This window comes from Drosophila miranda, chromosome XL, assembly GCF_003369915.1.
Source record: "Drosophila miranda strain MSH22 chromosome XL, D.miranda_PacBio2.1, whole genome shotgun sequence".
Taxonomy (NCBI): domain Eukaryota; kingdom Metazoa; phylum Arthropoda; class Insecta; order Diptera; family Drosophilidae; genus Drosophila; species Drosophila miranda.
Window position 1 is genome coordinate 23,035,182 of NC_046673.1, and position 126,966 is coordinate 23,162,147.

A 126,966-nucleotide genomic window follows, 5' to 3' on the forward strand; every position below is an offset into this window, starting at 1 on the left:
CCAAGGCGCCAAACAGACGCACAGCAACACCAAAAACACAGCAAAGGCGGCAGCAGCGGCAGCGACGGCAGCGGCGGCAGCGGCGGCAGCGGCAATAACCACACACAAAATATGAACAAAAAAAAAAAAAAAACACCCCCCTAGAAATTAGAATTCAAGAATAGAACCACTTTTGTATACCCTTTCCAGTGGGACAAAACAAAAGGCGTGCAAGTGCCAGACACGAGTCCCTAGTCCCGTTTGGTGCTCTTCAAACTTCGTGGAGGGAGGTTCGGCTGCGCCAGTCGACCGAGCGAGGTTCGGCCAGAGCGCGAGAGCGTGCCATGTACTAAATCGAGCGGGAGGGGGAGAGGGGCGAGTGCAGATCAACAGATAATACTCTGGCGACGACGCCCTGCACTGCGACGCTCTCGAGACGACAGCAAAAACAAAACAGATCAGCAGCCATCTCTCTCACACACACACACTCGCCATCTCCCACGACTCCGCACTCGTCTGCAGAAAAATCATTTCATTTCATTTGCGTTTTTGTTGGGTTTTCTTCGAGTTGAGTTGCGTTTTGATTCAATTTGTCAAATAGACAGCTTAGCCTCGCTCCCGCTTTGGGTTTTTTTTGTGTGTGTCGGCAAGATCGAAATGTTGTTGCCGTTTCTTGGAAATTGCAATATCATACACGCATACATCCACACATAGCATGTATGCGTGGTAACATTTGGGACTAAATAATTGTAGAATTTTGTGGATTGTGGATCAACACTCAATTGTTGGGCTTAATATAAAATTTAAAAAATTAAATTAAATATTGAGACCTTTTTCAATATCCCCTTTTCCATAGAACTCTTAGAACACAATCTGAGCCGATTTTCCGACTAATTTTGAATTGAATAAATTTGGCAAATATTTTCCACATTCCAGAATGATCATTAATTTCCATCGGAAAGTGTATTGAAATTTGGGAGAAGAAAAAAAGCAAGCCCCAAGCTCCTGCTCTTGTCGTTTGCCACATGTGTGCGTGCCTCTGTCTGCCTGTATGTGTGCGTGTGCGTGTGTGTGTGTCATACTTATTGGTGAAAATTGTTGTGGCAGAGAGCACCACTCGAAGTCAGTCGCAAAGTGGCACCAACGTGGAGCAACGAGCGAGCGATGTGCTTCCTGTCTGCCGTGGCAGGGGCAGGGCAGGGGGGGGGGGGGGGGGGCACGCTCGTTTTCGCCTTTAAACTGCGAGACACATACATTTTCAAGTTGCTTATTCGATGGGTGCTTCGATGGGCTCTCTCTCTCTCTCTCTCTCTCTCTCTCTCTCTGAAATTATGCAAGAATTTCACACAAAAAAAAAACAATACATATATGTATGTATATACATACGTGTATATATATATGTCTATCGTGTGGTGTCTGTTGGGAAGACAATGGCAAAAAGGCAAAAGGAAAGTGCAGTTCTACGACTGCCAGTTGACACACATATTTGCCGTTGCATGCCACTAGGCGGCGGCATGCGAGTCAATGACACGGCAAACCATTCATCCCAAGCAGCCACGCCACCCACCTCCTCGCAGTCCTGGCAGTCCTGGCAGTCCTGGCAGTCCTGGCAGGTCGTCTGGGGACTGGCATGACAGGCCCTCCTCCAAAGCATCATTTCAACGTGTCATTTCAGCGTTTTGCGACGGAAATGTTGTTGCATCATCGATACACATTCCGAGGACACTCATCCAGACACTCACTCCTCGGCAGGACTCTGCTCTGCCTCTCGCTCTATGCTTAGGCCATTCAATAATTTAATCACTTTGATTGCTGCTCGAAGAGGATTTCCCATTCCCCGAAAATTGCATATTTGTTCTTCTTTATAGGGTATCTGTGGCCTCGTCTCCACAGTCTCCACAGTCTCTCTAAGCCTTCGCTTTTAACAAAAAAATAATCTAAGAAAGTGCCGAGAAGCGCCGCCACTCCTTGGCTGAGTGTTTTGCCCCAGAACGGGGGGGAGGAGGGGGGGGTTGGGGAGTGCTAAAACTTCGATTTGATTTGCGTTGCGTTGCGCTGCGAATCCATTCGGTGATTAAATTTTGTTGCACCTGCCGCACAAATGACTCCATTCAAAGGACTCGCAGCGAATGAACTTCGCATTCATTCACTCGCATTCACAGCGAATGAATGGGGCGACTCGACACACACACACACACACACACAGACACACTCGCAAATGAAGTAATTACAGTATTTGCGGATCTTTATAGAAATCACAGCAAGGCCCAAACAAATCGCCGCCAAATGGAAAATTAATAATTGAAACAATGCGAAAACGAATACGAATACGAAATCGAGTACGAAAATCGGCAATAAACAAATGTTGCCTTTGCTTATTTACGAATGTCCCCATAAATCGCCTGTCAATTATATGGCATTATCGTACGCCGATTTCCCAGGCATTTTCTGTGTGCCGAGCGCCATAAATATTTCATAATTTTCGCTGCGATTCTGCGGCCTGCAATTTTTATACGATGCTGCGATTACAGGGGCTGAGGGGGTGTATTGGGCTCGGGGGAACTCCATCTAAATATTTCAGAAAAATCGTCCGCCATCGGAAATGGGAGAAAGTTTTGTAATCGTTCGATAACAAGTCGATAAAACCATCAAATATTAAAATCCTAATCGATAAATAATCGATATATTTATAATAGATTTTTCCCCAATGCTATATACATCAATAATCGATACATTTCGATAACAGGTGACAACTATTAATTATTGCCAATCCATCGATGACATTTCGAGCAAAACCTATCGATGAATCTTTTGGGAACTCGTTCAAGCTTCCATGAATTTTGTACACAACATTCCCATCCGTGTTCCATCATATTATCCGATCCAAATGGGTCTAATGCTCTGCAGTGATGGGCCTCGCAGTGTCGAGGCCCCAATTTGGGCCCCCAACATCCCTTTTCCGCTTAAATGATCATCGACATGGCGCTGAACGATGTTTAAATGTCTATTTAAATGGTAAATAAACGCCACGTATGTAATAATTGTGTCGTTTTTTGGTAGAGTCGCCAAATGCACTCCCTTTCATTCCATCGCATTCGTGAATCAATTTTGCAATAATTTGCTGTACAAAAGCGAGCAGCATATTGGCTGGACGGGGGGGCAGGGGGCAGGGTTCCCTCGAATTAAAGCCGCTTTGTCAATGTTGATGAGCGGTGGGCGGAGTGGGCGAACGCTTGAACTCCTCCTCTAGCCTGGGGCAGTGCTGCATTTCGATAACACACACACACACACACACACACCCGTAATAGACATGTCCTCCGCTCTCTGTTGCTCTTCCCTCCTTCTGTTGTTGTTGTTATTGTTATTGTTGCATTGTGCCATTGTTTGTTTATAAACCGTTATCGGCTAATTATTTACAGTTTGCCACCTCCCCCTCCCCCTTCCCACATACAAACATATGTAAGCAAATGGGGGGAAGGGGAGAGGGGAGAGGGGAAAGGGGCTTTGTGGCTGCGATTGACATTTTTTTTTTTGGTTGCCACAAAAATGAGCATTTAATTTTTGGAGGTTAAGCGATTATTAAAGCGATAATTTCAAACAGGAAGAGAAGGGAGACATCTGTCTCTGTTATCGAAATGCTATCGAAATTTAATCGATACAATATTGAAAAGTAGTCCACAATTTAAGCAGAAATGGTATTAGTTCTGTATCATCGTTTTACCATCGAATGTTATCGGAATTTAATCGATTTTTTATCGAAAATAAAACTTTAAATTATGCAGAAAATATCTTGTTCCTGTATTATTGGTATTTGATGGATATTTTGTGCAGAAACAATGAAATTAAATACTCAGCGATTTGCAACCAAATCAGGGAATCCCGATTGGCACAAGTTTATCGATAATTCCGATAAATCACACAATAAGGAATAATCATTAAGCCCTCTCTTTCGCCCTCTTCTCCCAATGGAAATGCCACTAATCGTTTTTGCTATCGGTTATCGCCTGCTGCTTATCGGACACCAATCGAAATTTTCCACATTTTCCTTTGGCGGAAAACTGAATGGGAAGACGGGCGATTAAATTGCATTCAATTCCACCCCAGAGCCCAGAGCCCAACGCAGGGAATCCTCACACGAGTGGGCGAAAGGGTGTTAGAGGGTGGGGGGGGGGGGGGGATGTTTGTGGGGGGTAGTCCCGGGTCCCGGGTCCCGGGCCATGGACAGTGCCAGATTGCACACATAATTACAGTCGTATAATAATGAAATAATAGAGCAATGTAATAAAATTAAAAATAATAAAATCTGCCCGTCCCTCGGGGACGCCCCCATCCCCCCCCCCCCCCCCCCCCCCCCCCCCCCCGCCACACGCCACGCTTTGTGACCTCTCGGACAATGGCTGCGCTGCGGCTTTCTGTGCCACACTTCCAGGGGCACGGGGAGGCGCATTATCAAAAAGTAAATAATCTCATCAGACACACACACACACACACACACACACACACACATGCAAATGCGTGTATGCCAACTGTGAAATTGCGTAAGTGGGCGTGAAAGTGGGCGGGTGTGGCCGTGTGCGCGCACTTCCGCTTCCGGTCATACATCATTTCGATGGAGCAGAGGAGGCTCCCATCTTCGGGGCTTACGTGTCTGGGACGCAATCTTCCAGACACACACACACACACACACACACACACACACACACACACGTACGGGAGGGAAGCACCGAATTTTGCGGCAAAGAGAGACAGAGAGGGAGAGAGAGAGAGATAGGGAGAAAGGTACATGATGAAGTCCACGTAACCCAAAAGACGTAAACGCAGCAAAACATAAAAAAAAGAAAGAGAGAAAGAGAGAAAAAGAGAAAAAAAATATCATATGGGAGCAAAACAAAAAGAAACTTTTTTGATGTTTAAATTATGTTGACATCCTTCTTATGTGGGTTTCCCATAAAATAGAACAAAAAGGGAAGGCACAAAAAGGACACACACAGACACACACACACACACACACGAGGACACGGCGGGAGAGAGCAGAGCCCCAGCCTCAATGGCGACAGAGGAATGACAGAGGAGCGACGGACGGACGGACGGCTCAGCGCGTGAACGGGTTGAGACGAGAATCCCGAATCGGGATTGGCCCTTGCCAGCAAGGGGCACACACACACACACACGCACTCGCACACACGCACACTGTGGCTACAGTGGGTGACATCTACAGAAAATGAGGGCCAAAAGGTCTCAGGGACTGCAGTGGGCGGGAGATCTCTCCAGTAGGATAAACAATTAGTGAAAGAGAGAGAGAGAGAACTACAGATAACTGTGGACGAGGTCTAGGCAGAGCTACGGGTACGATAGACGTGTGCTTCGAGAGATAACCAGTCGATAACATGATGATAGGCATGAACACTCGATAACAAAAAATCGAGTAAGCTCAAATTTATTTTTTGAGAGTATCCAACGAATAATATCGATAACGAATCGATAACAAACCGATAAAATTTGTATACAAAATCTGTAGAAAAAAATCCAGTAAGCAAACATTAATTTTTTGAAACGCATGCAAGGAGTAATATCAATATCGATAACATTTCTATAAAAAATCGGTAACAAAATTATTTTTTAAACGTATCCCATGAATGATTTCAAATCGATAGGAGATCGATAATATTTTTATACAAAATCGATAACAAATATCGAGTAGGTACAGAATTATTTTTTAAACGTATTCCATGAATGATTTCATATCGATCGGCAATCGATTATATTTTTATACAAAATCGATAACAAAAAATCGAGTAAATATTCAAGTAATGCCTTGAGAGATGGCAAACCGATAGCCAACCGATAGCTTATACCAACGATTAATCGATAAGAAATGTTTTGCATTTTTTCCATTTCATTTTGCATTTCTTGTGCCCCTTCAGTCCAATGGGGCACACTGTGCCACTGTCCCACTGTCCCACTGGCCCACTGTCCCACGACATGGAAAACTAGCCAAAAAGGAAGGCTTTAGGTCTTGTCCAAAAGCATGTTGCAGGCAGGCGGGCAGCAGTGGGCGGCGGCAACATCAATGAAGGATGCGAGAATTCTGTTTCCAGGTTTGCGTCTGAGATGCCCGGGAACCCGGGGTCCGGGTCGCTGATTAGCGCATATGACGTATACGACATGTGTCCGTGTCCCTTTTTTTTTGTTGTTGTTTTCTTTGGGACCCTTACCCCTGCCCCTGCCCCTGCCACATGTCCCTCTATCTGTCTCTGTGTTGCTTTGTCTCGTGTCCCTTATTTTGTTGGCCAAATGAAAAACCCTTTTTTTGGGGCCGTCTGTCCGTTGTTTTTCCGTTTTCCCTTTTCCTTTCCCTTTTCCTTTCCCTTTTTTTTCTGTGTACATTTTATATTTTTTTATGTGAAGTTTGTTGTTTGTTATATTTGTAGCTATTATATTATTTTAAGCCCCACAAAGAGCTCATTAATTTCCACACATAAACAGGACACGGAGGACACACAGGAGAGGCAGGGGCAGGGGGCACGGGGGGAAAGTGTGGAATGTGAATACATATGTTTCTAAATGGAGTACAGAATGTGAGGCAACATCTTTCATCTGTTGGATCTATCCTTGTGCAAAGATTGATCTCTCTGGAAAGCGGCTTTCTTTAATTATTCATATCCGTATTCGTTCCATTCAAATATACTCGCATCAGAGATGCATGTATCTGCTCATCTGATGGACACTCCCCCCCACCCCCCGACCAGACCCCATTATCCATTAGTGGCATGTGCCACTGCCGCCACTCCCATTTCCCCCCTTTCCCCCTTTTCCCAGTGTGGCTTAGCCATAAATTATGAAACAGTTTTGTGCTGTTTAAGCATATCATAATGCGACATGCCCCGTGCCTCCTGCCGCAGCAGCCCGACCCTTTTTGGGCCGGGGGGATGGGGGGGATAGTGTGTGTCCACACAGAGGGGCTTTCTGGGGAAAACAGAGTCTGAAATGATGCCACAAAATAATTTAAAAGTAATCAAGCAACAAATGTTACGGGACTACCCTCAAGGCTCAAAACTTTCGTTTCGTTTCCTTTCCGCTTCCATGCATCGCCGTCTTTCGGGCATCGTGCCACTAATTGCTGGGGCATCATCCACTATAAATTTATTAAAGACACTCCCGAAAAGGGACACGGGACAAGGGACACGGCCCCACACAAATATGTTACTCGAACGGCATTTATAATTAATTAGCAGCACTAATTTGATGGCCTTGAATGGCCACAACAGTTGCCGCAATTTGTTTCCGCCCATCCCCCCAGAGCCACAACCCCCCCGCCCGCCCGGAAAGCGTGGGGCAGGCCTAGGCCAAGGTCAGAGCCATTCAGATTTGCTGTCGACTCGTTTTTTGGGCCATGAACGAACACAATAGGATTTTCCAGCGACAGAGACAGAGAGAGAGAGAGAGAGAGATGGAAAATGGGAAAAACACGAAAAAACCGCAAAATGTTTCCAATTTTTTTCATAATGGTCGTTGGGAAATCTCTTCTTGGCATCAATTCTAATAAAATAATAAAATATTTAAGACTTTCATCAGTCGATTTTCTGCACAAATATCTTCCCCTTTTTTTTTTAATAAAAGCCACTCCTTAGTGCCTCTTAAAGCCTTTTTTCCGCATTTCCCCTTTTGGCTTTTGTTTGAGCTACTTTTCGCACTGCCACTCCCCATGCCCCATCCCCCCCCTCCCATGCCACATCCTCCAATTAGAAGCAAAACAAAATGCTACAAAATGCTGCCTGCCTGCCTCCACTTCCGTCCATGTCTGGCATTGAAATCGTTTTTGGACACTGTGGGGTTCGCATTTCATTTCCAAAATGCATGCACGAACACGTCGCTCACTCTCCTGCCCCCTTCCCCCATCCCCCATCCTCCTGTTGCGTGCGTGCGTGCGTGTGCGTGTGTGTCTGTCCATTATCCAGTGCATTAATGAGCATCCAGAGAGGCATTAATATCCCAGACGCGACCCGACCAGAGCCGACCCGACACCAAAGCGGGAGCGAGGCTAAGCTGTCTATTTGACAAATTGAATCAAAACGCAACTCAACTCGAAGAAAACCCAACAAAAACGCAAATGAAATGAAATGAAATGATTTTTCTGCAGACGAGTGCGGAGTCGTGGGAGATGGCGAGTGTGTGTGTGTGAGAGAGATGGCTGCTGATCTGTTTTGTTTTTGCTGTCGTCTCGAGAGCGTCGCAGTGCAGGGCGTCGTCGCCAGAGTCTTATCTGTTGATCTGCACTCGCCCCCCTCCCCCTCCCGCGCGGTTCAGTGCAAGGCACGCTCTCTCGCCCATTCGCCCATTCCACTGCCGCTCTCGCGCTCTGACCGAACCTCGCTAGGTCGACGGGCGCAGCCGAACCTCCCTCCACGAAGAGCTCAAGTCGGGATTGGGAACGGAACTTTTTGCTACGTCGTTTCTCGCGTCTCCCGAAAATATCGTCAAGGCACATACACACATGCTGTATACGTGCGTGTGCGTGTGTGTGTGTGTGTGTTTGTATCACACTTGAGACAAACAGGGAATGGATGCGGGATTCCCAAAGATCTGCGAATGAAGTCAAGTGCCTCCTCTGCTCGTCCTGTTGTGGGCTCTGCCTCTTCCTGGCTGGCGACCAATACAATTAGTTTTACTTAAGGAGCACTCGAATAATTTAAATTTAATTGGGGTCAAGAGTGCCCCCAAACCCACCCCTGTGTCGTGTGTGTGTGTGTGTGTGTGTGTGGCTCATGCATCTGACATTATCTAATTAGGCAGAAGAAGGCGGCCCAGCACAGCAGCAGATGGACAGATCTGCCCTGCTCCGTTTTGCCCTGCTCTGTTGTTGCACTCGAAATGATTTATTTCCTCCCTCCTCCGCCTCCTCCGCCTCCTCCTTTCAGCAACAGCACCACTGATGCCCCTCCCCCCGCCCAGCACTGATGACAGAACCGAATGCCAATGTCAGGGCGACACAGACACAGACACAGACACAGACTGGCTGATGTTGCCCCATTGCGGATGCTGCAGCGAGTGTGTGTCTGGCGTTGCTCTTGAGTGAAAAGTTGATTGTTTCTTCTTCCTATGAAAATTGCTGGAAAATCCAAAAGCAATTTGGGCCTTAAAGAAGGGATTACCCTATTCTATTGAAATGCGATTCAGATTCCGTCACGGGAATGGAGAAATTGGTGAAAATCGATTAATCTTGATTATAAATCGATAATTATCGATCAAAAAAGCAACCGAAATGGACGGGATTGGAAGGATGCGGGGCTTTTCGGCACCAGGAACCTAGATTGGGGCTGATATTAGGGATATTAGTGGAAATAATCAGGAAAATAATCGAATCGACTTGGTAATCGATATTTATCGCTTTCTTTGTTCATTTATCGCCATTTGTCGATTGTGTATCGGGTATATGCAGCCCTGGAATACCCATTCCATTTAAAATTCATTCACGAATGCCGCACATCGTTTAGAAGTCGATTAACACATGTGTACGTCGGCAGCGCAATCGATTAGTTATCGTTTGATCGTTTGGATAAGCTCTCCTCGTTCCGCCATAGAGTGCGGCAGTGAGGCAGTGTGGAAGTGTGGCAGGAAGTGAATCGATTATGCCCCAGACACAGGAAACGGGACACGGGACACAGGACACACACTCATCAAAATTCCACCGCAGAACCCAATTTTGTGAGACAGCCAGCAAAGGAAAGGGTCTGTGCAGCAGAAGAGCCTTTAATATTTAGCGAAGTGGAGGCATGCCCCATGCCGCACACACACACACACACACACACACACAGAGGAGCCACAGATGCGTGCGAGGGTGGGGCATGCGGAATGGAAAACGATGGTAACCGCAACATTTTAGTTGCATTTGCGACGTTCAAACCACAAGAGGCAATGCCACAAGGACCAAGGACATTTACCTAAATTAAAGCTAATGAATTGCCTCTCTTCGCCCAGTGGCGGCTGTGGCGGAGGAGACTACTCCAGCGCCTGCCCCTGCCACAGCCCCTTACGGTGGCATCATCTAACTTTGCTGCTGCTGTTGCATGCGGCAGGCAGCCACTTTGCTGTCTGCTTTAATTTGCATTGCACTTGTGCATGTTTACATTTTTTATTCCATTCATTCCCAGGCCATTCTTGTGCTTGCCTCCGCCTCCTCCTCCTCCACCTCCTCCTCCCCTGCAACGTGCCACATGCCTCTCGCTGCCACTCTCTCTTCGCTGCCCGCTGTCTCTGCTTTTTTTCGTTTCCCTTCTTCACTTTTTAATGAATAAGTGCATTAAATGGCCACGAGGGGAGCTGGACATAGGGGGCGCGGCCCGGACTGGGGCCCCCGGAAACGGATACAGCGAGGGACTGAACGAACGAATGCCTCAGCCTTGAACATTGACTCACTGATTCACTGATTCACTGATTCATTCAAAGATACACTCAAACGATCCAAGAGGGATTTTCTTTTTGGGACTTTTCCTGGGCGGACCCACAATGCTGCCCCTTCCACTGATTGTTCCTGTGGCAGATACATATGTATCTTCTCTGTACATTACAAATTTAACTGGAAAGAAGTCAGCCATAGATATAGCCCTCTGTCGGCGCTGTTTTTGTGTATTTTTGTGGCAGAATCCACAGCATGGAAGCATCAACATTCTCCCGAATCTCTGCCGTGTCTCAAAAGGGGGAAACCCTTCGGGAGAGCGTATAAATGTGAGTGCCAGAAAAAGGGCGAAAGACGGCAGATGCAGGGGGAGTTGAAGGGGCAGGAGGAGTGGCAGGAACCGAAAACCAAACAACGAATGAATGGAAGGCAAGAGGCTAGCCGCATGATGATGAACAGAACTGAAGGGGTGCCCCAGCAGTGGAATATGTGGGGAAGTGGGCAAGGGGGGCAAGGGAGGGGCATGGTCCCTCCGTACAATGGGGATCGTATGATCACTCGTTTGCAAGGAAATCCAAGGAGAAATCCCAGGAAAAGGGAGGTCAAGGAGAGGTCAAAGAATGATAATGGTAGATCCCATCCTATGCCCGTTTCCAAAGGAAATCGTGAGTAAATGCCCCGCCCAATCGATGGGCTGCTGGCCTGAATCTATCGTTAATTGTTTTTCGCCTTTGAAGAAAGGAAGAGCTCCAGCAGGGGCAGTGGCAGGAGCACGAGGGGGAGGACAGGACTCCTGTCAATCCCAACCCCTTGGCGGCCACCCCGTGGGGGGCGTAAAAGGATAGCCGTATCCGTAGCTAATCGCAGAAGACGTCGAAGGCTCCTCCTCCTTCCCCGCCTGGATCTGCCCCACTGTGCAATGAGGCATGGCCGGGTGAGGCACGAATAATTGCCTTAAATTAGCGCTCATCCAGAGACAGAGACTGGCTGTGCCTCTCCGTTGCAAGTACTTTATGCAGTAATTGCAGTACTTGTCCTGCTGCCACTGTGCCACTTCCACTGCAACTGCCACTGTGCCCCTGCTGCCTTCCGTTCAAGTGCCGCATTCTGTTTGGCTAATGAAAAGCACAAAAATATATTTCAGTGGCAGTGGCAGTCCCTGCCATCCTTCAACATCCTTCAGAAGTGGCTTTAAGACAATCTCTCACGCCCCACGCCCCACACGCTTCCTTCCTTCCTTCAGGGGGGGTGGGGCGGGGCAGAGAGGCTCAAATATTGTGATGTTTACAGCATGTTTCATCAGTTTTGATCATAATTTTGCTTGCGAGAAGCCCTGCCGCAGATGGATGGATGGTTGTATCTTTCAGATACTGCGATACGCAGGGGGTTTCCGGGAATGGTCCATTTCACAGGGTGCTCCCTCTACGAAAGAGTACCCTGTGGTAGTGCCCCCCTTTGCCGCCACCGCCGCCGCCTCCGCCTGCCACTGAGATTTCCTTAGAAAAGTGAGCAATGGGCGGGGGGGGGGGAGAGGGGCATGCTTCAGGCACAGCGCAATTTCCGCCGAAATTTATGTGCCCCAAAAGCCGCACCAGCAGCAGCAGCAGCAGCAGCCGAAAATGCAACAGAAGGCGGCAGGCGGCAACAACAACACAAAAATTGTAAACACTTATTTACTGTCCATTTCCGCTTTGGGTTTTGATTGGGGGGTGCGGAGGGGAGGGCCTTCTACGTGGATTCTGTGTTGCAAATGCATTTGCAGGGGTGCCAGTGTGGCACTGTGGCAGAGGCAGACGCTGCACCATTTCCATTTGTACTCGAAGTCCTTCTGTTTCCTTTTTCTTTTCTTTTTTAGGTGCAAGAGTCGAGTGTCGGAGTGTGCTTATTTATTCAAGCTTTGTTTACCTGAATTTTCCCAGAGTTTTCTTCACTTCTTGCATGACGCAGGATGCGCGAAGCCAAGCCCCGAAATCAATTCGTTGGGGGCACGGAGCACAGTCTGCAGCAGTGGCTTCCGCTCTCTCATAATCTACCAGATATCTTCCGCCAAAAACACTTTTCAAAATCGACTTAAGAATATCCAAAAGAATTTCCCAAATCCCCCAAGAAAACACACATCATTTTCCAGTGAAGGAGGAGCAAAGGGGGAGGGGGACGGGGTGGGGAGCAGTGGTGTCCCCGTTGCCTTTTTTTTTATGGAATATTTATTTATAATTAAATGCATTTTTATTATTGAAAGTTTTCAGCAAACAGCGACAAAGGACGGCGGAAAATGCTGGAAAAACAGCCACGGCCACGGCCACAGCCAACGATCTACTGCCTGCCACAGATCCAATGAATTTTCGATTGTAAATATTGAAAATATTAGTTTTTCCACACAAACAACACACAAGAAAAGAGCGAAGGGGAAAACGCCCTGCGTGCCCCCGGGGAAGGGGGGCAGCAACAGGAGGCAACCCCTCCCCACAAGCATAGGGTATCACTCATTTGCAAGGGTCGTCGGTCGTCCCCCCCATCCGATGCTAATTCCAAACAAATTTCATATTTTTCTTTGTTTTTTTTTTTTTTTGATTCAAGCTCTCTGTGGTTTTTGTTGAAAGTTTTTTTGTGAAAAGTCATCATCAATCAATCAATCAATCAGTCAATTTTGCGGCTGTCACACCAAACTATTCGTTGGCGTAAAAGTTTCCAAAGGCTCCCCAGGAAGGGGTCCCAGGAAAAGGGATACCCCTTTTCCCGAGAGCAGGTTTTGGTTTTTGGTTTTTGGATTTTGGGCTTGGGGACAGGGACAGGGACTCCTCCGTATTGCTGCGGTTTCTGTGGCACACTCACCCGAGAGACGAACGTGTGGCGGGCGGCGAGGCACGTGTTTTGGAGGCTGCCTCGCGTGCACTGATTTCTGGGGGGTTTTCCCTCTGGGCGTCTGGCGATTTTCTTCTGATTTTCACGGATTTATGATGTTTGCACTGCTTTCTGCTATGTCTGCTATCAACGATTTACACTGCTTACAGCTCAGTTTGGATCTATGCTGTGCACTGCTTGCATTTATGTTTTGATCTACGGTTCGCACTGCTTTTTGCTGTGATCTTATCTACGAGTTGTTTGCACTTCTTTAAGCTCTGGGGTTAAGTTTGATACTTCTTGGATTCGTACTGCTTTCAGCAGTCTGCTCCTCTCAGCATTTCACTAATTTGTGTCGTCTTCTTCTCTCCCTTCTCCTACGATTTGTCTCTTCTCTTCGCCAAGTTCCTTCTACAATTTCCCTAGTATTGAGCACCTACAAAATCTCGAGGTTTTCCACTGTTTTTCACACGCGAATCGCGATAAAAAAAAAACCGCATAAAAAAACAGACCCACACGGGTGGTACACGCTTTCACGATTATTTTACGCAAAAAAAAACCAAAACTAGAAATGGATGGGATTTTTGGGGAAATATTATTTATTGGCACTCTCTCCGCGAAAATATCTCGACAAAGTTCTCGCCCTTTTGGCGCGTTGCGTTCGGCCGTCGCCTCGCTGTCGCCTGTGGACCGGACCGGAGCAGATGAAAGTCGCGAAAAGACTGAACCAGAACTAGAACCAGAACCAAAAGCAGTCGCTGGAAGCTGGATGCCCGCCGCGGCAGTCGGCACTGGGACGCCGCTGCGCTGCATCCGAGCATTCGGGCTCAGCTCCTCGTGCACGAGGCCATACGAGTGCTTCGCTCGGGCCACGCTCGGGCTGGCTGCTGGGTGCTTGTTGCCGCAACATCATCCATTCGGCGCGCCTTCGTCTTTCTTGTCTTCGTTGTCGACGTCTTCGTCGTCGCTGTCATCGTCTCACTCTTGCCGTCGTTTCTGCCGAGAGGGAAATTTCCGCTGCGGGGGCTCCTTTGCGTGCTATTTTTGTGACGCCGCTGCGGCCTGTGCCTGCCTCACGTGTATGTTAGGTCAGTGACGTTGCTCTGCCTAGCGCCTGGCGTGTGGCACAGTGTCTAGATCTGTGCCGTTCAACGTGAGGCAGGTTCCGCTACTATCCCTCTGTCTCCCTCTTACAGCGCGTCTCTGGAACATGAGGCTCCACTGTACATGCGCTGGGCTCTTAACCCGGCACACGCACGCATATGCACTCGGAGCTGTGGCTGGAATTTCAACAACTCTCACATTAGCACTTTCCCCAAACGGCAATAGGAAGCGGAGAGTACAACAACGCATCGATTGCGTGCAGTGCGCAGGGGTGTGGGTCGGGGGTTTTAGTGGCGGTTTTAGTGCCCGATCATTCCATGCCTTGCTCCTCTTGCTCTCTCTTTCCCCTTCTCTGCCTACATTCTGGACAAGTCCCGTAACTGCATACGGCGGAGGATCGCCCCCGCGAGGCAGAAACAACATTTAGGAAGGGAAGAAGAAGATAGCCGAAAGGAGAGTCCAAATCAGCAAACGGCGTTTGCAATTCCAACTCCAAGAACAAAAACCACACACAATGATGGACAAGTGTGGACATGTCCCTTATATGCACACATACATATGTACATATGCGTGCATGTAAATAATTTGACGCATCTGGCCGTGTTGCTGTTCTTTTTATTCTCCAAAAATACAGAAACAAAACAACGCAATTATATTTTGATCAATTACCTATGAATGCACAAAGCAAGCGCGAGAGAGATTCGGAATTCCTTTTACCTTCTACTATTGAGCGCTCGTTGCTTTATTCTGCTTCCTTCTCTGCTTCCTTGCGCCTTTGGTGGGAAAGAGAAAAAACTTTGCTCTTTTTTGCGTCATTTTCACGCACGCACACAACAACACAACGGAACATCTTGGCTATATTGCCAACAACCACATTTCGCACATGAAAAAAATTAATTAACGCGCAATAACAATATATGCTTGCTGCACTTGCACGGAATCAGCTTTTTTCATTGCTCTTACTGGACCTTTGCGACAAATTTAGTGTTTATTCGCGTCTACACAGCAGCGTGGCAGTTTTCAGTAGGATTTTGCACTCTTTTTCGGCTTTTCAGTGACCGCAACGCAGAGCCGACTCGAAAACGCGCGCTCGGACCGGACGAAAAACTGAATATGCGAGAGGGAGAGCGCGACAAAAGCGTCGGTGGCGGAATTTTGCATTTTTATTTTGTTCACCCTCTTCGCATGCCGAGGGTGATCGAAGGAGAGCTGCAAGTGGGAGTGAGAGGTGCGTGGGCAGCTACTAACTCGCTTTCGCGTCTTACGCTCCGCATTAATGAGCACGCTTTGACGTCATCTAGGATGAGAGGGAGAAGAACGAAGTTTGCTGTTTTGTTATGAGCCGAAAAGAGAGCGTGCATTTGTGTGTATCATGCTCTGGCTCTAGCTTTAACAGAACATATTAGACAGAGAGAGAGAATGGCCTTACAAGGGGTTCGTGTGTTCGAAGGGGCACTAATACAGAGACATTTGCTAGACATCTACTCTACTTTGGAGAATATTCCTATTACTGCCACAATTAAGGGGTATCAAAACATATAGGCAAAGGAGGGAAGGTATTTCTCTCTCTCTCTCTCTCTGTACTGCTCTAGGCGAACACAAAACTGAAAAACTGAGAACACTGCGAGAAAGCTGTCAGAATATTTGAAATCATTTCATAGACCCTTACGAATATCACAAATCAATTTGACCGGGTCGACCCAAGTTCTAAAATTCTTTCAACTGTTGGAATAAATCGAAACTAAATTGCAACATGTCGATCCGCAACATACATGTACATACTACATACTATGAGGAGGAATATGACAGCCCGACTACGGTTAGCGAGGGGAGCACGGAGAGCGTGCGGAGCGAGTGGAGCGACTCAGGTGAGCGAAGTGAATTGCCTTTAGTTTTGTGGATACTCAAGTTGGACACAATTCTGCAGAGGAAGAAGAGCAGCTGCCGCCGGCAAGCGATTCGCATCGGTGGAACTTTCAGCTGCTGGGCACAGTGGTGCTGCTGTTCCTGGTCCGCCTCTGGCACAAGGACTACCTCCAGTACTTTGTGGGTTCCATTATGCTGCCAGGGCCAGCCCTATCGGAATCTGCTCGGCCGCTGCACACGGGACTCATGTGGTTCTCTTCGGCGGCCCTCTTCAGGCTACTCCGTAAGCGGGCAAGCGAGTGGGAGCGTTGTGAAGTGCAGCGCCAGCGTCGATTGGAAAAGTTGGAGCGGCTTTTAATGTGGCAGTAGCCTCCGCTGAATTCCACATTTGCCCAACCGATCCCTCTCCTGGCGATACCCTGTGATTCGTATGAAATAAAGAAACGAGACCATAACGGAGTTCATTTTGGATAATTGGAATAAAACTCAAATACTGACATGTAGTGGTGGTGGGGGGTGGGGGCTCTATGCTAAAGCTGCTGCATTGATAACAAGGCAATCAAGGACACCCGACATTGTCCTGTGTTTGAGTTGGCCAACCATCGTCTCCCCGGAGGATAGACATGGGATCCTTGCGGCTAAGCACACACACCTGGGAGGGGTAGGGGTAGGGGTAGGGGTAGGGGTAGTGCAAACCAAACTTAATTATGTCCAGCATTAAAAATGCAACTGTCAAACTGGAGCGGAGCGATCATCCCTGCTTAGGGGATGTCCTTTGTGTGTGTGTGTGTGTGTGTGTGTGGAAAAACTTCCATTATTCTTATTCGCACAATGGCGGCACAACGGCAGAAGGAAGACCACAGACTGCCTGCATCCGTTGCATCATCCGTTCCTACCGCCCCCCCCCCCCCCCACTCTTTGGTCAATCTTCTGGCACCCCCTGCCCATCTGCCACCCCCTCTGCGGTCCCCTTCTGCCGAAATATTCGTGGAAATGTGGGTCACAAGGATACCCATTAATTTATAATAATTTCAACTAAGATTTCCACAATTTTCACTTGCCCACCACTGCGCCACCCCCTTTTTGGTGTTTTGCTTTAACAATTTTCCACACATTTTCCATTCATCATCCCCCCCCCCTCCCCAGCCACCCAGCCACCCAGCCACCCACTCTGCTCCTTCCAGCAGCCGCAGTGCCACTGTCAGCGGCCCCCGCAGAAGCAAAGTCAATTTCGCGCACTTTGCATGCCCCATGCCCCATGCCCCATGCCGCATGCCACCACTCCCCACTGCCGCTCTGGCAGGCTGTTTGAGTTTCCATAGTGGATGCACCCCCCCCTCGGGTGCAGGCAGCCTCTTCTTTTGCCCACAAGCCGCCATCAAATTTACAAGCGCAATGCATCAATCACGGGCCGGAGAGGCAATCGGAGAGGGGCAAGGGGCAGTTTGGGGCAGCGGCAGAGTCAGCTGCGCTTTTCGCCAAAAGAAAGAAAAGAAATGCAGAATAGAAAAAACAAACAACAAGAAAATGTTAAGATGGAAATTTGTGAAAAATTCATCAAATTGACTGCACGGCGCATTGCTCATTGAAAAGCGCAGGAAAATGGTACGATGGAAAAGCAATGGACAGGGGAAAGGAGAGGATTTTCTCCTCGAAGATTTGATGAACAGATCATCCACAGGAATCCATGGGGATGAGGGCAACTGTCTTGAGAAACTGAAAATATCCGAATTGTCATCCCCATGAAACACACGGTATCTAAGGACAATCCTCCCACACTTTTCCCCACTTTTCACATGAAAATCCAACGGGCATAATTTCCCTTTCGCCCAAAAAGCAGATTCAGCCACGAAGAGAGAAATTCCCAGCAGCTGAATGTCCCATGAAATTTAAAAGTTGAGGCAGGAAATGAAAATTATAATAAAAATGAAAGCCAAATGGAAATTAGTTGAACCAAAAGATTCGATTGGGATTTAATATTTTGTCTTTTTTAAGTGGCATCCATGGATGAGCCACAGCCTGGTGATGACATCCTTGGGAGAACCCTCTTTGAAACTACCAAGGACCTGTTGCCGTCCCGTCCTCCGCTGACACTCTGATGTGCTGACAAACGCTGACGTCACAAAAGCGCATGGCACGGCACCACAAACTTCGGAAGAATGTTTGGAAATTCCAGTAAGAGATTCCACTGAAAAGAGAAGGAAAGCAGAAAGCAGGGGAAAAATAAAACAAAAGTAATATGTTTAAATATATTTATTTATCACAATTTTAGATATTTTCTTCTGCGGTCCTCTGATTGTTACGCAAATTGATTTCAAAGTACAATACAAATCTTCTTCTACATGCTCTCCGAAGAGTCCTTAAGCTCCTTTGAAGATACAACAATTCCCAGGCAAACCCTAATCGAAAAATTCAATTTAAAGTCTCGAGGGTTTTCAGCGATTTTTTTTATTGAATCCGAGTTTGTTTTAAGCGAAAACTGGAAGTATTTCTATTTATTTATGATTTAATTTTTCTCTGAGGACTTCATTCCAATTGGAAAATTACAGCTTGTTCGTAGAATACTACCAATTATCCATTAAAATCGAGCCGAATTCGTCGTAGAAGATCCAAAGTGCGTACCAAAGTCGAAGGCTAAAATAAATATTTGACTATTGAAACCGGAGCCGCCCAAATGCCTGACCAGTGCTGCAAAACAACACTGCTTGCTAGCAGCCCTGGTGTTCATAAAAAATTAAAGCTTTCCAGTTTTAGCCGAAATTTGATATTTTAGCACAATTTCCGAACCTTGCGACCTCCTTCTTCGGTGAGGCCGCGGGGCGGGCTGATTAGATGGTCATTCCTCCACAGGGCAATAGGCCTGAAAGGGACAATACCCAGGTATTGGGAAACGCCAGAAACCAGGGCTTCAAGTGGCTGGAACTGCAGCTGGAGGCAGCGCCTCGTTGGACCTTGGCCGAGTGCACAGACGGATCGATTGTTCCATCAGAAAGCAGGTCTCATCAAGCCGCACGTTCTGCCGGAGACTCCAGCTCTCGCTGCATAGGTCTGTCCACAGACTGTCCCTCAAACTGAAGCTACAGTTGCATTCCAGCCCACAGAAATGCCGTGATGTAGACCCGGAAACGCTGCAGGCCTTTCGCGGGGGCACTGCTTCGTTGGGGTGCGTCATTTGCTCTCCTAGACATTTTTAAGACATTTTAGAGTACCTTTGAAAGGACTTTTATTGAATATATTTATTGAAATTACAACGGCACGGCAATTTGATGATCCGTCATTCAGCAGACGATGCGGTAGGAGATGTATTCACCGGCTGTCGCCGAGGTACGGACGATCTTCACCACTTGGCCCGGCTTGAGGCCGTAGTAACGGGCCACTGGATCGTTGGACAACAGCCGCATCAGATGGCTCTCCTTCAGCCGGAAGCGACGGAAGAGCTGCTTCTTCTCCACCTCCGACATTACGAAATGCTGCGGCACCAGTTCGTGCTTCGTGACGTTGATCGTCAATTCGGACTCCAGAAACTGTTCCACAATGTACATGGGGGCCATGGCCCGGACCGATTGCATGGCCGGGGGCGTCAAGCAGTCCCGGACCACAACGATGGCCCGATGAATGTCCTCGTCCTCCATACGGTTGGCGAACGCTTTGATGGTATTGACGTCGACCTTCGGCTCCTCGGGAAAGAACACGAACATCCTGTTCTTCGGATCATCGGCGTGGGTCAGCACCATAGTGAGGTCGGACCGCATCGGCCTCTGCCCGCTCGGCTTGTTGCCGAACAGCTCCGTGAACTGCTCCACCGTCTGGTCCAGCTCGTCCGACGTCACCAAATAGCCGCGATCGTGGCTCATTTCGAAAACAGTCTTCCGAATGTTCCACATCTTGTATATCTCAGCCTTGTCGTTCATTTCATTAGACATTTTCGTAAGAGCCGCACGAGACCCTGGAGAAAAATCGGTAGGATAGGCAGAGAAGAGAGAGAATGCGAAATGAAAATGAAAACGCAAATGGCAAACACTTACAGCGAACATGTACTATGAGGCACCAGCGCCGTGCTCGAAAAATGCGTCAATTCACTTGGTAATATTGTTTATAGATCTAATTTATACTTTTTACCGCACTTTGAGCTCAATCGCTGGGCAAATACCACAATTTTCGGGTCGAAGCAGCGCGTCTGGCAAAAGCGAAACAAGAAAAGAAGGAAGAAACGGAAAAGATTAGAGACGTCAACTTGTCGATTTAAACGATATTTTCTCTTGCGCATCGATGTTTTCGCAGGCCCTAGATTTAAATGGCGGCCAGGCAAAGAATATGGATTATGGATTGCTTTACAGCCTCTGAAAGCTGGATAGACCTGGGCTGGATAGACTCTGAGATCGATCCCTAGATCACTAGACTTGACTTGAACTGAACTAGATGCTTGTCAGCCATGCTGTTATGGTGTGCACGCCGATACGAGAAATATATCGGCCGAAGAAGCAACATTTTTTTGCTATAATAAACAGATAGACAACTAAGAAACCACTTTGTAGTCCCTATAAAGAACAATAGGAATATGAAATATACTTATTGAAAACATCGATGCCTGAGAACCAATATCGATACAAATACGGCTATCGCAGCTATCGGTAAGTTTTTTAGGCTATCGACTGTGCGCTTGTTCTTTCTCTTTTCTCTTGTCAAAAGCCGCTCGAGGCAGAGTAAATTCCTAAGCTGTGAAAAAAAACCGACGAAAAAAATGTCCGACGAAAACGATTCCAAAGGGCCAGCTACAAGCAGCACCGACGAGCTTGATTCAAGCGTTCGGCGCATCTCGCCCAAGGTGCCGGAGGAACTTGTCGCCGGCAGTCCCAAGAAACCCGTAAGCCGTGTGGCCCTGTCGGCTGTTCTCCATCTGGTGAAGACGCCGACCCCGGGCGTGCTCCGCGCCACCAGAGCTCACTCCGTCGACACCGCTAACGTGATGGGGGCTAAGTTCTTTTCCGCAGCTATTGCGCGTCGCATGTCCTTTGATGCAGTAAGGCGTGAGTCTACCAGCGAGTCCTCCATCTCCGAGTTATTTGCCGAAAAGCTGCGCAACGACAACATTGCACGCGATTTTGCCACACAGCGTGCACGGATCAGGAAGTACGAGTTCATCATAGCCGAGGCCGGGTACGAGGACGGCAACGACGACGACAGCAACTACGGCGACGACGAGTCCGAGGCCGAGTACGTGGGCGCAGCCGCAAACGATGCTAAAGGCCACGCCCCTGTCTCCGGGGCCTTTCGTCGTTGGACCAATGGCTGGAACCAGCCATCCGTGATGGTTATTGTGCTTGTGGTACTCCTGCTGATCGCCGTCTACCGCACTTATTTTAAAATCTAGCCCGTTAATTAGCTACATCTTAAAATAAAGACCACTCAGAGGGAAATAGATTCTCAACTTCAGTCTTTTCAAATGGCATTCGATGCACTATTCTAAAGGGGGTTTTTGCAGGGATCTGGTGGGGTGGGAGACCCTTTTATCAAGCCGTAAGTGTCTCTCCAAACTCAGTATACATATATTTAAACGCCCTTTAATTACAGGAAAGAGCCCGAGGCCAAGATCTTAATAGAAGCACATCTGCACCCCACATCCCGTGGCTTCTGATGCTTGAGATCCAGTAAGAGGCCTTCATTCGACCCACGGCCATGCCTGGCCCATCATGATCAAGGGCCACGTGCTCAGGCGGGCACTGGCGCACCTCCTGGGGCACGGCCCACCCACCAAATGGCGTTTCCGTGAACTGAAAGCGGAATATCCCTAATGGCAGCCTTTCAGCCGGACAGGGGACAGGAGAAGGCACTACCTATCTGCTGATTGAGGAGTGGGATCGCATGCTGGACCCGGAGACAGACCCCTTTTTGTGTGCATGGGCCATGGCGAGGACAAAGACGTCTCTACTTTGGACACCGACATCACTTGAGAGTGGGAGTCCCATAGATTATGGCACATCGAAGGATCTTCATCTCTATAGCTGGAGCATAAAGGAATCCATAATCCCCCTTGGGATAGACATTCTATAACATTTGCTGTTTCTACATCGGATTCCATCCATTTGGAAATGGAAACTTCTAGACTTGTAGTCCGCAGCATGTTGTCCAGCCAATATGTTCCCCGCAGCATGTTGCCAGCAGCCCAAATGTTCCTACGCACGCAGTGAGAGAAGCTGCTGACATCTGTGAGAAAGAGAGAGAAAGCGGAGAGATAATTTCCTTCTGGCAGTGAATGCTTTTGGCCGCTGCTGCTGCTGCTGCTGCTGCTGCTGTCGTTGTCATTAACCAAGTGACTTATTGACTTACTTATGAACCTGACCTCACCCACTGCTCTGCCTCTGCTCTGCTTTGGCCAACAATTTCCCAAGCAGTGGATTGGTCCTAGACAATCAGTGGGCCATAGGGTGTGGTGTGGTGGGCGCCGTTTATCGCTCGTACATCACGCGGACACCACGCAAATGGCGCTCGTGATACATGGCAGACCAGAAACCAATTGCGTTTTCATAGCCAGACCATCCCGCCCCGTTCCGCCCGTCCCGCCCCGTCCTTCTTTTGATATTGTTTCCCTTTTCCATTTCGAGTGGAGCAGAATGTTTCATACTTTGCGGCGCTGCGGAGGCGATAAGGCATAAGATGTCTCCATCTATTGATGCCCTGCGATTCCAAAGGTATGTTGTGTTTGTGGGATTGCCTGTGATTCGGGGTATATATATATATTCGAATATACAGTACCATATATGGCCAGATCATCATCCAGGGAAGATGCATTTCTGTGTGACAAATGAAGGTAACTCCTGCCAAACCATTCCCATGGCTTGGTTCAAGGCTTTTAGGGTATCTTAGAGTCGCCTCTCCGGCTCTCTCTCTCTCTCTCTATGTATGTGGCAGTGGCAGTGGCAACAGTTTGTGGCTTTGTTTTGACTTTTATACTAAGTTTGTGTTTACTGCTGCTGTGCTCGTTATATTTATTTGCTGGTGTGTTGCCACAAGCGGTACTTAAGTGTGTTTGCATTTGTCTATGTGTGTGTGTGTGTGTGTGTGTGTGTGGCACACACTTTAACCGGATTATTAATGCTTGTCTAGCTGCCGCAAATTAATCAAGTTGACCATTCATTCATTCAGAGCCCCTGTCCAGACACACTCGCAGAACGGCAGAACGGCAGAACGGCAGAACGTACATAAGCAGAGAGCCATGAAAACTTAATTAGACTTTAGTACGGTACTCCTCTCCCACACACCCACACACACACACACACACACACACACATCCTGGAGCGGCGACTCCCATCAGTCACTGCTTTGCTGATTTTGCCACTGCTTCTTCTACTGCTTCTGGGTCTCTGTGCCCATCAGCTGGAAAAGTGTCCGCTTAACGTTCGCTGCTGCTGCTTCTGCTTCTGCTTCAGCTGCTGCTGCTGATTCAATGTCCTGTCAACCTGTTATGTTATGAGCAAACGCTGATTCCTCCTGATTGATCTGATTGATGTAGGTCGCCGATGATTCGTTTTCGTTTTCGTTTTGATTTATTGGCCGCATTAGCGGCATCCGTTCTCGTCTAGCCATTAGACAAGCCACTGCTGCGGCCGCGGCTGCTGCCCATCAACAAACAATCAACTTTTGTATCTTTATCTATGGCTCCATGAGCGCAGAATGTTGACATCACCAAACGATATGGGGCCATGCCAAAGCATTGTCATGACTTAACTCTTTTTGGGGACAGAAAATAGATTCTCGGCTAAGGCACACTGCGAGAGAGAGCGAGAGACTTTCTTACATATAGAGGCCATGGATGTTGGTTTCCCCTTCCACATAATCCTCGAATCCCAAGAAGAAACCCCCTCTGATGGCCCCGTTTTTGGTTTATTAAAGCAATGATTCATTGAGTTTGGAATAGATTCAATCCGTTTCTTGTCTAGATTTCTATTCGGGCAGCTCCCCCTGCCCCAGCTGCTTTTCGGTCCATACTTCTTTTTAATTGAATTTTGGGTGAAAATTCCAGCAAAAATTCGATCACAAAATGTCAACTGTCAAAGGGTGCGAGAGGGGTGCCCGTGCCGTTCCTGGTTACCCCACAGCCATAGGCCCCACCCCAGGCCCCGCACAGTAAGTTTGCTTGTTTGCTTTGATAATCCGCACACAGCTTAGATGCGACAGGACGCGACACGACACGACGCGACGAGACGCGACGCGGCGCGACGCGGCGCGACGCGGCGCGATGGTGGAGCTGCTCGTGGCGCTGATGTTCGACCATCTCAATCCCGCGGCAGCCCGCCCACACCGGCGGAGTGCAGGTGCCCGGAATGGTCTGACTGACAGACGGACGGAGAGACAGTGAGGCAGTGGGGGCGAGTAACTTTGTTTCACCTGCAAATATTTGCTTACAAGTAAAGTAAGCTTCGCTTCCATTAGTTACCACCAGGGTCCTGGATCTCCCTGTGTCTCCTCCGTTCAGACGGGGTGGCTGGCTGCTGGCTGCTGGCTGCTGGGTCCTGGGCCTTGGCTGCAAAATGAAATTTCGGCCAATTTTCTGCGCATTAGCCGCTGGAGGAGGCCGCCAGTGGCCGCCGAGTGCAGAAGCGTAACAATATTTGTTGTCACTTTTTTATTTAATACACTTTTTGGGAACACCAGCAACAGGGAGGACGAGGAGGGCAGTGGGCAGGGGGGCATGGGGATGCCTGGGCGAAGCACTGAAAGTGCGCGAGCAAACAAACCAGAGGCATTGGCCGACGAGGGGGGGCCACACTGAAGGAAAATATCCAGCTCAGAGGGAATCTAACAATCGCATGGACTTGAAGACCCAAAAGGTTTCCCAAAGCCTTATGGGCTTTGTCATAGTGTTATGCGGCAGCGCCCCTCGGTTGCCTGGCACTCCATCAACGACCGCTCAAATTCTACGCTGAAGATCTTTGACTGTTCCTCAAGTGGTTTTTTGGGATAAAGATTCACCATTCAGTGAGTTTTTGGCACTTTTTCTCTCACTGTGTATTGCGAGTCGTACGGGGGGGAGGGGAGTGGAGGAGGGGTAGGGGTAGGGTGCCGGCGCTGGGCAAAATGAAATCATTTTCAGGTGTAAAACGCTTCAAGTCATTTACGAGACTGGTCAGAGAACCCTGGCATCTGGTCCCCAGCAGCAGCGGCGGCAACAGGAGCGGCAGAGGCGGCAGCAGCACCCAAGGCTGAAGTGGCATTCGATAAATGAAATGGCAAGCGGCAAATTTTCATTTTATTCGAGTTTATTTGGCTGGGACAAACAAACGCTGGGGCCCACAGGGCGAGGCAGGGGGCCCCCAATCATTGTCACCTCCCATCCAAGGCCTGCCTCTAACACTCCCCTCTCTCTCTGCGTATCTGTATCTCATTTCGTTGCTGCCCCCATCTGGATTTGCCCGAAATTTACGCGTTCAACGTAAATTTATGCCGCTGCACCTGCTGCCCCATGCCCGTGGATGATGACCCCTGAGGCGGCTCTGAGGGGCAGCCAAAGTGAATTATGTGGCCGTGCACAAAGTTCCAACAAAACACCAGAATAAATCGAAAAACTTTTCATTTCTATTAAATAATTTATTTTCGATTTCATTTTCCTCAATTTTTTTTTCCCTCTTATTTTTTCTTTTTTTTTTTGTTTTGTTTTGCTTTGGTTTTTATTTGTTTTTAAATAAGTATATTTTATAAATGCACAAAGTCCTGCGAGTATATGGATATGTGGGATATATGGAGTCGGTGACAGTATCTGGATCAAAAGAGAGAGAGAGAGAGAGAGAGGGAGAGCGAGCAGTAGTTGCCCTCAGGATACCTCTGGATTATCAGCGATTAACAGCGATTATCCTGTTACTGATAGAATCCCACGTCTCCTATTCATTCGATAGGCACTGGGACCCATCAATCAGGCCCGCTCCTGCAAGTAACTCATTCACATGCCATCAGCATCGGCATCAATGTCTTGTTCAGGACCCACCGCCACAGCAGGTGCGGCGCATGGGGCATGGGGCACGCGGCATTCATGAATGAAACCGTGCATGACTACGTACTTCGTTCGTAAATTCCGAAATTAGACTCTTCTGAATCATAAATCTGTCAAATCAAAACGATGGCCTTTGAATCTCAGCTGGATTACCCTTTCGTAGGGCCGGATCGTATGGATCTTATCCGAAGTTTGCTGGGGGGACACTTTTTCCGCTCTATCCAATATGAACGGAGAACTGCTTTCACTTCTTAGTTATTACTCCTTTTCTCTCCTGGGACTTGCTTCTCCACTGCTTGGTTGCCTCTTCTTGGGTATGCTTCCACTGCTTGTTCCTATCTTTTGGTGGGAGTGCAACTGCTTTGGACTGCTCATCCACAGCTTGGTTATGTGGCTTTTCCACTGCTTTGTTCTATGGTTTAGCTGCCTTTTCCACTGCTTTGGTTCGTCGTCCATCGCCATGACGTTCCGTTGCGGCCGTTCCAGTTATTGTTGCCTCCACTCCAGAGTCAGTCTGACCCCAAGGGGTCAGAGGCAAGCGAAGCACACACACACACACACACACACAGACACACAGACAACAACAAACGCACCTGATGGATGATTCGGTTACGGGAATGGTTTCGGTTTCGGTTACGGTTACGGTGCCAAACACAGGAGTCGGGAGCCAGCAGCCAGGAGCCAGGAGCCAGGAGCCAGAAGTCGCAGATGGAACACAAAAGGCCTGTAATTGAGTGGAGCAGAAGCGGCAGTGCCTCAAATTTGCGACTGGCCACGCCCCACCAAACGGCAGGAGGCGGCAAACGTCCAGCTACCGTGTGGCCTCGTAATGAACAAATTGTCCAGCATAATCGCTGGCGCGTCAATTGAAAATGAGAATTGGAATTTCGTGCAAATATTTCCAATCCAATTTCCAATTTTACAACACACGAAACGCCCCGCAGAACCCCTCTTGGGGTGCACCGTGCAGCGTGGGCCCTGCAGCGATGCTCCAATTCGTCATAATTAATGTGCCTGATTTGCAGAGGCACATGACCTGGCTGCCTGACTGCCTGCCTGCCTGACTGCCTGCCTGGTGTCCTGCCAGGAGTCGGCAGGAGGCAACGCTTCACGGATGGGAGATTGCGCTTCAATTTGATTTCGATTTGTTTCGGATTGCGGAGCTCTCGCTTTATTCTAATTCGCAATAAACTCGGAATTGTTTGCTCTGCGCCACTGCTCCCTGCAGCAGCCCCCCTCTGCCTCCGTCCGGGGAAATGCAATTTCAACGCCCGCCCACTACGCCCTGCGCCCTGCCCACTGCTAATCACGATCCACTTCAATCACTCACAAAGAATGTGTCCACCCTGTACTTGCAGCCTCGATGGGGGGTTACGCTTTCGAGCTTCAACCAGAAAGATAATACCTGTCTATCTATATAAATCTTGCACGTTCTGTGATAAGCCATCCACTCGAATACATGCCTGCCAAACGGGGTATCCCCCAAGTCGCAATCATTGCCAAAACCGTGACCTCCTGTTTCCAATTTTGATGTTTTTCCCCCTTTTTTTGGCTCTTGTTTTTGTTTTTTGTTGATCTTTCAGTTTCAATTAAGTAAACAGAAATCAGTGCAGTTGATTTGCGAAATTAGTTAGCGATAAGAATGTGCAAACACAATTCATATGCGATGCCTAGGCCAGTTTTTGCACATTAAATTTTCCATTTTCCATTTTCCATGGCATTAGGGAGTGGATACTCGTATGCACAGGGCAGAGAGGGCGATAACCGCTTTGTATATGCCATATATACAAATTCCTAATGAGAGTAGCGGCCATGAATCATATCTGGATACAAATATCCAATACCCCAGGAGATCCAAGGGTTGGGCATGGACCCACAAGGAAGTGGGTCTCTCTTTTGAGAGAGATCCAGGTCTGCAATTCTTCCCTTCTCCCCCCGTTCAGTCTCCCCCAAGAGGCAGGATGTAGAACGAGACTAGAGATTCAACTTTCACATGAAAGATTGACTTTAGAGGGAGCATTTCGAACAAGAAAACGCGACAGAAAGAAGTTGCTTTGCAGGACTCGGCTCCCGTCCCATTTTTAGCTACAATTGCCAGAGCAAACCAGAGCTAAGCTTCCGATTCGTCCTCCTCCTTCTCGATGGGTGCCCTGCCGATGGGCAGCAGGCGCAGCGGACGGTCTGGAGGGCAGATCGAGGCCCCATGCCCACGGCTGGTACCGCTCCTGCCGGTCAGGGCTGTCTCGGAGCAGGAGGCCTTTGCCTTGCTGACTTCTTTCTCCCTCTTGTCCTGCTTGATGCTGGTGAACAGCTCCATTACAGTGGGCCCCGTGGAGGTCCTCCTCTGGCCGCCCAGAGTCTGATCCTGCTTGAGCTTTTGCAGGGTGAAGCAGAGCTCCTGGAAGCCGTGGACCGTGTGGTAGTTGCTCTGCAGATGCTCCCTGATGGGCATTCGGTCCATGCCGGGCGACCAGGTGTTCTGGTACTGCGGCGCCTCCAGGTCGATGTCCACACCGAAGTTCAACTGGCTCTGGCTCCGCTCGTCCCACCGATTGATGGCCTCCTGGAGGGCCGGATCCCGGTGCGCCGCCCGGCGGGCGGTACGGATGTCGTGGCGCCAGAACTGCTGGTTCCGCTGCACCGCCGGCGTCACCTCCTTGATGAGCAGCACGATCACGCCCGTCACCCAAATGCAGACGACATTCACGAGGGCCAGGGCCATGCTGACCAGAGCGCAGACCAGCAGCTCGGTCTCCAGGTTGTTCGAGTACTCGTGGTGCTTGCCGAGGGTCTGGATGAGCTCGTGGTCGCGGTGCAGGACCCGAGCGCCCAGGGCCAGGGCGAACAGCAGGCCCGCGTTCACCGCCGGCGGCAGCAGGGAGGCCGAGATGGCGACGCCCGCCAGGGAGCCCGTGTTGCCGCCCAGAACGGCGATGGCTCCCGCGGCGCCCGAGACCAGGGCCGTCATGATGCCAATGGCCAGGGCATGGATGGTGCAGCGCGAGACGATCTCCTCGGTGAGGCCCGAGCCGATGGCGAAGAAGGGGCCCAAGCGGAACACGAGCACGCCGAAGATGAACCCGATTCCCGCCGAGACGGCGATGCCGATCAGCTCGTTCTTGAAGCCCAGCCACCAGAGGCCCCGGTCGCCGATCACCGACCCGAAGGTGCCGGCAATGATCGGCCCCATCAGCGGCGAGATGAGCATGCTGCTGGACAGCAGGAGGTAGCTGTTCCCCACCAGACCCACGCACGAGATCAGCGCGGCGGCCACCAGCAGCACCACAAAGTCCAGCGTGAGGGCGGCATCGTTGCGCACCTGTCGCACCACCTGGTTGACGTTCAGGCGGCACCTCACCGAGTCCATGAACGTCTGCCAGCCCTGGCCGCTCGTCTGGTCCTCCGCCTCCTGCTCCGAGCCACGGATCAGTGTCTCCACACTGCCACTGCCAGTGCCAGTTCCTGTGGCGGGGGCAGGGGCGGTGCCTGTGCCGGTGGCCCCCTGGCCCCCGCACTCCTGGAGGCTGCTCAGCAGTCGATCGTGCCGCTCAGTCTGCAGCCGCACCTTCTTCTCCATCACCCGAAGGCGGTCCAGGGTCGCCGCCAAGGCCCGTCTGGTGCGGCTCTTGCGGTGCCGCTGCCAGGTCGCCTGCGTCACCGAGGCGGGGATCCTTAGCTTTGATCCAGGCCGGTCTGAATAGTGGTTGGAGGACCTCTGCTCCTTCTCCTTCTCCTTCTCCTCCTCCACCGCCTGCTCCGCCCGGGCACTCCTTGGCATGGTTTATCGCTCTGTATGTGTGTATCTGTGTGAGCGTTTGTTGTTTGAGCGTGTTTTCAGTGATGTCTGGAAATTGTAGTGTACAAAAAGTGCCTACAAAGGGGTCTGGAATGAATATTTATATCGTAAGTAAATCAAATCAAAACTGTCCGATTATTCCTTACAGAGAGGCTCGTCCACGACGATCGGCATACGATTTCCATACGACTTTTTGGTGCTCATTGGAGTTGGAATATCATTGCGTTTCTTCAGATTTCTATGGGACCTTTGGACGGGGATTCTCTAGATATCCAGCTATGATATGACATTAATTTGAATTGAAAGAATAAAATATTCACTTGTATTATCCAGGGTCTTATGAAGGGGGTCTTCTTTTGCATTGTCAATTCATGCATTTCCTTTGAGCCAAAATCGCTGAAAAATTAAGTCAATTCTAATTGAAAGAGACCAAGGAGAGGGTGCCGGAGGAGTAGGTCACCCCATCGGATGCTGCTTCCTGCTGAGGCATACATTTTCCTTTTCCTTTGCCTTTCTATTGTTTTATTATATTGTTTTGTTATAAACAAAACTATAAAATTGTTGTGGGGGGGAGCTCCATTTATCATCAAAAAACTTTCATAACTTTTGCCTCGGTCTCAGGACTTGCCAAGGAGCCGCCATTCCGTCAGTCACTCCATCTGTCCATCTGTCCATCTGTCTGTCAGTCAGTCAGCCAGGCATTCACTCTCTCAAGCATCTGGCACCTGCAGCTGGAGCTGGAGCTGGAGCTGGATGGATCCGCTCAATGCCTCCGCCAGCGATAGATATTTGCATACAATTCTCCAACTTTTATTCTCACTCATTCACTGAAACAACTCAGCCATGGATCTCCGCAAAATACGAGCGAGCGAAAGAGAGAGAGGAAAACTTCTTCATTTCTCCAGCACTTTTTCCCTCTTAATGGGTGCTGGAAAGGGGCGTGGGGGGTGGGGGAGGCTTTAGGGCCACAACTTTCGTTGGGGGGAAAGGGGGGCGGGAAAGGGGGGGCATTGGGGACCCTTTTGTGAGTGAATTTAATTAAATTTATGAAAAATTTACATATTTATTGGTTTAAATGGCCAACAATTTTTCCCACTGCCACATACGCACGAAATACAGTGCGTAACAAAATTCTATGAGCTGACAAATTCCTGTTATTTTTGTTGGGTTTTTTTTTGCGGGAAGCCTGAGAAAACGTTTAAGGATTGCCCTGCCTGCCATTCGAGGACGATTGTGTTCTCAGTTTCAGCCTTATAGCCATGAACCGCACTGAGTGCATGAATATTCATGAAAAAAAAAAAAAAACAAAACAAAATCTCGTGTGTGGAGGGGAAATAGTTTTTTGGAAATGCAAATAATTTTACAGGAAGGGCATTGGGAGGCCCAACGATGGGTCCAAAGTGAGTTGTGAGTAGTACTCATTGGCTATTCACAGAGCCCAAAAACTTGTCCACTTGTCCGCACAGACAGACCCAGATCTTGATTGCCCGACTCGAGAGGATGAGCTTCTCTCTCCGAGCCTCACAATCTGAAATACTTTCACTTTCAGAGCCAAAAAGAGTCTCCATCCAATCACATTTAATACATATACTAGCTAAAGCAAGGGTATTAAGACTAAGCCCTCGCTCAGCCGATTGCTCTTCAGTTTCAAATTTGAATTTTCAAATTTCCATCAAAGGGACAGACGGACTGTTCATTGACGGACTTATCTCTGGTTATCCGTTTCTCGATTTATAAATTCCCATTGTTTCAAAATTAAATTGTTTGCGTGTGTGTGTGTGTTGTGTGTGTGTGTGTGTGTGTGTACGCTGCAGGCACAAACAAAAGCCAAAGTCAAATCAAATGAAATCCGGATAAAGCGAGAGCAACAGCAGCAGAAACCCTAAATGAATTCAAGTTCTATTGACATTTCAAACTAAAATCGAAAGTTTTTGTGCATCGAATACCCGTACAGGTGCAGAGCCGGCTAATATATATGTACTGGAATATACTGGTTGGTGGCCAGATTTGCTGATTCGGACTCGGATTCCATCTGTCCATCGCCGGGCGGGGTGTCCGAAGATCAGGCACAGGTACTGACCTCTTCTGCTGTACAGATATCATCCTCGCACTCAGATACTCCTACCATCCCATGGCTATAGGCCAGATCGTTGCCAGCAAAGCCTCTTTCAACTGATTCTCCATCAAGTCGGTGGCTTTCATAGGTTTCGATGAATATTTCTTCTGGAATTGAATTTGAAATTTAATTATTGGATTGTTTTTTTTTTGGCTAGCGGGCTGGGGGGCTGGGGGGTTTGGTTCCTGCAAGTTCTAGACACGAAACGTTAAAGTTTTCGGCCAACTGGTTTGTGTGTGTGTGTGTGTGTGAGTGTTCTCCCAGAAATGTGGTTGTTGTGGTTCACTCAGTCACGACACGAAGCCAATAAAGTTCTCCACGGGCTGAAGTTCTCGATGGGTTCTCCAGCGAATGGGCTTGTTGATGATGCAATCTACGTTGTGGGTGCCTGTCTCTCTTGTGTCTGCAGTTGCCGATAACTGTATTATTCAATTAACACTTGATTGATATGCAAACACTGTGGGTACACCGCGAGGGTCCGCATCTGGCATCTGAAATGAGCCAAGAACTTGTTCCAATCAGCCATATATACATACACAGATAGACAGACAGATAGATAGATAGATAGATCCAAGGCAGATGGTACGATAGGCTGTCATGCATATGGATGGGCAGGCCATTATGCTGGGTATCGCTTGGAGCCCACATGGCGGAGCCCCTCATTGAAATGCGCACGCATGCGCCCAGCACAGCCCAGCTCCGACTCGGCTCAAACCGGCTGCAGACTGAAACGCGATCGAATCCAGCCATATTGCCCAGATAGAGACGGAGACGGAGACGGAGCAGAGACAGAGACAGAGCCCCCAGCCCAATACCAGTTCCAGTTGAAAGTGAATTGAGTTTGTTTGCCGAGCTCCGCACTCGAACGATCCATCGAACGCCGATCAGAGCTGTGGGTTTTGGCTGGAAGCGTTTCGATTACTGTATGCCTGAAAGGTACAAAATTCTGGATTTAAGTAGCAGCAAAAGGTACTAAGAAGACAATCCAAGGAGTTCAATGCTTACCTTCTCCATACCCCATTTTGCGGGCACTTTTTTCTGTCTTCTGGCTATTTTCCAAAACTGTTTTCTAGCCTTTTTTCCAGCTGTGTTCCCAGAGAGCATCTCTGGCTTCTCTCGAAGCCACTCATCCGCCGAGTGCTCTGCGGCTCTAACTTGGCCAAGTGGCTGGCCACTCAAGTGTTGGCTTCTTGCAATTTGTTGGCCCAAGTCTTCGATCAGTTGGCGGTTTGCATTTGCTCGCGGCGGACGTCTCTCTCTCCCTCGCTCGCCCTCTCGTTCTGTCTCGCTCTCCCGCTGTTTCGCTCGAATCGAGATCGAATCGAATCGAGACCGCTGTTGAATCGATACCACGTTGCAAAGACCGCCCAAGACAGAATCGAATCGTATCGAATCGGTGTGTGGAAGCTTCAAGATGCAACTGCAGCATTGTCTAGTCGCTGCAACGCTGCTCATTGTGGCTAGTGTGAACGGTAAGTGTCCTGGGAGCAGAAGGAGTCGCCACACACCATCTGGCTGGCGTTTCCGCATTCGTTGCATCCATATACGAGTACATATGTATACCCCTATATCATTATTTTTTTGTTTTGTGGTCAGTTTTTTGTTACTGTGTGTTCGTGTCTTTCGATTGCAAGCGAAATAAAGCCAAAAGAAACTCTCTGAGTGGAGTGCCTGCGGGGCCTGCTTCCTGTACGACTTCGAATTAGGTAACATGGAAGATGATGGCATCTCGTCTGGCAGTCTGTCCAACTGGTTTTACCCCCCCACCCAGCCGCTGTGCAAGGTCAGCGCTGTCCTGGCCAGCTCGTAACTGGCCGGGGGGGCACTTGGACTCTCATCTCCAGCCAGGCCGCGTCGCTCTTCCTTTTACGTAATCGGCAACTGCCGGACTGACCTCCAACTTGATTAGCGGCAGCTTTTGCAGATAGTTGCTCATACTAATTAACGATTCAGCCAGAGGCAGCGACAGAGCCAGCGGCAGCGGCACACATTTACATACCTCGCGGATACACACGGATATCGGAAATATGTATCTGCCAGATTCATGAACTTCATGAATATGCAAATCTGATCTGTCTCTCTGTCTGTCTGTCTGTCTGTCAGAGCAGTACACACACAGACACACACACACACACACACACAGATTTTCATGGTCAACTTTTGCTTTCGTTTATTTGCCTATCCGTCTACTTTTATTTGCATCCAACTCCCCTCGTAATCAATCCATCCTATACTCATGTGTATCGTTCAATATATGTACCTACTAAATACGAGTATCTGTGTTAAATTTCTTCTTTCGATTTCACTTTCTTTTGTGCCGCCTCAGCGGGGCTGCCGACTGCCTGCCTGCCTGCCTGCCTGCCTGCCTTTCTGGCTTACAAAACTTGTTTCGAGCGGCGCTTATTGCCTGAATTATGTAAACGTTAACGTAAAAACTCTGAAAAAATGTAAAATGTAAATTGTAAATGGCTGCTGACACCGTAACAGACAGTGGATATTGCGGACAGGCCAGACGGGAATGCCAATCTATGTATAACAGAAGCAGCACAGAAGAGGCAAGAAGCACGGAGCAGGGGGCACGGGCCAGAGCGACAGAGAGAGACACATAGAGAGAGAGAGAGAGAGAGAGCTTTATTTATGCAACTTTTGATTGTGACATTGATTTTGCCTTTTGGTTTTCATTTAAATATTATTTTGCCATCGAATCGAGTCGCATCGCATCGCATCGCATCTCCTCAACCGAAAAGCCAGCATCGAAAGCATTGCATAATTGACTTCTTGTACCCTACAATCAAAGAGGGGAATGTGCCATTTGTGTATACTGAAGAGTACACACTATACGTATGTATTATTGAGCTAATTTCCATCTGTTTCTCAGTCTCATATCACAAGGAAATAATCGTGCATACATATATGTATAACAGATTGGAAAATCACTATTATAGCCGGAGAATGGCCTTAAGATTTATTAGACATTTGTATCCCTGAGATCCTTCTACATGCTACAGGAAAAAAAACACATCCTTCTTAGGGGTCTTTTGCTTGGCAACGGCATTTAGCTAAGCATATCGTCGATGTACTCGATGATATAGTTATATATGTTGCTCTTTTGGTCTATAAACAGCCCATTATAATCACAGTGGAGCTTCACTGAGACGAGCGGATCTTTGGTGTTCTTGTACGGCACCGGGGCCATGGTGTAGTTCAGCTGCAAGGCGGCCAGCAGGTCCTCGGCCTGTTCCTTCTTGGTCTCAAAGTCCTTGGTGTTGATGACCTTAAAAGCAGCCTCTTTGAGATCTTTGGGAAATTTAAAAAAATAATCATCTTGCAAGAGGTGGGTGCGCACGCCATATGAGGTGGGGCCGGGGTCGGGTATATTTCGCCCATAACGAGGCTCCAGCTTGAGATAATTTTCGCTGACTGTCTTCTTAGGAGCCCCCTCATACCGATACGGACTCCAGTTGTTTCCCAAGCTCTTTGGGATGGTGGAAGGCTTCGGTTTGACGTGCATAAGAGGAGGTACCTTTGCCTCAGCCGTACACTTCAAAGTCTCCTGATTCTTCACAAACGGATCGACATCCGGATACGGCAGTTCGTAGATTCCAAGGCTCGCTGGAGTCTTCTTCGGGAAGGGGATGGACTCTACGATGGGCTCTGCGATGGGAAGTGGCTCGCCTTCGATGTTGGTCGCCACGAGGACCAGAAGGTCGCGCAGCTTCTTGCGCTGCTTAAGGCTCAGCAAATGGTCCTCCCCGAACAAGGCAAGGGCGCTGGTGGCCATCATCGGGGAGGCATCGGACTGGTTCAGGATGGCACTGATCACCGGTATCTTGAGTATCTTCTTCCACATGCACAGAGCCGCCACCTGTTTGGCCATATTCTTCGAGGCGCCTGAAAGAAACCAAGTGATAAGCGTGCAACAGCATTCTTGCAACCATGTTGTTACGTTACCCTCGCCAGTGGCAGACACATCTTTGAACTTCAGCATACAAAAAAAGCCATTGCGCTTCGGAAGCACTTCGTACGTGACCAACGGCCATTTGAATTTCGCGCAGAATTCATTCAAAAATGCTACCATAACATTTTGCAGATTCATGGTGATTCCTCTATACATACATGTAAATATTGGAACAAGTTTTAGGTTATGTTGTTGGGTCAAAAGTAAGGAACTTTAACTTTAACTAAGGAACTAAGGGATATATTGGCCTATGAGTGGAGGAGGAGGGCCGTTACACGAGTCGAAGGAAACTAGTTTCTGCTGGGCACACAGAAAAAGTCACCTTGAAACTGGAATTTTGTTGCTTACAGTCTTCGGCAAATAGATTTGTGACTTCCATCCAGTGCTGCCAGCTTAGCAATTTTGTTCTTAGCAAATTCTGGAAACACTGCTTCCATCAGTCATTCTTGTGGCTTAAGCAAGTGTTGATTAATGCCGCATGCTGCGACACAGCCCAAGGCCAAATCTCATTCTCCGCAAAATGAAAAGCCAATTAAGAGAAAGAGCGCCACACACACACACACACACACACACACACACACACACACTCAGTTCAGCCTGTCTCCAGTTCTAGTCCTCTGTTTCGGCCGTTTCCTGCCGGGGTGGGAAGAGAGGAGAAAGGAGAAGATTATCCTCGTTTACTCCGCTGCTGTGCGCGCAGGCCAGAGCGAAAGAAATCAACATAATTTAAAAATACATTAAATCCGAATCGCAAAGAACAAAAGAAAGGATGGATACCACCACTCGCTGGATGGGCGGGGCGGGGCGGGGCGGTGCAATGGTGGCTGTGTCCCTGGCAGTCACATGAGCCATTTAAACGCAAATTTGTTGACAAAGGCAAGTGGCTTTGGCCATTACACACTCGAAAAGTGAATACCGAGGTTTTGCCTCACCCCCCTACCCCCACTCTCTGCCCCCATGCTGTCTCTCTTTGGGGCTAACCAAATCGGCATTATTTACAATTTAAGTGTTGTAAATGCAGAAAAGCAGCAACAGAAACACTCACAGAGAACCACAGAAAGGGAGCGACTGTGCGAATACCCTCGGGTGGATGGGTCTTTTCGGGGAATCACAAAATTAATACCACAAATTAAAATACTGCAATTTCACTTCGAACTAATACAATTTCGTAGTCGCGATGATTATCTGATCTTTAAACATTCAACCGCGAGTATTCATTCATTCAATCATGAACTACGATAAGAGCCCGTGCTGGACAGCCGTCATGTCAGGAATTTCATATAGCAACTGAATCGAACTTATCGCCCAGCAACTCAGAAGGCGACCAAATTAATCTGTATATAATAACGAGAGAGAAAGAGGCAGAGAGAGAGAGAGAGGGGCAGTGCACTGCTTGCCTCTCCAGCACTCGGTGTCTGCTGTTTCCAGCTGCGAGAATGAGCACAGAACCGACTCTTGGTGCTCTTGAGTGAGAGAGAGAGAGAGAGAGAGCCCTGAAAGAGACTGAGAGGTAATTGGAGCCTCCATCGTCAGTGCATGTACGAGTGCGAGTATGTAATTGATCGGCGAGTGAAATGTGATTTTATGCTGATTTGCAAAGAGGGGCGCGATCAGCTTTGGGGGGCTTTGTTTATGTGGCTGCCGATGTTTGTTGAAGGGTAATGGGCAGGGGGGACGGGGGAGCGCAGCCAGAACCATGGTAACACACGATTCCAATGTTCTAGCCGTAAAGTGAGTCATACACGATTTCTTTCGAAGAATACTTTCGAGACTATAGCGTTTGGAAAATGATAACATCCCCTCTTGGACGCGGCGGGTAATGGGTATTAAAAAATAGCAATGTTGCTAAAGGAAGCGACAAAAACATTTAAGCAGCTTAACACACACTCTCGCACAGAGAGGCAGAGCGCGCGAAAAAGAGACACAGAGAGTGAGTGAAAGAGAGAGAGAGAGAGAGAGCGAGAGACAGGCACACATGGACAGGCGTGAAAAATGAGGCGCAAAGCAGCCACAGAAATGCGTGAAAAATTACTTGAAAATGCTACAACGGATAAAAAGAAACAACAACAGCAAAGGCAAAGCCGAAAACCGTTTAACCAAAAACAAATACAAATACACTGGCATCAAAAGCAGAAAGACACAGAGAGAGACAGAGAGAGAGACAGAGAGAGAGAGAGAGAGATGGCCAGAGACAGAGCGAAAGGTGTACAGACAATGGCCAGACAGAGACAGCCGCTGAATGGGAAATGTTTTAAGTGAAAGAAAATGAAATAAAAAACGAAGCGGGGCGAAAGGAAATGGAGGTAAGAGAGGAGGTAAGGAAATTCAGGCAAGGGAAGGGATGGGACGGGAAGGAGCAAAATCTGCCGTGAGGGAAATGCAATTTAAGCTTTTCTTTCTGAAAACCCAAAGAACACACCTCGCATTCATTCGAAAAGGTATCCTCGAGCGTATCCTTGGAGAAATAATAATCACAGGGTAACAAGCGCTTCCAAGACATTCGATTTACGATATGGCGATGGGGATATTTCCATTCAAAAAGATACTTGAAAAGTTACAAATTATAGATTTGAGAGCACTTCGAAGTGAGTGATATGTACCCTGCATTCATATGCACTCATGAGTATCAGATGGAGGCAAATGATTGCATTCCTTTGCATTGTCCCTGCCTTTTTCCCCGTTTTCTTTTGCCTTTTTCCCTTTTGCCCCTTTCGGGGAAAATGGCGAAAAAACGATACTGAAAATGCATGAAAACAAAGAGCTGCCGAAGCCCAGACCCAGAGAAAAATATGCATATATTTTTTAATGATTCACAGAAAACAGAAACAGTGAGCAGACGTGACTGATTCACTGGCCAGGCCCCCACTACAGCTAGGACTATATCCATAAAATGGAACTGCTTATATACGAACATTTTTGTCTCCCATCATGAGTGTAGGAGACCGAAGGGAGGATCATATTTAATTCATTTTGAAGTGAAAAATTGACTAGTTTATGGCCTTCGCTCTTTCTGTGATCTCAAGTGGTTTCTCAAGTGACCTTTTCCTATGAGAATCGATGAGTAAGGGCCATCAGTCGATGCTGTGTCCCTAGACCTAATCGTAGGAAAGATTCTCTGGTTGTTCCTTCCATATGTTTGTGGTTTTTGTTGTTGAACTGTAATTTCCTCTCGCTCTGAAGAAGCACTCCCATTTATTCGTAAAGTGTTTCCTTCAAACATTCATCGCTTTGAGGCAATCTTGTTTATTGGTAGTATTCCCCGAACAACAAGGGGAATGTCGGCGTGCATTTGATGGCTCTTTAGCCTCCTCTCACAATTATAATCCTCATAATGATTCCGTGCTTGTACTGCGGTTCTGCCGATTTGTGATTGATCGAAAATCATTCAAAAAAATTGAATTAAATTTGCAAACTGCAGTCAGCACTCGATTCACTCGATGTCGCTGTTGCCGTCTCTTTCTCTGCGTGTCGCTGCGGACGGACACGTGGGTCTCTGTTTCTCCGTGTCGCTGCCGTGGTTCTCGCTTTAAACTGCCGCAAAAATGTTAAATAAATTATAGCCATGCGAAAAGAAAAATCGCCACTGCAACAACAATGCAATGCCGAGGGAAAACATCAACAATTAAAAAAAAGCGAAGAAGAAAAACGCGTGGCGGGAAAACGGTGAAAGGCGATGGCAGGGAAGGGGTCTGCGGATGGGGCTGGGGGAAAAATGAAACAAGAAAAAGAAAAATTATTGCACGATGTGCATAAAATAAAAATGTTTCCGGCCTTTGGCTCGAGAGCTCCAAGGTTCTTCCCCATTTTGCTGCACGGTTCGGTTCGGTTCGGTTCGCGGACACTTTAATTTCTTCCTTGGAGCGGCCGAGGACAGCGTTTTCCGAGCCCTTTGAACGGCCCACCGTTTTTGGGCTTATTTTTAATTATTATTTTCCGCATTTCCGCAATTTCTCAATTAAGGGAATCGAACAAATAAACAAAAAAAAAAAAAGCAAAAAGCAACAAAAAGCAAAAAAGAGAAGCAGTTTCCCTGTAATTGGCCTTATGACTTTTTAAATAAATGTACAATAAATTAATTATCACCATTATTTTTTCGTCTTTTCATTGCCGTGCAGTCATCGTCCCCGCAGCAGCAGCAGGTATGACGATAACAGGAGGCTAACAGTGCGGCACGACAGTAACAGTAGTACAGTTGCCACTCCTGACACTAACAGCGGGAGTGTAACAGTTGTAGAACGAAGCAGAAGAACTGTAGATAGAAGAAAAGAGATATCCAATGTGTATTTATTGCTTAAATATCTCTAAGATACTAGTTAACACAGAAATAACAGAGAGTCCCCTAAATAATACTAAAACTATTAGTTAAACCTTATAGACTGCATGATTGGTATATGATATTCTTAACAAACACTTTCTATGCTTATTTGAGTCTGTTGGCATTTGCCTAATCAGCCAAATCTTTGACTAACTCGTTTAACTAGAGGTTAGCATCCAGTGCTCCTTGTAGCCACAGCAGCAACTCCTTCGAAGGCCGGGTTACCGCTCAATCCTCAATCAATTCCTCTCCCTCATTATTATTTTCCTGAACTTTAAAGTGGCACTCCCTCAAGAGTTGAATCACTGCAAAGACACAGACTTCCCTCTCTGTCTCTCGACAATGGGGGGCTGCAGCGGTGGTGGTGTAAGCCGCTTAGAGGAAGTCGCCTCATTAACTGTGACTTCTTGCAACAGTTTCTGGTAATATGGCCCCTGCTTTGAAGTGGCCCAGGGCTAGGACATTGACATGAACACGTGACGCGGACATGGCCAGATGGTAGTTGGTAGATGGTAGATGGTCTGGTTAATAAATATTAATTAGCCATAATAATTATATGAAAATGTTTTTGCTCACTCTCAGCTCTCCCTTTCCCTTTCCCTCCCTCTCTCTCTCCGCCTGTCTGTCTGTCTGTCTCTCTCTCTCTTTGGTTTTGCTATTTATCGTGGATTTTTTTCTGTTTTGTGGTACAGCATTTTCATTTGATTTAATTTATTTGCTATTGGCTGTTTTTGCTGGTTGGTTATTGTTTATTTTACACACACATTCCATTTAAATTAACTGGAATTTTGTTGCCATTCTGCGGTCCACATACATATGTATATATATTGTGCTATTAGCGGATGTTCCTTTCAGGTTGGGGGCTGGTAGAACGCAATGAAAAGACCTACTTAATCTTCTCCAGGTCCTACCGTTTTTCTTCATCTATATTTTCCTTCCTTTTTTCGTGTGCTTAAGCCCGGCCGATCGAGATGGCATCCATCCATCCATCCACACTCTAAAGGCCTCAACAATTTTTTATATTTATCTGTTTGTACGATGAACATTAAAGCCTTTACTTTTAAAGCCATTCACTTAGCACTAATCGGTATCAAAAATATCAGTTCGAGAGGCATCGGTGCTGGGGCTACTCCCTGCATAATAAACCATATTTCCATACCGAGAGCAAAGCAAAAGGAACTAAAGAGTGTGTGTGTGTGTGTGGAAAATAAATAAATAACCTGCAAATAAAGGAAGTAAAACCAATACGGAATGTGGCGAAATAAAACAGGGGGGGTGTCCATGGAAATTTACCGAGCTGGGAGCTCTTTTTTGCCAGCCATCGCCGGCCAAAATGCACTTTGACCCCGGTTAAGTGAGTCGATGGAGTGCCTGGCACTGGTAATGGCAACGAGGACAGGTTACCAAATGCCCACCGAATACATCATTGAATCAAGATATGTATGCTTTGTACAGTCGCGAGGGCAAAGGTGAACTCAACTGACAGAAAAACCACGAGCACGAGTATTGTCTGCGGATCGATTCCCATGCGAGGAGTATCTGTTTAAAGCGACCCATTCTTTGATTCCCATAATCCCCAAAAACGTTCAGGTGGACGGGGGGGCGGGGCGACTTTGGCTATCAATTAATTGCCATTTGCATGCCCTGGCAACAGTGAAAAATCATAGAAAACTGACAAATATTTATTATAATTATAATTATTGTGGCTCGTGCTGCGTACACGCAATGCAATTGTGTCCAATAATAGTTTTCATTTGATTAACATTTAGAGCCCAAAATGGAATGAATTGTTTATGTACAATTGCCGCGACAGCCAGCCCCAGTCTCAGCCCCAGCCGTGGGGGCGTGGTTCGTTCAATTGATTTCATCCCAAAATCCACCAAAATCTCCCCACTTACCCCCTATGAAAACGCATTCGCATCGATTTAGCGACGAAATGGGAAATGGGAAACGGGAATGTGGCCGCCGACCTCGCGACGTTTTGCTGTGGATTTTTGCTGTTTGCGTTTTAGGCGCGTATAATCTAATGCCGTTAGTCAATTTATATTCATTATAGTTGAAACTTGTCCAAGACCGCGACAGAACGGACCCTCCCCTCGCCCACCTTGCCGTCCCGTGCGGGGGAGGGGATTTGCTGGATTTGGATTTCGATTTTTGAAATATTTTCATTAATTTGGTTTCATTTATGCAATACCCTTGGCCAAGGGATTACGATTATGATCAGATTTGTGCGGTCAAAGGCAGTGAGTGGGAAATATTTTGTACAATTTGAGGTATCCATAAATCGTTTAAATTATCCCCCGTTCTATCTATTTCGATGGCTTTTAAGCGTTAATTTTCGCTGATTTAAGGCCGAGTACAAGGCTTTTCTCTCTTCTCAGCAAAGTGATAATCAAATTAGAGCTCTAACGAGACACAATTCGCATTCTGCTGCTGCTCAGATGACACTTTTTTGGTCTCCTTTTGACCCGCAGAAGAGCCTCTGCAGCAGAGATCGGCTAGTAGCTTTAGTATAGATCTATTTCCAGGATATCCAAGCTTGCGACCCCCCAAAGGTACTCATTATTTGTGCTTTTGCTTTTTTGCAGATATGCACATAATACTCTCGACTGTTTTTCTCTCTCTCTGGCTTGTTGTTGTTGTTGCCGCTAGTTAATCGAATGTAAATCGACATTTAATTATATCTTATCTGCCATTTATTTATTTACGTGCCCCTCGGACCCCCTTAGATTTGCGGCTTTTGTGTAAATGTCAAGCCGCCAAGCCTTTTAAGCTTAGATTTGGCTTTTCATAAAACCATAAAAAATAAACAAAAATAAACAGAGACACATGTACGTGTGTGCAACACAAACTCATCATAAATATACATTACGCGATTATAATTTGTATTTATGTACATATCTGCATGCCCCAGTCCCCAGTCCCCTCTATATAATCCCCCCATGGTATACATATATGCATGGGTCGGGCTGTACACACACATATACATATGTACAATGTGCGGTGTGTCTATTATGCAATTAATTGCCGGATATTTAAATTGAATGCCCAACTTAACTGCACAAATAAGTTAATGCAAAAAAGGTTGATGGATTCTCGGGATTCGCACGATTCTCGGGATTACATGCAAATGGAATCGATTAATCTTTTTTTGGGAAGGCCCCTCGCATGAAGTGTCGTATAGATCCTACAGAAAGGATGGTAAACTATCGTTAGGATCTACAGATACATATATGTATCTGTGTGCAGTATCATCCCATCATCATCTGTCAATTTCCAGTATCTAATCAAACATTTCGTCGATTTGTCCCTTAGGCCAAAATAAGGAGAAGGAGGAGTTCCAGTGCCCCTCACACATTGCCAATGGCAACTATGCGGATCCTGCCACTTGCCGTCGGTTCTATCAGGTGAGTGCCCCCGCCACATGCCCCATGGATGGACTTCCATTTGAATCGAAACTCTTCTCTTTGGTTTTTCGCCAATTTAGTGCGTGGACGGCTATCCGTATTTGAACCGCTGCCCGTCCGGCCTCTACTTCGACGATTTGCAGAAGTACTGCACATTCAAGGATGAGGCCAAGTGCGGCCCACTGCCAACAAGTAAGTCCCTCCAAAAATCCCAATGCAAGAGAGGCCAGGTCTCTCTCTCTCTCTCTGGTCAACGGTCGCTGGCCGGAGAGACAATTGAAAGTGCAACATAAATCAGAGAGAGGGAGCACAGAAAATAAAGTAAAAACTTTAAGTGCACTCTAAGTGTTGCCACCGAGAAAGAGATGGCACCACCAGACGGGCTCTGTCTCTGTCTCTGTCTCTCTAGATCTGGATCTGTGTCTATGGAGGCAGGTTTTTCTCTCTCTCACTCTGGGTGCGTGTGTGTGTGTGTGGCAAATGCCAAGCGGTTTGCTAAACGATTTCCATTGGAAAAACTAGAAATATAAAAGCGAACTTCGAGCCGAAACAATCGCCTGTGGCTTAGCGAGAAGGCTGAAGGGAGAAGGCGGAGACCCCCAGATTTATTAGAAGCTCAACATAGAATTGGGCATTCTATTACAATTCGCACAAGGACGCACAGAGACGTACAGAGAGATAAAGAGACAGAGAGAGAGAGAGAGAGTGAGGGAGGGAGAGCCATACAGAGAGAGAGAGAGAGAGACATTTGTCTGGGCCGGATGTTGTGCATTAGGAAGCAATTTTGAGTAAATGTCGCATAATTCATTTATGGTTACAAAGTTCCACATCCACACATCCACACATCCAAGGATTCCAGAGAGTCCTGAATGGCCTGTGTGTGGGCCAAAAATCGAATCCTCTTCGATGACAATGCAATGAGCAAAATGGTGGCGACCACACACCGAATCCCCCAAACATTGTCTGCTCTATTGACTTGCCTAACGAGACGATGCCCCGGGAGAGGGTTGCGGGGGCAAGGGGTGCTCCAAGATGAATGCCAAGTGCTTCTCCCCACTGTCTGTCTCTGTCTCTGGCTCTGGCTCTGGCTCTGTCTCTCTCTGTCATCCCACAACATTGAGTGCACTTCAAATGGGGCACAAACGCGACCGCTTAAGAATAACCAACTCCATCTATCTATCTATTTCGCTGCTCTATTTTCCCTCTCTTTTTCGGTGCATGTGTGTGTGTGGAGTTTGTGGGTGGGAGGGGAGGTGAAGGCCATTAAAGCTTACATTTAAGATTTAGTTTTCAGTTTTACGGCAGTTCTTAGCTTCAGTCTCCATGCACCTACACAACTGGCAGCCATTTTCCTTCCTTCCGTCCTTCCTTTCTTTCCATTTTATTTTTTTTTCCTTTGCATACATATGGATACACTTGACAAATTTAACGATGGCCAAGACGATATGAGGTTATAATTAAGAGCAGCAATAGAAAGAGAAAGGGAGAGAGCTCTGTGAGAACACTGCGAAAAATAGTTCCTATATTCATTGAAGATCCTGCTCTCTTGGTTTTTTTTTTCAAGTGTAGCCTCATGAAAAGGCCAAAAATTCAACAGAAACGAGCATAGAATTAAATGCACAGACACAGCCACAGCCACAGCCACAGAAAGAGGGACTCACACATACAGGGACACACGGACACACGGACACACGGACACAGAGACACAGGCATATGCAGAGTGACATATCGCTCACATGCAAGCACGCACTTTTGCAGTAGTCGCCATTCCGGTTCCGGTTCTAGGACCTGCTACGTTTACGGGTGGGGGTGCGGGTGGCGTTCTGTGTGGTGCCACAGCCAAAAGGGGGCGGGCAGGGGCCAACGGGTCCTGGGCACTGGTCGTTGGTCGGAAGGCAACCGCTTGGAAGAAAGCTGCGACAGCTAAAGCGTTTTGGGGATTTGCGTAATACCAACTGGAATGTTGTTCTTATATAAATAGCTACCCCTCTCTCTCTCTCACACATATACTGGTGTGTGTGTGTGTGCTGAAGAAAAGTAATAACATAAATGACGCACACAAACACACACTCTGGGCCAGGGTGTGGGGGGTGGTGTCTGGGGGTGGGGCAGCACGAGGAGAGAAATATTGCAGCAGAGATTAGGTCAAAGCTCTCTGTGCATATAAAAATTTGGAATATTTTTTTTTTCTCGCTGCCTTTCTGCTGACGCCAGATACATAAAGGCGATAGGTATGTAGTTCTACATGTCCATATATGTATATCTGATTCACAATTTTTGTTTCTTTTTTTTTTGCCGTCTGTCGTCTGCTGCCACAGGAAATGGCTAAACCAATATACAAATTTTTGCCCCACTCCAACTCGAAATCCGTTTGCCATTCGCAGCATTTTTGCCAGAAGATAAACGGGTTAAACGGGGTGCCTGAATGGGGGGGGGGTGTTCTCCTTTGTTTAGGGAGGCCTAGCCAAATGCAGGGCCCCTCATCAAACAGGGCCCCAGCAAGTGCCAAGCCAAGACCATAGACAAACTATCTTGGAGGGTATGTGAAGCATAAAGGCTAGAGTACTACTTGAAAATATCGGAAAGATAGCTGAAGTATATCTTAGAGATCCAATTAGTTGACTTTCTTTTAGTGCCACATTCATTCGTCTGTCTTTAGCGCTCAAATGACACTTTCAAAGACACCAAAGACACGCGGAAAAGCATTCAAGCTTCCATTTGATGTTGGCATAAAAACCCCTGCAGATACATGGATACCTAGCACGAGTGTGTGTGGGTGTGTGATTTAAAGGCATTTCAAGCAAAATCCAAAACGAGTAAAGAAGCAAACTAACTGATTGCCCCATAATCGTCTGGCACTTTAATTTAGCCAGCCATCTGCCAACTGCCTAAGCCAGACGGGGGGATTAAGAGCTCTTGCCAGCCGAAAGACTTCCTCTGCAGCATCCGTTTTTCAGCACACCCCACAGCCCACGGCCCACGGCCCACCCCCAGCCTTACCATCGACCAACAGATTCATGACTTTGGCCAAATCTCGGCTGACGAATTGCGTATACGCAACGGAGGTCTCTGCAGCATTTGAAATTGTGACAGCAACTTGTCGCCCCGAAATAAATAAGCAAAAAGTTGTTGAGATTTTCATTATATGTATGTACATACAGACACGCTCGTATATAGACATGTCTCCACATAGATTCGATGTGTAATAGTATGAGTGTATTCATCCAGTCATTCATACAATATATGTATGAAATGCCCGTACAATGTGCATATAAATGCGAATTCATTTCATTCCGATTGGATGCTATTCGGCTGGCAAGGCGGCAGACACAAATTAAAATATTTAAGCTACTTTTTTGCACTTGAAATTTAACAACATTTCAAGAGGTCTAAGGCGAGTCCTTTGGAATAGCAGCATCAGCAGCTGACAACCAAATCCACCCAATCCGCACACACACACGCACTCGCACTCGTATGCAGAAGCGAAGCTGAGCTGATAAAATTCAAAGAAAAATGTTTTGCACTGAATAGTTTTCAATTTCATAATTCAGTGAGCACGCTCAATGACAGCATTTCAATATTGCTTACACAACAACAGCAGCAGCAGCAGCAGCAGAAGCAGAAACAGAAGCAGCAACAAAAACAACAACTTGGTGGAAAGGCAATCGAAGGTTGATCGAAGATTGAGATACCCTGGCGGAACCTTCAGGCCAAGCTTGGCGGCTAGGCCACTGCTCTGAGAAGCTCGTATTATTATATTATTATGATCCCTGTCCGCTGATGAGGATGATAGGGACTGCTGTAGTCAAAGGACTATACAATTGCGGATGAGCTTCCATGTCCTGTCTGCCTAGTATACCCCTCTGGCTTTGTCCTGGGTACAGACACTCGTAACAACTATGGACAGCAGTAGCCAAATATAACGTATACGCATTGTATGCGATGATGCGAGTCGTTGTATATGCCAGTCCCTCCCTCCGCTCCTCTTCGGCTCTGCGAGCATGGTCTCTGGCAGGACAAAATGCATAAGACAAAGTTACTAAAAGTGTTTATTACATTTTATTCAATAACTCAGCACAAGTTCCAGGCCAACACAGTCCTAGAGCAGAGGATCGAGCGAGCGAGCGAGTGGGGGGAGGGGGGGAAGGATTCTTGAAGTTACTTTTTGAAATAATAAAATTTTATGCATTTACTTTTTGTGTGGGGGGCTTCTTGCTTTCCAGCCCCCAAGAGAATTTATGTTGATTGCAGTCCTGTCCTGGTCCAAACTGTCCTGTTCTGTCCTGCCCTGTCCATTCCAGTCCTGCACTCTCCTGTCTCCATTCCTGTGGCTGTGTGTGTGTGTATCCTGTGTCCTGGCCAATTAATTGCCCAGCATTTCATTTTCATTGCCGTTATTTATGATGTGACCACAAATATTTTTCAAAAAGGCATTGATATGCCACAGGAGGGATTTTATTTTCGTTTATTTTTTTGCCCATCCGGTTTCCCCACGTTTTTTGTTGTCCTTTTTTGTGTAGAAATCAGATCAGATATTTTATGTTAATATTAAAAACCCGCTCCACGGCCAGGCTCATTCATATTTATTGTGTTTTTATTTTGTTTTATTTTGTGTAAACTATTTTTTTGGCTGACATTACATAAAGGCCAAAGGTGGTGCCGCATCCGCGGGTGGGGCTGATGGGGATTTCGGCCACAAAGATGCGGTGCAGAGCGGTGCAGAGCGGTGCAGAGCGGAGCAGAGCAGCAAAAAGCTAAAGCCGAATCAATGCCAACTGCAGAAAGAGAGAGTATACGGATCCTGTCCCGTCCTCTCCTCTCCTGTCCTGTCCTGTCCTGTCCCTTCGTATCCTGTCCCGGTTGCGCAGGACAACCTTTGTGTGGAGTGTACTCCCGTGTGCTTTTTGTGCCCTTTGTTTCTGCTTCTGCTTATGTCCTGGGTTCTGGGCCCTGGGCCCTGGGCCCTGGGCTGGGTATTAGGATTGAGGATTGCATTTTCATTTGCATAACTTTGGAGCTGTGTGTAATTAAATCCCGCTTGATCCAAAAGGGAGCCGCCGTCGGTGGCATCCTGGCACTCTCTGGACCGGCCTTAGTTGCTGCCAAAGGAAAACTGAAGGAATGAGTGACGAATGACAATCGAAATGAGAGTCTCTACGCCATCATTAGTTTATCTTTGCATTCGGCATTCAATTGATTGATGACCGAGAGAGCAGAAGAAAAGCCGAGCCTGGCAGCGGGTTAGGGGTCACACGTACACAACAAATTACCATAGACACTCCCTCTTTCTTGAGTGAAAGTCATGGAAAATCCCAAATGGGAATTGACAATTGGCCCCTGCCATCATTCCCGCTAATGAATCGAGCTGATTACAATTTAATGCCCAATAATTTATGGAATATTGTATCAATTTGCTTTCACCTGGTGCTCAGCTTACCCGCTGGCCCAATGGCAGTCGCGGCAGCCGCACACAGAATGCCACCACATCCCACGATGTGCATGCACCATGCACCATGCACCATGCACCAAGCACCAGGCATGGCACCCCGTGTGGCAGTGATTTAGAAATTTCCTTGGCCTCTGCGTCAAAATCAAATCAAATCAACGCCTACAGCGGCACTGAATCGATAGCGTATCCATGGCGGGTGCTAATGCAGTTAGTGCAACTCCAGATATAGGACGACGACGACGACGACTCCAACGTGCCTTCCACGCCCACGCCCACGCTACCGCCACATCCGCCGCCCCCCGCCAATGTGGCAGCACCCACCATCCACCCCCCATCCGCCAGTGATTGGGGCACCAGAAATGCATTTAATATTTGCCTCCATATCGACTCCATCGATGGTATTGGCTTCGCTTTACCTTTTGTTTTTGTGAACTTTAAGCGAATTTGTTGACTCCATCACAGAACAAGGCAAAACAAGGCAGGACTCCCGGGACGCCCAGGATGAAGGATGAAAGAGGAGCAAGGAGCAAGGAGCAAGAAGCGCCTGCAAGGAAGATGCCAACGAAAAAAAAAACCAATTGAATTCTATTGAGTTTTGGGACCGGCAATCACATACTCGTACACCGATGGCCCGTGCACACACGCCCAACGCCACCCAAATATGCAAATAGCTTTTGACCCCATCCTCCCTCTGCATCCATCCAGAAAGAGCGAGAGGGAGAGCGCTCAGGATTTAGCTTAAGGTTATTTGACTTTCGGTCTCTCTGCCCCACACACACACACACACGCTGAGAGTGGGAGTATCTCTGTGCGACTGAGAGGTTAACTTTCTTTTAACTTGTTTCTTGCACATTTCCTCGTTCCTCCCGCCTCGCTCCTCGGTCCTTGTCTGTGTTCTGGCCGGGATTCCGGCCTGGCTGTGGGCCTCCTTATTGATATTTGCTTGGCATTGTATTGTTACTTGTTGACTTTTAACTTTGGACAAGCCTCTCGATGCACTTCAGTTCGATTACCATCCGGATTGGATCTTGCATAACAAAATAGATTTTAAATAATTTTCAAACTGATTTGTGACTCCCTCCCTCTCTCTTTCTTTCTCTCTCTCTTTGTCTAGCTCCTGCCCCTGCCACGGATGCACCGGCTGACACCGCCCAGCGCTGCAGCACCGAGGACTGTGCCCTGCCCTACTGTTTCTGCTCGAAGGATGGCACACAGATACCTGGCGACCTCGAGGCCGAAAAGGTAACTAAAGATACTCGTAGTATAGGTGGGAGTGGGAGTGGGAGTGGGAGGCGGAGGAATAAGTATATGTATATATATATCTTGTACCAAACACGGGTACGGTTTCATTGGATTCGTGGCCACTGAGGTGTGTCTAGGGTATCACAAGGCGTTCCAAGTACTCGATTAGCAGATTGAAGGGTTTTATCTTGGCAACTCTGCCCAGAATATGAGTGTAAAGAATCCCCTTCTCATCGGACCTTGGATTCCAACCACACTCCCATTATGTTTCATCTAGAGACCATCCATAAGTCGAACCTCCGTTGAGAGCCATTGGCTCTGCTGCTACTTGTTGGCTCTGCCATTTTTCCCATTTGCATTTAAGTGTTAATTTGCAAGGCGATAAATTTCCAGTGCATTGACAGCTTTTATTTTTACGACACAGAACTGGGGCTATGGCAGCTGTGGATCGAATCGAATCGAAACGAAACGCTTTGGATTGGGATATACAGCTACAGCTCTCTCTCTCTCTATGGCGTTCAGAGTTCTCAGCGACTCAGTTCTCTGGGTGGCTGCCTGTGTTGCCTCCTGCCTGTTTGGGCCATGGTCATAAATCTATGTATTTGCATTCGGTTTGCTCTTATCGTCGCTTTGCATAAGGAAATTGTGCTCTTGTACTCGTACTTTTTGTCCAGAGCTCTCTCTCGCTCTTGTTGTCCGCTGCCGTGTTTGTCCTTGGCCATATTGTAGCCACTGTTGTTGCTGCTGCTGCTGCTCCTGTTGATTCGAATATCCTGTTTAATAACTACGAGAACACGCTTTGTTTATTTGGCCAAGAGTTATGCGCTGGCCCGAGGGGCAAGCCAGACAGTAGTCAGCAGTCAGTAGTAGGAGCCCCTGGTCTCTGCCACACCTGGCCTCCGGCTTGCGTTTGATTGCGGTTCCATCTCAGCTCAATGCGAAAGAAATCCTCTTATCTGCTTTTTAGATATTGAGACAATTATTCTGCAATTCTTTTCATTCCTTGCTTATTGATTGGCACTTGAATCTTTCTTGGAATACGAGGAAATAGTCATAAAAGACTCCAACGTTGCGTATACGTAATGGGATTACGTCAAGGATGCTTTGATTTATCCGCAACTTTTCATATCAATTTTCTGGCAAAAAGAAACACATATTTGTGGTTTTTAATGAAGTTATTTGTCACCGTCACCGCTTTTGCCTTTTAAATTATTTGAAAATATTTCCCGCTTTTCCCGCATTAAAAACATCCGCATTCGGAAGCGCGGAAAATCAGTAGTGCATCAATCTGCGGGTATGCGCCTGCCTCCTTCTGCTCTGCCCTGCTCTGGCTTGTGCCTGTGCCTGTGCTGGGCGATTGACAGACAGTTTGTAGTGCACATTAGTTGTGGTTTCACTTGCATAATAACACGACTACTCGTAAAGGCAATGCACCAGGCGTGTCCCTGCGGGATGCCTGCATCCTGCATCCTGCGTCGACGACCAATTGAATGCTCTGTCTTCTGTGAGAGGAGTTCCAGGAGCCAGCACTGCTCCCCGAACTGATCAACCCTTTCACGTGCAGGATATCGTTTGGTGCGACACAAAAAAAGGCGGCACAAACAAATATAAGTTGAAAGCAAAGCGGATGTTTATGTGGCAGGCAGCGGGGGCGGCAGTGACGGCAGCATAAACGCAAATCGCAGACAAACAAACAAATACTATATATATATAGATACACGCACACGCACACAGGGACACATGAGAGATATAGGCACACACACACAAAAACACACACACAAAGCCAAACAAGGCAAGCGGAGCCACTTAATTTTCGAAATTGAAATGTGTGTCTGTCCGCTGCCATTCCATGCAGTTCTGTCCCCCCCATCGTGTGTGTGTGTGTAGCAGGGTTCGTCTGTATGTGTATCTGTGTCTGTGTGTATGGGTGCTTGTTTAAGTGTTATTAGCGCTTACATGTGTTCGCACCAGCAACCGGCAACCAGCAACCAGCAACCAGCAGCCGGGAGCGGCAGCGGCAGCGGCAGCCCCCAAAACAATTCCATTTGCTGACTGAATCTTTGCATCTATGTCCTGTGCGTATCTGTGATTTGTTTTGTGTGTGTCTCTGTGTGTGTGTGTTTTTGTTTGTGTGTGCGCACATAATTATAATTAATATCATCTCAATTAACCGCAAACAAGCGGTTAATTTGTGCATGCCAAAAACTTCCTTTGATTCGGCGTCGCGCCCCACACATCACGCATCCGCAGTGTATGCCGCTGCCGCTGCCGCCACGGCTTTTCAGCTCCGTGCCCTAGTGCCCCCTCTACCCCCTTCTTCCCGGGGAGTCTTTTCTGCCTTTTTTAACCACTTCTTTCACTCTTTTTTTTGTCCGCCTTGGCATTTCGATTATCGTTTCGCTCCATTTCACAATGTGCGGCCAATTTCCGCAAATGCAAACGGATATCTACCCGCCAAAAAGTAAAGACATTTATATACTCTTTTTGGGCCATAGATAGAAGGCCAAGGAATATGCGGCAACATTGTAGCTGCGAAACAGACACTTATTCGGGGTCTAAATACAGTCATAGGAGAGATTCATTGAGCGATCAATCAGGAAGATATACCGATACAAACGACTCCATCTGGGTTAAAGTATATAAATGGGGGCGGGGGGGCCTGGCCTCTAAGGAAGAGCTGAAATTGCGGCTAGCAAACCGCTTTTGCTCAATTTGAATTCGAATCGAATTTGATTTGAGAAAATGAAATGAAAAGATGGCACAGTGTCAACAAAAAAGTTTGTGAATGGTGGATGACGGACTGGAAGTGGAGGTGGAGTGCTTCAAGAGGTGCCTAGTGAGTGCTGGATGGGTGGATTGCTGGATTGCTGGATGGGTGTTGCAATCAATGAGCCGCTCAATTGTCGCTGCGATTGAGCAACTGAGCTATGCAAATATTCCCCCAATCCCCAATCCCCAATCCACCAGCACTATCCCTCCCCAGTGGCTGGCAAACGATGGGGCAGGGCAAACTTCTGTCTTGCCACCTCCATGGCATGGCCTCCGAGCTGGGGTAGGCGGGCTGGTGGGGTGGCTGCCATATTTGCTGAAAGACTAAAGTGCAAACTTGAGTCGCATTAGGCGAAAATTATCAACGCACACAGAGAAGTGCAGCAGGCAGGGTACTGTGACGACTGCGGGGGACTTGAGTATCTGTATTCCCAGCACTTTTATGCTCTATTTGATTTGGCCATATACTCGTACTTATGGGTGACGGAGTTGCCGTCAGTTACTCAATTTCGAACATCGACTAGCTCAAGGTTTTCACCTAATCAGCCTAACTAGCGGTTAAAAAGTGTTTTACTTGGTCTTTCGGGTACCAACCAAGTTTCAACATATCATCCTCTAAGAATCAGCTGATTGACAATCATTTCTCAAGCAATGTTGCCCATTGGCTTTCATCTTCGAATACCAAAGAATAGCCCACTTTTGATGGATTCCTTTATTGCATTATTCCTATTTTGATCTCAAAGTTGCAACGGAATTCCATTCCTCTCTCTCTCCCGCTTGGGTGGGGATCTTTTTTCTGATATTTTTCCATTGCAGACGATGCCTAACCTGCCAAAATCAAGCTTATTCTCCTTAAAATATTCCACGTTTCAGTTTCATAGTTTCTTTCGATTGCAGCCCTCTGCTCTGTGCTATTTCCAACATTTCAAACGCCACAAATCGGCTCTGAATGGCCTTCCAAACCATTGAATTGGTCGCCAACTTTTGAGCTTGAGGAATTTGTGTTGAACCCCGAATTTGTGTATGTTTGGAGGGCCTTGGGGTGCGATTAGGGTCGTGGCAATAGGTAATAGACGATAGTCGATTCAGCAATATGGCAATCGCATAAAGTTCAAGCAGCCGCACAATGGTTTTCCTCACTTTCCTCCTTGGACCCACCAAAAACTTGGTCCAAAGCTGGCAAATTTATGATTTGTTTTAGCCCTCTCCTTCTATCCCACTCTATTGGTCTCCCTCCCTCTCTCTCTTCTGGTCTCTCTTCTGACATTCATTATATTTGCAATAATATTTTTACTTCATAATTTAGCGAGAGCGAAAAAAGTTTTGCAGTTGATTTGCACTCATTTTGCGGAAACGCGCCTTTGAAATATGCCTTTCAATAAAGCACTCGACCGACCGACCGACCGACCAACCAACCGAACGACCACCAAAGGCAATAAGAAGATTCATCTGGAAGTGCGAGTGGCAGTGGCAGTGGCAGTGGCAGGGGGTCGGCTGCGATGCTGCGATGGCACCCAAATGAAAAACCAACCAAAGGATGGGAAACGAAAGCAAAGGAAATGCTGTCAAATCGAAGCGAAAATTTCAATTTCAATGGCTGTCGAGAACCGCACCATACCGCACTGCACCAGAGCCTCATCCCAGGGATTGTGGCTGCCGCTGCCGCTGCTGCTGGCTGGCGGAGACGACTCCTTCGTCATCTAAGCCGCACTTAAGCCGGACCGCTGCGCCCAATGCCAGCGCCGATGCCGATGCCTCGAGTGTTTCACGCCTCTGCATAATTTTGCCAGCTCTGGCCAGCGTCTGGTCTGGCGTCTGGGGTTAGGTATCATCTCCACATTAATATTGAATTTGTACAATAATCATTTTTATGTGTCCTGCAATGAGCGTTAAGTGGGTTCTTGCCGTACGGTGCCGTACGGTGCCGGGCCGTGCCTTACGCCTTTATGGCCAGCTCTCGGTCGAAATGCATTTTGGATTTGCGCTCAAAACCCAACCCCGACCCCGACCCCAACCTGCACTATTCCCCCATGCATAAAAGCAGCTTGATCCTGGGTCATCCTCGATATTCGATATACTCTAATACGTGTCTGGGGTTGCATCTCAATCGAATGACTCTACTGGAAACTGAAGGTTGAATAAGTTAAGGGACTTTTCGCACCCTGTAGCACTGAATATTCTAGAGGCCCCACCTTGGCCTAGAGTATGTGCATTTCGGGCTTGCCCTGTGGTTCCTTGCTCCTGATTTTCCCCTGTTTTTATGGATCTTCATTTCGTTGGCTTTATTATATTATTTCTTTTCCCTTTACCGCTTTTCTCCGAGGTCTTTGATTATGGAATTGCACTTAAAGTGTTGCAACAGAAGCAGCAGCAACTTCTTCTGGCTCTGAGTTTTCCCCCCAAATCTCAATTCGGGTTTTTGGGTGCCAATTTTCATAATGGAATTTGCTGTTTGTTGCTCTGTTGGATGTTGCCTTCGTTATATTGATAGTTGAGTATTATTCGAAATTAATTTGGCTTCGCGATTCTGCCTGGCTGGCTGGCTGGATGGCGCTGGCTGGCCACATGCCCCACTAATTATGTTTAATGCTCAAGTTGCAAGAGTTTCGCAGCAGAGTCAAAAGTAGGCAATAGGCACAGTGGGAGTGGGAGTACGGGGTACGGGGTACGGGGTGCGGGGTGTGGTGCGGAAAAGTGCAAAAGCGCAACCAGGCGGCAACGTAGACAGGAAAAACAAACGCAAAATTCAAAACCTTCAATTAGAGCTGTTGCTGCGGTTCCAATGCCATCCCATGCCCGGCTGATTTTGAGGTCGGCAATCCTCTAATTGGGACCCCCCATTCCCCCTTCCCCATTCCCCCCACACGCACGACACACACGGTCATAAGTGTATGTGCAGAAGCTTCTACTTATGTACAAACGAGTATATTGAGATAGAGGCAATGTAATTAAGAGATTTTCCTCTTAGCCAAATCGAATGACAGGGTGCCAAAAGTTTAGATGATTTTGTCTGGAGAGGAAATACAGATGTATACAGACATTGTGTGTACCATTTGTTGTATATATATTTAAATTTTTTTTCCTTTTTTGCTGCAGATCCCACAAATCATCATGCTGACCTTTGATGGTGCTGTCAATCTGAACAACTACGATCATTATACAAAAATCTTCAATGGCAAGCGACAGAATCCCAACGGCTGCCTCATTCGTGGCACCTTCTTCCTGTCGCACGAGTACAGGTGAGTTCTATTCTGTTTTGTTCTTTCGGTTCTGCTCGGGTTGCAAATTGAAGTTTAATAAGCCAGCTGGGTGGCAAGTCGGTGTGGCACAGTCGAGCTGACACTTGACAATTGATGTGTTGCCCCAGCAACTCTCTGTTGTCTCAGTCTCCCATTGCTGCTGTTGCTCTTCGTTTCCTTGGGGGTGACAGCAATTTTCCAAATGCACATTATTTTGGCATTATAATATTACGCATACGCAAGGGATGCTGCTGCTGCTTCTGCTGCAGCGACAGCGACAGCTCCAGCTCCAGCTCCAGCTACAGCTACAGCTCTCACTCTCTCTGTCTTTCTCTCTCGAAAGTTCGGGGGCACAGAAAGTCAAGTGTGCTGTGTAGTCGGGCTCTGTTTGGCAGACAAAGTTTTTGTTCAAAATACTTGTCACATACTTGCCAGGCCCCGCATACCCATACACCCAGGCACCCACACCCACGGCCCCCCACTTTTCAGCCCCATGCGAGTATGTTAGTCAAGTCCTGCCCTGGCATGCCCTGCCCTGCCCTGCCCTGCTCTGCTCTACTAATTGTTGTTGATAAATTGGGGCTGACAAAGTTATGTCAACTGCAAAATGAATTTTCGCCAAAATATATGAACTACATTTTGACAGACTTATAAAGGAGACAGACACACACACACACACACACAGGCACACAGGCAACACTCAACAAAGTAAAAGCCCAACAACAAAATGAAGGAAAAGAAAGAAAGAAAGAAAATGATGAAGGAAAAGCAGCTACAATACAACGCCAACAGTTGCAGAACGTACGGGTGCGAGTGCGAGTGCGAGTGGCAATGCGAGTGCGAGTATATAAAGACTCGGCAGAGTCCTGGATAAAGACAGTACGTATGTATGTGGGTATCTACAGCAGTGTGTGGCAGTACGGGGAGTAGCTAAAGATACTACAGCAGTGGCAGTAGCAGCAGTATCTAAAGATAGAGGCAGTATGTAGTTGTAGTTGTAGAAGCAGTCAGCATGCATTGCCCAAAAATGATGTGAATTCTGCTACAACAGTGGGGGAAAAGGCAACGAAAACCAATGTAAAAATTTTTGGTTTGAATATTTCGATCAATGATCCCCGATACACTAATATATATATAACGATGTGCCAGTCCTAGAACATTTACTTTTTAGTGGTTTCATAAGCAGATCGTACATATTAAATCTATTCGATATAGAAGACGATCTAGAAGATATCTAAAACTCTATCGCAGATGTTATAGAGTAAGGTATCGATGCGTAACCCCCATTAATCCAATAATTCATTGAATTAAATACTATGATCGCAGACATCCGTTCGGTAGTCTACTCTATTTCAATATCATTTCCATACCTCCAAATGCAGATCTTTACATCAGAGATCTTGCCACATTTTGCCATGGTGCAGATGCGGAAATAACCCCCCCCCATGGCAATGGCATGCCCCAAAAGTATGGCATGGGAGCCCAGGGCGGCGGAGGGGGAGGGGGAGGAGTGGCAAAACTAAGTGAGCGGCAACAGTCAAAAAATTTGCGAGCCGAGCTTGAACGTAAAAATCTTGAGTGAAGTTTAAAAGCTTTTTTCTACTTCTGCACCACAACTTGTGGAGTGACAGCCGGGATGGGATGGGATAAGATGGGATGGGGATGCAGGATGGGAACCAGTTTTGAAGTTGAATTGAAATGCGCTGAATGGCAGTAATTGCCTGAATATGTTACACATGCACACACATGAGTGCACTAATCGGACTGTCACCGTGTTCCCAATTTCACTTACTCTTACTTTTTCAAGGCAATTCGCATTTTTTTAAGCTTAAGGTTCCCGCACTTCTTCTGCGATCTCCGAGGGATCTCTTGTGATCCCAAAGATCATTCAGCTGTGTGCATGAAAAAATTCAAGAAAAATACCAATAAAAATAACCGACAAAATACCAGAATACTATAAAAATAAACAGAAAATACCCAACAAATAATAACAGAAAGAGACTGGAAAATACCAGAAAAATTTCAGAAAAATACTAATAAAACTATTTAAAAAAACAGAAATATACTAGAAAAATAAACAAAAAATAGACAAAGAAAAAAAAGAAGAAAAAACCAAGAAAAATAAATGAAGCTAACAGGAAAAGACTGAAAACCCCCAAAAATACAGAAAAATACAAAAAAAAATTTTAAAATTCTAGAAAAATACTAGAAAACCCTACAAAAACAACAACAGGAAAACCCTAGTCTTTCAGGCTACTACTTTCGCTCAGTCATGTGGTTTTTTCAAGCTCTTCTGTATTATTCGCTCCATTTTTCCATTAAGCCCCTAACATCATAGCCTGTTGTCATAGTATGGTAGATTCTATGGAACTTCGAGAATTATCGCTTCGATTCTGCCAAAGAAGTCTTGACAAGTATATGGCAGGACATGCGCCAGGCCCCAAGGTTCTGCAAATCTTTTGGCAGCCCAAAGTATCTTTTCCTTTCATTGAAAGGAGATTCCTTTTCTAGGGAAACCAGCGACGGAGCAAATTGGAACACCTCTCTGTCCGTATATGTACGAGTACGTATGTATATGTTTATATACTTTTGCTTTTTTCGGGCGAATCATTTTTATGCTTCTGCCTCGGAGAAATAGAGAAACGGAGACACACTTTTCATTTTTTTCTGTTTTTTTTTTTTCGTCCCACTCTCAGGCAACCCCTTTAGTCTGCAGCCCCATAAATAGTGGTAAACTTGCAACTTGCCACAGGAACAAGCAGAGAGAAAGAGAGAGAGGGGAGGGGGGCAGCAAAAGCGCAAGACTGGTGGCAAGAAAATGTGGCAAAAGAATCATCTGCCTGCTCTCCAGTGCGGAAATGATTTAATGCGCTCGGCAACTCTTCAGCTTTTAGCTTATTTTGTTAAGATTTTTATTCTCAATTTGTTGTTGGCTTTTGTTGCTGTTTTTCTGTCTCTGTCTCTGTCTCTGTAGCTGTTGCTGCTGCCGCTCCTGCTCCTGCCACTTTTGCCTGGGGCCTGATGATTTCTGATTTGGCATGCAGAGATCCTGTTGCCACTGCCACTGCCACTGCCACTCCCCGCTTCTCCCCGAGTGGCCGCAAAGTATGCAGCGAATATTCTCTTTTTTGTTTACGGCCGCTGAGGCAATTAGTTTTGTCAGTTCTCTGCACGATGAGAAAACAAGAACAAAAAAAAAGGATGAGAGACGACGGGTTGAAGTGCAGCGGCTAAAGAGAAAAATGTATATTCTCTGTCATTCGTGAATGTCGGTGGGTGCTGCGGTTGCTTTTGGCACTCTCCCATGTACACACACACCCACCCACACACAGACATCATGCAACATGCATCATGCATGCATCATGCCCTTTTTTTCGTGCGGTTTTTGTGGTCAGCAATTGATTTAATTTTTAACAGGAACAGAAATGGGGTACCATTCAGAGAATGGAGAGAACGGGGGATACGAGAACAGCGAATATTTACCAATTGGAAAAACAAAAGAGTTCTGTGTTTGGTGTGTTAAGGGTTCATCTATACTTATTGGAAGAAAGGGTTTCCCACAAAAATGACATAGAATTCAGCTTGAGACAGGGAAACACCCCACTTCAATGTACACAATATTTACTGCTCAGCCTCTGGGTAAAAGATTTCAATTTTTGTGTGGCCTGCAACACCATAAATGTTTCATCTGTAAGACAGGATTTCTCCATTTTCAGTCGTGAATAAAAGTATCACCACCTTTTCATCGGAAAGATGCATCAGTGAGGGATGGGCATTGGGCATTGGGCATTGGGCGAGACTTCAATGTACAATATTTATTGCTTGGCCTGCGGAAAAGGCCCCATTATTTTATTTGCATTCTTTCTATTTGCCTAAATTGCCTGCCAGACAGACGTTTTCGGTGGCTGTGTGATTCATTCCCTAATTGCTCGACATTCGACGAACTGCAAACAGAAGAGGTACCGCTCCAGGTTCCAGGTTCCAGCCGAGGTTTCTAAGAAAGATTCGGTGGCCCAGCTGCTTAGAATATTCATTTCAATTGTCATTGCCAGCACGTTCGCCACGGCAACTGGGAGCAGCTCGGAACGAAGGAGCTGCTAACTGGTGGAAGTTGCTCCTGAATCCTGTAGGGCTTGTAGGGCTTGTAGGGGTTGAAGGCTGTCGGGTGGAGGGTGTAGGGTGCGAGCTGTTTGCTATTTATACGCCAAAATGTCACTGATAACGAACTTTCCTGCCATTGAATGGTGCTTCCTTCTACTTGGGAATGCTGCTTGGTCCTCCTGCTGCTCCTTCTGGTTCTGGTTCGGGTTCGGGTTCTGGTGCTACTGCGGCTAAGAAAACAATCAGACAATTGCCACAGGACTTTGTACACTTTGCTGACTGCAGGCTAACAGGACTTACGCACAGATACACACACACACACTCTTATGGCTCTGAGACAATGCCAGTTCATTTGTATTTGGCTTTGGCAAACTGCAAAAACCCAAGAAAAAAATTAAGAACAATGTTGAGGGAAAACTTTTTGCGCAGCATTTTAATTGCACGCAAAAACTTTTAACTAACTAACAAGCCGAAAACTAGGCAACACCTCACTGAACACACACACACACACACACACACACACAGATAAACACATACAGACACTAAGGCACACAGACTGTTCCACACACCAATAAAAGGCAAAAGTAAAAGATAGACCAAGCCTTAGATACCCTCGAGGATCCCTTCAAAATCTCTCGCTTTTATCCGATTTAATCCTTATTATTGTTTATATTTCAAAATAATATTACACAAATTTAGGGACTGTCTTCAGAAACGAGACTTCAAATTCGAAGAAAAAATAAATATTCAATTGTTTCGTGAAATATGATCCTTTCAAAATATTTGATCTAAATAAATTTCACATTTAAAATAAATATTTTTCATACCCAAACATATTATATTTGCTATAAATTAAATATAAATTTCTGTTTTATGTTTAGCTTCAATATGGGCCATATTTTAAAGAATTTAAAGAATCTACTATACATGAAAATAAATTCAATTTCTTCTTACTATTTCTTTTTACTTTGCCTTGAAAGGTTTACCCATCCATCCATCTATGTCCCTCTACCATCTGAAACTCCTCTAAACTCCTTTTCCTCTGGAAAAGGGTATACCAGAGGAGGAGATAGAACAAAAAATAGAGTTTGGTGGCAATGTGAGAGCCAACTAAACAAAAGCGACTTGTGGGGCCAAAATCTAATTTTCAAACATTTACGTTTTAATTTTACTTGTTAACAATATGCGAACCACTCTGCAGTCCGCACTCCGCAATCCGCACCGCAGCACCTTCCGCTTCAGAAATCCACTCAAAAGAGTGGGAGGCAGCAAGACAGTCAAAGAACGAGAACGAGAGCGAGAACGAGAGGAGAGTGAACATGTGTGCGTGTGTGTGTGTGGCAGAGAGAGCACTCACTGAATAAACATGAGCGACTTTTGTGGTCTGCTACGGACAAAACGAGATTGAAATCGAGTCGCGTTATGCTCAGGAGCTGCCTTGCTGCCTTGCTGCCTGGCTGCCTGGTGGGGAGTGGGGGATAAACTTTTATTGCTGGCAAACTGGCCACGCCCACTTTGGTGGGAGACTGTACTGAGGACTGTGGGGGGGGGGGTCACCTGAAGACCGCACAACTTGCGGCAGCAGCTGCTTTAACTATGTAATTATTTATTTTAAATCGTTTTTCGCTCCGCTCTCATCTTTCTGCCGTCAAGCGTAAGAGCAGGCGCCGCAGGAGGAGCAGGAGTGGGTGGTAGAGAGTGGTTGTATGGTGGGCGATGGGTGGATGGGCGGATGGTTGGATGGGCGTGGCTATTAGTTACACTTAAACGGTTTCCGACTGGGGCGGCACGCAAATATTCGCATCAGAAGTGCAAAGCAAAGAAAACGCTTGATAAGTGTATCGATAAATGTTGCGCATTGGCAATCGTTTATCGATATCTACCCGATATTCGATTTGTATGCTTTTTTTGGTACATATTTGATAATCGTCTTGGGAGTATGCGAGGCTTAAACGGCTTGTACGGCTGGCTAAACAATCTATTAGCCACGAGATTCATTAGCATCCAAGTCCATTAGCTGCCTTTCAAAGCCATTCCAGTTCGAATTTGCCTTTGTTGCTGCATATTTCATTGGGCAATCTACTTAATACCGATGCCAGACACACACACGCACACACACATATCGATTAGGGGACATTTATTATGGATTCAATGAAACACAAGCTGCAACCGCAGCAGCAGGCCCAAAGGGCGACCAAGACATTGTCCCAGATTCCAGTTACACAGGATTCTCAAAATGCATACACTTGTACTTGTACTCACACTCGTGCACTGTATGGGTAATTACCAGTGTGTGTGTGTGTGTGTGTGTGTGTGCGTGTCGTTTGATATTGCATCTCCCGTGTTGCTGTTTGCCATCGCTTGACCTCATAAGCCGCACAGACGGACAGATACAAAGGAGACAAAGAGAGAGAGAGAGAGAGAGAGAGAGAGAGAGAGAGAGAGAGAGAGACAGAGAGAGTGGGAGAGCCCTCAGCAATTACCAAAAGGTGAACTTTGACACGCGTAATCAACACCTTGACATTTTGCAATTCCCAGGAAGCAGCAGCCCAAAAGAACCGAAATCTGTTTAGCAGCCCTCTCGCTCTCTCTGCCACAGACTGTGCCTGGGTCTGGTACTTTGCTGTGCTCCTCCTCCCCCGTCCTGCTCGGCTAAACAACTTTGATGTTCCGGTTTCCTGCCGCCCCATTTCGCTGCAGGCACAACACACGCGCCTCCACATATGTATGGCATGGGGGAGCGGAAAACGGAGAGCAGAGCTCTGGGGGCTCTGGGGGCTCTGGCTTCAACAAAAAGTTCGCTTTTCATTTTCCTTTCCGGTCCCGTTTCGTTGGCTTAATATTAATAACGTGGAGCGGCACGGCGGCTCCTGAGACGCTGGCTAACCAGCCGGCCAGGGTAGCCGCAAGCCAGACACCACCATACTGGCACTAGCGCCCCAGCCGCCAGACCCTACTGGCCCCAGCTGCCGCGCCCACTTATCGTCTCCAAACGATGATGCAATGTGGACAGGAGCACATAGTATCTGAGATCTATCGTGGAATAAACACAACAGGAGAGATGTTACTGCCACTCGATATTTATGGATGGATTATGGACTTATGGATAGTACCTCTTCTACAGAAGGATGGTCATTTTACGGAACGGAAGATAATACTCGCTTAGAAAAGATAATCGAGTGAATAATATAATTAACGTATGGCACCCACTGTACTCCGCTCTACATCTCCAGCTCCATCCCCTTCCTCGTTCTCAACTCTCGCTTTTGTTGTAACTTCCACCTTGATGCTGATGCTGATGCTGCCGTCCAGATGCTGGAAATTTTCTATGCCTAGAAGCGGCTGCCGCAGCGTTAACGTCGCGCGGTGGTCGCGCGCCTGATGTTGATGCTAATGTTGACGTGGCCATGCCCCAAACGCCCCCAACGCCCCCAAAGCCCAACGTAATGCCACTGACACTACAGGGGAAAAACAACAACAGCAACAATAGGGACAACGATGCCGACATCTTTAGCTTTAAACTTTCTAAATGACCTGAACAACTTTTGAGCAGCTGTCTGTCAGGGTTTGCAAGTTTTAAGTTGCCATCAAAAAGGCAAAATAAATAAGTGGGAATGATACGGTCGAGAAATCGGACTATAATACACCGTTTTTGAGGGAACAAACTCTCTCTTAAAATTAAAGGAATACCATCTTCCACATTTAGTTTGATCATGAGGATATTGAATGGGTTTTTTGGTGATTCTTGTGTTTTAATTCCACTAGGGCTATTCCTTCTGCCTGTTAGATGCCTCCGTACAAATACAGCAAGCCCCCATTCGTCATGACTAGGGGGCGCAACAACAGAGGCTGCAATACGGAGAGAGATACCGAGAGAGAAAATACTAGAGCTCAATAGCGCCGAAGAGATTGGGGGGCACGGAAGTTTCATGCATGCGAATTCCACTTTAATTTGCTCCAACTGTCGGCGACATTGTTGGGGGTCTGTATTTCGTTTGCCGTCATCTGGCCGTGTGGCTCGACGTGCTTCTGGCTCCTGGCGCTGCCTGCACTTGGCCGACATTGCGTATACGCATTGTTGCTTTGTCCCGTCGAGCTCCTGTAATTGCCAGGATCCGTTTCTGTTTCAGAATTTTTGCCACTGCTGGCTGTGCCACTCGGTGCGGGGTGTAATGGGACCATTAGGACATACCGTTTGACGGCAGCTCCTCCTGCTTAATATTACGTCGACTTAAAGCCCCAAGTTTCGTCAGTTTCGTCAGTCTGGGCTTTGCAAAACTTACAACTTGGACGTCAACTTTGTATTCTTTGGGGATTCCTTTCCTTCTCGGCACTTGCGAAAATAGTTTCCCCTTTGAAAATGTGAAGGTGCATTCCTTATTTCCATCCATGACAAAAAGATCAATCCGCCAATGATGTTTCGAATACTTTAATGCCTTTAAATATCATTCGAATAGTACTTTTTTGCGAAAATTAGGCAAAACCAGATTCATGCGTTGATAATAAATCGATTTCAATCCAAAACGATAGCTTTCTCCCTCGATAATATATCGTTATCAGGTTAATTTCAACTTAATTGAAGTTCAGTCGAATTTCCCTGTGAAATTTCTCGGCACAAGTTTAAAGGAGGCGTCTTCACTATTTTCCATATACATGTATGCCCATATATGTACGTACCTCCTCTCTCTGCACATCTTTTCGTATCCCCCCCCAACACCCTCTAACCGGGGAGTATCCCGGACTCTTTGGGCTCCCTTTGCCCCCTCTTTGGCAATTGGTTTAGATCAGTGAGCTGTGCAACGTTCGCTCTCTCTGTTTGCAATTTGGTAGGAAAATATCCGTAACGTTAATACTCGTACCTCGTATGTAGATGCCGCATGGGCTAATGGTTGTGTGGGTGTCTGTGTGTGTCTGTCCATTGCACAGGAAGCAACCTTGGCCTATCCCAGTGGGTGTGGGTGTGGGTGTAGGTGTGGGTGTGTGTGGTTGTTAGAGTGGGTGGCTGTGCGGCTGGAGGTGTGGGTGCTTTGCTCGACCCCCCTTCCCCCTCAGTTTTGGTCGCTTTTCGTGTTTTTCTTACTGCAAATTGTTGATGAAGGCTGGATTGTTGTTCTGGTTTTTGTTTTTGTTCTTGCCTTTGTTGTTTGTTGTTGCCGGCAAAGCTATAGCTGTTGTCGACAATGATGATGAGTCTTGGTCCCTGGCCCCGGTCCTGGGTCCTGGGTCCCGTGTCTGTGTCTGTGTCTGCGTCTGGGTCGAATGCCCGTGTCCGTGTTTGGGTGTTTGGGTCCTGCAGCCTGGACAGAGCCGTGGACTGCATGCAAAGGATATTCTTACCAGCAACGACGACCAGAGAATGACGACAACGAGAATGACGATGTTGAGGATGACGACGTGGACGAAGACAACAGCTACGACTACGACTACGAGTATGATGATGATGATGATGATGATGATGATGATGATGATGATGATGAGTATGCCGTTGATGCGAAATAAAGATAACGACAACGTTGACAATGACTATGACAACAACCCAATGACACTTTAACAGCTCTTGCAGGTGCCTTCTGTCCCTCCAAGTGCATGTGCACGAGTATCCTTTTGCTGGCTTCAATCCGCTTGGGTCCATTACCTTTCGGAATGAACTTGGGATTAAAAACAAGAGATTTTTGCACAAGAAGGAAACCTAGGATTAAGCTACAGATGGAACAAAGAGTGAAACCACAGATGGAGCACGGGAGGGGAACAGATGATGGAAACTACAGCGGTATTAAGGGATACAACAGGATACTGACACTGAAAAGTCCATCAGATGGGGAAGAGGAAACAGATTTAGCCAGAATTGAAATGATATTTTGGCCAAATGATATTTCCAGCTTGTGACTCGGAACCCATGAAGTTTTCTTGCCATCTCCGTGAGCATTGGCTTTAACTGAAGATACAACATTTGAAATCAACAAAAATATATCAAAATCTAACGATCATATCCCATATCATCCATTAAGACAAGTAATCCGTAAGGGTATTGAATCATTCGCCGTCTGCCTCCGCTCTGTGTGGTGTGTGTGCTTTGCATTCTTTCTTCTGTCTTTCCCGTTGTCTACTTTTATTAGTTCGTTCTTGTAATCACTAACGCAATCCACAACTTGCTCTGGATTGCACCCATCCACAGCCACTCTCCCACGCTCTTTATGTAGCTAGCCCTGTATCACAGCCCCCACCATCACCCCACGGTTATTGCTTAACTGGTGTTGATAATAACGATGATCATGGAGGGAGCGGAAGAGGGAATTGGATTCGGAATGGGATTGCAAACGGGAAGCGAAAGAACCGAAAGAACCGAAAGAAACAAGAAACAGGCAGCAGCCATAATTTTTCCATGTGAACAGTCTCTGTACACGAGTCTCTACGCCCATCCCCTTTCCCCTTCTGCCCCATGCTCCGCGCTAAATCCTTCTTTTGAGGATGCACTTGCTGTGGCCTTTCCTTCGAACACTCGTTCTGTGCCAAGTCTTGCTTTTTGTTATACTCTTTTCGGGGGGTATATTAGAGGATACACCATAGTATATATATTATTGGATCTTCAGTTAGAGGGACTCTGATTCTGTTTCTGTTTGAACATTCTTGAACATATAGTAGACATGGGTCTGTGTCCTTTTCAGATCCATTCTCTAAGAGTATCTATGTGAAACCTTCGACTCTATGCTGGGGTTGGCTTTCTTCTGTTTTTGTGTGTTTTTTGTCTGTTCTTAGATGTTTTTTTTAGCCCCATCTACCCCATCTGTTTTTTTCTTTTGCATATTTCTTTATGAGTGTGTAGGAGCTGTCGAAGAGCTTTATTGAAAACGGGACAAAGGAGCAGTGAAGGCGGTGCAAGGATACACCAGGATGCAGGGGGTGCGGCACCGAGGAGGTTATTGTTTTTATGCCTTCGCCAAAGTCAGGCAAGCTCGTTAGGCATGGTCATGACACACACACAGATACGGCCACACACACACACACACACGCACAATATGCTCTCGCCATGCAAATGAAGTTAGTTTTTGGTGCAAGGCACAGGAAAAACAACAAAAAGCTCATTGCTATGAACACATTTGCAGGCAGCCATCGAGCTAGCGATGCGTGTCCCGGACCCCAGACCCCAATACCCACAGACCCCTCATCCGTAAGCCAGAGCAGGAGCCAGAGGATTCGTAAGGCAGGCCAGAAACAGGAGCAAAGGAAGTCAGGCAGTCAGCAGAACCTGTAGATTTGGCTTTTAAAAGCACATTACAAGGAATTGCACTGCCTTCTCTGGGAACAAATTGAAGAAAAACAGATAAGAAACACTGCGATTCTCGGACCGAAGTTACAGATACACTTGCAGCAGACTCTTTGTGAGAGAACGCGCATCTTTGGAAGATAAATACGATTTAGAAACAGATATCTGTGGATTTAGTCAGACACGACTCTATTGGGGCCTTATTTCCATTCAAAACGTTTTGGTCAACTATATTCATCATTTGTCGCAATTTCCCGTCGAGACATTGATCCTGTAAGCTCCTGCCTTCACCCCACATGTCCCCACCTGCACCTGCTCCTGCTGCCACACAGCCAGAAGAAGAGGCAACCAAATCGGCTTTGGTTATTTTTGGTTTCCTTTAAGACTTGCTCCTGTGTGTGTGCGGGTGTGTGGTATGTGTGTGTGCGGGTGTGTGTAATCTTGCAATTTCTAATCGTTCAGATTACATGTGTTTCTGCCTTTTTAAATGCAAATTGAACTTGTTAGCAACCGCAACACAGAGCAGAGGCCAAACCACTCACCACTCACCACACCCACACACACACACACCACACAAAGGCACACACATTGATACACATCCCTATGCTTGCATGTATGTGGAAGCCATTAAGGGAAAAAATTCAGTGTGTCGTGGCAGAAAATTGAAGAGCAACAAAACCGAGACAAAGACATCTCCTGCCCCAGAACTTGTTTTTTATGGAGTTTTCTTAGAAGGTAAAATACATCTCTATCTGTATTACTATAGTAAGATCGATCCCCAAGGGTGAGCAACTGGTATGTCTTTCTTTCCCGGCTTAAATGGAGGGGGTGGCATTGTGCCTCAGTCAGTGGTGCAGATGGCTGGTTCTTCGGATGGTGCACTGCACTTTGTCTTTAGTCACTCTAGTCTAGCTGCAAGGCCAAGGGGAAACTCATCAAATGTGACTCTGAGTGTGACGCACTTCTACCACAAGCTCTTGGCCCGAAACTGGGCCCCATCCATCATCACCGCCCTTCATCATTTTTTTGTATATCTACAATATGTCTTGACAGTTGTTCCTGTCTTTTGTTGCTCTGTTAATTGCTGCTGACATTCGTGCTGAGCCAAGGCCTCAGCCTCTCCTCACCTATCACACACGAGCGAAAACAGTTGGTCACACTAATCCTTACGATGTTGATTGTGGCTCCTAGACCCTCCCCCCCTATGATTCCACCCTCACTTTGGTATAATATTTCTGTTCTGACAAATGTTATGCCGTGACATATGACTGTTGGGACTCGCACTTGTACTCGTACTCGTACTTGTACTTGCAGTCGTGTTGGTAAGCTTTTGTCACACTTTTTGGCCACACTGTTTAGTCACACCATCCGTCACAGCATTGGCCGCATTGGCAACCCCCTTTGTCTGTCTGTCTATCTGTCTGTCTGCCTGTCTGTCACATTGTTGGCAACAGTGTGTTTGCATGACTTTCTTGTTTGTTGGATGCTCTTTCGCCCCCCAACCCTCTGGCTTTTACTCATGTGTGTATTTCCCGTACAGTTTTCCTCCATTTGGCCTTGGCTTGCCTTGCCTTGACTTGGCTTGGCTTCAAGTGCAGTGCTCAGTGGTGGTCCTTCTGCTTCCTGGTGCCTCATCTTTCTGTTCTTCTATTTTCGATTCTGCTTCGGGTTCGGCGTCGGCGTCGGCTTCTGTTCTCTTCTGCATCTCCTTCGTCCAGCTGTTTGTCTAACAATTGAAATGTCATGCAATAAATCTACCCCACACACACACACACACCTACGCATACGCATTCGGATATCCCCCCCACATGAAGGAGGGAAGAGAGCGAAAGCTGGGTGCCCATCCTGAGGCCCGACCCAGGCTTTTCAACAACTTTTCACATTTCCACATTTTTGCATGAACTTTTTGACGATGTCAGATAGTTTTGTGCCCGTGCGCCATTGTTTGAGAGTGCTGCTGCTGCTGCTGCACACCGAGAGGGGGCAGGCCTCTATGCAACGGGCGTGGCTGCAACGCCTACGGTGCATCAGCATCAAGTGCGTCAGCAGCACCACCACCAGCACCACTACTGCCATCAACATCCAGAACAACTACAACTGCAACTACAACAACTACAGCGCGAACCAGAACGAGAACTCATCGCATTCATTATGATTTTTACTTTTCGTATTCGTTTCGTTTCTCAATGGGCACAAGGGGCGTGCCATGGGCCCCCAGGAACGGGAGCTTGTGGGAGATTTCGGGAGGTTGGCGGAGGGTGTGAGCTCGGGTGAAAAGTTTGACTTTAGGGCGTAATTTCATTGCAAAATATTTGCACAAACACAGAGCCACACACACAGGGCCAGAGACAGAGACAGAGAGAAAGAGAGAGAGGCAGTGAGAGGCGAGTGAATCCTTAATAAATACTATATACATTCATGCAAAATGTTCCTTATTGTTGCAAGAGTTAACGTAGGGGGACGGCAAGAGAAAAAAAACTATATAGACAAAACATTCATAATTTTATTTGCATTTTTTTTTTGTTGTACCATCGCTCTTTTCTCAAAACTATGCATTGCTCTGTATATGCTCCTCTTCCCCCTTTACACAGCACAGACGCACACACACAAACGTGTTTGGCTTGTACTTTGCCTTTTGCGTTGCATACTTTTGTGCGCAGCCTTTTGTCCATTTAAAAGGCGAGAAATTTGTCGAATTGAGCAACAAAGCGAATCGCAGTAGATAGGAAAGAATACCCACACATTCCGAGAAAAGATAATAGTTGTAATTGGCATCAAATCTAAACAGCTTTAAGCATCCCCAGGGAATTGGAATGCTTCTTATGCTTTGTACTCTTTTGACACCATCTTAGAAATTTAATCCTATTCCAGACTTGATGGGTATCATTTGGAGATATACGTGTGTCTACACCTCGTTGTTTCCGCTACACAAACGACTGAGGTTGTGTCTATTTTTTAAGCAGTTTCGCCATACCCACAGCCACACCCAAGGCCCTCCCCGGGCTACCTCTCACACCATTTTTGCATTTTTGTTTGGTTTCTGTACAATTCTTCTAATTGGCAAAAACCTGAAGTGTGTGAGGAGGGTGCAAGTGCCGGTGCCAGTGCCGGTGCCGGTGCCGTGTCCATGGTCCTCAGTTAGTTTCGAATTTTACCAAAAACTATGCTTGTCTACGCGTCCTGCAGTCCTCATGTGTGTGTGTGTGTGTGTATGTGTGTGTCCTCCTTTGTGTTAAGCCATCAAGTGTGAAAATGATTTGCTAACATTTGAGCAAAAGGCAACTAGCACACATTCCTCCCGCATTGTTCGAGCAAACAGTGGAGCAAGTGGAAAACATTATATTACAAATTAGAATTCATTTTTGTTGTTGGCCTTTTTTCCTTCAGATAGGGATTTTCATATGCCGTAATATACGGTGCTCTCCAATTACGGATCGTGTGTAAAACTTCACAGAGTTTGGGGATTTGTCGGTTTTTTTTTGGTCGGAAACTGCTTAGGACTGCTTTACAGTGAGACAGTAGAGTGCGTAGTCTTTTTACTGCATGAGGTATTGCAGCGACTGCTTAAGACGTAGACTGCGTGGACTGCTTAGGACAGTTCTTAAAAGACTTGTTATGCTTACAGTTTGTATCTGTATATCTATTGATGCTGATACATTCCCTGATTTCCCTTAAATCAGTACCATGCTTCATCTAGATCTACCCTTAATTTAAAATAATTTCTGACAACGAATTCGTTTTCCTTCGATTGCAGCAACTATCAACAGATCCAGCATTTGGGCTATGCCGGACACGAGGTGGCTACCGAGAGCATCTCGCAGCAGCAGGGCCTCCAGGACAAGGGCTACGAGGAGTGGGTGGGCGAGATGATTGGCATGCGTGAAATTCTGCGACACTTTGCCAACGTGTCCGTCAACGATGTGGTCGGCATGCGTGCCCCATTCCTCAAGCCCGGTCGCAACACCCAGTACAAGGTGAGTCGAAGTCCGAAGACCGATATCCGATGTCACCGGTCTCCTTGAGGTCGGCTGCAGGTGGATGTGCACAAAAGAAATGCAAACAATGAGAACATCAATTGACATGCAATTTTCGATTGCATTTTCTTGAAATCAGAAGACCACAGAAGATCTGATCTGAAAACATAATCGAAAGGTGATTCATTTAAATCGGTCTGCGGCTCACACCAATGCCAATGCCAATGCCAATTCCCCTTTCACTTCCACAACATCCAGACGGAATTGAGAATTTATTCAATTGTTGGCTCCGTCAAAAGGCAATTCAATTTCAGTTTACTTTTTCGGTGTCCAACACCAATTTAAATGCAATAATTGAACTTAAAGCCGAACGCAATTCGAGGAACGTTAAATTTTAATGATTTTCAAATGAATCTATTCAGCATTAAGCATGCGGCAAGAGGCGACAAAAACAGATTATTATTCTATGGAAAAGATACTGGAATCCTCCCTGAGACGATCTGAGAATCGTATTCTTATTCAAGTCGAATTTTGAGCAGCGGCTTTGCATTGATTTGGCTTTAAAGTAAAGTTCACTTCGAGGCAGTGCCAGGCGTAGCCGTAGCCGTAGCCGCACGTGCACAGGCTTTGACTGAAGCGAAAGTTTCTGCTTGACGTGACATGACATGACATCAATGTCACAACACATGTATGTATAACGCTTCAAGTGGCCCATTATGTGGCAAGCTCTGCCTCTCAGCCCGTGCCCCTGTCCCTGCCACTGCGCCTCGCATGTTGACAGCTGGAGGCAGTCGAAGGCATATCGTAAACAGATCTCCTTATGCATATAATAGAATATACTGAGACTGATACACGCGCCCATCCATGTGCCTGCAGATGAAGATTTTGTGGATGGATTTTCCTCCACCGTCATTGTTGTCATTGTTTCCACCATCGACTGATCCCTGTGCTTTCTCCCCTTCCCCGTAAAGGTTCTAGAGGACTTTGGCTACATCTACGACAGTTCGATCACTGTGCCACCAGTAGCCGTGCCTGTGTGGCCCTACACCCTGGACTACAAAATCTCGCACGAGTGCAAGAGCGGCACATGCCCGTCGCGCACCTTCCCCGGCGTCTGGGAGGTGCCATTGAACACCCACTACGTGGAGGGATTCGAGGGCGGCCACTGTCCCTATATGGACCAGTGTGTGCTCCACAATCTGGACGAGGAGGAGGTGCTGGCCTGGCTCCAGGAGGACTTCTCGCGGTACTACGAACAGAACAAGGCCCCCTATATGATGCCATTCCACACGAACTGGTTCCAGACCAAGCCCCTGGAGAACGGCCTGCACAAGTTCCTCGATTGGGCTCTTGAATTGTGAGTATCATTCTAGTCTTTCAGTCTCTTATAATAGCAGAACATATGTATATCCTATTCCTAAAGAATCATCAGCAGATCTAGTACCTGCAAGAGTTTACGTATATGCATATCCTTATGCAAAGTCTAGGAAAGATTTCCATCGGAAAGGATCAAGCAAATGGCTTCGAAATCTTCCAGGAAAATGCTAAAACGTATCCATATACTATTTCAACTGATTTGAGCGGGCTTTGAACCAATTTGGTTATATGCAGACGGCTCTTAATATTTCATAAATTTATATCTCCTTTTGGGGCAGTTTTTTCGTTTTTCGTTTCAATGCTGCGTTTTTCAGTTCAGTTCTGTTTTTTTCTTTCTTTTTTTTCTGGTGTTTTCTTAATTGAAAGCCAACTTTGGAACACTCTCTCTCTCTCTCTCTCTCTCTCTCTCTATCTCTCTCTCTCTCTCTCTCTCTATCTCTGGCTCTGTCTTCTTCTCTGTGTCTCTCCATCTTTCTCTGGCGCACACACACGCACACATACACATACACACACATGGGCAGCTGGCGTTTCCTGCAGTGCACTTCCGATTGCCGCTGGCAAGTTTTATATTCAATTAAAAAAAAAAAGCCAAGTGAGATGGAGGAACGAGGATCCGGAGGAAGGGAAGAGGGGTAGAGAGGTGGAGAGAAAGCAGCGGCAGCAGCAAAATTGGCAATTGCTATAAAAATTGCTTGTAGAGGCGGCGGCACATGTTGCCCGTCGACAGGTTGAGCCCCGGACGGAGTCCCCGTACACGAGACCCCGATCCAACGGGCAGTCACTCAACCATATGCACAGCTCTCGCCGGAATCTCAGTCCGGCTCTCTCTCTGCCCCACTCTACCTCTACCCCTACCCCTACCTCTCTCACTCTCCTTCTCCTTCTCACTTTGACTTTCTCTCCGGCCGACAGTGGCGACGCTGCGGTCAGCGTTTAAAAAAATCATCAGCAACAGCAGACGCCCGGACCGATGCCCTGACCCGACCCGGGGTTTGAGGATAAGGAGCGAAAAAATCGCACGTTTTAATGAGAAAAGTTTAATTTTGTTAAAGTTTCATTTTGAAAAATATCGGTGGAGGCCCAGGCCCAGGCCCAGGTCCTGAACCAAGAGCACAGCCGAGCAGAGCAGAGCAGTAGTCGGAGCCGGAAAGGGGAGTTGAGGAGCACATGACACGAAGAGGGTACGACGGAGAAGAGCTGGAGCAGGAGCAGGCCAAGGAAAACAGAAAGGCCAACAAGGCAGAGCATTAGAGGTCGGGGCTAACTAAAAAGCCATGTTAAAACGCACAAAAACAACATAAGTCAGAGCCGACAGAGACAGCCATGGAGGGGAAACAGAGAGACAGAGGAACCAAGGATGAGGGAAAAGCAAGCGAAAGTGGCATACAGCGTACACCAAAAACTTGCTTAATGAAGTTATGCTGATAGAATCGCACTTTGTCAGCGCCCCGCGTCATCGACATCACTCCAAGGACCTACATAGGGAGCAGGAGTAGGGAGTATCTGTTTGTGTATGCTTCCTGATGGAAACATTTAATATGCTGAATTGCCTGAGATAAAGGTCTACTTACTAGAATGGCTTACGATGGGAATAGACTAGGGCTAAGGTTTGGTTGAGTATGGGATCGGTTGAGGGTGGTTCGATGGTATACGATAAGTGTAAAGGAGGTTCGGTTGGCTATGATCCAGTTTCGGTATGATTGCATTCCAGACCCATCCCTGTCAAAGGACTAGTATCTTTCTGAAGCCGCTGGTCTTCGCATTATGTACGAGAGGGTACTCGGCGAGTAAAGTGGAAGCCAAAGCAATCAGACGGATTAAAATGCCCTTTGTATGGGTAACAAAACTCAACTTTTTACTGTTTCCATTTCGAAACCCAAGAAATGTTAACTTCATTTTCCCCAAAATGGCAACACACACTCCTACCCGTGCTCGTAAATATCTGCACTCGCCCCCCCCTCCCGATTCGCACCTCATGCATTAGTTTACGGGAGAGAGAAGTTAAGAACGAAAAAGATCTGACCCAGCCAGCTCTGTGGGAGGACGAGGACTCCCCCTAAATGGGGAATGACGAGGAGCTCTCACGAAAAGTGATGGGGGGCATGGAACAGCAGCAGCAGCAGCTGCAAAACTATTTCTCGCACAATTGTGCGAAGTTTTTAATTAGTGTGAATGACTTTCAACATTGCGTTTGTGTTCGGAGGCTGGTGCTGGTGCTAAAGCTGTTGCAGGCTCTCGTGGCTGGGCAGGCGAAAGAAGGATAGAGGTGTTGTAGCGTTTAAATGAAATGCCTGAAAGTGCGTACCACACCACTCCCATTAGAGGGGCACAAGAATGCCGCAAGGTTTTCCTTTGCATCAACTCGCCACTGCCACTGCCACTGCCAGAGCCTCTTTGCAGCCACTGTTCCTCATCAACAGCATCATCATCATTCGCCAGTGTCCACTATGCGGTTGCAGCATCATCCATTCCCAGTAACCGGCTGCACGGTTCGGTGGCCTTTCTTTTCGGCAGACACCTGTGTGCCCTGTCATTGTCTTAAGTATCTCCGAAGTAGCATTATGAGCCTTTTCTGATCCTTGAAAGTACTCGTAGCAATATAAGAGACATTCACGTATGTGGCACCAGCTTCATTCCGTTTTGCTTTGTTTCTCCCACAGACCCGACGTCTACATCCTGACGGTTACCCAGATGCTGCAGTACATGACCGATCCCAAGGAGCTGCGCGACGTGAACCAGATCGAGTCGTGGAAGTGTGACAAGAGCATCGCCGTGGCCCCCAAGCCCTGCAACATCTGGCAGACGTGCGCCCTGCCCTTCAAGATACCCGAACAGAATCTGACGGACACCCGCTACATGGAGACCTGTCGCGAGTGCCCCAATGTTTATCCCTGGCTGGGCGATGCCGGCGGCACCGGCATCCAGGGTCGCGACAACTACATCTTCTCGGGTGCCAGCGGTGATGAGCCCGAAGATGACAGCACTGCCTAGAAGGTGCTACCCAATCCAAACTCTTCTTTCTCTCTCACCTTCCCCCCACTCTCTATAGCTTTCCTCTTTGTTTTTTTTTGTATCGTTTTGCCCTGTGCTCTCCACAGTAATTTCTCACACACTCACACACCACACACATGCCAGTCATGATGATCCACAAATGAGCTCCTGAGCTCATTCATTTCCCCTTCTTCCCCTTCTTCCCCCTTTCAAAATAGTTTTTAAGCGAAATTCTGTCAGATTGTTCTTAGTTTTTAAGCGACAAAATGTATGTAAAAGAAATTTTTTTGTATGAATAAAATCATTATTTCCAAAAGAACAAAAATAAATAAATATAACTCCCCGCAGCGAACGTTTCGAAAAGGTAAATGCATTACCTTTCGAGTAAAATAAATTGTAGCGTCTGAATGGAAAAGCTAAACTCCAGAACCATCCTCCTCATGGTCCTGTTCTTGATCATTCTCCTGGTCCATTGTGGACAATGTGGGATCCCCATTTTCCCAATTTTGAGACTTTTTTCCAGGGTGGTCTGCTTCTCCTGAGACTGATCAGCGGATGGTAGAATGCTGGGAGTACGACCGTTCAGTTTGAGTTCTTATTCAAGAGTGTTTATTGGAATCTTTTTTAATTCTCAGCCTAGGGTACAATTGTTCTTATGTTTATCGGAGAGCAAGTACGAAGAGAGTACCGCTGCATTAGTATTAGTGCGAGTGGTCTCTGCCTGGGTCTATGGAAATGCATGATCAGCATTAAGTGGCTTATTGGAAGAGACCCTTAGCCTCAGTATGAGTGCGTTTGGGTTCTGCCTGTGGTTTGGGGAAATGCTTGCATATGAGTTTATATATATGTATAACAGAGTATTACATATGTACATGCATGGGCTCACTACAATGGCAATTTACGATTGAGAGCTGCGGATGTCTTTCATCCAGGAGGCTCCTATAAAGTTTATCCAGCAAATCCCCAATCAACGGAACACTACGCCGACTGATCATCGCGGGTCTCCGGCGGCTGATCATCTGATGACTGCGGGTCATCAGCTGAGCAATGCGGGTATTAATGTACATGACCGCAAGTGCCAGTCTCCGTCTTTGCATTTTCTTGAGGAAGGAAGTACTTGAGCTCCCTTTCATCTTCTTGAAGTAGTGATGCCCCTTTTTAGAGGATCGCTTTTCCTCCGGATAAGTACCTGGAATCCAAGCCACTTTTCGTCTAAAAGTATCTGTCTTATAAAATATTGTATATCCATATGTACAGACACATACAATCTAGCTTCATTCACCGTTTGGGACTTGCAACGACTGGTAATGAGATCAGTCTTTTAGTTCTGAAAGTGCTATAGAAATTCCGAACCGCAAATATACCCATCTGCAGTAGCAATTGGCACTTCTCTTGGGGAGCCACTACTTATCCAATCCACATTTGTGCTGCTTCATTGGCCTGTACCCAATTTGAACTTGCGATCTACGGTCTTCGGCATCAAACATGGCAGCCACTCGCATTCGCATTCACATTCACACTCGCATTCGCATTCACATTCACTGTGCTGCAGCAGCCACCATCCACGGGTAGAATCATAAATACGACCAACAAATTTTCAATTACTTGTTTGGGATAATATTTTCGGGAAATGCAATTTGTCTGACTAACTTTATTCATTCATTTTGGGGGCTAGAAGTTGCTGCAAGCACACACAGATACTCTCGCACACAGATACTCTTGCAAACACACACACACACACACACACACTTGTTCTAAGCAAACAACAGCAATGCATGTCCTGCTTCCTTCTACTCCTCCCCCTATGTGTGTGTGTGAAAGCGCCTGTTTGCTTGTGTTTGTAGTTTTGTTCCGAAAAACAAAACTTTTGCAAAACGAACAGAACGACGACGCACAACGGACAGAGGTAACAAACACTCATCTGTCCCCCTTTCTCTCTCACTCCTTTTCCGTTCGGTAGCGTAGCTCTCGGCCGGCCAGTGCTGGGCAACTCCAAGAGGTTCCGAGAATCGATGAAGACCCAAAGAAAGAAAGGTACATCATACCAATTTGAATATGAGAAAAAGTGATCAAAGATAGCAGTATGGATCTTCTTGGGCACTCCAGATATCTGTCTCTTGGCTCTCATGGTAGTATTCGAGAGTATAATGCCATAGGCTAATTTCCTGTTTCTATGCCTTAGCTTAAAGTGATCTCGAAAGGGCACAGGACTATCTGTATCTGTATCTGTATCTTTAACGGCGACTGAACAAGTTCTTGGCTATTTACTATCTTTTCATACCGAACTAGTTCCACGTGGAATTGCTCAACACTGGCGCGAGTCGAGCACATACGAGTGGCGACAATGGTGGCGGATGTTGTTTGTCGCGCTTTAAGCAATTCGCCTGCTGTCCCCTGTCCTCTGTCCCCCCCGCTCCGCTCCGCTCTCACGAGTGTCTTTGTGGTGTGCGTATGTTCCGTGGGCATGGCCAGGGCACACCTACGCCCTCGCCCCCGCCCCAGCCCACATGCAGACACACAGCAGGAGCAGCAGCCAGCTCGCGTGTTCCCTTTGACGCGTTGCACGTTTTTTACCCCGCTTGAAATTGTAAAAGTTTTGTGATTTTTTCGCCGCCCTTTGGGCGCGCATTGTCAGCATTGTTTGGCTCTTACTGCCGCCGCCTCACTCCGCTCCTGATTCTGATTCTGCTCCTGCTCCTGCACACTGGCTGTTGCTCCTGCTGCAGCTACTCCGCCTCCTGCTTCTGTTGGTGCCGTGTCTAATTTCTGTTTTAAATACATAGTTGATATCGTTGGCAAAAGTTGCAAATTGTGCTTTTGGCTGCTGCTCCTCCATCCACTGGCACGCTAACTGCTCTGAATAATGCATAAATGCAATTTGCAAGTTGAATCGAGTGTGGTCGTGTCCTTTACGGTGTGTTCGGTGAACCCGGTCACACTTTTGGGGGTCTCTAGCGAGCCACATATGGCGCCAGCCGACCGCCGGACAGCTGGACAGCCGGACAGCCGTACTCCGTACGCCGAACGCTAGACGCCCGATGCTATTGTGATATATGTTCTCCAGTCATTGATTGCCAGTTAGCACAGTTTATGGCACTTTGGGGGATTGCCTGCCTCTGCTAGGGGAACAGAACGAGCACCCTCCTGGCACCCGGGAAGACCCTGCGGTCATCAAGTATCCTAATCGCATCGATGGCACTTGCTTCAAGGTATCGCTTGGTTTGAATTGTTTTTGAAATGAAATTTCAACACATTTGTTATACACATCGTAGCAGTTATTCTACCAAAGGAGCCACTGTTCACAGAATCCTAGGACTTTAAATTATTTCGAATACATCTATCATTTGTTTACGCCTTAAAGACATGAACACGTTGGAGCCCCAGACTGTGCCTCCGATCGCACGCTCTACCCAGAGAGGTCACAAGAGGACTGGCGATTACTGGAGAGCCAAACTGCTGAAGGCCGAGAAGATGCTCAAGCTGAAAGAGGAGAATCTTGACAAACTGTTGGCCAGCAGCTACGCTGCCATTGCGCACGGGGAGGTCAGTCTAGAGGAGCTCATACCGTCTCCCTCCAGCCAGTCTCTGTCCGAGGAGAGCCAGAGAGAGGAGCAGGTCCTCGAGCTGGTGGAAAAGGTGGCTTGTCAGATGCGTCTGTTCCGCCACCAAGCGGCGATTATCGACTTGGGGCTGGTGCTGCTGACCATCGCTCTGATCGAGTGCGCCTGCCTGTGGGAGAGCACTGCGCTGCTGCTGTCTAGCTGCCTGCTGCTGGCGCTGCTCTGCTGGTCCATTTTCCTCGCCATACTGGGCCGTGTGATGGGCCCAATGGTGGGCATAGTCTTCCTCGTGCTGGCTGCTGCGATCGCCATCGACGCCTTTTGTCCCTACTTGAAGATTGACTTGGCCGACTACACCGTGGTCAGCTCCTACAATGCCATCTTCGGGATATCCTGCGTCAACATTACCGCACTCTCGATCATCTCGGTGGCAAGTGGGGCCTTGCGAAGCACCTCGGGTGTCGTGGGGCCCGCTATGCTTTGGGGCTTCCTGCTGCCGATTGTCTCGTTCGCCAATATGCTATGGTGGTATTTCTCCAACAGAAGCTCCATAGTCGCCATAGGCCTGGCTCTTGTTGACATCATCTTTATATGGCTCACCATCTCGGTCGTCAGGCGCGAGCACGTCTCGTACCGCGGAGTGAATTCCTTTCTGACCGATCAGGACCTACAACAAGTTCGCTCTTACACGCTGGACCAAACAGGAGCCTTTGCCAACCAGTCCTTAAGCGACCTGTAACGAGGAGCAGGAGCATAAGCCAGGAGCCTAACTTCCACGCTCTATCCAGAACCTTTCAGTGATTTTCAAATGATATTTTAGGTTGTAACGTCAAATAAAGAACCCTTTAGCCATCAAGGCCAGTTAGGAGTTATCGAACCCTTAAGGTGAAGATATACTTTATTCCGGTGTATAACACCCAGAAGGAACCTTTTCGACCTCATAAAGTGCATATATTCTGGATCAGCATCGATAGCCGAGTCGATACAGTCATGTCTGTCTGTCCGTCCCGATGAGCGCCTAGATCTTAGAGGCTATAAGAGCTAGAGTAACCCAATTTCGTATCTACACTTCTGTGTTATCACCCTGTTACAAGTGAATTTTTCGAAATTTCGCCAGTTTTTTGCATTTTTCCCAGTTTAATAGTTCAATATATCAGACGGACTTTGTGGAAGAATCATCTTTCCGATAGGAAATAAACTATACTATAAAGAAGCAAATTTAATTGTTTTAATATGAGTTCAGTTCAAAATTAATCAAATTATATGTCAATTGGTTTAATCAGTAAACTTTCAATAAATGTAGAAAATAATATCGTTACAGACTTATATGGAAATATGTTTTTATTGACTTTTAATTGGAGAAATTGGAGAAATGCCCACAAATGTATATTATTCATGATCCAAGTCCATTAATTTTGAATCTGCCTTTCTGGATGGATCTTCGAGAGTATCTTCCGAAGGTTATGCCTTTTCCTTTTGTTACCCTCCATTTCTATCATTCTTTCTACATGGAGCCTTTTGGAGCTCTTTGGTATCAACCGCAATGTCACTGGCCTGTATCTGTGTGTGACTTGTATATGTATGTGTGTGTTTGCCTTTAGATGTATTTGCAATGTGGGAGAGGGACAAAAGGCAGTGGGTTTATTGTTAAGCGGCGTGTGACTTTTCCAGCCACAACTCTCAAGCCGCTCGTTACCACATCCCAAACACACACACAGCGCCAAAGTCACACACAGATACACACGTGCATGCATACAAATGCAAAAAGTGTCACACGAATATGATGTCAAGAGCGTAATTATTGAATTACTCGACCCCCGACCCCCGACTCAACCATTCAAAGGGCGAGAAGAGATACGAAAAAAAGAAAGTCAGGTGCCATCTGGTCATATTATGCAACATAAAGTGGCAACTTGTAAATGTGTAAAAATGGCTGTTGCAACAAGGGGTTAATACATACACTTATACATATACATTTCTGTGTGTGTGTGTGTGGTGTGTGTCGTGTCGTGTCGTGTGTGTGGCGCACATAACAAAAAACCAAAACATGGCCATCCTCTGTTGCCTGACACCAACGCCAAGCCAAAAACGGAGGGTGAGGGCAGAGGGCTACTCGTACAGTGGTAACACGGTAACTGGCACGTCCACACACTCACACACACACACACACCTGTACGGCCTCCTATCCCCCTGCCCCCTGCAAATGCACCTGCTACGGGCATTCGTTTATGCGGTTAAAGTAGTGGCAAAAGTAGTAGCCACCGGCAAAAAGTATAACAAAAAAGGGAATAGAAAAGAAAGGGAACAAAAAACACACAAGTAAAAGAGGGACTGTTGGGGGATTGTTGAGACATGGTTGATACCCGCTAGAGGGGCACGCCTCGCTGAGAAACCCTCGTAGAACCCTGAGATGATCCGTGTCGCTTAATTGTATCCTTGATGGTGATTTTAGGGACCTCATGCTAGATCTTTTCATCTGCCAAGCCAATACAGAATGATTATACCCGTGTCCTGTAGGAGTACCGTGAATGGAAAGCCACCCACCAAACAGCATTCAACCCCCCTTCCATGTGTGTAGCGCGTGCCTTTTGGCGTCCCTGTGGTAGCTGTTGCACACACACTCACACACAGGTAACACTTGTACACTCGGACTGGGGCACGGAACTCATCCAGGCTGCTCCTCGCCTCGCCTTGCATATGCATAGAGCATAGAAAGAAATGTTTACCTTATATTACCGCTCTGCCATGTTGTAGGGGGAGGATTCTCACTCCACGCTCCTCACTCGGAAAACTTTGTCATTTAGTTAGGTGTAAGTTAGTTTTTTGGCTTAGCCGGGCAACCGGCAGCCAGCAGCCAGCAGTAATGCTGCAAACACTTTAAACAGAGAGAGCCAGAACGTGGCCGGAAGGCGTGAGGCATGAAGGCATGCTGAAAGGCAGGGGCAAGGGCAGAGCCAGTGGCAGAGCCAGACCCAGACCCAGAGTTGTGGTGGTGCATGGCGAGGGTGCACCACATGGAGAGTTACCTTAATTTAGTGCAGTTTGCAAAATGTGCGTACGTGTAGAAAGAACCAGACACCAGGCACACACACATCCATTGGGGAGGCGGGCAGACTCGAGTTGAAGTTAGTTGGGCTCTAAAGTTGACTCTACATTAAATCAAACACTTGGCGAAACATATGATCAGAAAAGTTGCTGAAATACACTTCCCTACCGCTTCTGGTGCGGAGTCATGGAAATGAGGCCGGCACAGGGAAATGACTCACACGAAGGGGCAGGTGGCAGGTGGCAGGTGGCAGGTGGCAGGGGGAGGGAAGAGGTAAAGCGGAAGGGAACGGAGTAACGTACTGAAAGATTGTTCCTGTCAGCGGTTTATAGTTTCACTCATGAACATGAAACATTTAATGGATTGCCAGTTTGATATTCAGCACAGATTTTCCAGCATACCCCGCAGGCCCCGTGATGGCCATGTATCTGCCGAGGATTTCTTGGGGAAATACTTGGGAACTTGGCTTGAAATTATTTTTCAGCTGCCTGGGAGTAAAAGTAATAGTAAACGCATCTTTTTGGGGGTGGGGTTTGGGCCGATACTTTGTCCCCAAATTGGCAGCAATAAATCATCAGCCTTGGGCCCAACGAATTTTATAGTTGACAAACGAAATCTCTTCCGCTCATTTACTATCCCCACCTAAAGATACATTCCACCCTCCACCTCCCGCCGATTAGCATGGGGGCCTATTGGGCCACACCCATCCGAGGGGAGCTCGGGGCGTCACCTGAAACACTTGGGGCCATGCTGATTATTTTCTACTTTGCGACGTTTAAAGCGGGCTCTGGGTGGGGGGGGCAAGTGGGGTCGGACTCCGTGCGGCATGTGCCTGTGTCAGCAACAGCTCAGCCGCGGCGTAGCATGGCACGGCGCGTGTAAGGCAACAGAAAATCGATTAACATGGCTTTAATGGCAGCCATCCTCTGCCTTCCTCTCTCTCTCTCTCGCTCTCTCTCTTGTCTCCTCGCCCCAACATGATGTTGACAATGAGAGGGGGGGGCTGTGGAGGGGCGCTGCAAACTTTTACACGCTTCAGAGGAAAATCCATCCCCCATCCCCACTTCCGGTGTAAATGAGACAACATCTGCGGGGTGGGGTCCCGGGTAGGTCTTTTGGGGGTGGGGGTATTAATTGTGACAGATTCAAGACTGAGCCTCGAACCTCATTTCGTTTTAAAGTTGGCCTTAAAGAGCGCCACCCGAATGACATATTGATTCGTTCCATGGGGAAGGGGATGGGGGGTGGGGGCGAAGGTCAGAGTGCAGAGGACAATTGTAATTGACTTGGAATCGCTGTGGCATCTGGCATCTGCCGTGTCCGCTAAATGCAATTTAATTGAACCCGAACACTGAAAACCACTCTCGAATTCGAATTTGGCAATAGGCCCAAACGCAGCCCATACTCTCCGACTGCCAGCGACAAGCCCCCGAAACACTCTATCAAATTCATCAATAAATATTTCATATTCAGCCCCAAATGAGGGGCTGGACAGGCGGGTGGGGTGTGGAGTGTAATCTGCGGAATCCTATACCCTGAAAATCCAGCTGAAAAAAGAAAGAAAAACCCCAGCAACAATAATATTTGTAAATCAAATTTCCCCACATTTTCCGCATCCAGGTGTGCGTGTGTGTGTATGCACCCCTGAACAGCTCTAATTGAAAATGCAAATTACATTCGAACACGAAAATACTCGTAATTATAAAACAAGAAAGGATTCCCACACTGGATAGCCGAGGCTTCGAATACCCTTTGCTCTCGTGCTCTCAGGCCCCCATGGAGTGTTTCCTTAGCAACTACTCGAAAGCCCTCGGATTGTACGTATAACAGAAAGCCCAAAGCTGTTATGATCCGATCCCGAGACTTCCGAAATGATCTATACTCTGATTGGCAAGGGTATTGCAAAGAAAACAAAACAACAACAGAAATGCAAATCAAATACAGGAAACACTATCGATTGCGTAGCTTATTGAATTATTGTTTCAGCAGTTACGGGAATGGAATTCTTTAAAATACAACCAACAAAAGCAGGGGTTCGAGGGGTTCCGGGGGTTCCGGGGGTTCCGGGGGTTCCACACTCTCTGTTAAACAGGAAAACCAATTTCATTTCTTAGAAATCAAGTATGTTACGTAGTTGATAATAGCTATCGCGCTAGCCTCGACCTATAAAGTCCTATAAAGCCGCTCAAAGCATATCAGAATATTCAATCGTAATAATCCAAAACAATGCCTCTACCACATTTCCATATGCACATGCACATGCATATGCATATGGCCCCGTATGTATATCCGTAGTTCTGGTTTTGGTTCCGTTTAGGCCTTGCTTTTTGACAAATTGGCATTGTGGCGCCCGACGGCAGGGGCTGGTCAGCGGCTATATAATTCATTACGGATGCAAACATTTGGTATGCACGCGCTCGACATTTAAATGGAGTGCGCAACAATCGGCAATCGAACTGGGGAGTACCCTGTGTTGTGCCCAAAAGATCCACGAATTCAAATTCAAATTTAAATTTCAAAAATGGTTAAGCAGTGTATATCAACCGTTTTTGCACTGGTCATTCGACTGCTTGCCCCACTCATCATCCACCAGCTCCCGAGAACTGTTCTTCCTAACTGTACTGAGCTGCTTGGCGGATATTTCCCTATCCCCTGCTTGAAACTGAACTGCATTCATCGTATTGTACATACAACTATTTCCGCTTTCCACTGCTAGAAGCTAAAAGCATACACACCACTATTTTCAGGGTATTCCGTCACTCGAATCCGTATCCAGTGAAAAGCCAAATAAAACAGCTTTCCAAATGTCAACGCAAGATATTTATGCAGAATTGATTTGACAAAAACATTGCCGAACAGCATCAGGCACCACAAAATTGCATGGTAATGAATTACACCCAAATACGAGTACAAATACACCCATATAACCCTGATCCAACAATAATAATAGCCTGTTAATGACAGGGCTTTTGCGGAGACCGCCCCAACCCCAACCCCAACCCCAACCCCAACCCCAAAACACAAACCAAATGCCATTCAAACTGCACTAAAAGGTACTCAGGCCACAGGATCATCGAAAAGAAGACTTGAACACAACAATAATTATGCCATAAGCCGAGCACATACGACATACGTCCATCAGTGAAATTTACAGACTGCACAAAGCAGTACTTAGCAAAACTTAAGTTAACCAGCACTTAATCAATAAATTCTACAAATGAGAAATGAGAAATGCAGACATTTTATGGGTCAAGTTCTGGTGGCTGTACCAGAGGTTAATTTCGGTGCTTTACTCGTCCTTCCATTGTCTTGCGTTCCGTTCCGTGAACCAAACAAACGTGTGCCCTGTGGTTGCAGCTGTGGCTGGTAACGGTACCTGGCGCTGTTTGTCGTTGCACCACATGGGTTCCTGCTCATAAGTAGGTCCCGTCCCTCAGTGGCCAATGCCCAGCGCCCAGCGCCCTTTTGCTGCCTCCTGTTAGGCGTGCGTGACTCCATGCCTGTTTGTAGTTTGATTTAGATTGGCTACGACTGGGGCCACGACTGGGGCTACGAGGGACGAGGGCACTGACACGGACACGGAGCGGGAACATCAACGGAAGTTTAGCGCATTGCAAGTGGAGCATGGAAATCGTTGGCATACGGAACACACACCCAGCCCCACCCAGCCACGGCTGTAGCAGGGGCTGTGGCTGGCGCATGGAAGGAGCAGTCGGACATATGCAAATATGTATATGCACATGTCGACATAAGTACATGCATGCCGGCGCCGGCCACCAAATGAGGAGGCCAATGAAGTTGATAGAACCAACTAAGATGCCTTCATTCGTCGCCCAGTCCTGTTACCATGCCCTGCCTCTGCCTCTGCCTCCAACTCGCTGATTAAACAGCAGGCTCCATCAGAATGGGGCCAGCAGCAGGAGCAGCAACAAGACAAGTCTAGCCCCAGCGGCGTTTATGCGTTCAGCCTGCACACGATTAAGGGTTTTACATGGGCCAAAATGTGTGGTGTTCAACATTTACCAAGTTTTGCCGGAGCCAGTGGCCTTCGATATATGTATTGTTCATGCCTTAACAATCATGACTGGCTCGTGAGAACTCGTCTCGTGTGAACATTGTGGCACAGCAGGCAGGCAGGAAGGCAGGCAGGCATCTGCTGAAGCCTTGAGGTCACTGCAAATGCGTGACGCGTGAAAATTCGTCAAATGCAGGCCAACTGACAGAAGAGACTTGGCCGAAAACACACCCCCCACCGTCCACCCTCCAGCCTGCTCCTGATGCTCCTTGCTTAAATATGCACAAAGACCCCACGACCCCGCCCCCCCCAACGCATGGCCAAAGGCTCGAAAGAGAAGTGCTTGGCCATGTGGATGCGCATGGGAATGGAACCGAGTGGAGGCGGAGGGGGAGGGGGAGGGGGTGTTGGAGGGCGGAGATTGCGTATCAACTGATTAAGCAAGACACAAGGCAAGACAAGCGCAGCCGGGACCCTGGACTCTGGACCCAGGACCCACTACCCACTACCGTGTCATAGCCGTGAGCAAAGGCATTCATATGGTAACAGGCGATTCACGCGACTTGAACTGCAATTAAAAGTTGAAGGCTGCTCTGATCTGCCGCTTGCATAAATCTGGCAATTAAATCGGACGTAAGCCGCAGTTGACAACCCTACGAGGTAGCCCTACAAGTTAATTATTTGATTTCTCTATAAACCGAAGCCAAAGGCAGGCGTTGACATTACCATTAGTTTATGATTATTGAGTCGTACCTTTCAATCGAATTGAGCATTGAACCGAGTTTCGATTATTGCTGGATCTTTCTTCCAGGCCAAAGTTCCGTTTCCGAACCGAACTAAGCCGAACTGAACCGAACCGAACCGATCAAGGCCGTCCTCTGATCCGATCTCTGTAAGTAAGTACGTAAGTAATCTTGCAATTAGAGTGACGTGATGTTTAGAGACCTAAGAGATCTGCCACAGAAAAGATGGCACCAAAGAATCGCATTGCAAGGGTGCCCGCTGCACATGTGGCGGCCCGGTCGTCCAATGGGAAGCTGTCGGTAGGCACCCAGACCGGGACTCAAATTTGCGCGGCTCCCAGTCGGGTGCCAACGCGTCCCAAAATTATCACCGGCAAGGACCAGCTGAGCATGATACGCCGTGGCGTGAAGCGGGCCAGCCAGCCGGCGCACTTCCATGTGGTACCCAAAGAACGTTTCATCACTGCTCGCGCATCGGTCGCAGGGGCTATTTCCCCGCCTTTGGCCAACGAGAAGGCCTGCCAGGCAACACCGGTCGGCAAGGAATTGAAGATCAGGCGGCCAACGGCCGTGGCTTCGTCCAGGCCACGGCAGATTCCCCCGATACCGATGGAGGAAACGCGCAAAGAGAGCGTCTATAACAAGGAGGTGAAGCGCTTGAAATACCTGATGGAAATTGTGAATGCCGATAAGCCACCAAACTGGAGCTTGGCCTCAGACATGTGGCGGGAGATTGATTACCTGGAGCGTCGTATCGACGCGTATCAGAACGAAAAACCGGCAAACAGAGCACCAAAGTAAAGCACAAAAGCTCAAAAAGTACACTAACAAGTCACACTTCACACACGAAAGAGTCGATTGCAACAATCGTTTGCACAAATCGTCAGCAACAATCGTCCCAATGTACCTGCAACAAGCACCCGAACGTACACTAAAACAAAATCACAATCACATTGCGGCAAATAATTGTACCAAAGATTTGGTGTTGTTGATGTATTAAAGCCGTACTGCGAACTAGTTCTTAATTGTAGAGACCTAGTTCTCATTTATGAGAGAACTCGTTCTGACCTTGCAGCATGCATTCCCGGTCCACGTTTGGAGTATCGTTTCACTTTAGTCCACATCCTCGTACTGTTTGATATAGTAAAGAATGGTACAACCTTCCTGAGGTGATGCTCCGGGCCAAGTTACCAATCGGGCTTTTCCCACAGCCTTATCCATCTTTGATCACGGCCAAAGCTGATCTTCGGCAAGAGGAGCTACCAATCGCTTTAATTATAAACATGATCATCAGAAATAGAGTTTTTGGAGTGCATATAATCATTATATATGTATATATCTTTACTTATTATATTGTAAACGCTTTTACATGATAGATATAAGTAAGTACGCACATCCGTGTAGTACGTGCTCATCATATTTTACGAGAACGAGAACGAAGCCTGTTCTTCTAAAGGAAAAGCTGCACAATGGGGGTAAGACTAGACCTGTCCGTCCCTCAGATAGACACACATCCATCCACACAACAAAGTACGAGTAAAAGTACAAGTGGGAGAACGAGTAGTATATCCATATCAACATGTGCTCAGACGACAGCCCATAAAACACGCACACACACACGGCACGCACACAGTCCAAAGATGATTATTATGCGCCTTATCGGAGTGCAGGCGGGCAGCAGATCAACAAGGAAAGAAAAACAGGTTCTCGACGAGTCGATTTCTGTATGCCCTTACGCGGACCCCAGGCCATGGATCGGACTAACCACCACTTCGTGTACGTCCGCATAGTGAGGGCGAGAGTGAGAGCAACTGATAGTCGCTCTGTCGTCGCGTCCCTCTGGTGAGAGAATGACAAAGAAGCAGCCATAAAAACAGAGCGCAGTGCTACCCCAGCAAGCGGAGCCTCACTCTTCAATTGCTCGAGATAGCAGCAACACCGACGAGAACAAAGAGCTGAGAAAATGCCACGCCCAGTGCTGCTGATACACGGAGGAGCCGGGGACATTCCGGACTCGCGCATCGCTGGCAAGTTCAAGGGCATCAAGGAGGCGCTGCGATGTGCTTGGGGCAGCCTGGTGCCGGCCAGTGGGGCGAAGGGCAGCGCCCTGGACGCCGTCGAGACGGCGGTGCGCAGCATGGAGCTGGACGAGAACTTCAATGCCGGCTACGGCTCCTGCTTGAACACCGACGGGCAGGTGGAGATGGAGGCCAGTCTAATGGAAGGGCGGGATCTGCGCGCCGGCTGCGTCACCCTGCTGCGGGACGTGATGCACCCGATTACGGTGGCGCGTCGTCTCATGGAGAAACAGCGGCACACGTTCATCGGCGGCGAGGCGGCCCAGGAGCTGGCCCTGTCCACGGGCAGCGAACGGCTGCCAGCGAACGCCTTGGTCACGGAGGGGGCCCGCTTCACGCTGCAACAATTCAAGGAGCAGCTGACCCAGGGCAAGGATCCCTTCTTCGCCCGCACAGAGCTGGCCGCTGAGCAGAAGACCGACCCCAGCGGAGAGACGGTGGGCGCTGTGGCCATGGACCAGGATGGCCAAATTGTTGTCGGCACCTCAACCGGCGGCATCACGGGCAAGTGGCCCGGTCGCATTGGCGACACGCCCATCCTGGGCAGCGGCACCTATGCGGACAACGCCAGGGGCGGCGTTTCCACCACCGGCCATGGCGAGACAATCATGCGATACAATCTGGCCCAGCGCATCCTGGCCGCCATCGAGCACAAGGGCATGTCCGCCCAGGCGGCGGCAGACCAAGAGTGTCGCGAGATGACCAGACGCATCGGTGGCACGGGCGGCGCCATCGTTGTGGGCCATGCCGGGGATCTGGGCATCAGCTTTACATCGCAACGCATGGCCTGGGGCTACATACAGGACGATACCATCTTCTACGGCATCGAGGGCCAGGTGGTACACCAGGAGCCGCTCTCTTAGGCACTTGAATGGTTCTCATTTAATGGCTCACACATTCTTCTAAAAAGAAAGCAGAACTACACGTGAATAAATTACTTAAGTTACGAATCTAGGATCTAAGTTACAAGAAAGCAGCATACAAAGTTATGCTATAATATAACTAGTACGTACGTAAATGCTATCCATGATTGCATTACATTTTGTTGCTTTTTGTTTGTTCTATATGCGGCTGAAGAGGACAGGTCCCCAGATCCCACAGTCAGGTCCGGACAGGTAGCTGCGCTTTGTGGCAGTCCCAGGTCCATTACCAATACTGCAAGCCTTTTATCTAGTTCTAGTTATATTTCTAGTTGGAGGTAAAGCTCATTTATCTGTGTCCACTCCGTCAAAGTCCCTTGGGGGCGGATGCGGAGTACAAGAAATCTCAATGTGAAGCTATGTCTGACTTAGCCTAGGGGCAGGAGAAAGAAAGAGCACCTTCGGACGTGCTATAATCGTGTTAGCTAGCTGTGGACAGCCGGGGGGGCCACGTCACGCTGCGACTCGTGAGCCTCGGTGATGCCGTAGCAGTGCTTGGCTTTACCATCGCGGTACTTGTTCTCGTGCTCCACAGAGTGCGAGTTGGTGCGGCACTTGACGAGACACAGCTCGAAGTGATCTGCCACACTGGCATAGATGTATTTGGGTGTGTGGGCTGACTGCAGCACCAGTTCGAGGAGTGGCTGCTTGTCGGGATGCAGGCAACAGGACACGCAGTACTCGTACAGGCGGCAGCAGTTGGTGGTGGCGTTGCAGGTGCGACAGCTGTAGTAGCCGATTCCGGGCAGCTCCAGGTTGCAGCAGCCGCTGGGGAGGGCCTGCTCTCGCAGGCACACAAAGCCGCGCTCGTCGGTGAGCAGCTGGCGGCCCTGCACCGAGTTGCGGCACCGCAGTTCCGTGTCCCGAGTACGATTGATATGCTGTTCCGGCGCCAAAAGCTGCTGCGTCCAGAGGAGAGGGCGCGTGCGCTGCACCTCAAAGTCGTCATAGTGCAGACCACTAAAGGCGCCCTGCTACGGAACTTTACGAGATTAGTTTTCCACTGTCCAGACTGTTCTAGTGCCACTCACTCGATCCAAAAGGTTGCCCCAGATAATGCAAATAAGCAGCAGCAGCACAAGAATTATGTAGATGATGCGTCTTCTCAGCAGGCGTGTAAGTGCGGCTGGCCACATCGTATGCTAGTGACCGCATCCCAGCAGCACAGCCAGCCCAGCCCCGCTACCAGAGTGGGAGGGCCCACTGTGACGCCGCCTGTTCGGCTTCCTCCGCTTGCTGCTGCACTGCGACAGCTCTCCACTGGCCCGCACCCTGCATGCGCATTGGGTTCAGCTGCTCCGCTATTCCGCTGTTTAGGCTGCTGTGGCACGTGGTATTCGTCCTGTGGCCAAAACAATTAGCCCACTGTTGCAACTTTCAACTGTATTTACAGATTAAATAATTTAAATTTTACAGAATTTGTGTTCTTTTTCTTTTGTTTTGCTGCAGACCAGTGTGACCAGTGCGGCCGCGGATTTATCGTTAAAATATACCGTCCGACCCTCAGAAATATACCAAAATATACCGTCTCATTTTAAAAATGGAGGTGCTGGGCTACCGATAGTATCGATATTTACTTTGCATGCTATCGATGTTGACTGCAGCAAGGCACCAAAATCAAAATTAAAAATCGGCAAAATTTTCTTTAGTCTTTGGGAGCTCTATAAGGCCATGAATTCTAATAAAACTGTGTTTGCACATCTTGAGTTTCTTCGCGTTATCCTTTTCGGTTAATTGGTATAGTCTACGCTTAGCACGCAAGACGGGCCGAACCACACACTGCTTTTTGGCGGTTTCTTCTTGGACTTTCATTCTTACGACGCTCTGTTCGCAGTCTGCAGAAACTTATTGTGTGACTATTACATAGGCTATTATTATTCTGGTTTTCATTACCAGAGTTTAATTCTGTTATGCTACACAGAATTTCAGCATTTTAGTCGAAGTCCGTCAAACTGAGCGTTAGTAATCGACTAACTTATCGGTGAACTAGTTGAATTGAAACGAAAATTCACTCACCTCATTTGAAATTTCAGATGTGTGTTTGCTTGTCCACAAAAAAATTGTCATCTTTTATGCAATTATGCGGCAGAGGTACAGATATAATTAAGTTAAGGCATACTCTTTTAAAGAACGGGAACCTAATCCTGAACTAGCTCAATTGAGCTTAAATAGCACACTATATCGATACCCATCCCTAACAAAATTTATACGTTTTCGTTTCGGTCTCAACTTGAGCGGGCTTAAAGCCGTAGGAGGGAAAGTTCTAACCTGCAAGCGGCACAAACAACGGCCAGCGCCAACGTGCCCACCAAAACGAGCGGGCTCACTAGTTGCTCCCCAGTCGGTGACGAGACGTTGCCGCTCCGCTCTACGCTCACCACAGCCGCAAACAGCTGTTGCCGAGTATTTGCTGCCACCGCTGCAACCCACACCCACCGCACCACACAGCACCGCCATAACCTGCCAAGATGCGTATCCAAGCTGCCTGTCTGTTGGCCCTGGTGGCGCTGCCAACGCTGTGTCTGGGCCTGCTCGAGGGTCTGTACTGCGGCAAGGAGGACTGCTACGATGTGCTCGGCGTGACACGTGAGTCGTCCAAGTCGGAGATTGGCAAGGCCTACCGCTTGCTGGCGCGCAAGTATCATCCGGATCTGCATCGCGGCGTCGAGGCCAAGGCCCTCGCGGAGGAGCAGTTCAAGCTAATAGCCACTGCATACGAGATCCTGCGCGACGAGGAGTCGCGCAATGACTACGACTATATGCTGGACAACCCGGATGCGTACTATGCGCATTACTATCGCTACTACCGCCGCCGCGTGGCGCCTAAGGTAGATGTGCGCATTGTGATCGTGGTGGTGCTGACAATTATCTCGGTGATACAGTACTATTCCGGCTGGCAGCGCTACGACTCGGCCATCAAGTACTTTGCCACGGTGCCCAAGTACCGCAACCAGGCGCTGGACATTGCCCGCGACGAGATCCAGGAACGCATCCAGAAGAAGGGCAAGAACCGCATGTCCAAGACCGACCAGAAGGAGGAGCTGGAGCGCATCATACGCAAGGTCATCGAGCAGAAGATGGACGTGCAGGGCGGCTACGCAAAGCCCACGCTGTGGGACGTCCTCTGGGTGCAGCTGCTCATCTGCCCCTACACGATTCTCTCGTTCATCGTGTGGCATGGCCAGTGGTTTTGGCGCTACACGATCCTCAAGCAGCCGTACGGACGCGACCAGAAGCTGTATCTGGTGCGGCGCTACCTGAAGATGGGCCAGCATCAGTTCAATGCGCAGGACGACAAACAGATCGAAGAGTATCTGCATCTGGAGCTGTGGAAGCGCGACAACTTCGAGGCGTGGAAGGCCGAACAGGACGAGGAGATGAAGAAGAAGCTGGCGGAGAATCCACGCTACAAGGCATACAGGCGCTACATGAAGAACCATGGCCCCGGACGCATCACCTTCGAGGATTAGCCAGCATAGCCCAGATCCCCCACACATACGCCACACCGATGTTCAAGTTTTATTGTTCCATCTGTAACCCGACCGACCCCCAGAATTTCCCCTCCTCCCCGCAAGCAACCAACACTCGTTTTTACATACATACATATACATATATATATTTTTTTACGAACATTTTCAATGTCTAGGGCGAAGAGAAGTTAGATTTTGCATTAGCCTAACAAATAACTTAATGTATCGTTCCATAATTTGTGGCGTTGACCCCGCCACAGGCCACACATCAGAGGCGCTGCCGTAGCCGCAGCCGCAGAAACACACAGTCAAACCGGTTCAAGAACGTGGCCAAAAACTTCAGTTTTGTGCCATCTCAGCGCGGTACAGCGGTACAGTGGTATAGCGGTACAGTGGATAGCGGCTACGATGAGCACAACAGCAACTATAATATTTTTAGAACAATTAACCCTTCTCCGGCACGGAGACCCCTGGCCCCTGCCCCTGCACCCGTTCAGGTTCTTCTCTTATAGTTATAGCAAATCTACGCTGAATGTTAAATGTGAATGTGAGAATGTAATAAAGCTACAATAGATAGAGATTACTGTCTGTGTCCAACACACATGTCCAACGGAACTCTTGTGGATTTGCACAGTTGTTCTTCTGCGATGCTGATGCTGACGCGGCCACCGAATTGGATGCCGTGGCACGGCACATGTTATTCTTCTTGTAGCACACATTCAGGGCCAGCTTCTCTTTTTGCTTCGCTTTAGCCATAAAAGTGTGTGTTTATACAGCTGCTAGCGCAATCTCCATCTCATTCGCATTCTCTACCACAAAACGACTAGGGTGCGGGTGCATGTGCGGGTGGTAGCAGGGTGGGCGAGAGTGGGCGGGGCGGGGCCGAGGCCGTATACTAATACTAGTCAATAAGATATTTGGAATCGTCAGCGAACTCCTCAGAGTCCAGCAGATTCCCGACAAGCGCGTAGGGGACGGAGCGCACACCCTGGTGATAGACATCGTCGAAGTCATCGTGCTCTGGGTCTTGATCTGGATCGTCCAGCTCCAGGTCCTCTTCCTCCGCCGGCTCCAGATCGTGATCGTCGGCGTCGCACTCGTCCTCCTCGTTAAACATGAAATCATGGGTGACAATGCATTCCTCCAGCACCTTGGGAGCCGGCTCCCCAAGCATCAAATGGCCGATGGACAATGTCTCCGGGACGGCATGCCTCTTTTGCACCTTGCGTGTGGCCGCGGGCCGCTTGACCGCTGTGGCGGCCGCAGTGACGCCGTTGTGCTGATCCATGTGGGCGGCCAGGTAGCTCTTCTTGGTGAATCCCTTGTCGCACTGCGTGCACTGGAACTGCTTCTTGCCGGTGTGGGTGCGCCGGTGCACGGACAGCACGTGGGCGTAGGCGAAGCCCTTGTGGCACACCTCGCACACATACGGACGCTCGCCTGTGTGGATACGCTCGTGTTTTTTGCTGCTGCCAAAGTCGGAGAATCGGCGGTCACAGTAGTGACATCCATAGGGCTTTTGCCCGGTATGGACACGCATATGTCGGCGCAGCTCCACGTTCGATATGAAAGCCTTCTGGCAGACCTCGCACGGATAGGGACGCTCGTTGTTATGGCGACGCATGTGCGCATTGAGGGCATGCTGATACTTGTAGGTGTTCCCGCACACATGGCAGATCTTGCGCGCACGCTCTGCGTGACGACGCGTCTCCGGAATGGCTATCTGTTGGCTATCGAAAAGCACGTAGCCGTCGTCGTCGATCTCCCTCTTAAAGATGGGTGTGACGCGTTTGTAAGTGCGTTTGCTTATATTGCATCGTTGGATCGTGTTAAGGGCGCGTGCATTCGCCGTCCGCATCGGTGGTGGCGGAGGCGGTGGTGGCAACTCCTCCTGTGGCTCCCCCTCACTCTCCTTAGTTAGTGGCGTTTCGATCTCATAGGCATGCTCTGGGGTCGGGGGGTCCTCGTCCCAGGGTTGGGGGATTACCATCGTCTTGTCTTCCTCATCAGACGACATTTCCTCTGCTGGCTGTTCCTTGATGGGCACCGTCTCTATGAGGGTGTCCAGCGACATGACCAGTGAATCGGAGGCATCCGGCATCAGGCCGAGTGAGTCTGTGTCCTCGTCCTCGTCTTCCTCAAAGTACTCAATCTTAGTGACAGGATGATTTGCAGCAGCTGTTGTGGCCGCTGCAGCTCCACCTGCACCTGTCGCTGCTGTGGTCAATGTTGACCCAGACACTGTGGTTGGTGCAGTACTTGCCCTGGACGCTGCTGACACTGAACCCACCACCGTTCGACTTGCGAGAGGAATGTCTGCATCCACTTCGATGCGTTTGATTTTCAAGCTGGATGGCAGCTTGACGTGGTGCTGTTCCAAATCCAGTTTTAGCTGCTGGTTCTTGGCCAATTCGTCGACGTCGACGAGAAGCGCGCTGCTTGTCGCAGTCAGGAATAGCTTCTCGATCAGCACGCACTTCTCATAGAAGCGATAGGCGACGCCCAGTTCACTGTGGCACTGCTCACAGATTTTGTCCGGCCATCGCTGTATTTGTAAACTCTCCAGTTGCAGGGTGGTGCAACACCGGATCTTGTCCGCAATCAGGGTGTGCGGAGGCTCCAAGTCATGGCTGTAAATGGAGCTGTGGCCGGGCTCCTCGTTCAGACAGATCAGACAGGCCAAGTCCAGGTCCACGACACGTGACTCCATGTTGTTCGCCATTAGCTTATTATAGCAACAATTAATTGCTAAACGCAATTTTACACAAAAACGCAATTCCAATCCAAACACCTCTGCTGTTGCTTTTTTTCTCATATAGCGATGAGCGTTTGCGATTTGCATGTACCTGCTGCTCGATGGTCTTTTGCAGATGCGATACATCGATAAGTGGGTATCGCATCAGCCAAGACACTTCGGTGCGTGACATTTTACATATTTTTATTTATTTATAAACATACATAGCTAAGGACATGGATAATGCATTGTTGGATCTGGTGAATCAATACAAGGTCAGCAGTATGCATAAGCCACGCGTCTAGCCCGCTTCAGCATCGCGGATTAGAACAAAATGATTAAAACGATGGCAAAGATGATCAGATCAGCTTATGAAATGCGTTTATATGATAATGTTGATAGTTGATTTAACCTTTGCGCAAAAAACTTAAAAATGGAAACAAAAATTTAGAGTACACTCGCAGTATTAAGACCGTGATAGTCGGCACATGAGTCAAACAAGCTTAATTTTTTTAATTCCGAAATTCCGTAGGCATCTAGATTACTTGTGCTGCTCTGGATTCTCTGGAGACAAAGCGAATCTTGTCCACAATCCAGATGGGCTGCGGCAACACGTAATGGTTGTAATTGGAGCGGTGGCCGGGCTCCTCGTTCTTGCTGAGAAAAAAGGCCAAGTCCGAGTTCACATCCTCCAGGTTGATCCTGCAAATCAGCAACAGCAATCCTAAACGACATTTCAATCAAATTAGTCTGCTACAACCACACACTTACAGCAAAGGCTCAAAGGAGTCGCTGTCTTGAGCCTGACAAAAGCCGCTTTCTGATTTTTGAACTGTGATGCGTGTGCGTGTCTCAACGCTTTTTGTGGATACTATTCTTTTTTAGTTTTATTTCCTCACACAATTGTTCTAGAAATGCGGCTGCGATTCAAGATGGCGGCACACAAAACGGACTCTGAAAATTTAAACGCAGTGTATTTACTTAGATTTTTAGTTATTTTAGCTCTTCTCCCATTGCGATAGGCTGCTATAAAAACCATCGATAATTTCAAAAATCGATGAAAATCCACAAAAGAAACCCGCAACAGAGTCGGCGGTTTATTATTGTTTTCTTCTTGACAGTCTGATAGAGTTCCGAAAAATAGTTTTATCGCAGGTCACGCACTCACTTATTTAAATTTTTCTAGATTTCGCTAGATTTTCGTTCCAATGGTGTCCTATCAATATCCCATGAACAAGCTAGCCCAGCAGCTGATGAACTTCTTCACGGTTGTTGTGGATAAGGAGGAGTCTTCTGCTCCGGTACTGTTCCAGCGATGCGGCGTGCTCATTCGCTTTCACATCGAGGACATTCCCGACCGTGGAGACATCAGCATCGCTAACATCAGTAAGTATTGGGAAGCCTACTGTCGGAAGCAGGGACGCAAGATGCGCCAGGAATACAAGGAAATGGATCTATTGCTGCCCAATGAGGCGGCAATGCAGGGTCTAATTGAGAAGGCCAAAGACTGGGTGTTCCCCCTGCAGGGGATCACGCCCCTCTACAAGGATCGCTGCGCGTTCAGCTTTCACCGTCGTCCGGTTATTGCTTACGTTCTGAACGTAGTGCTCCAGCAGGGGGATCGGTATGGTCACATCTCGAAGTCGGACAAAGCCCCAACCCTGTGCCTTGGTCAGAGCCCGAACCCGACTCTCGACGATGGGACCGAGCAGCTCGGTCACTATCGTCTCAGTCTGCTCCGCGTGATTACCCGCCGCCTAATAGCTTACTCCGCCTGGCGCTTGGTGGATCCAGATCAGCAGTCTGATGACACTCTCCGCGTGACCGTAGAGGCTCAACGTTGCCCAAACCAGCCGACAGACCACGTTTGTCTGGTCTGTGGACCCGTACTGGAGCCCGTCGGGAAGACAGCCACCACAATGAACAGAGACAGCTACGTTGCGTGAGTCTTACTCGCTTACCCCCTCTATGCCATGCATTACTTTCTATCTCTTTCTATTCCATTGACAGATTGCGCTCCAAGGACTTGATACTTATGGCCACGCATCGCAATGGCGTCCGCATGAGTAGCTCGCACGGCGACTTCGATGGCCTTATCCAGCGCCTGGGCGCTGCTGCCGTGATTGTGGATCTGTTTGAGGTGCGCCACGCCTCGGCGGCCAATGTGGTGCGCAATGGATCGGGCGGCTCCAAGGGGCCTCGTACATTCTATACAATTCGGCCCGCCTGGAGACGCTGCTGCGCACCTTCAATGCACAGGTGGAGGCAGGTGTCTACCAGCCACTGCCGCCGCTGGACGACATCGATCTCAGCCTATTGGAGGACGATGTGAGTTGAGTTGAATCTCCAACGGGAGACCGTGACTACAACGTAACGTTGTTTTTCGATTGTTTGCCTGCAGCTCGACTGGAAGCTGATCTACGGCTACCTACTGCCCTTCCCAGAGGTGGTCGAGTCCACGCTGAATCTGCTGCAGCAGGGTCGGTGTGACGTGCACCTGCTGGTGCGCTACATCAGTAGCCTGGCCGCAATCTTCAGCCGCTACTACCGCCAGAAGAAGATTCTCGTTCAGATGCGAGACCAGCTGATGCCAGTCCTCTATGCTCGCCTCTACCTCGTCATGGCGGTGCGTCAGGTGCTCAATGTGGCCCTCTCGCTGCTCGGCATAGAGCCCGTCACCTACATATAGATATAGTACATATTATTCATAGTTTTACCCATTAGCCCAATGACCAGCCACTACACTACTGCCGCTACACTACTGCCACTACACTACTGCCACTACCCCCCACTGACCCATGTATTGATGTATTGATGTATAACTCCTCTGTGGTATACGCACCTATGCATGTATCTGTGTAGATACACATTACATTAATTGTACATTAGTTGTTGAACAATCATTTAAGAATAAGACTGAAGTCGAGGCTTAGAGTCGACTGCTCTTGATGAAGTAAAACAGTGGTCTCTTCTGTGAATAGGGGAATAGGGGGCCAACTGTATCGATATAAGGGTAATATAGAGTCAAGTCATCCCCAAATACAATAGACTGTGGAGCTCATTCAGTTATGGAACCTGATGGTGCTTTGTCTGAGTTCCTGAGTGATATGAGAAGATCGGATGCGGCCACCTGTGGAGCAAGCTAATGTCGTACAGTGGGCGTGTGTTTTCCAATAATTGATACGTTTATTCTTCAATATGAAGTTATTTGTCAAATCTCAATTTACATAGTATATATGTACAGGTTTCTATTTAGCCAGCTATTCGAATATTCAATATAATCGGGCATTTTGGAGCTGCTTCAACAATTTGATAGGATTTGGAGGGGGAGCACTGCTGCTGGATCAATGGATGGGCATGGGACCATTAACCATGACATGTTCCCCTCCTTCAGCTCTCGCACCGAAAACATCCTTCAATCCACGAACCTGGCTTACTTTTTCTTCATTTGGCTAATCGATTGGCAATAAATTGAGTACATTCAGACATACATGTATAAATACTTACACAAACATACAATACATTTAACATACATATACATATAAATATATAATACTATGTGGGAGATGGCGTGGCGGACTGGGAGTGAGAGAGGCCCCACCATCATCCAGCATCCATCCAGGCCTGCTGCTTCCGCCTTTTGGAACTCGGCTACTGCTTAATGGGCGGAGATGCGATTGGCTTGGCGTGCTGCCTACCCGCAGGTTGGCCTTTCCGTTCTTGTTGGGCTTCATGTGCGGGTTGAGGGCGAGCTGATAGAACCTGTGGGTGCAGACCTTTGGCGCACGCTCCGGTTGGCTGTGCGCCTTCTGGCTTTGCTTATACTGGGTCGTTGGGTGGTGTTAGGAACCCGTGATAGCGGTGGCGGTGCTTGTGCTGACGATGGTGCTGGTGGAGGTGGAGGTGGAGGAGGAGGCGAAACTGGTGGCTGTTCCACCACTGTCTCCTCCATTCTAATTTGATAGAAATGTTCTGGGGCAGGGTCGTAGTGCCAAGGACTTGGAATGATAATTTTTCCACCCTCCTGATCTGAAGTATCCACCGGCTGCTCCTTCATGGGAACCGTCTCGATAAGGGTGTCCAGGGACATGACCACTGACCTAGATGCCTCTGGTATCTGGGGCAGGGAGTCTGTGTTCTCCTCGCTCTCCTGACAATACTCCACCTTGATCACGGGCATATTCGCTGTTGGGCCATACGCTGTTGTGGATGTCGCACTGGAACTGGCGCTTCCACCTGCACTTCCTCTTGTTGCTGGACCCATCGCACGACTCGCCACAGGAGTCTCAGCATCCACGTCGACGCGTTTGATTTTTAAACTGGGGGGCAGCTTGACGTGGTGCTGTTCCAGATACAGCTTCAGCTGCTGGTTTCTGGCCAACTCGTCGGCATCGACGGAGTGCGAGCTGTTTGTCGCAGTCAGGAATAGCTTCTCGATCACAACGCACTTCTCATAGAAGCGGTAGGCGACACCCAGTTCACTGTGGCACTGTTCACAGATTTTGTCCGGCCATCGCTGCATTTGTAAACTCTCCAGTTTCAAGCTGGTGCAACAGCGAATCTTGTCCGCAATCAGGGTGTGCGGAGGCTCCAAGTCATGGCTGTAAATGGAGCTGTGGCCGGGCTCCTCGTTCAGACAGATCAGACAGGCCAAGTCCAGGTCCACGACACGTGACTCCATGTTGTTCGCCATTAGCTTATTATAGCAACAATTAATTGCTAAACGCAATTTTACACAAAAACGCAATTCCAATCCAAACACCTCTGCTGTTGCTTTTTTTCTCATATAGCGATGAGCGTTTGCGATTTGCATGTACCTGCTGCTCGATGGTCTTTTGCAGATGCGATACATCGATAAGTGGGTATCGCATCAGCCAAGACACTTCGGTGCGTGACATTTTACATATTTTTATTTATTTATAAACATACATAGCTAAGGACATGGATAATGCATTGTTGGATCTGGTGAATCAATACAAGGTCAGCAGTATGCATAAGCCACGCGTCTAGCCCGCTTCAGCATCGCGGATTAGAACAAAATGATTAAAACGATGGCAAAGATGATCAGATCAGCTTATGAAATGCGTTTATATGATAATGTTGATAGTTGATTTAACCTTTGCGCAAAAAACTTAAAAATGGAAACAAAAATTTAGAGTACACTCGCAGTATTAAGACCGTGATAGTCGGCACATGAGTCAAACAAGCTTAATTTTTTTAATTCCGAAATTCCGTAGGCATCTAGATTAGTTGTGCTGCTCTGGATTCTCTGGAGACAAAGCGAATCTTGTCCACAATCCAGATGGGCTGCGGCAACACGTAATGGTTGTAATTGGAGCGGTGGCCGGGCTCCTCGTTCTTGCTGAGAAAAAAGGCCAAGTCCGAGTTCACATCCTCCAGGTTGATCCTGCAAATCAGCAACAGCAATCCTAAACGACATTTCAATCAAATTAGTCTGCTACAACCACACACTTACAGCAAAGGCTCAAAGGAGTCGCTGTCTTGAGCCTGACAAAAGCCGCTTTCTGATTTTTGAACTGTGATGCGTGTGCGTGTCTCAACGCTTTTTGTGGAGACTATTCTTTTTTAGTTTTATTTCCTCACACAATTGTTCTAGAAATGCGGCTGCGATTCAAGATGGCGACACACAAAACGGACTCTGAAAATTTAAACGCAGTGTATTTACTTAGATTTTTAGTTATTTTAGCTCTTCTCCCATTGCGATAGGCTGCTATAAAAACCATCGATAATTTCAAAAATCGATGAAAATCCACAAAAGAAACCCGCAACAGAGTCGGCGGTTTATTATTGTTTTCTTCTTGACAGTCTGATAGAGTTCCGAAAAATAGTTTTATCGCAGGTCACGCACTCACTTATTTAAATTTTTCTAGATTTCGCTAGATTTTCGTTCCAATGGTGTCCTATCAATATCCCATGAACAAGCTAGCCCAGCAGCTGATGAACTTCTTCACGGTTGTTGTGGATAAGGAGGAGTCTTCTGCTCCGGTACTGTTCCAGCGATGCGGCGTGCTCATTCGCTTTCACATCGAGGACATTCCCGACCGTGGAGACATCAGCATCGCTAACATCAGTAAGTATTGGGAAGCCTACTGTCGGAAGCAGGGACGCAAGATGCGCCAGGAATACAAGGAAATGGATCTATTGCTGCCCAATGAGGCGGCAATGCAGGGTCTAATTGAGAAGGCCAAAGACTGGGTGTTCCCCCTGCAGGGGATCACGCCCCTCTACAAGGATCGCTGCGCGTTCAGCTTTCACCGTCGTCCGGTTATTGCTTACGTTCTGAACGTAGTGCTCCAGCAGGGGGATCGGTATGGTCACATCTCGAAGTCGGACAAAGCCCCAACCCTGTGCCTTGGTCAGAGCCCGAACCCGACTCTCGACGATGGGACCGAGCAGCTCGGTCACTATCGTCTCAGTCTGCTCCGCGTGATTACCCGCCGCCTAATAGCTTACTCCGCCTGGCGCTTGGTGGATCCAGATCAGCAGTCTGATGACACTCTCCGCGTGACCGTAGAGGCTCAACGTTGCCCAAACCAGCCGACAGACCACGTTTGTCTGGTCTGTGGACCCGTACTGGAGCCCGTCGGGAAGACAGCCACCACAATGAACAGAGACAGCTACGTTGCGTGAGTCTTACTCGCTTACCCATCTATGCCATGCATTACTTTCTATCTCTTTCTATTCCATGGACAGATTGCGCTCCAAGGACATGATACTTATGGCCACGCATCGCAATGGCGTCCGCATGAGTAGCTCGCACGGCGACTTCGATGGCCTTATCCAGCGCCTGGGCGCTGCTGCCGTGATTGTGGATCTGTTTGAGGTGCGCCACGCCTCGGCGGCCAATGTGGTGCGCAATGGATCGGGCGGCTCCAAGGGGGCCTCGTACATTCTATACAATTCGGCCCGCCTGGAGACGCTGCTGCGCACCTTCAATGCACAGGTGGAGGCAGGTGTCTACCAGCCACTGCCGCCGCTGGACGACATCGATCTCAGCCTATTGGAGGACGATGTGAGTTGAGTTGAATCTCCAACGGGAGACCGTGACTACAACGTAACGTTGTTTTTCGATTGTTTGCCTGCAGCTCGACTGGAAGCTGATCTACGGCTACCTACTGCCCTTCCCAGAGGTGGTCGAGTCCACGCTGAATCTGCTGCAGCAGGGTCGGTGTGACGTGCACCTGCTGGTGCGCTACATCAGTAGCCTGGCCGCAATCTTCAGCCGCTACTACCGCCAGAAGAAAATCCTCGTTCAGATGCGAGACCAGCTGATGCCAGTCCTCTATGCTCGCCTCTACCTCGTCATGGCGGTGCGCCAGGTGCTCAATGTGGCCCTCTCGCTGCTCGGCATAGAGCCCGTCACCTACATATAGATATAGTACATATTATTCATAGTTTTACCCATTAGCCCAATGACCAGCCACTACACTACTGCCGCTACACTACTGCCACTACACTACTGCCACTACCCCCCACTGACCCATGTATTGATGTATTGATGTATAACTCCTCTGTGGTATACGCACCTATGCATGTATCTGTGTAGATACACATTACATTAATTGTACATTAGTTGTTGAACAATCATTTAAGAATAAGACTGAAGTCGAGGCTTAGAGTCGACTGCTCTTGATGAAGTAAAACAGTGGTCTCTCTTCTTCTGTGAATAGGGGAATAGGGGTCCAGCTGTATCGATATAAGGGTAATATAGAGTCAAGTCATCCCCAAATACAATAGACTGTGGAGCTCATTCAGTTATGGAACCCGATGGTGCTTTGTCTGAGTGTATCTCGAGATAAAAACGAAGTCGAAAAGATGTTTTCAAATAATTTATAGTGTGTTCTTCAATTATGTAGATATTTCTCTAATAAATCTAGATTCTTAATATTTTATTATCAAATCGTTGCTTCTTAAATTCAATCGGAATCAACGGCTGGAATCAGGACCAAACATACATACATATATTTCAATGGATGCCCGTCCTCTGGTCCTCTCCTCCAGCTGTACAGACACTTCCCTCTTTCTAGGAATTTATCTCTTGCTCTTGCATTAGGGACTAAGGACTGGTAGCCAATGGGGGGCTCACACACGCACACACTAGGACAAACGCTTACAAGGATACGATGGGACATTCACACACACACAGATGGGGAAACATAAACTGATTGCGATTAAGATTAAAACGTAACATAATACTATATATGGCAGCAGGAATATGGATGGATGGGTGTCCATCATCCATCATCTGGCCTGCTGCTGCTGCTGCTGCTGCTGCTGCTGCTGCTTCTGCCTGTTGAAGGCCTCTATGAAGCGGAAATTGTCGCGGCTGTTGTAGAATAGCTGCTCCATCAGCCGGGTGCTGCCGAGGGAGTTGGCCTTTGTGCCCAGACACATGTTGTACTGGGCGGCCTCCAGCTGGATGTCACAACTGATGTCGTGGTAGACGTGGACGAGGGTGGGGTCCGGGGCACGGAATACGCTGAGGCGACGCCACTGCTCGGCGGCCTCGTTGTAGTCCAGGGGCAGCTCGGCGGTGTTTGAAAGGAACCCTTGCTGGCGTGTGCCCACGCGCACAATCTTCTCTAGGAACTTGACATCCTCGAGGCCCCAGCCGGTGATATCCTTGTCGAAGCCATTGATGTCCTCGTCCAGTATGTCCGACTTGTAGATGGCGCAGATGCCGAACCCGAACTGCCGGAAGTATCCGTTCTCATCGTCGATGGGCGGTGGGTATCGCATCAGCCAAAACACTTCGGTGCGTGACATTTTACATATTTTTATTTATTTATAAACATAGCTAAGGACATGGATAATGCATTGTTGGATCTGGTGAATCAATACAAGGTCAGCAGAATGCATAAGCCACGCGTCTAGCCCGCTTCAGCATCGCGGATTAGAACAAAATGATTAAAACGATGGCAAAGATGATCAGATCAGCTTATGAAATGCGTTTATATGATAATGTTGATAGTTGATTTAACCTTTGCGCAAAAAACTTAAAAATGGAAACAAAAATTTAGAGTACACTCGCAGTATTAAGACCGTGATAGTCGGCACATGAGTCAAACAAGCTTAATTTTTTTAATTCCGAAATTCCGTAGGCATCTAGATTACTTGTGCTGCTCTGGATTCTCTGGAGACAAAGCGAATCTTGTCCACAATCCAGATGGGCTGCGGCAACACGTAATGGTTGTAATTGGAGCGGTGGCCGGGCTCCTCGTTCTTGCTGAGAAAAAAGGCCAAGTCCGAGTTCACATCCTCCAGGTTGATCCTGCAAATCAGCAACAGCAATCCTAAACGACATTTCAATCAAATTAGTCTGCTACAACCACACACTTACAGCAAAGGCTCAAAGGAGTCGCTGTCTTGAGCCTGACAAAAGCCGCTTTCTGATTTTTGAACTGTGATGCGTGTGCGTGTCTCAACGCTTTTTGTGGAGACTATTCTTTTTTAGTTTTATTTCCTCACACAATTGTTCTAGAAATGCGGCTGCGATTCAAGATGGCGACACACAAAACGGACTCTGAAAATTTAAACGCAGTGTATTTACTTAGATTTTTAGTTATTTTAGCTCTTCTCCCATTGCGATAGGCTGCTATAAAAACCATCGATAATTTCAAAAATCGATGAAAATCCACAAAAGAAACCCGCAACAGAGTCGGCGGTTTATTATTGTTTTCTTCTTGACAGTCTGATAGAGTTCCGAAAAATAGTTTTATCGCAGGTCACGCACTCACTTATTTAAATTTTTCTAGATTTCGCTAGATTTTCGTTCCAATGGTGTCCTATCAATATCCCATGAACAAGCTAGCCCAGCAGCTGATGAACTTCTTCACGGTTGTTGTGGATAAGGAGGAGTCTTCTGCTCCGGTACTGTTCCAGCGATGCGGCGTGCTCATTCGCTTTCACATCGAGGACATTCCCGACCGTGGAGACATCAGCATCGCTAACATCAGTAAGTATTGGGAAGCCTACTGTCGGAAGCAGGGACGCAAGATGCGCCAGGAATACAAGGAAATGGATCTATTGCTGCCCAATGAGGCGGCAATGCAGGGTCTAATTGAGAAGGCCAAAGACTGGGTGTTCCCCCTGCAGGGGATCACGCCCCTCTACCAGGATCGCTGCGCGTTCAGCTTTCACCGTCGTCCGGTTATTGCTTACGTTCTGAACGTAGTGCTCCAGCAGGGGGATCGGTATGGTCACATCTCGAAGTCGGACAAAGCCCCAACCCTGTGCCTTGGTCAGAGCCCGAACCCGACTCTCGACGATGGGACCGAGCAGCTCGGTCACTATCGTCTCAGTCTGCTCCGCGTGATTACCCGCCGCCTAATAGCTTACTCCGCCTGGCGCTTGGTGGATCCAGATCAGCAGTCTGATGACACTCTCCGCGTGACCGTAGAGGCTCAACGTTGCCCAAACCAGCCGACAGACCACGTTTGTCTGGTCTGTGGACCCGTACTGGAGCCCGTCGGGAAGACAGCCACCACAATGAACAGAGACAGCTACGTTGCGTGAGTCTTACTCGCTTACCCCCTCTATGCCATGCATTACTTTCTATCTCTTTCTATTCCATTGACAGATTGCGCTCCAAGGACTTGATACTTATGGCCACGCATCGCAATGGCGTCCGCATGAGTAGCTCGCACGGCGACTTCGATGGCCTTATCCAGCGCTTGGGCGCTGCTGCCGTGATTGTGGATCTGTTTGAGGTGCACCACGCCTCGGCGGCCAATGTGGTGCGCAATGGATCGGGCGGCTCCAAGGGGGCCTCGAACATTCTATACAATTCGGCCCGCCTGGAGACGCTGCTGCGCACCTTCAATGCACAGGTGGAGGCAGGTGTCTACCAGCCACTGCCGCCGCTGGACGACATCGATCTCAGCCTATTGGAGGACGATGTGAGTTGAGTTGAATCTCCAACGGGAGACCGTGACTACAACGTAACGTTGTTTTTCGATTGTTTGCCTGCAGCTCGACTGGAAGCTGATCTACGGCTACCTACTGCCCTTCCCAGAGGTGGTCGAGTCCACGCTGAATCTGCTGCAGCAGGGTCGGTGTGACGTGCACCTGCTGGTGCGCTACATCAGTAGCCTGGCCGCAATCTTCAGCCGCTACTACCGCCAGAAGAAGATTCTCGTTCAGATGCGAGACCAGCTGATGCCAGTCCTCTATGCTCGCCTCTACCTCGTCATGGCGGTGCGTCAGGTGCTCAATGTGGCCCTCTCGCTGCTCGGCATAGAGCCCGTCACCTACATATAGATATAGTACATATTATTCATAGTTTTACCCATTAGCCCAATGACCAGCCACTACACTACTGCCGCTACACTACTGCCACTACCCCCCACTGACCCATGTATTGATGTATTGATGTATAACTCCTCTGTGGTATACGCACCTATGCATGTATCTGTGTAGATACACATTACATTAATTGTACATTAGTTGTTGAACAATCATTTAAGAATAAGACTGAAGTCGAGGCTTAGAGTCGACTGCTCTTGATGAAGTAAAACAGTGGTCTCTCTTCTTCTGTGAATAGGGGAATAGGGGTCCAGCTGTATCGATATAAGGGTAATATAGAGTCAAGTCATCCCCAAATACAATAGACTGTGGAGCTCATTCAGTTATGGAACCCGATGGTGCTTTGTCTGAGTGTATCTCGAGATAAAAACGAAGTCGAAAAGATGTTTTCAAATAATTTATAGTGTGTTCTTCAATTATGTAGATATTTCTCTAATAAATCTAGATTCTTAATATTTTATTATCAAATCGTTGCTTCTTAAATTCAATCGGAATCAACGGCTGGAATCAGGACCAAACATACATACATATATTTCAATGGATGCCCGTCCTCTGGTCCTCTCCTCCAGCTGTACAGACACTTCCCTCTTTCTAGGAATTTATCTCTTGCTCTTGCATTAGGGACTAAGGACTGGTAGCCAATGGGGGGCTCACACACGCACACACTAGGACAAACGCTTACAAGGATACGATGGGACATTCACACACACACAGATGGGGAAACATAAACTGATTGCGATTAAGATTAAAACGTAACATAATACTATATATGGCAGCAGGAATATGGATGGATGGGTGTCCATCATCCATCATCTGGCCTGCTGCTGCTGCTGCTGCTGCTGCTGCTTCTGCCTGTTGAAGGCCTCTATGAAGCGGAAATTGTCGCGGCTGTTGTAGAATAGCTGCTCCATCAGCCGGGTGCTGCCGAGGGAGTTGGCCTTTGTGCCCAGACACATGTTGTACTGGGCGGCCTCCAGCTGGATGTCACAACTGATGTCGTGGTAGACGTGGACGAGGGTGGGGTCCGGGGCACGGAATACGCTGAGGCGACGCCACTGCTCGGCGGCCTCGTTGTAGTCCAGGGGCAGCTCGGCGGTGTTTGAAAGGAACCCTTGCTGGCGTGTGCCCACGCGCACAATCTTCTCTAGGAACTTGACATCCTCGAGGCCCCAGCCGGTGATATCCTTGTCGAAGCCATTGATGTCCTCGTCCAGTATGTCCGACTTGTAGATGGCGCAGATGCCGAACCCGAACTGCCGGAAGTATCCGTTTTCATCGTCGATGGGCGGCGGAGAGTCCTCTCCGGCTGTGGTTGTGCCGCCATCCGAGCGACGCTGCGGATCATACTGGCTGAACACTATGGGCAGATAGACCTGCCGCCCCCGCTGCGTGTGCATGCGCACCCGCTGCAACGTGGCCACCTCGAAGACCATGTCCACATCGATGAACAGGATGATGTCCGCGGGCTGGATGTAGGAGGAGCGGGCGGCCACATCCAAGGCCACACCCCGGGAGAAAGATCCACTGCGCTGGATCCAGTTCACCTGCTGGTAGACGTGACGGCCCCGCAGATCGCTCAAGAGCTGCAGGTGATCGCCCAGCTCCTCTGGGGCTCCGAATATAACCACCAGCAGGTCGCAGTGCTGCTCCGCCTTGATGCATATGTGCTCGTAGATGCGCAGGAAGCGCTCAAAGGTACCCAGTCGTCCGGAGATCGGCAGTACCAACACAATCTTGTCCTCTGCCTGAGGTAGCAGGCCGCTGGCCATCGTAAAGTGGCTACTCAAACGCGCCATTCCACTGTGTAGGATGCTGCCCAGCAGACCTGAAAGGAACGGTGAGTGATTTACGGAAGTAAGAGTGATTTGCTTGGCGGATGCGGATGCGGACTCACTCTGCTGCAGGGTGACATTGTAGAAGTCCTCATCGAACTCCTTCACAAAGATGCCCGTGAAGGCACGCTGCACGTAGAGGTGTCTGCGGACGGGAACTGTCATCTTCTTGCCCCGATACTTCTTGTAGATGAGCAGCAGGTCCAGTATGAGGTCCTGCCCATGGAGGGCATCCAGTCGATGGTAGCCATACAGCAGCTCCCGGAACTCAATCACCCTGCCGCGCTGCCGTGAATAGTTATTGATGTTCTCCATCACTTCGGTGATCACATCCTCGAGTCCCTCGCGCATCGACGAGTCTATCTTCTGCTTGGGATTCGCCGAGCTGGCCGAATAAAGGCTGCGTGCTATGAAGGACCAGTCCAGCAGATCCTCCGTGCTCCCGGGTACAAATTTGTTAAGCTCCGGGCTAATTCCTGCAGAGAGAAACGAAAGCGCACTTAAGTGATCGAGTGGATGATAGCTCATGGCGGCGGGTGGGAACTGGGTGAATGCTAATTAGCCGCCGTATTCCATGACTCCGCTGGATACCAGGAGGTCAGCAGTCAGCAATCAGCAGGTAGGCTTTGCGTGTTTGGGGCTGCCTTTAAATTGAATGATCGACTGGCATATTTGGCAGGCAGTCAGAACGGAATTCCCAGTGTAGTACACGAGTCAAATTATTGGAAGATGCCACCTCAAACGTTGGGCCAGCTGCTGTCGCTACTGGTGCTCCTGGGACTGCCCATGGCCTTCTGTGCTAGTGTCCCACCGCTGTTGAAGCACGGGAGGGGGGAGCCAACGACAAGGTCGACGGGAGGATCAGCCGTGGAGGAGCTGACAGCCAGCTATTGGCTGAAGCAGGCGCGCGATCAGGTGGCGGCTCGACTGGACCGCACCCAGGACACGGTCACGGACGGGCGTAGGGCTAAGAACATTATCATGATGCTGGGCGATGGCCTGTCCATCACCACACTGACGGCGGCGCGCATTCTCAAGGGCCAGCGCCTGGGACGCAGCGGCGAGGAGACCAAGCTGGCTGTCGAGGAGTTCCCGTACTCCGGCCTGTGCAAGACCTACTGCACCAACGAGCAGGCCCCGGACTCGGCCTGCACGGCCACCGCCTACTTGGGCGGGGTGAAGACTAGCAGCGGCACCGTTGGCCAGAGCGCCGCCGGCGAGAAGGTGGATTCCCTCAGTATGTGGGCCCACCGTTCGGGCAAGGCCACGGGGCTGGTGACGACTACGCGTGTGACCGATGCCAGCCCGGCGGCGGCATATGCCCACGTGGCCAGGCGCAGCGACGAGCTGGAGATAGCCCGCCAGCTGGTGGACGAGGAGCCGGGCCGCCACTTTAAGGTGATCCTGGGCGGCGGATTCGGAAAGTTCGGTCTCGATCGACGCGATGGCCGGGATCTGGTGCAAAGTTGGCAGTCGGCCCATCCGGAAAGTTGTCTCGCCCGCTCGCTCAGCGAGCTGCGCGGCTGCGTCAGCTCCAATGGCAGCATGCTGGGGCTGTTCAGCGACAGCCACATGGCCTATCACCAGGCCGCACACAAGGAGCAGCCAAGGCTCAGCGAGATGACAGCGGTGGCCATTGAGCGCCTGTCGGAGCATCCCGACGGCTATTTTGTGTTCATCGAGGGCGGCCGCATCGACCACGGCCACCATGAGACGCGCGTCGGGTATGCCCTGGACGAGATGCTCGAGTTTGATGCGGCCATCGAGATGGCCCTCCGCCTGACTGATCCCAAAGAGACGCTCATCGTGGTCACCGCCGACCACTCGCACACCCTTACCATGTCGGGCTATGCAAAGCGCGGCACCCCCATCCTGGGCATGGACGATCTCCAGCGGGACGTGAACGGAATCCAGTACAGCACCCTCAACTACGCCATTGGCAAGTGGCAGAGTCAAGGAAAAAACGGCCAGCGCGAGAGTCCCGGCAAGACCCTCAGTCAAAGTGCGTAGCTCCTGAATCCTCCTTGAGATCGTTATTCCCATAACTGAGCTCTCCTTCTTCGCTCTCTTGCAGCTTCCTTCACGCCCAGCTACATTAACGGGCGTAAGGGCGTCCACTCAGGCGAGGACGTGGCCGTCTTTGCCATAGGTCCGCAGTCGCATCTTTTTGGCGGAATTATGGAGCAGAATCTCCTGCCCCACCTTATGGGCTATGCGGCTGGTCTGGACTCCGGCGACACTGCATACGAGGTCCAGCGAAAAGTCGACACATCCTAAGTTTTGTTTTACCTTTTGGTTTTAGCGTTCTTTCAAATAAAATGTTTTAATGAAGCAAATTTGATTTGTATTTCAAACACCTGTTGCGCGGTTACTGTGCTTAGGGCTGCATTTGGAACGCTATCGATATCGAATTTCACGATATTTTCATATATGGTTATATATAATTTTACGCTTCATCTGATGCATGAAATCTTATATACCGCAAATTCAATATAGCGTTCTTATTGCTGGTCTCACTTTTCAATTGAAATGTAGTGCCATACGACCATTATTGCAGTTTGTTTCTTCCATATCGATATATGTACCTCGTGATGTCGATATTGAGCGCCAAAAGAATACAAATAGTTGCGACCACCAGACTTGCACTTTATATGATAGTTTGTGCTGCTATCAATATTGAATATTGACTGACTCCATGCGAAATCCAAGACTAAAACGATGTATTCGATTGTGCGTAAGTATGGAACGTACCTAGTATATTATGATCCTGAAAGTGTCTCTTCCCGGAATCGCTATCCGGCGAAACGCTGGGTAGCATGTAAGTGCTTTCGTCGGGCACATCCAGATACTTGGCCATGCGCTTGATGTCCCGATGCAGAAGCAGAGACTCCTGGCGCATCTCCTCCGCTTTCAGGCCCTGCTTGGTGGGTAAAGAGCGGAATTGAAACTGCAATCTGAAGTGTGAAAATGTGTCGTACGCACCTGTATGTAGGAGTGGAGGCGATACATGAGTGGTGCCTGCTTGATGGGATGCAGGGTGATAGCGTTGTGGATCTCCTTGCGCTTCAGCTTGCCCGTGTACGCGTTGCGACCGCTGGAGTTGTGCCGCAGGATATACTGCATCTGAGAGAGGAGTGAAGCTTAGCAGGGGAAGAGAAGGTAACGGAAACGGAGACGTTGTGATCGGCTACCTCATAGTTCCAAGTGCACGGGATGCCGGCAAACTTCTGGACACAGCGGCCCACCTCCACGTCCTCGTGCGTGCTGTAGAGATTCTTGAGGCAGGTGGGTATGTGAGGTGCCACGCGCCTCAGCGTCTCGCTGCTGAGGATCACGCCCGGCCCGCCCATGCAGAAGTTCTCGTCGAACTCCAAGGAGAGCAGGCCGAACTCCTCGCTGTTGCCCTTGCCCGCCTGTCCAATGAACTGCGGTTTCGAGCTGTCGATGGAACGCAGGAAGCGCTCCAGCTTGTTCGGCTCCATGTACACATCGTCGTCGGCACGGATAAACCACTCGAAGCGGTCGATGTAGTGTTCGTACATATAGTACAGCATCATGAAAGACTTCTTCTGCGGCGGATATCGGTCGTCGACGTTCTTGAGCCCCACCACCGGCAGCTCCTCCGAGTAACTGCCCTCCGAGCTGAAAAATGCAATGCGGCCGGGCACCTCCTTGCCCCATGTATCGTACACGGCTCTCGCCCGTCCCTCCAGAAAGCTCTTGGCCGTCATCACACCCACGAACACGAGATTCCGCTGCGAGTTCTGTATGGTGTCCTCGTCCTCCAGACCAATTATCTCGTTGGGCGTCTTCAAGTTCGTTGGCCGCAGGTTGCACCGCTTCACGATCTCCAGGGCCCGGTAGTTCTTTAGCACGGTGCCGATGCAGAGGCCCAGCGCAATCCCAAAGCAGGCAATGATCAGCGTTTTGCGCTTGGTCATTGTGTGCTGCAGCATGGTGGCGGCGGTGGTTTCGGTGTGGGTGTACTCGGCAAGCCTCGGACCCTCAACAAGCGACGCACATGGGATTCTGATTCTGTGCCAGAGAAAGAGGAGAATGTTGATTTTGATCGTTTGGATGGAAGGGCAAATTGATGGCTCGTGGCCGCCGTGGCGCGTGCCCCGAAGTTAATGCCAACATCCGACAGCCTCTGTACAGTGTTCCCCCCAACAATGCTCTCCCCTGAGCGCTTTTCTGAAAAATGCATCACTTAAGACTTGTACTTCATAGAAAGGCTATCATGTGGGCGTACAATCGCTTGAAGTACCTACTAGTAGATCGATCAGATGGATCATTAGAGAGCCCGCAATCCACGGATCATCTTTGGGAATAGTATCATTTGCCAACTCTAATAATTTCGCTTCCATTTCCCCCCATTTACTCTACTATATACATACTATATACATACATATGTGTACATATATGCGTAGGTCAACACGAACTCCGATTTATTCCAACAAGTGTTGAGTGCACATACATACATTCATACACAGACACACTGGGAAATATTTGCATTTCCTTGGAATTGTTTTCTGAGGCGCACAGATCTTCCAAGACCCTCGGACACTTGAGTCGAGACTTAAAATAAACGCTGGGTCCGGCACTTAGCGGCGCGCGGGAGCTGGGTGTCTGCTTATATAAGTACGAATACGAGTACGAGTACGAGTACGATTACGGGTATATTTGGACGATCGCATCGCGTTGCTGCGGCTGTAAATTGGACATCGCACAATTGGATCGTGCGGGCAATTGAGAGCCACCTTACGGCGAGAGTCTCGGTTGTGGATGTGGATCGTGGATCTGGTGTTGTCTTACGGTCGGACTACAGCCAAATGCTAATTAAATAAACAAACAGCGCGGAAAACTATTTGGTCTACAAAGCAAAGGCCGGCAAAACGTAAACTGGAGCAGACACACACACGCCTCAGAATGTGCCATTAGAATCGAATCGGTTCTTCGTATATTGGATTGGATTGGATCGGATCCGATTGGATGGGTCTTGACGCACAAGCATTTTGCACGACGCCTTCGTTTCCGACCTACTCTCTGACGCTGTCCCTCACCTGAGATCCTCTCCCGCTCTCAGTGGCTGACTCACCTGTCCAGGTGCTCTGCTCTGCTCTTGTCTGTGAGGGTGTGCGTGTTCGACCTTAACAGCCAGTTAGAGGCACCCACCCAGTCCTCTCTCTCCCACTCGGACGACTCTGCCGTGCGTATCTCAATTATGCAATCGATCGAGTTCGATGGACTGTTTATACTTCGATAGTTACTCAATTTCTATTTTGATAATCGCACTGTTTCCCCGCAATATCTGTCATTCTCGCACTCGCACTCGCACTCTCTCTCTTTGTCTCTGCCAGAGATAAGGTTTCCCGCCGCGTGGAGAGGTTCTGGTCAATGCTGTGATTTATTGCAATTTTTGTTTGTTTAAGGCTTATCTCCGGGGAATTACTAATCTGCGCTGCTGCTGCTGCCCGTGGAAGGGTACTATTCGTACTCGTGCTATGAGAACTGGACGGACAGACTCGACTGGACACTGATGTCGCTTAATAGTAGCTCGTAGATTTTTTGATTGTACAAGTACGATTTTGGGTCCCTGTACGGACCTTGACAGCAGCTCGAGACGTCAATAATGGGTCGTTCTTGATGGTTCTGCTTTTAATCTGAGCTTGCGTTCATTGATCTCTCTTCAAATTAAAATCATGAATTTTCAGCTTTAACTTGGATCCGAGTTATTGAAGGAGCCCCCCAAAAGGCGTACCCATATTTCAATCTAATTCTATGCTCTATCCATAATTGAGTGGCAAATAAAGCATTTATCTTTTCATTTAGAGGGGAAAGCATTAGTGGCTCTATGAAGGCTACTAAAAGACTTCATCTTTCGAATGTTCCTATCCTAGGAGCAAAACACTAATGATAGTAGGCCGTCCCCTCATAGCTCAACATTGAGACTAGTATGGGTTGCAAGTGCCCCTGATATTCACTGAGGAAGCTCTTTTCGGCTCACCTGTTCCACCGATCACGTTTCCGCCGATTGCTCAGTTTGCACTTTCTTCTGCCTCATGCAATGGTCATGCATGGATCGGGTGAAGCCTGATGGCCTGGTTGATGGATGGTTCTTGGGTTCTTGGTTGTCTGGTGGATCGGATCGGAAATTTGTTGGAGAGGGTTACTCTTGGGCACAAGGCACTCGACTGTTGACACTTGGACGGCGCTGCGTGTATCTGTCTCGGCGTTTGGCGTCTGGGGCTTTGCAATGCCCCGCCGCACACACAAACACACACACAAACACACACACACACACAAACACACACAGGCACTCAGACCGACAGAGAGACAAGCACACAGATACGATTACGCATACATTGGTAGGCGAATGAGCACACGCGGTTTAATTATTATTAGGTTTTGTTGCTGCTGCTGCTGCTGTTACGACGATAAGTTCGCAAAGGTCGATTCCACGATTCACGCAATACCACAATTTACGAAACAAAAAGATAATAAAAGAGCATACACTCGCCAACAAATAAACAAACAAAAACAGACAAGAAAGAGACCAACTTGTTATTAAACAATTTCCATCTCTTCTGCAATTTCACTTTTCACTTTTTACCGCAGGAAAAACAGTACAAGAACAAACCTCGGCCGGACAAAAAATAAATTTAAAAAAATATTAAGAATGCGCCAGAGTCGCTTCAACTTGTTGCTGCAGAGAGCACGAGAGAGTGAGAGTGGAGCCGGAGCGAGAGCGAGAAGCAAGCCAGCCGGGCCGGCCGACGACCACCTTTGCCTTTGCCTGCGAAAGTAGCTCTCAGATACACGCGCACGTCGGCTCTCTTCTGTCGGTGGCAGCCAGCTGCTCTGTTTGCGTCAGAGATGCGTCCATGACACGCCAAAACGTGATCTCTTCGCCACTAACGATCGCAGTGATAATCGAATAGAGATATGCTAGAGCTTTTGGCGATCTTCTGGTATTTTCATCAAGCGATTGGGATATTTTTGGTAAAGCGACAAGAGGGGGAACGGAAAAATAGACAAGTATAGGAAATAGGTTTTTTACACTCAATTACAATCACAAAAGATCTTGAGAACACAATAAGGAATCCGGAACAGTCCAGGGGGAAGACCTGGCCCAGGCACCGTCAAAATCAAAATGAAATCCCTCGATGATCCTTCGAAATGCAACTTGACGGCGAATCTTTGTATTATGATTACGAGTATTATAGATGGAAGTCACAGTTTCGTCTTCTGTTTACCGAACTATCGGCGTGTATCTGGCTGTGTGTGTGCCAGAGAGATGTGCGTGGCAGATACGAGTACGACTGATCCGCTCTGACCCCATCTGGTGGCGTGGTCATGGCAACATGTGTCTGTGGCTGGGTGAGTCGTCTCCACCAAAATGTGCTGCTCTCCGTTAATAGTTCGCGGAATTCGAAAAAAACCAATAATAAAGTTATGGCAGCATCCGACTAGCCAAGACCACCAAGACTGCCTCCGTTTTGGTAACATCAGCATAAGTAAATATTAATTTTGAAATTTTCTGCACAGCAGAAAAAATGATCGACTCTATGGAGAATGCATTCGATTGCCAAGTCTGCCCACCTGTCTCTTTTTTCCTTCAAATTAGTGCTTCAAAGTAAAAGAATTTTATAAGCGCTTTGGATAATATGAAAGTTAGAGATGAAGAAAACAGGTCAAACGGCTCAGGTCCGCATATATGTATATAGTCTGATGTCTATATAGTCTTTATACGTAATTAAAGATAAGCGCATCATACTCTCCCTCTGGGTCTTTTGGTATGGAAAGGGATCTCTCTCCATTAGAACCACGACCAGTAGCAATGTTCTAATGTTCAATCTTGTACTTCGTTTATCTCATATCCACCTAACGACCAATTTCTGTGTGAGAGAGAGAAAAAGAGAGTAAGCACTGAGTTTTCATTTGTTCCTTCTGGCTATAATAATGATCCGATCCAGGTCCAAATGACTGCATGTCATTCTATGATTCTGCGTTTTCGATTTTCTTGTCCGTTTAAAATTCTGTATGCCACAGATTTTCGTCCTTTCTGAACCGGTCTCATACATGCAGAAAAGATAGATGTTACGACTAAAATTCGACGAAAACTATTACTAAGCCGAAATTAAATTTAAGTTTTATTTGATGTTAAAAATCGCTAGTTGGATAATTTAAATTTGAGATAGAAATCTGCCGTTGGACTTGGAGAGCCGCCATCTATCGTTGACTATTCAAAACCCCATCTGCCAGGGGTCGCCACTGAGAAAAGTAGAATGGATGTGTCGCTATGTAGAAAGAACGTAGTAATCATGTAGCAATATTTCGATATCAATAAGTACTTTTAAGACTTATTGCACAGTCTTATTGTTAGTATTGTGAGTGTGAACTGGTCACAGTGTGCGGAAATTCAAATTCCAGAATCTGCATTTAGGTTAGGTTAGGTTAACCTGGGCCACGCATAGGCCAGTATGGCCCTTAGTTAAAAAGAAGAGAAAGTTTTAGGAGAGTTATCCCGAAATATTAAAACTATAATTATCGAATCTTATTTTGTTCTAAACTTGAAACAAAATCATGAAATTCAATCAACCATCTCCTCAACGGACGGTGGCACATCGTTTTCGTAGTAAATACGATACGATACCATACGATTATCCATGCAAATGTCTGGTGGAATATGCATGGATTCTATTATGGCCGTACGGAAGGAAGGACTGGGGGCAGGGTTATGTTGTGCTTCGTGTAAATTACGACTAACACTATATATTTTTGCATTTTACATTTAAGCGATTTTTGCATATAACATTAGCTTAATGCCATCATAAATTTTGTGCTCGAATCGAATGGCAATAGATACATTAGCCCCCGGTTCGCGGTTCGCGGTTCGCGGATCGCGGTTTGCGTTTCGGTTCGGTTGGGGGCGGTGACGGTGGCAGGGGCTCATTGAATTTCAAAATGATGCTAAAGTGAGAAAAGCTTTCAATTGAATTTAATGTGAAAAGTTGATATGCAAATGAGCCGCGATCTCTGCGATGCTGTTTACTTTATTTATTATTTATTTATTTATCTATCTATTTTGCTGTCGTTTTGCTAGTTATACCCTTTCAGAAGGTATCAGCCATGGAAAGAATAGTTTTATAGCACAGAAACGATGAAATTCCGAATCACTGACAGTGGGATCATCCACATACAGATCTATGAATGTGAGATTGCCTTTATCTGCTCTAGAGGACAGTTAAATCAAATATGCTGAAGAAAATTTGGATAAATGTATTGTACAGAAAGGAAGGATTGTAAAGGAAGTTTTCCTAAGACATTCGAACGTAGTCAAAGCAAAGGTTAGACATTGTACGACTATCATATCTGCAAGGGTATCTAAGGCTTCGGCCCTTGAGGCTGGAATTTCTTTCTTGTTTGCTCCAATGCGATTCCCTTGTTGCCTCTGCGGTTGGTTATATATTTAATCTTTAATAAATGGGAACATTTAGCAGCCCACAGTTTAGTTTATCGAATTTATCGCGCCAACCTCTTGCCTCTTGCCTCTTCCCTCTCGCCATCGCCCTCGCGCTCATTCGTTGAACCGCCAATTAAATGCACATTAATCATTTACCTGCTCAGCCGCTCTTTGCCTCTCCCTGTGGCAGGAGCTGGCTGTGGACATGTGTTTGCCCATCGGCATTTCAAATATGCCCTCCATCGTACTCCGCGCCCCCCGCGAAGGTGTCTCGATCAATCGGCTGGCCACAGCCACAGCTTATCTGCAGTTCCATTTACACGATGACAATCCAAGTGACATGCGTCATGATTTCACGATCTGAAATACGAGTAGTAAAGGGCTTACAATACATGCTAATAGATGGAAGGAGAGATCAAGACAGCATCAGGTGTCGGATAAACATTTCCCACTATTAATTCTATCGCTCGAACCAGTTCCTAGCTCTATCATGAACTAGTTCACTTGATGGCTTAATTATCTACTTAACTAATTATAAGAATCTGCTAATATCTTCATACAAACATACATACATATGTATGTGGGGAAGAAAGATCCGTTTCTTCCCTTTAGCTGTGGGCTTTGTTTAAAGTTTGTATTCACGTGCCTATCGACTATTCTTGCTATTCGAAAGTACATAAATCTTCATTGTCCTCTTGAGTTATTTATCTTATCTCTGAAACAAACGTATATATACATCCGCTGTTCGTTGCTCAAGTCGCGGCTTTTCATTTCCAACCGCATCTTTCTCTTTTTCCCGCCTATATATTTTATGATATTTCGTGGTTCGTGGCTCTTCAGCATGCATTATTCTGGCCCGATTCCAATGTCTCTAACCTACAGACTGTCCAGACGATCTTATATACTCGTACTTGGCCTTAACGCAGAGATTGTGGCTGCTTTAGTTAGGTAAATATTTTTCGATCCACATCATTTGTCAGCATTTTCCACTCTTTTCCACTCTGCTGCCACTCCGTATCCGTACCCGTACAATGGGGCAACAAAATGTGCAACTCAGCGTCGCATTTCAGTTGATTTGCCACCGTTGTCCGCTCCTCTGGCTTGTTGTTTGATTAAATTGTTTCAATTGTAAACGTTGCTCGCAATTTGTCAAGTCCAAGTGGCGTGTTTGTGTTGCAGTTGTTGCTTGTGGCGCGTGGCGCGACTTCGAATTAAAAAAAAAAAATGCAAGAGTGCAGCAGCCAAAGGGGTTCGGCTATGTGATACTGAGTGGCTGCTGGCTTAAAATGGTGGCCAACTTCAAATCGTCAGATCTTCATCAGATTTTAGGCAAGTTTTAAAAAATATTTAAATGCGAAACCCAACCAAAAGCTAAGTAAATGCTCCAAACTATCATTGTGGCTCGCATCGACTTGGACTTTATAATAACGAAATAATGTTTTTCATCAAATACCGCACACCTAACGTTGAATCGATCAGACAACTTAACAATTTATATTCTGTAATGAAGGTTCCATATCCATATACACCCCTTGGGCAACGAGTCGTCCAGGGTAGATACTGGAAAAACAAACATCAGACTCAAATTGCCAATTTTTGTGCATTTTGTGCTCCTTTTCAAAACTAATCACGACTAATGAAAGACAACCACAGCAACAACGTCAAGTAGCTAAATGCGGCATGGCTTTTGGGGTCGACCACGCCTTCTCATACGTATAGAGAGAGATAGATAGCGAGAGAGAGATAGAGAGAGAAAGAGAGGGAGAGACCGCCCCCACATCTGGTGATTGACAGAGCGCCTGGGCACGGCCACAACACAATCGAAGCCGCTTCAATCTGGACCCCAAAGTCAGCCCCAGATCTAAAGCCAGCGAAGTCGGAGCCAGAGCCAGAGCTACAGTCAGAGCCAGAGCCAGATACAGAGCCAGCAACTGTCCCCGTTTGGTCACCCGGCGCTGGCCATAATTTAACCAAATGTCGTGCCAACGACAATGACGTCGACATTGCCAGTCAACTGATCACGCTCTTGTTTCGTTTCGATCAGTGATACCCTTGCAGGCAGGGCATCACCCATTAGCCGTTGAAGATTGTTCCGGAATTGTTCCTTTAGATCTGAATGGATCTCAATATCCTTTGGATCTGGATAAGCTTCGGCACAAGTGCCAATTGGTTGTGTGAGAGGCACTACGGAGGGAAACAAATCATGAAACTTAGAGAGTTTTAATGAAAATGCACCATAAAACATGAACATAAAGAGAAATGGATACAACGTGTGCGTTTTCATTCTGTTTAAGGAAGATGTAGGAGGTATATATAATTTAAGATGTTCCATAAGTCTGAAGGTATTATATTTCAGAGAATCCACACTTCGTTGGGCCAAAGATCAGAGTTTCCTTCCTGATATTGCTGCGGCCGGGCCCCGCCCGACATTTGTTTTCTCGGCTTGGTCCACTGTGGCCCCTGAAATCCATTACCCATTATCCATTACCCAGAGCCAAACACCACACCACACCAACCCGCCCTGCCCTACCCGGTCACCTGCCCTCCGGCCCCACCTTATAGCCTCATAGCCGCCCACAATGCTAATTGGAGCATTTGTTAAATGGATTTTTTACTATTGATTGGCTTGCCCATTGCCACTGGCCACTGGCCAGTGACCACTGACCACTGGCCACTGGCAGCATTTTTCTTGATATTTTATCATTTCTAATAGCCGGCGCGCCGTTCCCTTGCGAATGCAGTTCTTCCAATAACTGTTCCAATCATTTTGTTTCTTTATTGGCATTTTATGCTATACGAGTATATCCGAGCAGAGGCTGGGGATGGGGATGGGAAAGCCTTTGAAGGCGCTCGAACATTCCGTTTAAGAAGGTTGTTTTCTCAACAAGATTCTGGAACGATTTGTACGACGAGATAAGTTTAGTTTAATAATAAGTTTAGTTTAATTTCTATGAATCGATTTTCATAGAAAATACCCACCCACGAATCGATCCTCACTTTGGAATATGTACATTTGAACATGCACATTTGTACGTACATTAGATGGCATTACATTTCCATCTCCTTCGGCTGCTATCTTTTTTCGTTCAGTTTTTAATTAATGACTCAGTGAGGTAATCAATTTGTAATTTAATTTGCAATTTTATTTACATAGCAATTGATTTTGATTGTTGCGTTACAATTACACAGCCCCGCGGCTATCGTTCAGACACAGAAACAGAGGCACAGAGGCACAGGCAGAGACAGAGGCAGCGGCGGATACACAGTGATAGATAGAGATGGAGAGCGGCTGTGGAATAGAGATGGAAGCAGAGACATATGGAGACCCAGCCAGACCAGATCGGATCGGACTCGATCCCCGTTCAGGGGCTTTGTGCTTTGGATTGGCTTAAATCGCATACGATTTGCATGCAATTGGCAGTGAAACATGTTTCCCTGGTATCATAAATAAATCAAGAATCGATGTCTGGCTGATATACCCAGTAGCCGAAGCTAGACATACACTTAAAAAAGCCTGGATTTGACTTCAGAAATGGGCTTATATATTCAATCGTTGGATGGATGGAAGTGCCTATGGTTATATGGATCATTAGGTCTATAAATCGGACCATGCTGGAGGCGGAGTCAGTAGGATATGAACGATGTGATGCTCTGATTGAATAGTTCTGATGGATATGATTATTATTGTCTACGAGTATTGACCATAAGTATATTATTTTTCCAGAAGCCCACAATACCCGTATAAATGTATATACTCCCGCATGATGAATTGATGGATGGATGGCTGGAGAGGGCATAGAAATAGATGAAATTCCATCGTTGAAGGTGTTAAATGCAAGTGAGTGTAATTTACATCATCGATTTTATTAGCCCGCAACGTTTATAATTCAATTAAGTAAAATATACAATTTCCAGGCCTCTGTCGCCATTCCAATCCATTATATTCCTTCCATTCAGTGCCATTTCATACTAATGTCCGATAACTTCTTGCGGTTCCTCCCATCGGTTAGGGTTACCAATCGGTTCCATTCCACTTCAAGAGAGAATTTTTCGTTCCGTTCAGCCCAACAACCTAATGCGCTTAAACAAATTTCCGTTCCAATCCAAACCATTCCAGTATGTATGCTTCCTCCTAAACGGATTTACCCTTTGATTCCATTCGGTTTGTTCCTGGTTAATCTACTCGATGCCCTCGTTCTTCCACTTCATGAAGTTCCCTGAATAAATATCAATAGGTATCGTTTAATTTCCATTCAATAAAAGTAAATTATACACCTCCCATTCGTCATCGTTCCATTTCACCCTTCCGTTTCAATGGTACTCCAATGGTACACAAACACCCTCAAACACCGTTTCACTCCATTTCGTGCCATTCTATGAATGCTGCGTTCCATGGCCAAATCGGTGGCGGTTAATGTTAATTGGCGCATTTTGCTGATGTTTATTGAATATTATTATGATGTTTATGGCTTTTGGCTGTTATTGTCATGCTGACAAATTAGTTTCACACTTTGCCGGCAACGCCAACGCCATAAACCAAAGCTAAAGCTGAAGCTGTAGCTGAAGCCAGAGACACCCACTCACCCACTCACCCATTCATCCATCCAAACAACCATCCGTCCCACAAAAAACCAAACCGACCAGACATCCATCCAGCATCCAGCCTCCAGTCTGTTGAGATTTCATTCATGACCACTCCATGCCGGTTCGGTTCAGTTCGGTTCATTTTATTCCGCTTCGTTCGGCATTTGGAACTGTCCGCCCACCAGTAACTCCCCCGCCTCCCTTGAGTCCCACCGAAGTCAAGTTGGGAGTGAAACCGAAACTGAAACTGGAACGGACGGTTTCCACTTTTGGACTGTGCCGCCTGCATTTATAATTAGTTCCAAATTTGTCGACGCCACGAGTATGGTTAGGTCCAGATCCAGGTCCCGGTCCCGGTCCGTGTCCAGGTTGGACATTCCCCCTGCCAACTCCCACCTCCCCTCCCACCGGATTCCAGCTCTAGATTCAAGCACCATATTCGATTTTAATTCATAAAACTGAAATTTGGTCTGGTTTTTTAAAATTGTTTTTGGTTTGCTTTTGTTTTTGTTTTACTTGGATTACGAGTACAGTACGAGTATTATTATGTCAGATCGCGTGGCCCCATAATAAAAAGCCACAAAAACCAAAAAAAAAGATAATAATAATAAAATTGGAGCGTGGAATATCGAGTATTTGGGCTTTTGTGTTAATTTTATGTAGAAGTCTGTGGGATGCTAAACGATTCAGTTCCACAATCAATGATATATTCAATGGCCTCTAGCGGGTAAACGGATTGGATGTGTAAATCAAGACGAGAACCGAACTTTTCTCCTTTGAGATATTGTCATCAAGGTTCATGTTTTACCCATACGAAACGGTGCTGGATAATGTTTTTATATTCAAACCCACTTGAAAGTTATAAACTCCGACACCGACTCCAATCCTTAGCATCTCAGAGTATCCGTACGAGTATCCCTCTGTGGGCGCTGATCATCAACAATTGGCGAATGCGATACCGCTGTGCTCCGTTCAGTAGAGAGCTTGTTGTGGCAATTAGCCGGCGACACGAGTGTCAACATGATTTGACCCCTTCACAGGCATATTTGTATGCAATCAGTTAACAATCAGCGAAGAGCCCAACGGAGCCAAGAGGGGAGTGGAGTGGAGTGGAGTGGGGGTGACACAAATACAAAGTGAAGCAGACCCTCCATGTGGGCGGAACAGTCAGCAGATTGTGCGCCCAAGGGCAGGATCTGTAGATTTTTACAGATTTTTATTCAGAGTTTTCTTGAGAAGAAGAAGAAGTTGTTTCTCTTTGAAAGACTCTTCTCCGAGGATGGTACATATGTTATGTACCATCCCTTTAAGGGATATTTCGTAGATAAGGCCTAGTTCATTTAACGCTGAGCTCGTTTCAATCCGTTCCCACAACTTGGTTATAGCTGATAAATGGATCATGCTGTTAAGCGATTCGAGTGTTGAAAGATGAAATCATCGCCCAACCTGGCACGAATTACAATTAATGTGCAAGTACATTTTCTGTTACATTTCCCTGTTGCTCTGTTGCTCTATTGCTCGTACAGTTGTGTTCAAGCTCAGACCCTGTCAAACAGTTGAAAAGTATTGAGTATCTATAAGATACATGTTCTGAAGTTCAGCTTTGCGTGATCCCCCGACTTGGGTCTGTAAATCTGTAAATCGATTGGTGCCCCATCGATTGGTATTTCATGATCTAATTTAAGCCAAGTGCTTGAGCAATGTTAAGATCAATGTTGCTGGGGCTTTGAGAGTGTATCACGTAGTCGCGTGTCTGGCACTCGGAGTGGAATTGATGTCGGTGAGTGCCTTGCAGTGACAGCTGCAATCACAACAAAGTTAGGCAAACGTTTATTCACATTGTATATCAATAAAGTTTACACATGCTTTGCATATTTGCTGCAATTACCAGAGAGAGTGAGCCAGACTCAGAGCTAAACTTGGACTTGGATTCAGTTTCAGACCTAGCCCCAGAGCTAGACTCGGACTCAGACTTAGACTCCGGAGGCAGCAAAGACAGCTCCGGATAATTGATGATTATGAGTGTGGCTGGCTGACTGGAACTGTGACTGTGACTGGGACTTCAGCTCTGTCTCTGCCCCTGTCTGCATCGCCATCTCCATCTCCGCTTAAATGTCGTGAGCGTGTTCGGTGTGACACATAAATAAGCCACTATAGATATCATCTGGCTGATAGCCCCAGTTGGTAGTTGGTTGTTGGTAGTTCATAGTGGGGGTTTGTGGGCTTAGAGTCGAATGTGGGTGCCGGTGCCCCCTCGCCAAAGGTTTGGCCAACTCAATTAATTGATGGCACTCACTGCAAATGAGAATCCGAATGCAAATGGCAATAGACTCTGCTTATAAGATGATGGGTGATGGCTGATGGCTGATGCTGATGGTATGCGATACTGTCCCGGAGATACTGTCGACGCCACGCCAACGCTAATGACACCGAGTGCTTGGATACCCTAGCCAGATGGGTATCCCATGATGGATGATGTGAGATTGGGATCTCTTCTCCGCTGCGGCTATGCGGCTGTGGCTATGCGGCTGTGTGGCTGTGGCGCACGCTTTCGGTAGCTGCCACACCCACCCACCAACTACCTTTTAACCTCCTACCACCCACACACACACACACACACACACACACACACACATACACACACTCCTATACACTCACCTGGAGAATTGTCGTGCCGCAGCATGGACGCGCCCACGGGGCCGCGCCCCTCCACAGACAGCTCCAAACGGCAATGCCAAAGTATTCATTTGTTTGCCAATCAGCCTGTCAATAATTGTCAACAAGGTGTGACTATGCCAATATTTAATTATTCGATTTCATTCGAATACGACTACAAGTACTCGTACCCGTACAGCAGGGACAGCAGCGACAGCAGCGACCGACTGCTGTGGTCGGCACGATGATATTTGAATAGGCTTCTAAAAGTCTCGAAAAAACTGACTCCCGATCTATGCCGAATCAATGGGAACTCAACTCAAGAACCCAAGTCAAGCGAAAGCATATTTATTGGCTAATCTGTTTTAT

At 47.7% G+C, this 126,966-nt stretch overlaps 14 protein-coding genes, 1 long non-coding RNA gene and 1 pseudogene across 34 annotated transcripts; 9 read left to right on the top strand and 7 right to left on the bottom strand.

Moving 5' to 3' along the window:
- Nucleotides 1-15,965: 15,965 nt before the first annotated feature.
- On the top strand, nt 15,966-16,666 carry LOC108151818. Its single transcript, XM_017280681.2, has 2 exons — nt 15,966-16,188; nt 16,248-16,666. Exons 1-2 carry the CDS (start codon nt 16,074-16,076, stop codon nt 16,553-16,555), a joined length of 423 nt encoding a protein of 140 aa, XP_017136170.1. The 5' UTR covers nt 15,966-16,073; the 3' UTR covers nt 16,556-16,666.
- A 2,726-nt stretch (nt 16,667-19,392) lies between these two features.
- On the bottom strand, nt 19,393-20,389 carry LOC108165340 (DNA-directed RNA polymerases I, II, and III subunit RPABC1-like). Its single transcript, XM_033398872.1, has 2 exons — nt 20,212-20,389; nt 19,393-20,132 (listed from the first exon to the last, which is right to left on the bottom strand). Exon 2 carries the CDS (start codon nt 20,107-20,109, stop codon nt 19,465-19,467), a length of 645 nt encoding a protein of 214 aa, XP_033254763.1. The 5' UTR covers nt 20,110-20,132; nt 20,212-20,389; the 3' UTR covers nt 19,393-19,464.
- A 5,491-nt stretch (nt 20,390-25,880) lies between these two features.
- Nucleotides 25,881-30,893, bottom strand: LOC108165038. The gene is made up of 2 exons (XM_033390990.1): nt 30,114-30,893; nt 25,881-30,054 (listed from the first exon to the last, which is right to left on the bottom strand). The coding sequence occupies exon 2, from the start codon at nt 29,947-29,949 to the stop codon at nt 28,282-28,284; it is 1,668 nt and encodes a 555-aa protein (XP_033246881.1). The 5' UTR covers nt 29,950-30,054; nt 30,114-30,893; the 3' UTR covers nt 25,881-28,281.
- A 2,401-nt stretch (nt 30,894-33,294) lies between these two features.
- On the top strand, nt 33,295-76,440 carry LOC108164168. 2 transcript variants are annotated; one of them, XM_017299782.2, is made up of 9 exons: nt 33,295-33,555; nt 40,157-40,180; nt 43,672-43,763; nt 43,844-43,955; nt 50,327-50,454; nt 56,320-56,462; nt 71,582-71,801; nt 72,773-73,158; nt 75,839-76,440. In XM_017299782.2, exons 1-9 carry the CDS (start codon nt 33,498-33,500, stop codon nt 76,167-76,169), a joined length of 1,494 nt encoding a protein of 497 aa, XP_017155271.1. In that variant the 5' UTR covers nt 33,295-33,497; the 3' UTR covers nt 76,170-76,440. The 2 variants fall into 2 exon arrangements, with proteins under 2 accessions (XP_017155271.1, XP_017155280.1); XM_017299791.2 differs by lacking the exon at nt 40,157-40,180 and having other exon boundaries at nt 33,296-33,555.
- LOC108164181 lies at nt 34,698-37,333 on the bottom strand. 3 transcript variants are annotated; one of them, XM_017299818.2, is made up of 3 exons: nt 37,165-37,333; nt 36,035-36,189; nt 34,698-35,974 (listed from the first exon to the last, which is right to left on the bottom strand). In XM_017299818.2, exons 2-3 carry the CDS (start codon nt 36,177-36,179, stop codon nt 35,139-35,141), a joined length of 981 nt encoding a protein of 326 aa, XP_017155307.1. In that variant the 5' UTR covers nt 36,180-36,189; nt 37,165-37,333; the 3' UTR covers nt 34,698-35,138. The 3 variants fall into 3 exon arrangements, with proteins under 3 accessions (XP_017155307.1, XP_017155298.1, XP_017155291.1); XM_017299809.2 differs by having other exon boundaries at nt 37,087-37,333; XM_017299802.2 differs by lacking the exon at nt 37,165-37,333 and adding an exon at nt 36,390-36,590.
- An 11,069-nt stretch (nt 76,441-87,509) lies between the features above and the next one.
- On the top strand, nt 87,510-88,992 carry LOC108164224. 8 transcript variants are annotated; one of them, XM_033393647.1, is made up of 2 exons: nt 87,510-87,686; nt 87,741-88,992. In XM_033393647.1, the coding sequence occupies exon 2, from the start codon at nt 87,759-87,761 to the stop codon at nt 88,332-88,334; it is 576 nt and encodes a 191-aa protein (XP_033249538.1). In that variant the 5' UTR covers nt 87,510-87,686; nt 87,741-87,758; the 3' UTR covers nt 88,335-88,992. The 8 variants fall into 8 exon arrangements, with proteins under 8 accessions (XP_033249538.1, XP_033249539.1, XP_017155347.1 ...); XM_033393648.1 differs by having other exon boundaries at nt 87,510-87,682; XM_017299858.2 differs by having other exon boundaries at nt 87,511-87,694; nt 87,754-88,992.
- A 397-nt stretch (nt 88,993-89,389) lies between these two features.
- Nucleotides 89,390-90,634, top strand: LOC108164201 (probable isoaspartyl peptidase/L-asparaginase GA20639). Its single transcript, XM_017299831.2, has one exon. It carries the CDS (start codon nt 89,497-89,499, stop codon nt 90,472-90,474), a length of 978 nt encoding a protein of 325 aa, XP_017155320.1. The 5' UTR covers nt 89,390-89,496; the 3' UTR covers nt 90,475-90,634.
- LOC108164207 (UPF0454 protein C12orf49 homolog) lies at nt 90,471-92,005 on the bottom strand. Of its 2 annotated transcripts, none has more exons than XM_017299850.2 (2): nt 91,563-92,005; nt 90,471-91,502 (listed from the first exon to the last, which is right to left on the bottom strand). In XM_017299850.2, exons 1-2 carry the CDS (start codon nt 91,665-91,667, stop codon nt 90,957-90,959), a joined length of 651 nt encoding a protein of 216 aa, XP_017155339.1. In that variant the 5' UTR covers nt 91,668-92,005; the 3' UTR covers nt 90,471-90,956. The 2 variants fall into 2 exon arrangements, with proteins under 2 accessions (XP_017155339.1, XP_017155331.1); XM_017299842.2 differs by having other exon boundaries at nt 90,471-91,505; nt 91,563-92,004.
- A 663-nt stretch (nt 92,006-92,668) lies between these two features.
- LOC108155462 (dnaJ homolog subfamily C member 25 homolog) lies at nt 92,669-94,147 on the top strand. Its single transcript, XM_017286286.2, has one exon. It carries the CDS (start codon nt 93,000-93,002, stop codon nt 93,999-94,001), a length of 1,002 nt encoding a protein of 333 aa, XP_017141775.1. The 5' UTR covers nt 92,669-92,999; the 3' UTR covers nt 94,002-94,147.
- Nucleotides 94,008-96,863, bottom strand: LOC108155443 (neurotrophin receptor-interacting factor homolog). The gene has a single exon (XM_033393605.1). The coding sequence runs from the start codon at nt 96,841-96,843 to the stop codon at nt 94,903-94,905; it is 1,941 nt and encodes a 646-aa protein (XP_033249496.1). The 5' UTR covers nt 96,844-96,863; the 3' UTR covers nt 94,008-94,902.
- Nucleotides 96,864-97,771: 908 nt separating this feature from the next.
- On the top strand, nt 97,772-99,694 carry LOC117188951 (annotated as a pseudogene).
- A 2,784-nt stretch (nt 99,695-102,478) lies between these two features.
- Nucleotides 102,479-104,646, top strand: LOC108155454. 2 transcript variants are annotated; one of them, XM_033393626.1, is made up of 4 exons: nt 102,479-102,560; nt 102,627-103,382; nt 103,450-103,768; nt 103,842-104,646. In XM_033393626.1, exons 2-4 carry the CDS (start codon nt 102,649-102,651, stop codon nt 104,127-104,129), a joined length of 1,341 nt encoding a protein of 446 aa, XP_033249517.1. In that variant the 5' UTR covers nt 102,479-102,560; nt 102,627-102,648; the 3' UTR covers nt 104,130-104,646. The 2 variants fall into 2 exon arrangements, with proteins under 2 accessions (XP_033249517.1, XP_033249513.1); XM_033393622.1 differs by having other exon boundaries at nt 102,502-103,382.
- On the bottom strand, nt 104,573-116,674 carry LOC108155415 (chondroitin sulfate synthase 1). 7 transcript variants are annotated; one of them, XM_033393586.1, is made up of 8 exons: nt 116,454-116,673; nt 115,900-116,027; nt 113,084-113,927; nt 112,875-113,015; nt 112,644-112,809; nt 109,955-110,368; nt 108,879-109,885; nt 104,573-105,015 (listed from the first exon to the last, which is right to left on the bottom strand). In XM_033393586.1, exons 3-8 carry the CDS (start codon nt 113,846-113,848, stop codon nt 104,998-105,000), a joined length of 2,511 nt encoding a protein of 836 aa, XP_033249477.1. In that variant the 5' UTR covers nt 113,849-113,927; nt 115,900-116,027; nt 116,454-116,673; the 3' UTR covers nt 104,573-104,997. The 7 variants fall into 7 exon arrangements, with proteins under 7 accessions (XP_033249477.1, XP_033249485.1, XP_033249470.1 ...); XM_033393594.1 differs by having other exon boundaries at nt 104,573-105,442; nt 109,309-109,885; nt 115,900-116,674; XM_033393579.1 differs by having other exon boundaries at nt 115,900-116,673.
- On the bottom strand, nt 105,682-106,355 carry LOC108155472. Of its 2 annotated transcripts, none has more exons than XR_001775046.2 (2): nt 106,097-106,355; nt 105,682-106,049 (listed from the first exon to the last, which is right to left on the bottom strand). It is a non-coding gene; the product is annotated as an uncharacterized LOC108155472 (long non-coding RNA). The 2 variants fall into 2 exon arrangements; XR_004473023.1 differs by having other exon boundaries at nt 105,682-106,027; nt 106,097-106,352.
- LOC117188944 lies at nt 106,416-108,518 on the top strand. The gene is made up of 3 exons (XM_033393620.1): nt 106,416-107,267; nt 107,336-107,654; nt 107,728-108,518. The coding sequence occupies exons 1-3, from the start codon at nt 106,534-106,536 to the stop codon at nt 108,013-108,015; spliced, it is 1,341 nt and encodes a 446-aa protein (XP_033249511.1). The 5' UTR covers nt 106,416-106,533; the 3' UTR covers nt 108,016-108,518.
- LOC117188943 (alkaline phosphatase, tissue-nonspecific isozyme) lies at nt 110,527-112,223 on the top strand. The gene is made up of 2 exons (XM_033393610.1): nt 110,527-111,894; nt 111,967-112,223. Exons 1-2 carry the CDS (start codon nt 110,622-110,624, stop codon nt 112,167-112,169), a joined length of 1,476 nt encoding a protein of 491 aa, XP_033249501.1. The 5' UTR covers nt 110,527-110,621; the 3' UTR covers nt 112,170-112,223.
- Nucleotides 116,675-126,966: the final 10,292 nt, after the last annotated feature.

Bases quoted from the DNA above. Each gene is read 5' to 3' on its own strand.
- LOC108151818 (XM_017280681.2), top strand. From the start codon at position 16,074: ATGTCGATCCGCAACATACATGTACATACTACATACTATGAGGAGGAA. The intron at 16,189-16,247 runs GTGAGCGAAGTG...ACAATTCTGCAG, and splicing joins GAGCGAGTGGAGCGACTCAG to AGGAAGAAGAGCAGCTGCCG.
- LOC108165340 (XM_033398872.1), bottom strand. From the start codon at position 20,109: ATGTCTAATGAAATGAACGACAAGGCTGAGATATACAAGATGTGGAAC.
- LOC108165038 (XM_033390990.1), bottom strand. From the start codon at position 29,949: ATGCCAAGGAGTGCCCGGGCGGAGCAGGCGGTGGAGGAGGAGAAGGAG.
- LOC108164168 (XM_017299782.2), top strand. From the start codon at position 33,498: ATGCAACTGCAGCATTGTCTAGTCGCTGCAACGCTGCTCATTGTGGCT. The intron at 40,181-43,671 runs GTATGACGATAA...TTTGTCCCTTAG, and splicing joins CGTCCCCGCAGCAGCAGCAG to GCCAAAATAAGGAGAAGGAG. The intron at 50,455-56,319 runs GTAACTAAAGAT...TTTTTGCTGCAG, and splicing joins GCGACCTCGAGGCCGAAAAG to ATCCCACAAATCATCATGCT.
- LOC108164181 (XM_017299802.2), bottom strand. From the start codon at position 36,478: ATGGAAGCAGTGTTTCCAGAATTTGCTAAGAACAAAATTGCTAAGCTG. The intron at 36,190-36,389 runs GTAAGCAACAAA...ATGTATGTATAG, and splicing joins AAATCTATTTGCCGAAGACT to AGGAATCACCATGAATCTGC. The intron at 35,975-36,034 runs GTAACGTAACAA...GGTTTCTTTCAG, and splicing joins TGTGTCTGCCACTGGCGAGG to GCGCCTCGAAGAATATGGCC.
- LOC108164224 (XM_033393647.1), top strand. From the start codon at position 87,759: ATGGCACCAAAGAATCGCATTGCAAGGGTGCCCGCTGCACATGTGGCG.
- LOC108164201 (XM_017299831.2), top strand. From the start codon at position 89,497: ATGCCACGCCCAGTGCTGCTGATACACGGAGGAGCCGGGGACATTCCG.
- LOC108164207 (XM_017299842.2), bottom strand. From the start codon at position 91,667: ATGTGGCCAGCCGCACTTACACGCCTGCTGAGAAGACGCATCATCTAC. The intron at 91,506-91,562 runs GTGAGTGGCACT...AAAGTTCCGTAG, and splicing joins GGGGCAACCTTTTGGATCGA to CAGGGCGCCTTTAGTGGTCT.
- LOC108155462 (XM_017286286.2), top strand. From the start codon at position 93,000: ATGCGTATCCAAGCTGCCTGTCTGTTGGCCCTGGTGGCGCTGCCAACG.
- LOC108155443 (XM_033393605.1), bottom strand. From the start codon at position 96,843: ATGCAAATCGCAAACGCTCATCGCTATATGAGAAAAAAAGCAACAGCA.
- LOC108155454 (XM_033393626.1), top strand. From the start codon at position 102,649: ATGGTGTCCTATCAATATCCCATGAACAAGCTAGCCCAGCAGCTGATG. The intron at 103,383-103,449 runs GTGAGTCTTACT...TTCCATGGACAG, and splicing joins AACAGAGACAGCTACGTTGC to ATTGCGCTCCAAGGACATGA. The intron at 103,769-103,841 runs GTGAGTTGAGTT...GTTTGCCTGCAG, and splicing joins TCAGCCTATTGGAGGACGAT to CTCGACTGGAAGCTGATCTA.
- LOC117188944 (XM_033393620.1), top strand. From the start codon at position 106,534: ATGGTGTCCTATCAATATCCCATGAACAAGCTAGCCCAGCAGCTGATG. The intron at 107,268-107,335 runs GTGAGTCTTACT...TTCCATTGACAG, and splicing joins AACAGAGACAGCTACGTTGC to ATTGCGCTCCAAGGACTTGA. The intron at 107,655-107,727 runs GTGAGTTGAGTT...GTTTGCCTGCAG, and splicing joins TCAGCCTATTGGAGGACGAT to CTCGACTGGAAGCTGATCTA.
- LOC117188943 (XM_033393610.1), top strand. From the start codon at position 110,622: ATGCCACCTCAAACGTTGGGCCAGCTGCTGTCGCTACTGGTGCTCCTG. The intron at 111,895-111,966 runs GTGCGTAGCTCC...GCTCTCTTGCAG, and splicing joins CGGCAAGACCCTCAGTCAAA to CTTCCTTCACGCCCAGCTAC.
- LOC108155415 (XM_033393586.1), bottom strand. From the start codon at position 113,848: ATGCTGCAGCACACAATGACCAAGCGCAAAACGCTGATCATTGCCTGC. The intron at 113,016-113,083 runs GTAGCCGATCAC...CTCCTCTCTCAG, and splicing joins CGTGCACTTGGAACTATGAG to ATGCAGTATATCCTGCGGCA. The intron at 109,886-109,954 runs GTGAGTCCGCAT...CGTTCCTTTCAG, and splicing joins CAATGTCACCCTGCAGCAGA to GTCTGCTGGGCAGCATCCTA.